Here is a 121,896-nt window from a genome sequence, read left to right on the forward strand (position 1 = left end):
CACGGTTGATCACAAGATATTATTGAATAAACTCAGTGCGTTTGGTCTTGCGACATCTTTCATTAGACTGATTGATTCATATCTTTCGCACAGGATAAACTACGTCTTCTATAATGGTTTTAAATCCAATGAATATGTATCAACTTCTGGGGTCCCTCAAGGTTCAAACTTAGGCCCCCTGTTATTCGTATTATATATTGATGACCTGATTTCAAGCTTAAATTGCAACACGCTTGCCTTTGCTGATGACCTTAAAATTTTCTCTCGCGTCATGAATCTTGAAGATGCCGAAGAGTTACAACTGAATTTGGACAAAATTAGTGTATGGTGTACTCAAAACGGTCTGAAACTTAATCGGGATAAATGTAACTTTGTTAGATATACTCGTAAGGTAAATTATTTTTCATCTTTGTATAACATTGATGGTGTTGTACTAAACTCTGTTGATAAGATAAAAGATCTTGGGGTACTATTTGATTCGAATTTAAGTTTTTGTGAACACAATGACAGGATTACTTCCGCTGCTTCTAAAACCTTAGGTTTTATTATGCGTGTTTCTGCTAATTTCAAAAACATAATGCTATTTAAGGTATTGTATTTTGCCTTGGTTATAAGTAAACTAGAGTATGCATGCATTGTCTGGCAACCTTATTATTTGAATAGACAGTTAGATATTGAAAGAATTCAGCGCCGGTTTCTCAAGTATATTTCGTTCAAAATTCATGGTGTATACCCTGAGAGGAATATCAGCTATGATGCATTGCTCCAAGAGCATCATTTTAAATCCTTGCTTGAGAGACGAAACTACTTAAATGCTCGATTTATGCATAAACTTATTCATAATGAAATTGACTGTGTGAATCTTCTTTCTAACGTTAATATTTATGTTTCCCGCATATCCTCAAGACATTCAGCAACGTTTTATTTACCAACACCCAAAACTAACTTGTTACGAAAGGCGCCAATTACTAATATGTGTCGGTCTGCCGACAAATTCTATGATGATATATTTTTTGGAACCAATTAGTCTTATTTAATGAAATATTGCTAGATAGTTGTTATGTTTTTTGTTCATAAGGTAATTTGCATTACAATTTAATTTATTTATTTATTTATTTATTTTTAGGGAATCTTAATTATATAATTGCATTATTTACTTAGTTTGTTTGTTTAAAACTGCTTGAAAGTATCACATTATTGTTTAATTTAGTTTTATTTGGTTTACTGTTTTACCATATTATTATTTTTATTATTTCGTTAATTCTTGTGTTGTTACTTTAACTTAATTTGTCCTCTAAATGGAAATTCTGTTGGGCAATAAAGACATTATTATTATTATTATTATTATTATGAAAGCTGTTAGTAGGTAACGATATGGTTTAGTCACATAAGCACAAAGACAGAAGCCAATAAATAAATTCCTTTCTTCAATGAAATATTTAAAGAAACAAAGGAAATACTAAAATTGCGCACAACAAAACACCACGCTGAAGCGCTCTAAAAACGCCCATTACACTAAACGTTAAAATTTAACACACATGACAGCAGTTCATAATTGCCGCTTAAATTCTTAGTACTTAAGTAGAATCAGTTGCGTAGTCTCGTCCCGGCACAGAACCAAGTTTCCTCAAGGTTGCATCTCGGTTATCTCTCATATAAAATTTAACGTGACATCGCTTTTACACAGCACAAAATACTTAACCAAGTTAATTGTTCTTAAAATCATTACTATTGTTATCATTTAATTACTTAACGCACTAATACTGTTACCTTTTATGAGCTTTTACTGCACTATTTTATTTCTTTTAGACCGAAACTATGGAACCGTTTGGTGTTTTGAATTTGCAAATTGTGCCAACGATGTACCACATGTAAGATAATTTAGATGATTTATTGGTGTTAAAAACAAATTGTTTTACACAGGTCATTAATTGCTTAGGCTACCTACTTACATATTTAAACAATCGAAATCCTTCATTTCAGGTATTTATCAAATGTGTAAAAACATTTAGTTGTAAAAAAAAACTCTTAAGTTTATTCTTACAGATACTAATTACTAGTTGATTTCGGAAGTTAGTAGGTAAAATTTGACAGCGAAGTATCTTGTACCTGTTTGTGCCCTTATTAAACGTGTGTAGTGCAGTGATAGATAACAGTGAAAGTAGAGTTAGAACGAACCCTGATTTGCAGTCAGTACGGTAGTCAAGACCAGTTATGCTACGTATGGCTCGTCTTTGGAGAGCAAAGATTCTATGATGAATGATAAAGTGTGACCAAACTATTATTCCATATTCCAGCAGAGAATGTAAAAGGGCAAAGTATGAAACTAATGTTGTTTTTAGGGATACATTTTTCCTAAGTTGACGCAATAGAAAGGTGTTTTTACTTAGTTTTTTTGCCAGTTTATCCCCGTGAGCTTTCCAAAGAAGTTGATCGTCAATGGCAATGCCAAGAAATACCGTGTCTTTGCTATAGCTTGAATTTGATGAGTTATCTCTGGTCAGTGAAAAGCATATTGACTGATTTGTCGGTATTCATGCTTAGTTTGTTGCTGTTGAACCATAGTTTAGCTTTCGACTCTGCCTCCAAATTCTTATTTTCACATTCTTCAAGGAAATCACCTCTGTTTAGTATAGTGGTGTCGTCGGCGTATAAAATAACTTTCGAATTTGTTAAATTAGACGGAAGGTCATTAACAAAAATTAAGAACAGAAGTGGGCCTAATATAGATCCCTCCTGGACGCCACACGTAACAAGAAGATAGCTAGAAGACGTTTCTCCCATAGTGACTTTTTGAATTCTGTTTCCAAGATATGACGATACGAAACGAACACTCTCTGGGTGCAGATTATAGAAATAGAGTTTCCGAAGCAGTAGCAAATAGTACACACAGTCGAAGGCCTTGGTCAAATCTAAGAAGGATGTTGTAGCATAGGTACCTTCGTTAAAGCAGTCCGTGATCTCGTCAACGAGATCTTTTGATGTGGTTAATCGGGACCTGAGGCCAAACTGATTGGAACAGATTAAATTATGTTCCTCAAAATAGCTACTCAATTGCACCCTAAGAATTTTTTCCAAAATTTTAGAAAAAATCGGAAGAAGGGATATTGGACGATAATTACTACTGTCGCTAGAGTCACCCTTTTTAGAATTGGGATAACATTTGCAACCTTTAGGCAGTCAGGGAAGGTACAGGTTTTAATACAAGTGTTAATTAATTTTGTGAGAGGAGATAAAATGATATCTCTGATAGTTTTGATTATCTGTAAATTATATAAGGATATTATAAAAATAAAGTTTCCAAAGTAGTACCGAATAGGATACACAGTCGAAGATCTTGGTCAAATCTAAGAAGGTTGTGGTGACATAAGGACCTTTGTTAAAACAGCCCGTGATATCGTCAACGAAATCACCAGTTGCATTCGTCATAAGTATTTAATAGGGACCTGAAGCCAAACTAATTGGAACAGATTAAATTACGTTGCTCAAATTAACCATTCAATCACACCATAAGAATTGTTTTCAAAATTTTAGAAATAATCGGAAAGAGTGAAATTGGATGATAAATCATTAATATTACTAGATACACCCTTTTTAAGAATTGGGATAACATTCACAATCTTTAGACATTCAGGGAAGGCACAGGTTTTAATACAAGTATTGATTAATTTTGGAAGGGAGGATAAAATGAATGATTTGTTGTTTCCCAATTTATTAATTACTTCTCGAATTTCGGCACAAGATACTTCCCTGAATAGAAAATACGTACAATGCATATGATCTATAATTCTCGAAAAAGTGTTATATTGTGTTTTAGACATATTAAATAACATGGTTAAACGTTCAATAAAAGTCGAAGCACATTCGCTAATTACAATAGATGGAACATTATCGGACCAGGAAGATTTTGTTATTCTAAACTCTGGCACCGCCACACGTTTTAATATCGTTACGATGATCGGTGATTAAAAATCGACGTGGATAAAATTCAATAATTTATTTCTTAATAACTCTAATTTACACTACTAATTACACAGCGATTATGTACAAAATAATCTTGGCGCAACTTCACTGGACTCGACTGAATTTGCTGAATAATCCTCGTTCCCGAAGGTGGCCGCTACTGAAAGTCATACTTCTCGTTTAGAAGTTTCGCAGACGAGGTCTTTCTAGATTGCCCATTGCGACTTCCGCTTTCAGGCTTTTCTCCGGCCGCTGTCGCCGACAATGAGTCATCATCGCCGTACATTCTCGAACCGATAAGCGTCGTACCGGGGCGGCGTCTGAGTTTCTTTCGTAACAATATTCATTCAGCAACCTTTTCCTTTGTACACCGTTTTTAGCTCCACAGATTACCTGGGCGGTAGAACCCTATTTATACAAGGTGTTCCAGAAATAAGTACCTTAATTGTAGTCGGTTATAGAGCTCATCAAAATCAACAACTATTTTTAATAGGGTTTTATCAGGAACTTTTTAGTTATCAAGTTAAAAACTGTTAAAATTTCATCTCCATTAACATTACCGGCCTATACATCCTCAGTTCCGATGGAGACCAATAACTATTGTAATTAATAGTTATTTATGGTCAAAATCAGTTACTAGGTTACGTATTTTTCTTATCATGTACCTAGTGCTCATTTCCTCATTAAAATAGCTTTAGATCGGTTTACATCAAATAGTAAGTAGTTACACGCCGTCGAAATGGAAACTATCTGCAGTCAACTGCAAAAGACATTGAAGAAAATCTTCATAGCCATGAAGAAACGTTTGTAGATACAGCGCTAAAAAAATTTAACAACACAATTCTAAAAGCAGCATATCGACTATTGGCAAAACCCTTCTAAAGTAGTTCCGTGGTGAACTATCGCGTGTTTTGAAGCTGATTGTCAATGCAAAAGGGCATTCAGTAGAATAAAAAGATATCCAACACCGGAAAACATAATTTCCTATAATTAGGCTCGGGCTCAGAAATGTTTCACACTTAAAAAAAGCAAAAAGGAAACTACATTTCTAAAATTAATTCATCAAGCTCGAGTTAAGAGGAATGGAGCAAGATACGTAAAATAAGAGGAAAAATGGTCATACTCGGCAAATATCGTTACTGAATAATCAAGAACAGATAGTTACATCGGACAGAGAAATTGGAGAAATGTTCGCTAGCATGTTTCAGACCCATTCTAATACAAACAATTATAGTATGCAATATAAAACATCTGCAGAAACTCAAACCTTGTGAATAGAAGACGACATAGAAAATCCAATAAATTGCCGCATATCTCTAGATGAATCTGAATTCACTTCTGGACCAGATGACATTCCAGCAAACTTTCTTCAATATCTACCTCCAATAGGGAAAAAACCAATTTTTAAAATTATTTAAGCGCATTTCGACAACCCATTCGTTTCCTGCAATTTGATCGAAAGCCATCGTTACACCTATTTTAAAACTAAAATCAGATCCTTTTAAATTATTTTCTTACAGACCAATTTGCTTAACGTAGTATGTGTAAAGTATTTGATAAAATCCTTAATAAACGCCTAATATTGTATCTTGAAACAAAACATCTCTTGGCTGACATCCAAAGTAACTTTAGACCACATATAGATCCACGCTGGACAATATTGTTCATCTTGAATTTACGGTCCACGAAGCTTTCGCACTTAATCAGAAATGACTCCGTGTTTTTTTCGACATCGAAAAGGCTTATGACAGGGAATAATCATTACGCTGAAAAAATGGAACATCCGACGGAATTTGTTGTACCTCATCAAAAATTTTCTTGACAATAGGACTTTCCGAGTACCAATAAACAGTACTGTCATCTGAAAAGAACTTCAAAACGGAAGCCCACAGGGGTCAGTAGTGAGTATCACCCTTTTTCTAACAGCAATCAACAACACCGCATCATATATCATCAATTCAAACGTCGACGCAAACGACCTTATTATTTATACAAAAGGTTCTGATACTAGCATTCTTCAACGGCACATACAAAAAGCTTTGAATCAATTACTTTTATGGTCGTAAATTATAAGTTTTACATTTTCATATAAGAAAACGAAATTTATGATTTTCTGCAAACGAAAGCGTGTAACAACTTGCGACGAAATTCCGGATGGGATGTACGGTCCGGTGACGGTCCGGAATCTCGCTGATGACGTATGGGGTGGCGGCGTACTTGGGTGCCAAGCTTTGGGTCGACCAGTATCGCTGATCTCAGAAACACGACCAAGCTTATGCGGCGACCTTCACGTCGCCGGGGGTTGCGCCTTCGGTCAGGAGCGGCAGTCGCTCTGGCGCCAGCTCCCTCTCCGAGGGAGGGAGCGCCGGGGTGCTCTAAAGTCGGAGACACGGAATTTAGGTGGTGAGCCTCCGCGAAAACACGAGAATAAAGAAAATAAAACGGTAAGAGATATTTTACAACAAATAGGGTCTATTCCCTGCCACCAGCTACACGGTCTAAATAATAATCTTACGGCTAAGTATTAATTAACTACAACAAGTTTAAACAAACAAAAAGAATTAAATGACCGGCACGGTCGTTCCTCCTGGGCGACGACTTCCCTCAGGACGGGCTCCTCCTGGCTCTGGGGGCGGCGACCTTGAACCTGGAATCGCGCGAAGACGGCACGGCGACCCGAGAGGGGAGCGCGGTGACAGTAACGACGCGTGCACGACGGTTTCGACTTCTGACGGTGACAAAAAAAAAACCGGTGACGGTGACACGGTTTTTCGCTCGGGGGCGGTGATTCCAAAATCGGTATAAAACAGGCAGGCGACCGAAAAAGCTACTTACGGTGGTCGGAGGGTCGAACTGCTCACTTCTCGCTTCTCAAAAACTTCTCAACACCAAGACAGCCACAACACCTGACACCCTGAAGCTTCAGGCAAGAATGCTCTTCTTCCGCCGCGGCGGCGCGGCGATCGCGAATTTACCCCCGGCTCTCGCGGTACGCGTCACGGTTTCCGGCCCGCGAAAATTCGACTCTTTACAAACTGTTACCCTATCACTCAACAAGCAGCCAACAGAACAAGTAGAAACCATCCGTTTTCTAGGAATTATATTTGATCAACATTTATCCTGGAAAAATCATGTTGACTACCTCAAAACGACTTGCGCCAAACTAATCAATCTACTTAAAATCATGACCCATCAATCTTGGGGTGCAGATACTTCTAACTTTCGAAAACTATACAGAAGCAGTGACTATGTATTTAATTTAACATCTATACTCACTGACAGAAGTCTCATTAGATCACGACTAGAACATGTTCGTCTTGGCTATACAACATGTAGAAAGCCAGAAATGGCGCCACTAAGCAAACGTTTTTTTTTTAGGCTTCGAACTGAAGAATATCCTGCTATACATAAATGGGCAGAACTTCCAGAAAGAAGCCAACTGCTTACTTAGTTAATAACTTGTAGATAGGTTAATTATTATTAATAATGTCCTAATGGTTGATGCGAATTCTTTTAATAAAAAAAAATTGGTCCAAGGGTACTTTAACAGAACTTCCTTCGCTCTTGAAATACAGTCCGACAAATTCCGCTTCTTTGAAAAAATATAAAAATATTGTTTTCTGATAACCTTTATATATTAAAAACCAGTGGTGTAAATGACACCTTGAACCATCTGCGTTGCGGGGGCGCAAATTTCAAGGAGGTACTGTCCGCAGACATACGGACAATATGAAATATAATTATTCAAAGCCAATAACCAACGGAAAAATGTATATTATTATCAGTCTACATCCTTAACTTCGATTGTTTATGTATATACATCGAAAGAATGTCATGTAGAACTTTGTTTAATTTGAATGAGTTGTCTTCTCAAAACAGAGGACTAAAATTCTTAATTAAGCCACAATGGAACAAAATGTTTTGAATATGATTATTATTATTATTCTTATTTAATCATAACGTATTCTCACATTTTCTAGAAAATAAGACTCTTAATTTGATCGATAAAAAATTGATCGAAAACTGTAAGTAAGTATAATCCGACAAATCCAGCTCTTTAAAAAAAAATAAAATTTGAGTTTACGATTTTCGTTTTGTGATAACTGCTGTAAAGTAAAAACCAGAAGCATAGATAACACCCCCGCAGGTAATAGCAATATGAGCGCAAGTGTTTATTTATGTTTATACCTCGAAAGAATGTCACGTAGAAATTATAGTTTGATTTGAATGAATTTGTCTTCTCAAAACAGAAGACTCAAATTATAATTAAACCAGAATCGAACAAAATGTTCTGAATATTATAATTCTTATTTACTCATTATTATATAAAGGCGTGCGTATTCTTCACATTTTCAAGAAAATGGGGTGACTCGTTCTTAATTTGATTAAGCAAAATTTTCTGATGACGTCATTAGCATGGATAATACTAGTCACAGCACAAAAGAAAAGTAGTCACAGCGTATTACCAACACAAAAAAAAGTAAAAGCCCAACTCCAGCATCCAACCCACGACCGCAGTTCGTCTTCTTCCCGATATAGACACTGCAGCACGAAGATTTATATTCCGTGTTGGTAATATAACATTATTATACATACCTTGCAAATGTTTTTGCGAAAATTTAAACGTTTAGTGAAAAAACTGTAAGCATATTCGTACACTACAAGTATACGAGTATATTTTTGTATAACATTAAATTCATTTTAATATAAAATGTATTGAAATGATGTCATCAAATCGTTGGTGGGGATGATTAGCTAAATTTTGAGAGAGAGAGAGAGAGATAGAGAGATAGCCTTTTTTTAAGTTTGAAAAATTTCTAGAACTTACGAATATTAGAATCGTTAGCAATATTATTTTCAATAACTATTTGCTGCACCACATGCTTTGTACTGTCAAGACGTTAAGACGTTTAATATCACTTCGTAACATTTTACAGTTCTAACTGACTGAACTATTGCCATGATTTTTAAATTGTTCCTATAATTTAAATTTTTTTGTAGTTGTAAAAATAATTTGCTTTGAGAATTGTGAAAGATAAATAAGTGTACCTACGGAACCTAATTTTTTCATATAATTCATACAACTTATTGAAAAATAACACATCATTACAACTGCAAGAAAGGCCAATTCACTTCTGTCAGTGCTATTTAAAGATAATTCAGAACATTGTTAAAATTACAAAATTGGACTTCAGGGGTATTTTAACGATTTCACAGGCACCCAATCAAGTGTACCCGTATTCATAAAAATTTTTGAGCACCAGAGTTGCCATATATCGTAAGTGATTTTTTGACTCTTTAATATCTGCTTAGCTTTTTAAAGCAAAAATACAAGTGCAAAATACGAAATAAAGGACGACAGTAGGTACATTACATAAAATCGACAGAAAAAACTATTAGTCATTTGTAACAAGTAAAGTACTTATAATATTTACCAATAAGTTCAGAGAATAATTATAGAATAAGTCTTTTTAAATCCAGTTTTATGTATCAAGGCTTTTCAGAACAAATAAACATTGTCTGTTAATGGTCCTACTAATCATCCGACATGTTCGCTGCAGTTCATCACGCATTTCAACTTCCGCAAAAACTATTTAACTCCGTGATGGACAACAAAGGCCGCTTCTCACACCGCCACACAAAAACAAAAAGTCGGCATTTCTTTCTATGAAAGCACTTCCGCTGCCATCGCGCTGACCTTGATCTTGCAGCACGCAACTTATAAGTTCAAAGTGTCCGGTAATAAGTGGCGTAAAGACAGCTTCCACTTTTAGATTTACGAGCCGTAATAAAACATAATGTATGCTTATTATTTCCTTATTTACAATTTAACACACGGTATGTGACGGCAGCTACGCCATTAATATTCACCTCTTAAACAAGAACGAAAAAAAATAAGTGAGGGTTCGTCGCTTACGCTGAAAGATTGAAATTCCCGGCGACTTCAACGACTAGAGAAAATCAAGCGAGTAACCTCGAAAAATGTGAATTTTCAAAAGTCACCTTTCACGTCGGTCGGATTATCAGTGAAAGTGAAAAAGTGTCGATTTATTGATGGATTGTGGATCGTGTGGGTGCATTGGCGTGCGGATTTTGTCGATGGAGAAATTTACGGAAAGGCTTTTATTTCCCACTCTAAATCAGTGTGTTTTAAGTACTTTCGACAAATGTATAATTTTGTGTTTACTTGGTATGTGGAAACCGGTAGTGCACGAAATTGCAGATTTCTCGTAATTGACTGACTGTTGTCAAATTTCAAGTGTGTTTTAGTAATATCTTCTCGACAGTAAATCCCTAACCAAAATGTATCCACCAACAGTTTAGCGAAGTAAATCCTCCTTAAATTTGATGAAATAACATGGTCCTCTACATGTGCTTTATTTATTCGACCTTATATTTTAACTTAGACATTTAGATTTCTGTAAAAAAATAAAAAAATTATGAAAACATTTTGCAACTTATCTTAAGAACTACAAAACCGACTATTCTGAAATCTACCAAAGTTTTAAGATTACCTATCGTAAATCGTTAACATAACTGACTGACTGATGTGAAATTTTGTATCATATTAGGAATATCTTGCAGATGGTAAAACGCTAACCAAAATTTGGCTATGCATCCCCAACAACAATTTGATAATATGTATCACTTCAAAAAATTGTATTTTAAAATTATTTAAATCTTATACATGAATATACCCCTATACTTGTAGGTACGAATCCGCTTTGAGTTTTTTCCCTAAACGTCAAAATGTTTGCAAAAACATTTTCAAAGATAAAGATATTTTACCGCCAACACAGAAAGTAAACGTCCATTGAGTGTTTTTTTTTCTTTCTATTCCACTGATAATGCGCCTGATTAGTATTATCGATAGGTATTGATGACGTATCAGAATTTTTTATTGATCAAATTAAGAATGAGTGACCCCACTTTCTCGATATTGTGAGCATGTACCCGTCGATATTTAATAGAAATAATGAAATAAGAATTATAATAATAAAATTCAGAACACATTGCATCATTGTAGCTGAATTAATTATTACGTGCTAATCGTGACATTTTACGATGTATAAACATAAACAATTAATTTTAAGCATGTGCATATGTAACACAATTTTTCCCGCTGGCTGCATACTGTTGCGCCCCCTCAAAAGTGCACGATTATTCGTTCTCATGGAATTTTTTGAATTTTTAAGTTAATGTAAGCCTGGCTGTTACCAGTAGCGTAGCATTTTTGAATAAACAAAATGTAAAATTTGACAAACTGTGTTATTCGAACGCCCATGAATTAAACATACATTTACAATAGAGAACATTATCGTCTACTTTTGAAAGACCGCAACTGTATATACTTATTTCATATTATCAAATCGCAAAATCAAATTTTATTTTTCAAAGGAACGGAACTTGTTGGACTGTACTTCAAACGCGAGGGAAGTTCTGCCGAAATAACTTGCTACCAATTGATTCAACTGAACACCCAGATTAAAAACTCAAGACGGATTCAACACCATATATATTTTAGTACAGGAGTATGTTATTTTGTAAAATTTAAATAGCAGTTACCAAGCAAAATTGTAAAGTGACGTCATTAAACTGTTGATGGGGATGATTAGACAAATTTTGTTTAGGCTTTTACCATCTACAGGATACTCCTAAGATACATATAAAATTTTTTAGAACAATCGGTCCGGTAGTTTCAGAGATTATTTGCCTGATAAAAACGATAGAGGCGATACATGGCAGACAAGCGGAAACGAGAGACCTATTTTTCATATTCCAGGGCTCATGAAACATCGAAAAATCATTAAAGTATCCAGTCGTCGAGTGGACAATACGTACGGCTTATGTTCGGGAAGTAAATGTAATCTCTGATATTTCCTTAGTTGTATTGTATGTAATTCGTTATTACACTTTGCCGTGTGGGTTTTTTAGAATTTTACTGGTTTTGAAAGTTTCATCTCCTATTTTTGACACTTTTTGTTTGAAAATGGGACCAGAAAAATATTTGATTCTTACAGACGAAAACCATTTGAAAACGGCTGTGTTCACACATTTTCTTGGTGTATTTCTTTAAAACTTGGCGGGATTGGGAATTATTTCTGCGAACTGTTCACTACATGCTTTGTTTTTGAGAACAGTGGATAATGTACTACTTGATAATTCATATTGTTACGAAATAAACCCATACACCGCCCCGGTTCGACTCCAATGGGTTTTCTAGTACGTGCGGCGATGATGGGTGACCCATCGTCGGTGACGGCGGCCGGACGGCGTTCGCTAAAGAAAATCCTGGAAGCGGAAGTCGCGATGGGTGTTCCACAACAAGCCTAGAAGCTGTGACGGAGACCTTAAAAAAGGACCACGTGCTGTTTAAATGGGCACCACCAACGTGAGCAGGCAGTGCAGTCCAGATAGTGGGAGAAGTAATGTCTAGTCAAATCCACTCCATTATTCTGCACATAATCGTTGTATACCTAATTAATCGTGTAAATTTGAGTTACTAAGAAATAAATTGTTGAGTTTTACCCACGCCGATTTTAAATCACCGATCAACGTATCAATATTCTTAAGCAACACTTTTCTTTTTCACATCACTTTCAACCTACTTCAATTCGAATTATACAGATTATATACAATTATACATACAAAATTTGGAAATAACGTGATCACATTGTTGGTGGGGATGATTGGACAAATTCTGAAGAAAGCTTAACTAATTACTCGACAATCCTAACATACATCTAAAATTTGACAACAATCGGTACGGTAGTTCTGTCTAAAAAAAACTGACACAGACGATGAATGACAAACACACGACAGACGGAAACGACAGACCCATTTTCGTGCTCTAGGTATCAGCCATCATTCATCATCCGGTGGATCCTATTCAAGAAATTTTTGCTGAACGTTTTTCGATCTCTTAATATGACACAAGCAACAAGGTGGCAAAACTAAACTACCATATAAGAAACATAAAAGCCTTTAATACTGATATACTTTAAAACAACTGCAGTTTATGATTGCGAAACCTAAATTTTTCGATTAGTATTGTTTAGGCTCTAAATAGTGCCAACTTGGTTGGCGAAATGCGTCGACAATTTTTCAAATGTTATTCGTAGGTATTTTATAACCGAAACTCAATAAAAAGATAGATGCCAATGCTGTAAGAAAATATTACTGACTTGAAAACTTTATAAATTACAAGGTATCGAAATTGATTTATGTGACTGATGAGTGATGAAGATGATGCATTTTCACACTTTAGGACAAACAGCACACACTTGCTATTTTCCATACACTGAATTGAGAAAGTCGAACTAAACAGTGAAAGATAAAAGTGGGTTTAGGAGTGTAATACGAAATACTTTTCCAATTACAGAGGATGACGTCATCAAAACATTTTCTTACGAAAAAAGTGTTTAGAACATACGCATAATATGCTTGTTTTTCCATAATTCATTATTCCATTTTTCCACAAATTTTATAATGTATTATGAAACTGAACTGGACAGTTTTCAATACTTGCCGACCTAGAAAGAAAAATTAATAAATTTAATCTGTTCGCTATTAGTTATTATTTGTAAGTAAACTTACACAATTTAACCAAGTTCCCGATCTGGTTAGTACCGGTTCAGGTGGCAGTTACACTCCCACCAATTGTTCTTTATACACACTGGTCTTTCAACGGAGCTTTAACAAAAACTTTTTGACCTTTAATGCCAAACATTTAACAATAGGATATTCTAACCTTGCAACCTCAGCTAATCTTTTTAAAGCGTGTGCCAAACATGTACATTAAATTAAATTGCGTTACAATATTTTTAAATTGTTTACCACCTTTACCATACACATCGCCTCCTCGCTAAAGGTTATTAACATTGTTGTTCGTTGGAACTTTATGAGGCAAATAAAAATTTCTTGAGGCTTCATTAATAAACGTGGCGGTAGTTAAGTAATTTGTTGTCTCTGATGCCCTGACCGCAATTAAATAACACTTTCCTGTCCAGTTTTCGATCCGGTCTATAGCATCTGTGGTCTCATACGTTAAAAACCACATGGGTTTCTCCCGATGAGTTTTCGGATGACATCCATGGTTGTTGCGTAAATGAAGTTCAGTCCAGGTATCTTTTGTTTAAAGTTAATGAACCCGGCACAGTTTAAGGATCTTAGTACCTTTACAAAAACTGTATGAAACGGCTGCAACTCATGAAAGATTGCATAAATCTCAGAAAATTTGTTCTACGGAGAAATATCTTGAATTCAGTTTTGTGGGTTTCAATTCCTAAATATTGATTAATTTGAAGTTTTTTTGTAGAGACGACATTCAGAAATATTATTTTAATAAGACGAGCAAAAGATAATTGGTAATTGTGCACTATTTTTTTTTTTTGTTCAAAACGTGCAAATAGTTAATGATTTTGTTTTTATATCAAAATCAAAATGCAAATATGTACAGTTTAAATCTACATACAAAGATAGATAGAAGGATCATGAATATATAAATTGGTATCAATTCCTTCTCCGATATATTAAAATCTGCTGTAAAAAATAATAACCAAGAAAGAATTTTGCAAAACGCAATTCATACCTACCTTTTCCCAAATCTAGAATTGTGGAGTCTTAGAAAGCCTCTAGTGGTGAGTATATAGAGAGTAATAATTAAGGTGTTAAAATAAATGATTTTCAGAACTGAAATTAAAAAGTTACACCGCCTTTACAAATAGAGAAAATAACAAACATTTGACCTGCAAACAAAAATGTTTTCATTTTTACTTCACGAGCGTAAGCGAAGGAAGTATTGTAATCGAGTCCATCGACCGAGTCTCCACTTTTACGTTTTTTTGACGTTTCATGACCCCTACAGTATGAAGAAATATATCTCCCATTTCCGTCTGTCCGTCTGTCTGCCGTCCCGGATTTTTATTATAATCTCTGAAAGTACTGGGCGGATTGTTTTCAAATTTTGTATTTATATAAAAATATCATGTAGATGGTAAAACACTCAAAAAACCTAAACCTGGCAGATGTTTTAAGGTTATGATAAGCATCATAAATTTTTAAACAAAATATATTATCTTATCCTCTCCAAAAAATTGATGACGTCAGCCCAAAATTTTGCCGAACAAATCCTATCAAAAATGTCCAAAATATGATGAGTTTATCATTCTATTACTATTTTTTGGTTTTCCTTATTATAATACAGGTGACTCAAAAAAAAGTAGTGACTGAGTCGATTTATTTTTTAAAATGCAAAATTCTCCAAACTTTTTTACAGTCAAAATAAATAAGATTAAAATTACAAGAAATTTCAATTTTCAGTTTATATTCTCATGTAGAGAACATAAAACATTAAACCATTTTTTAAGTTTCCACATTAGTGAAAAACAATTAATCGCTTTTGGTGTCTGGTTTTAGGGGTGTCCCTAAACTTAAAAATTGGGAAGTTACAGTTATATCTTTATCTTAATTTTAATTTTCAGGAAAAGTTTCATGCGACCGACATTTATAAAATGTTTTAAATGTCCATAAAGTTCACTTTCTTAAATTGGCCCAATATCACCAGCATCCGCGTATAGAGAATTTTCAGGTTTCTACCTGACAGTATTATATATAGAAACCTTATAATACATGAATATTTCAATAAACCTCAATCCATCACTTACTAGTGAATGTAAAATTTTGTAAAAAATTCACTGGTTTTAAAAATAGACACAGCTTTCGTCTGGACATTGCTAATTAAATTCTACAACATCCTACAACCTTTGCAATATTGAAAACCGATGTAACTTTCTCCTCAATTTGTTTATTAATGCATGCACCACAAAATTACCATTTTTAATAACGCCTCCACTTAAATCCCATCTATTTATCCATCTATCAGCTACACCAGCAATTAAAACAGCAATTAAGAGTAATAAAGGATAAATTAACATTTGTGACTAATGCGATTTGTTCCGTTGAACACTTCTCGAAACAATCAGAATAAATCTTACTCAATTAATCATTACACTGATTCAATTAAAAAATAAAAACAGCGCCGTTTCTTAATTAGTTTTCTTCATTCCATTACCTCATTTCATTTTTCAACCGAACCGACAAGAAACGTTGACACAAATCACAAACATGTTAGCAATAGCAAGAAATCAGCATTGAATAATCCAAAGAGGAAAAAATGCACGTCGACTTTCTTCGCCCGGAACCGAAGATCCGAAGAAAGCTGCTCCGAAAATCCATGCATACGAAAAAACCGCTCATCTAGACGGCGAGTGGCCTACATCCGGCCAGCGGCGCGCGTTTGCGCAATTTAGGGGGCATTTCACGCTAAATTACACCGGCAATGACGTGTCCGAAGACTTTCTTCAGTTTCCTGTGTGCCATCTCGAGAATGGATTTTTAATGGAATGATTGCTGGGAGCCAAGGAAGGGAGGGGCGGATGTTGACGGTCGCCCGTCAGGGCGGGTCGAGAAAAAGTATAAGAACTTAAAAAACAGCGAAATGTCGGCTTTTAGAATATGAATAACCAACAGAATTGAAATTATCATAATTAAATCATTAATTATTTAGGAGAGATAAATTCATCATACTCTACAGTTATAAAAAAAATGCAAAATCGTTGGCAACAACTTCCTTGTTGGTGAAGAACGCGGATTTTATTTTGATATTTACAGTATGATAATAAATAAGATTTCTACTCTCAAAATTTCAAGGACTTAAATAAGTAAGTGGTTTTTGAAACAATATATAAAATAAATCGTTCCATATTTCATAAAACTAAATATCTACATTCTTGGGAAATTTTTGACAATTTAAAAAAATAAAAACAGTACTAAAGCACAGCAGTACAACAAACTCATTTGTTTACTAATCAACTCCTCCAAAATTGGCAAGTTAATTGTGAGTTTCTTTATTTTTTTTTTGCGTCAACCACGGGGGTCATTAGCCATGGTTATATGTCGTTTAAAGTTACTTATAAATGTATTATAGGCAATTGACTTCTTCGACAAACTTTTTAAGTTTGAACTAGTTATTTAGGAGAATGTCCTTAAATTTGGACCTAAAAAATATCGTTGTCATGGTGGTACTAATCCTGGGTCAGAGCTGTTCAAAGTACTCAAAAAAAGTACTTGAAGTACCAAGTACAAAGTACTGCTTGAAATAGTGTTCAAGTAAAGTACCAAGTACTTACTTTCAGCAAGAGTATTTCAAGTATCAAGTACTTTTCAGATGTACTTGAAGTACAAGCCAAGTACATTACTTCAAGTACTTACGAGTACTTGAAGTACTGGAGGTATACTTCAAGTACTTACAAATACTTGAAGTACTGAAAATGCTTCAAGTACTTTCTAATTATTTGAAATACTGTAGAATTAGATAACTTTTCCTGTTTTTTTAAAAAAGCTTAATATATTTTAGAACTGAATTTTTTAATACTCAAAATTTAAGTATACAATAATACATATTTCGCCACATAAAAAATTGCATAAGCATCAACTAAAATGCAGAATGGTAGCTCACTTATTAATAATACTATGTTATTTATAAACAATATTCTTTTGAAATACTTTTACATCTTTCTGTTGACACAATGCCTTCGACAAAATTAACGTCTATTTCTAATTTAAAATTTAAAATAAAATACATGACGGCGTTGTCTATGTATGCTTACTATTAATTTATAACAAAAACATCGGCTCTGTATGGTATTTTCTCAGGCTTCTGTTGCCTTTTTTTAATATTTTGAATTTTGGTTCACCACCAAAACGTTCTGATTTTTTAATAAAGTTGTGTTAAAAATATATGAATTTTATGAACCGGTTCCGTGTTTAAGTTTGTGGGTGGTTTACAGCACTCTTAATCATTACCCATTGTGAAAGTGCACAGGGCCGGATTTGTGAAACTGAAATTTTTCAGAAAAAAATTTTAAGAGCAGTGTGATACATATACATGCTCGTGACATAAAAATGTTTAAGTCACTATGTTGCATTTTCAAAAAAAACGTATGAATTTTTTAAATAAAAAATAAAATGCCTAAAACGAGAGTCCATTTTCAGCGAAAACTAAAACTCTTGAAAAATATCAAGGTGATCAAAGTAATTAGTCGTTTTTTACTTTTGCGGTTACCAAAAATGCTGAGAATTTTCTTGGAATGAATGCCCCATATTCCTGAATATATCTGTCTACCACTTACGTATTTACTATTCTAAAAATTATTAAATCAACCTAAATACTACAGTGACTAAATAGTAAATACTAATCACTACAATGTTTGTCTAACTAAGTAGGTAACTTTACACTGACAAATCATAAATAATAGGTTCGTAATGCTGTTCCGTCCATTTATACAAAATTTTGTTCCTCTAATGCCACAATACTCTCAGAATTTTCCTTTACATTTTCGATTGGCTTATTTTTTATTTTTACCTGAAAACCCAAAGAAGACGGCATTAGTAACTGATAACTACAATGACTTCAGGGAATGCCTAACAACGGCTTTTGCGAAAATTCAGGTAAATATGTACTAAATTTATTATTGTTAAAATATTTCGTAGGGGTGTATTTATCTAGGCAATTATACTAACTAATCGTGAATTTCATTAACTTTGTATTTTTTTATAATGTGAATATGTATTTTGTTCCATTTACGGAAGCGGCCACTGACCCTTTTGGGTATCTTTACCTGATATAGTAAATACAAATGTAAATTCAGTACTTCTGTAACCGTCCTGTATTTAAACATCGAAACCGAGCACTGTCTATTATTTCGCACACAACAAAACAAAGGTCCTTCGAGCAATATCAAAGTACAATTCGGTACTCATCAAAACCATACAATCATGGTCGTATCAACTGGATTACAAAAAACATTGGTACTACGAGCCGAGTTGCACAAAACATATTTCATTTTGAACAATATTGGGTTTATGTAATAAGCGATGCAATGTAATACCTAAAGTTGTTGTACGGTAATAAATAAAATCCGCACAGGAAAGATAAATGACACTAATTAGTGCGACTTTTAAAATCATTGTTTTTCTGCATTACGTCTTTTTAAATTGTTGGTGTTCAAATAATACATACAATTTAACAGATTATTTGAAACTGTAATGTGAGAAAATATAAGTTGTAATAACAAACTAAGTTTATATGGCTGAACCATGCATAAACAAAAAAGGAGAATTTGGTAAAAAACGAGTGTCTGACATGATAAAGAAAATTAAACTGCAAAATATTTAACATAAAATTGTGTTTAAATTCTACGAGGAAGAGGCGAATATGAAAGTCTGTACCTGCCATCAGCTATTGCTATTGTAATAAAAGGGATAATCCCCTGCCGAGTTCTTCGCCCTGACCAGGTTTCTTACTGACAAATACACGGCGGGGTTAAGAAACTAATGAAAGAATAAATATCTTTTTGAACGAGCACTGAATCATTTCTCAAATATTTTCAAATCCGACCTTGCACTTTAGCAGGTACGTCAACAAACCCGATTCCCTTTGGGGTACCGGGAAGGTACTGAAAAACTACCCGCAAAGTTAAGTTCCAGACCAAAATACAAAAAAGACAAAATTCATATATTCACAACTTTACATCGCTGAAAACTTTATACAGATCTCGACCCTTCTGCTGTCGTCATCCACTCTCAAATGACATACCTATTTATGACATTAATTTTCTTACCTACCTATCTATCGCCATTATGCAAGTACCTATGAAATGTACGTCATATTGTGGATAAGATATCCACAATCACAGATCAAAATATAACCTCACAGGATACAAACACGATTTTACGAGTACTATAAAAATACATCTAATCAAATAATTGAATTAATAACTTCAAGTATTTAACAGACCCTATTTTGAGATGTGAAAACTTCGTAAAATAGAGACTAAATTATTTGAAATTTCTACTTTCTTACTTCAAGTAATTCAAGGTATTTAAAATACTGAGTGAAGTACTTGGAGTAAAGTACTTGGCAAAATCAAGTACTAAACTCAAGTACATTTTAGAAATACTCCAAGTACCAAGTACCAAGTACCTAAATATAAAAGAACTTCAAGTAAAGTACTTGAAGTACTTAAAGTACTTGAAGTGTTACTTCAAGTACTTTTACTTGAAGTACTGAACAGCTCTGTCCTGGGTTTTGTTTAAAAAAGATGTGCTCTCTATATAATCCGTAGGCAAGAAGACGATATTCTAGTCGTGATATAATAAAATAAGACTTCTATAACGTTTTAATAAGTTGGAAGCGTTTATTTTTAAGTAAATTAAGTAGTTTAGCGCAGATCGTATTGATGTAGAAAACGTATGTTTTCTACTTGTTCGATTAGTTGCTTGTTTAGTGGCAAAGAAATAGTTCTTTCACATTTTTTTTTGGAAAAAATAATAAATTTGTTATTCTTCGTTGAAAACTGTAGAACTTCTACTTTGCAACCATAGGGTTACTTGAATCAAAGCTTTTTGCATGTGCTATTGAAGAGGACTCATACCCGATCGATCCTTTTGTGTAAATAATTAAACCGGCTCCATCAACCCCCAACCCCCGGGAATATCATCTAATTCAAAGCTGCTACCATTACATTGTTCTAGAACAGATGCAAACTCATCTCGAGATATGGGACAGATTATTATTGGAATTTGTATGTCTTCTTCTGTCTTCATTGTTTGAGTTTCTGCAGTTAATTTATATTTCAATAAGAAATCTGTAATATAGGGAAAGGTTGCCGATGTTGTACCGTGCGACGATTTTTTCCATTCATTCGATACTTTTGAGGTCTAGAGCGTTAAAACCATAGACCAGATAAACTTTTCTATTAGAATGTTAGTTTATATGTTTTTACAAATGCGGAAAGTTAAAAAAAACGATTTTTCGAAAAATTTAATTTGGTACAAATATTGTAATACTACTTTTTACCGGCAGTTTTTTTATTGATTTATTGATTCAACTACGGTTGAAATTTTGGTTTTTTCGCTAAATCGAAGGCCAGTGCTCTAACATACATAACAGTTAGACCAAACATGTTATTCCAGATGAAGGATGTGACCTGCAGAATTTTTTTCTACGCAAGATGGAAGAACAGTCATTCTACCTTTGTATTTATAGTGTTTTTGGAATATTTATTCGAATTAGCTAAATGTCTTTTTAGTGCTGATTTTGAAATGCTAAACTGTCTAGAGCATTAATTTAAACCCATGCTTCCGCTAGATCATCTTCCGTCCATTAGTAAGTAATACTTTCCTCTACTTTTGTACTGCCCGGACATCAAAAATTTATAAAAAGGACAAGCTCTGAGTTCATTGAACAGAAATTACATTTTAAAGTCCTAAATTGTACCTATACAATATAAGCAAATATAGAGAGGTAGAATTTAAACAACTGAAACATTTTAATTTTAACCTTACTTTTTCAACAAATATTTTAGCTAGAATAACATCTGTTTACATCATTGTGGGGCCAAATACATAATTTATCGGAATTACAATTACCTGATAATTAACTGTAACGTATTTGAGAAATTGCCTTACGTTTATCTACAATTGAAAAAGGACAAACACGAATTCGTTGTGGCAGCGTTACTTCTATCGCCAAAAAAGCACTGGTACAATACTGGCAACCTTCCCCTAATTGTTTGTATTAGAAGGTGTTTGAACTATGCTAGCGAAAATTTCCCCAATTTTTTTATCGGATGTAAGTACCCGTTTCTAAACATTTATTACTGATATTTGCCCTGTATATCCCTTACCTCTTATTGTACGAATCTTGCTCCATGCCTCTAGACTCGAAGTTGACAAATCAATTTTAGAAATGTAAATGGTCCAAGTTTCTTTTTTGGTTTTTTAGTGTGAAATAATTATAATTTAAGCCCAAGGCTTCATGCCGGTTTCTCCTTAACATATAAATAAGGTCCAAGATGGAATTCAACAACTAGACTTTGAAACTATGTTATTAGTAATATGCATTTAGTTAATATTCTATAATTCGAAACTTCCTGAACCATGTTCTAAGATGACATCATCTCTTGCTTAAAAGGAATTAATAGGCAAATTTTGTTAAAAACTATACCATCTTCCTTGTTTCCTCCTCAGTACAATATGATACAATATAGAACATCCTGACCACAAATTGCATGGACCCTGGAAAACATTATCTTAACCTCACCTCTAATAAGGCTAGACTTCTTAGAAACAAAACATTTAAAGCATCGTATAATTTAATTTAGAACAGAACAATAATATTCGCATTATCCTTGTTTGAATCACGTACACCATTTAACAGTCAAGAAAATGAGTTTATGATATGTAAACTGGAATTCCACCACTCTTTGTCCACATATTTCGACTTTATTAATATATCTTTGGCCTTTGGCGTTTGAAGTTTTATCTGCTTATGATAATCGAGTTATTTATGAGTTCAACCGAAAGATGTTCTGATATATATATTTGCGTTGATCATTGTTCAAGTTTTTAACATCATGAATTCACGAACATTTAGTATTTCTGATTTTGATAATAAAAAGATTTTAAAAGGACAGCAACAATTGTTACTAAATTTTCCCTATCTCTGAATACGAAAATTTAAATTATATTAATATCCTTATCTTATTTACACCTAAAGAAATTCTGTTTCTTCTTATGGTAGATTTTGTCTCAAATCTTGACAATTTCTTGTGGCTGCGAATCGTTTCTGACCTGCACATCAACTCGCAACAGCTTAGAAAAGTTCCTTACGCTTCAATTTCTTCTTAAATAACAGGTGATGGAGTTGTGCGTTTTGACATCTTCTTACATTTTTTAACAAGCTTCTTATATGTAAGCGGCTCTCACAACCCTTCACCCAACGAAATTAAACAAGGTCTAAGAACTATACTTTTAATTTCCAACGTTTACATTAATTTAAAAATCATGTTCAATGAAAGTATTCGCTCAGATTGGATTACATCTAAATCACCACTATTTGTCTCTATTCACTTAGTCCTGTGTTGTCTGATCCTGTTCACTAGTCGTTTCATTTGTTTCATTTCTCAAAAAATACTGAAGTAAAAAATATAAATTTTCAAATACTTATTTAACATTTCTGTAATGGCAGAAATTAACAAAGGAAACATTTTTTCAGAGGATCTGTATCCTACAACAAAGACTGTAAATTTGAAACAATATTTTACATCTAAGGACGATTAAAACTTTAGTGACGTCTTTTTAATGGTGTCTCATGCAGAAGAGATTAAATGCTGGTCTTTCACTAGTGTAAAGTTTTGGATGGTTTAAATGAAAAAAAGCAGCTCTTTTAGAAATATTGAATAAGGAACAGATTTCAATTCAAAAATGATTCTAAAAAATTTTGCAAATGTATTAATAAAACCATAAACACAAAAAATGATATTCAAAGTATGTGTATATACAGTTTTCTACAGGGTGCCGCATCCAAGTCTGGATATAGGGAATTAACATGGGAATTGGTTTTTATTTTATAATGTCTCCCCAGATCACTTTAAAGCTAGTATTGAGTAATGCCTTTGTGGAGGTCGAAGAGGGCTATCGGCCAGTATTTTTTTCAAATCGTTGCATCACGCTCTTTCACTGTAAAAAGGTTTTAAAAATCGTATTTTGAAATTCGTGCCCGATCCGAATTGTCGCGAAATGTTCCGTCGCACTGTCGAAGTTCGGCGATAGCGTCTTTCGATTAATTAACCATGCAAATTCAAAATGTCAAAGTGAAATTAGAAAATTATTCTTAGAAATCAACGAACAACTCAAACTGAATTATTTTATCCAGTGTGATGATTATTGTAAGTAGGACAAATTAAGCGGAATAAATGCACAAATTAATCCATTCATTCGTCATAGTGCGCGACCCCGTCAAACGAGCCACCTCGAACTACACCCAGACCGTATCCAAAAAGCCCGAGATGAAGACTTCGAGCAGATGGTCTTCCTCAAAACCCCAACGGCAGTATTGTGACATGTCCTGGGAGCCCTCAGTCTAGTAATGTACTCGCGCTGCCTCACTCAGTAATCACTGAAGGACTCAAATTGAATTATTTTATCCAGTATGACGATTATTGTAGGTCAATTTAAACGGAATAAATGCACAAACTGCACAAAATATTTTATTAGATTATGTTGCTGGTGCTGGTCGAGTCTTTGTTACTAAAATCTCATTAATATGCCATGTTCTACTGCGATTAGATGAAAAAGCGAGGGCCCGCTTTTCTTATTGTGTGATGATAAGATTTACCATCAAAACAGCTGGCGCTTTTGAAGAGAACCTTTTAATGAACCATTTAGATAACTACAAATAACAAAACTTAACAATTGTTGATGAATGAAGTAATGAAATGTACGAATCTGGAGAAGTATTGCCCTATTTTCAAGAATTGCTCAAAAAGGCTGCTCTCAGCAGCTGTACAGTAAGTAAGCCGATCTTCAAAACTCCTATGTTGATCAGCATTTTTTTGTGTAGGTGGTATTGTTTGAACACAGATGGTCGTGAAGAAATCTCCAAAGAAAAAATTCCCAGGGGTTTAGACCGGCGAATGCACAGGCCAATGAGGTGGTGCAAACTGACCCTTCCAACATTGCGGGAAAATACTGGTTCAAATAAACAACATTTATGCCAGCTGTATGGCTGGAGATTTGGTCCTGGATGTAAAAGACCTGCTGCAGATGCCGTACCCTTCGAGTCCCAGGAAGTATTTGCTGAGCTAGCATATTGTCCTACTTCTGAGCATTCAATCCGGATTCGGTGAAAAAAGGTGCAATGACATGATGTCCTAGAAGCCCCAGTCATACACTGACAGTTGCACGCCATTGATAACGATGGTCATGGACCACGTGAGGGTTGTGTAATGCTCAAATTTGATCATTCTGACGATTATAACTTCCCTTAAGACCAAATGAACACAATTTCTTGTAACGAATACGCTTCCAGGCGCTTCTAATTTCACATTTGGATTTTGCATGATCAATCGAAAAACGCGATCGCCGAACTTCGACAGTGCGACGGAACATTTCGCGACAATTCGGATCAGGCGCGAATTTCAAAATACGATTTTTAAAACCTTTTTACAGTGAATGAGCGCGATGCAACGATTTGAAAAAAATACTGGCCGATAGCCCTCTTCGACCTCCACAAAGGCATCAGTCAATAATAGCTTTAAAGTGATCTGGGGAGATATTATAAAATAAAAACCAATTCCCATGTTAATTCCCTATATCCAGACTTGGATGCGGCACCCTGTACAAATGATTATAGGGTCGCAGTAGGTCATGTAAACGTGCCGCCTCTCCGATTTAACTGAACGGAGATCCGTAAAAAGTGCACAAGGATGCATGACAAAGATCACATATGGACCACACACATGTGTATAACTGGTTGCCTAAACGCTTCACATGTTTTTAAAAAATAAAACTAATTTATTACGATTAAAAGAAACAAATTTATTGCGGTTAAACATCACAGTAAATGTTGAAAATGTTCATTATTCTATTCAAGGCACATGTTCACTCTCTTTTTAATTTAGAAAATGTTCTGTAACATCCTTTCGTCAATACTTTGGACCCGTTGTTCAATTGTTCAATTCTACTCAAGCCACCTCAAATCATCAGCAATATCTTCAGATGAAGTCGTCCAAGTCTTCGTTAAAACAATAAAAACGACGATTTTAAATGACAGGTTACAAATGACATAGACATTAATATGACAAGTGAGAACTGTCATAATGATGCATAATCATGGGCATAATTTCAGTGAAGCGGGATTTTTGAAATCCATCGCCAACTACGCCCTTTTAGAATCATTTATAAAAGCCCAAAACCATTTTTTACATATGGTGCCTTGCACCATTCGAGTTTTATGCAACGATTGTAAAGTAATATGTCAGCGTTTTTAATGGCTCAACTTGAATTATTAAAACTTGTTCATATTCAATCTTCAAAAAAATTTAGTTCATGGTGTCATTCCACGGTTGGTAGTGAGGATAAGACCAACTTTGGTTAGCATTTTATTTTTTACACGATATTTTCTATACATATAAAATTTGACTACAGTCGGTCCGGTAGTTTCGGAAATTATTTGTCTAACAAAGATCGACATCAGATCACAGACGAGAAAGAACGACGGAAAAGGTAAACCTATTTTTTCATACTCTAGGGGTCGTGGGTCGTGAAACGTCGATCAACCCTATTACAATACTTATCTTACGCTCGGCGTGGGTAAAACTCAACAATTTATTTTTCAGTAATACAGACTAACTACACTGCGAAAATGTAACAGCGAATAATTCCAAATCAACTTAATTCTACTCATTAATCAACTGGCATGGATTTGACTAGACGTCCGCCGCCTTCGAGGTTGTTCTAGAGTCGGCCATCGAGACTTTCGGCACCATATCCAGGCTTTTCTTTATTCGAACGTCGCTGTCATCCACGATGAGTCAGCATCGTCATGCATACTACAAAACCCATAGGCGTAGTACCGGGGCGGCACATGAGTTTACTTCGTAACAATAAGTATATATAACAGATAGTGTACGAAAAAACGATGCTCGTAAAGGGATCGAATTCGTGATCTTCGCGTTATTAGCGCGACGCTTTACCAACAGATTTAATCGGTCATTGCTCTATGTTCCTCTCATACTGTTTTAAAATGTTATTGTATGGATTGGACTCACGGCGGATTCATAAACCACAATATTTTATAAAATTAAACAGCACAGTGTCAAAAATAACAGAACATCATAAAATTCTTAAAACTCAAAATGATCGCTCTTTTGGCTGAAGTTAATAAAATAGCCTTGTTTTATGCATAAGAATGACCACAGGCTATATAGCATACAACTCACTAATAGGTACGTAATTTCTATTTGCGCAGCTAGTTAGGACTTTGTGTTTTGAACCAAAAAAAAAGATGTCGTAACTGATTCATGAACTAGTTTTAATATTGCTTCAAACTTGTTTGACAAGAATTTTCATTCTTGAGAAAATAAACATTTTCATAATTCCTGTACAACCTTAATATATATTTACAGTAAATCATTAAAGTCAATGTCATCGGTGTTTCCAAAGTATGTAATTTGTTGTGCATCATTTAATTGTGAAGCCATGAAAATTTTAAAATACGATATTTTAAACCATTCGAGTAAATAGATTTTTTTGTTCATAATTTTAAAAACCCACAAAATTTTTGTACGAAAAACAGATGGACAAAAAATTTAAACAAAAAAAAAACGCCACCTAAACAGATAAAAGTTTGATTGCAGTTGACTTGTATTCACTACTGCGATGGTTCAACGAGGTCAATATTTTGTAACTACTGAGATTCTGTAAACTTTCGTTATATGTTTTCAAAATCTAAAACTATCTTTCCGAAGTGTTTACATTTTCCAGTGTTAACGATCAAAACTTTCAATGTCGCGTTTGTGTTATGACGATCTCTACACCGTTTGTATATTTACAATAATCGAATAATTATCTCCACACCGGCTCTCAGGGCCATTCACGGTCGAGTACTGCCCTTTAAACGCGCCGAGAATGCAGCCGTTACACAATCATTATTTAATATAATAACCCGCAGAGAATGTCGCTTGTTTCAATAAACGCAAAGAATGCAATCGTTGCATAACTTTTAATTAATGGATGGAATTTTCGCCGTTTGCTCGTACGTGCCTCAAATAAATGTCGACACGAATTGCACACCTTTATAAAAAGTCGAGCAAACTGTGCCGTCTACCTGTCCCGTGAACTTTGACCGACTGTGAGCCGGCTAAATGTTTCTGGGTGTTTTATGTTCTAGAATCGACCGGCAGTAGGCGTAAGTCACATACTTCTGGCGCCACCTGGTATAGGGGGGTATAAACTCGTCAAGAAATCTATAGTTACAGTAATTGTTAAAAAATATAACTATCTTTTAACGTTTAGAAGGTTTAGAAAGTAGAGCAATGGTTTAAAAGAGTTCTTTATTGTAAACTATAGTAAAAAGATATCTTCTACCATTTAAGAAAACTGATAAGTGATGACTTTCGTGTTCAACAAGATTACTGCAAGAGTATTAATTAGAAAATTGTTTTTTCTTGAAGGTTTGAGATGCTGCAATCTTACAAGTTCTCACGTTTGGGACTATTGGCTAATTATTACTTTCATGGATGTCTATTCACTTGCGATAATTGGGCGACTGTGGATCCTCTAATTATTGAAATTGCCGAGATTTTGTAAGCTTTGATTACAAATTGGGGCTTTTTCGTATTGAAATTTGAGCAAATTTGTGATTTAATTTGACATTTATTTTTTGTGTATGTTGTAACCTTATTTCGTCCAACGTTTTCTTCTTTCGATCTTGTCGTCAATGTTCACACCGTTCACACATTCATTTTGTCTAAATTACTTTTTCTTCATTATTACACAAATTAGTATCACATGCAGACACCTCATTAAGTTGTAATTTCTCTTCTAATTTGTTTGTCAACAAATTAGAAACGTGAGGAATTTTATTATCAATAGCGAGAAACCACACACGAACTTATCTAAATATTTTTTTTATTTTCAGGACATTGATTAAGTACATATGTACATATATGTACTAACCTGATCAATGCTCAGGTGTCCCGCAGGATGTGTCCTCTCAGTGTCAAGGATTTTAAGCATCAAAATTATTATGATCAATTTTGTTTCCCAATCCTCCATCTCGTCTTATTAGCACATTCAGTATCAACATTTACATTTCATTCGTGTACCTAAATTGAATATAAGAATAATAGAACGATTGATCTTCCTAAATCAAAAACTAACATCTTAAAATCGCCGTGACTTTATTTATCAAACAATCCATAATTATTCAGAAAAAACATAAATTATACTCCTATATTTTACTGCAAACATTTTGAGATCAAATTTCTTGGTGTTACTATTCATTTATTGTCTTTATTAAGTATGCTTTTCGTTTTTTTTTTTTTTTTTTTTCTTTATTTGCTTTTCTTACTTCAATTTTCTATGCTTGTTTTGGTAACTCAATCAGCCGCGTGGCTACTTTCGTATTTTCTATATGACTAGAATATAAAAAAATAGGTTTCTCGTTTCCACCTGTCTGTCATCTACATGTGTCAATTTTTATTATATATCCGAAACTAGTGGATCGATTCTTGTCAAATTTTATATGTATGTGAGGATTATCGTATATACAGCGTGTTATTGAAAGGTACGTACAAAATAAAATAGGCAATTGGTCTCGAAGTATGGGTGCTAAAAGTAAAAAAAGTTCAGGTAAAAGTGTTCTCTTTTTAGAGATCAAAATTATTAAAATTTATGTCCAAATTCGTTGTATGCCTCTGATAAAAAGATCATTTTTCGTTTCTATGGCAACATTTAGTCGTGGCAAAAGTTTTATTGTTGCAGTTGCTAGGATTTACTAAAATAAATAAATTTTACCTATTTATCCTTCAGTAGAGCCTGAAAAGGTTAGATACGGGTTAATTACCTCTTTATAATTTTGCTAACACAAAATAAGTTTTTCAGACTTCTTAGACTTCGCGAATAACTGTCAATTTTCTTGTACGTACCTTTCAACAACACCCTGTATCTGGTAAAACGCTCACCTAAATTCGTGTAATCATCCCCATCAACAATTTGTACCTTCATCATTTTGAATAGCTAAGATCATCTAAATATAATGAAATAATATATTCCTGTACTTGTGGTTTCCGAATCCGCCTCGAGTTTTATCAAACTTATTTTACAACAATTTTTCGTGTAAGATTTTTTACGTGGTTTATATAGCCGATATTAAACGCTTAATGGTCTAGATGATTAATGGCTGATTTCGGACTTGTACGCTGCGCTCTGTAGATTCGCATTTAAAAAAATGCAAAATAAAGTTTTATATGTTTTCGAAAAGACTGGATTTATTCAACTATATTTAAGCGGCGACGAAAGTTCTGTCTAAATAACATTAGATTTTTTTAACCTAATAAGTTCTGCATTTGAAAATTACGAAAACATAAAACGATAGAGTTTAAAAATAAAATTCCGAAACACTTAACATGTTGTGATAACCCAAACATCCTGCCTTAGATTGACATGTGAAAAAAAATTGAAAGCCCGCGAAAATTCTGCGTTGTGTTTTTGAAAAATGGCGGGATGCGTTCAAATGCAAATAGCTGACCCCAAGGTTGGAAAAGTACCGCTAAATAAAACACCAAATATATGGAGGACAAAAAATTATTGATTCCTCCACTGACAAAAAAAAAAGACAAAAAAATCTGCGACTAGTTGTGTCGGGTGAGGACACCCCTTAATGCTCAGTTCCAAAAAAAAACTTTGAATGAATTTTGAATGAAAGCAAATTAAACGTGCTGTTCTGAATCAATGCAAATATTTGAATATCACAAATTTAATAAAGCAAAGCAAAATCTGAATTAAAGTAACTAGATGCAAATACACAAGTTATTACAGACGTGTGGCGGCAAATTTAAAATTATAGCAGTCAACAAGAGAACAAAATTTTAGTAAAAAACTACGCAGCGACAGCGGCACCAAAGCGGTATAAGAGTGTGGCGATCGAACTATCTCAATTTCATTCTAGAGCACAACAAAAATACCCATAGGGAGTGGTGTAGCACGGAGTTTGGGGCTCCTGATCGTGGCTGTTTTCCTACCCACGACGGTGATTCTATCTATCGCAAGCACTGTACCCCAGCACGCTAAGAATCCCTGGACGAACAGGCCGTTACGGTCTCAAACTCGCAGTTGGGTCTCTACTATTGGGCCAAGTCGACAGCGTTACGTCAACTCGATCGCCCCTGACTTCTATACAAAACCTGCATCCATTGTGATAAATCCCGCCAGCTCGACTAGGAACCGCGCCCTCCCCTTCTGCCACGTATTTCCTTGTTATTTAGCTCGATTCCATTTTAAATGTTCAATTCCTATGACCCTGATTTTAACAACAACCGAACAAGTGTTAAAGTTTCAAAATAGATTAGATTAAAATTGGACATCAGATAATTTATATGATGAAAGCATCAATCAACAAAATATTCACATGATAGAAAAACTAGCAAAGATTTATCAACAAAAAATCTGGTGTAAAGTAAAACTTGTGTAGACAAAAGTTACGTGAGGTTAAAAACTGCAGCGCATGAAAATTTAAGAAATTTAAGACAAAGAAAAATTGTGTAAGGTGAAAAATTGCAAAGCTAACAATATTACATGAGGTTAATATTTGCCACACGTTATCAACGATTCAAACAAAGAGTTTACATTATGTTCAATTATGCCACACTTTATCAACGATTCAAACAAAGAATTTATATGATGTTACATTATGGCATGATCCAAGTGATTGGTTACTTAAAACAATTTGTTTTGAGGGTTTATATCGTCCAATCCCAAACAAAACACGATAAATAAACACAAAATGCGTCCTGCGTTGCGAGGAAAAATGCGTCTCGGTGATGTAATTATCCAACCTTGCGAGAAATAAAAGGTCTCGGTGATGTGATGATGATGACGATGATAATGATACGATGATAACTATCTAAGGAAAGAAATCTTTAGTCCCCCTTCGTCAGTCCACGATATTATATTATGAATTTTATTGCACTTTTCTACGGTCTTTTTCCACAGTGGGGCAACATTAGATTGATTTAACTGCCGTAGATGATCTATTAGCAATCTTGTGTGAAGAACTGAGAAGTGTTATAATATAACACTTAAGTATTAGCATCCAGAAACGTTATTCGTAATTAGACAAACAAAATCAATCGAGTCCTGACTCAGTGAGTTTCATGAAATCTCCTAGCAAGTGTTTATCTAAACAAATCTAATGTCTGTTAAATTGTGTTAGAACCAGTTAACGATTAAAATCCTAACATGAACTGTGAATTCACAAACACTAAAACAAATTTACACAACATGTGAGCATCGGTCGAAAATTCCCAATTTTCCGATTAGCAAGCCGCAAGAATTAGCTCCGCGCGTTGGGGAAACTGTGGCATCGTCATCGTTAAGATTTAATTGTCGTTAAACAAAGGCTTCATGCCTTGTTATTAACTACCAAACCAACTAAATTTAACCTAGCTAACTCTTACTCACCACGTGGTTTTCACACACACCACACAACACACAGTGACACTTTCACCTCCCTCCACCAAACCACCATCTTCTACCAAGCCGCCCTCTTCGACCAACCCTCTAACTAGCCACTACCAAGCAGAACTATCAACTATCAACTCCCTAATTGCAGCTCTTCGCTAGACGGGGCTTCTTCGAATCCTGAGGAGGACAGTATTACTGGTATAACAGCGAAGTATGACAAGATCTATATTTCGGCGATTGTAATTAACCATATGTGAACTGGCCTGTCAATATCAATCGTACATACACGGCATCTTCCCAGCTTTTTGTGGATCTAATAGTTGATAGTCATTTGAATCAGCTGGTTATAAAACCGAGGAGATATAGAGCTAACAAACAACCTTCCCTGCTCGATTTAATTATAACATCCGATGATTTTTCGATCACTAATTTAGATTACCTCAATCCGGTCCGTAACTCAGATCACAATGTTTTGATGGCTAACTGACAAATTTGTTATAGACTTTCCCAATTTAATTGGCAGTCAATCCTCTCGGATGGTTCGATCTACAATAACTGGGATGTCTTTAAAACAGTGTTCTTCGATGCGATCTCAAAACGCACCAGCCCTACCTTTTCTAAAAGATCCTTTTCAAAACCTTGGATTAACAGCAGAATCTTAGGTTTATTATTATTATTATTATTATTATTATTATTAAGAATTACAATGTCCAACAGGCGAACCCAATTATAGGACAAGGATAATCTCCGGTTTGAATTAAGCATATCTGAAAGTCATCATTTTGATGTCAGCTTTGCTGCAACAAAATATATCAAGACCATCTTGTTCAATGCGAGAATAATTTTTTATCATCTTATACACAGGAGACATCTGCAGTGCGTTAGATTTTGGTGTTTGTAGCTGAAAAACATTCAGATTTCGAAAATTGAACGATTTGAACTGAAAGAACAATTTGGACAACAGATCACTGCAGTCAACAACTCCTGATACAAGCTGGTGAAGAAAGTTGATTGAGAAGTATTCTCGCCTGCTGGATAGAGATGGGAGGTCAACATCCTTAAGGAGAAAGCTATGATCATACCCTCTGGGCGGATATGAACCAGTACGAAAATAGAATAGAGACTTTGCAAATCGACGTTGCACCTTTTCTACAGAAGTTGTATGGATATTATATATTGGAGACCATATAAAATTTGCATATTCTAGCTGAGATCTAACAAAAGTTTTAAACAGAATTAAGAATGTTTCATTTGAATTAAAAAGTTTACCATTTCGCAACACAAAGCCCAATGTTTTATAGGATGACGCTATGATGCTATCGTAATGGTCACAGAAAGACATTTTACTGTCAAACATGACACCCAGGTCCTTGATCGTTTTAGAGCGCTTTAGAACTGATCCATCCATTGAATATTCAAAAACAGAACTGTTCAATTTTCTTGTAAAACTCACTACACAACATTTATCTGTATTTAAAATGAGGTTGTTATTCAATGACCAGTTTAAAATAACAGCAATGTTTGATTGTAGTTTTTCACTATCTTCAGGTGTTGTAATGATATTATATAATTTCAAATCATCAGCGTACAATAAAAATAGAACATTAAAATAATCGGTACAATCATTTATAAATATGTTAAAAAATAATGGGCCTAAGACTGACCCTTGAGGCACTCCCGAACGCTGAACGAAGGTATCAGAACGAAATCCTCGGTATTGCACAAACTGACATCTATTACAGAGGTAAGAGGAGATGAGTTTCAACAAGTCGTTTGAAAGACCAAAGTACTCTAGCTTCATTATCAATAGTTTATGATCAACTCTATCAAAAGCCTTTGAAAAATCTAGGTAGGCCACGTCAACCTGCTTATGCTGATCTATATTTTCACAAAGAAACTGAGAGATACAAGCTAAATTAGTTATTGTCGACCTACCCGCCATGAAACCATGTTGATGGATTGAAATTCTGTTTGAGACATGAGAATACACTCTATCAAATAAAATAATCTCAAAAACCTTAGCAAAGTTATTAATTATGGCTACTGGTCTATATTTGCTAATTACAGATTTGTCACCTTGTTTAAAAATTGGGCAAACTCTAGAGATTTTCCACTGCTCCGGAAACATACAAGATTTTATAATGTTATTGAAAATCACTTTCAATGGGCCTGCAAAAATGAATCTACAATCACGAATAAGAAACGAGGGGAAAAGATCAGGACCAGCTGTCATGCTCGCCTTCAACTTAAGCATAGCTTTTAGAACCTCATTTTCGGTTACATTATTAGTAATATACAAAGCATTCGCATTAATACCGCTGTTATTTTGAGATCTATATGTATTAATACCGCTATTATTTGAGGGCAAAGAAAAAGCAGTAGAAAAATATGTAGCAAACTTATTGACAATTGCCTGTGGGTCCTCACTTTCCCAATCGTCTAACTTCATCAAAGGAGGAATGGAAGTTGTGTTCCGCAAAGAATTTAAGTAAGACCAGAAACATTTGGGATTCGATTTAATTTCAGCATTCAACTTGTTCACATATTCAGTGTGTACCTTGTGCGTCTCGGTTTTTATTTTGGCTCTTACAGATCTGAACTTATCATATATCGCTGCGTTGGCACATTTTTTGTAGTGTTTCCACAACTTGTATTTATATTTTATAAGAAGAATAATATTTTTATTAAACCAAGGAGGGTAAGAGCCAAGAGGGGATCGTTTCTTTGGCACATGTTTGTCTATTGTTTTATAGAGTGTTTTATAAAACGCGTCAACAGCGAGATCAACATCATGGGTATCATTCAAGACCGACCAGTCTACTGACTCCAGATCAGCGTACAATTCATGTAAATTGGCCTTTCTGAAATTGTAATTAGGGAACATGACGATTGGAAATTTATTGCTGTTACAATCTGGCTTTAACAATTTCACCAACAATTTAGTCCGTAAAAATCGATTATTATGGCGTGCCTTCAATAAAACGAAATCTGAATGCGCGTATAAAACGCACAGACTTTTCAAACCATGTTTTGTCTGTCATCAAAGAAGCTAGACTCAAATATGAGTACTCCATTGCAGCAGATAAAAATCCTAAACGCCTGTACAAGTACATCCGAACGAAAGTCTCGAGGCCAGTGAGGAGCATTCATGTTAGAGATGCATCAAAAACAGTAGTCAATAATTACGAAGATGTGGTAGAGGTATTCATTCGCGGAGACATTCTCTGAGTTTTTTACGAAAAAAACACCTTGTGGACGTTCTAATCTGTTGGGCACTTTTAATTCTAATTACATTTTCGGAGTAGAATTTTCTAGAGAACAAAGTTTTAAAGAATTGCCCGGAGTTTTTTTCCATCCTGCTGATGATCTTAATGGAACAGTTGTTTAAGTCAAGTTATTATTATTATTATTATTACTATTATTAAGATAGAATAGGATAATGAGAGAGATTCAAGATCTATAATACTCATTTTTAACAGTGTGTTAACAGTTGAAGAATTCATCGTAGAGGTTTTTGAAACGATTGATACTAGGAGCAGATACGATTTCCTCTGATAGTAGATAGAAGTTTTAAAGAATTGCCCGGAGTTTTTTTCCATCCTGCTGATGATCTTAATGGAACAGTTGTTTAAGTCAAGTTATTATTATTATTATTATTACTATTATTAAGATAGAATAGGATAATGAGAGAGATTCAAGATCTATAATACTCATTTTTAACAGTGTGTTAACAGTTGAAGAATTCATCGTAGAGGTTTTTGAAACGATTGATACTAGGAGCAGATACGATTTCCTCTGATAGTTCATCCCCTCGGAATGAAAGAGAGCAAAGCTACGCCCGAAAAAAGGAGACAAATTCGAGGCCTCGAACTATAGAGCAATGAGTTTAACTTCGCTTGTGGTGAAAATTATGGAATCAGGTAATGAAATTTCCACTAGATCACTCTTTACAAACTGTTCCCACTATCTTTAACCTCGAATATCGTTCTCTTACCTCCCGAACTTTGTGTTCTTTGTCGCCAAATTCCTCAAGATATCCCTTACGAGGTGGGGAAACATTGAAACTCTTTCCAAAACAGACACGGTCCAAACCGGGAAAACGTCTTTCTATTGTATACCGTGTTCTCAGACCTCTGGTGTTTCTCCTTATTCGCACTATTGAGATTATTTTGAGGAGCAAAGACAACTCATCCTCACCGCGATAAAAAACCGCTACTTAATTTTATCTGTTTCTCTGGGTTTCAAAGCAAGTTGACTGTGACCCTTCTTACCATAAATCATTACGCTTCTAATAAGAATATCTGCTAGTATCGAACGACAGCGGAATTTTATAATCTAAACATCATTCATTAGCAAAGCATTTGCTAGTTTTATAAGCACTGCTTTCTCTACTGAACTAGAAAGTTAAACAAATGCTTATTGCTTAAAACTTACACAGATTTGATTCTTACGTAAAGCTGCTCCAGTCTCAATCGTGTGGTTCTCTTTGTAACATCAAAAAAGTGGCTATTTAATTTTTTTAACGTATTTACCATAGTGATTTCTTCTTCGATTACAACCAATATCGAACTCATTGTGGTTTTTAACGATTAGAAAGCTTGTGATATTGACTCATTTGCATCAACATTTTAGGAAAATTTCTAAAAACAACTTGGTTCGGGTAGCTAATGATTTGTGGTTGCAGTCACAGTAAACATTAAGTAAAGTTCGACTATCGCTATTTGGAGGTGACTTCACTGGGGAATGGGGATTAAAGCTTAGTTAGCACTTGGGATGATTTATTACTTAGACCATGTTGTAAATGTGTCCATCAAGACATGATCATTGCCCGGATTACTATTTCAATGAAAAAAAACGGTACGCTGCGGGCCACGGTGGCCCGGTCCGACCCTGCAGACCATCGTCTTGATGGACACATTTACAACAGGGTCTAAGCCGCCCCGTAGCTACGGGGGGGCAAGATGGGGCTGAGCCCCCCTAGCAGTTGTGGTTGCCCCCCCCTGGAAGACTTACACATTATAAATTTCAAATTAGTAATAAAATTTCAATATAATGCCCAGGGCCGGCTCTAAGGGACCAGGCGCCCCGATGCAAACTTACTGTTCAAGGCCCTTAAAAAAAATTTTGTAAAAAAAACAAATAAAATTTTGTGATGACATATTTTTGTAGAGATACTTTTTATTAACAAACATGCATAAAATTATGATGAATTAATCTTAATATGTAAAAATGTTTGTCTTAACTGACAGACTGACTGATTCATCAACGCAAAGCCTAATTCATGTTTGTAGCTTCAGTAAGCTACAAACATGAAATTTGGACAGTAGGTTACTTTTGTGTCATAAGCACCCATTAAGAAAAGATTTCTGGAAATTCCGCCCCTACGGGGACAAAATAGGGGATGAAGCTTTGTGCAGAAATGCCGTGAGTTTTTAAGTCAGACGGGTTCACTGGGGAGGGAGGAATTAATACATGATCGTTTTCCGGGTTGGAACCGTGTAATTTCTCAAAAGAGTTTCGCCTCTGGTATGGTTGACATACTGAGTTACCGTGCTCTTTTGCCTTATTCTTAACCCTGCTCCTGAAGATGCCACTTACGAAAGTGTGCGAAACGTTGAGCCCAAAAACCCAATTTACACGGTTCCAACCCGGAAAACGATCATGTATGAAAAATGATGAGTCCTAATTGCGAATTCCACGCAAACGGAGCTGCGGGCAACAACTTTTCTATAGTTTAGGAAATATCGTTGTACCCTATAAAATTTTCTTGCCAATAACGAGACGAACAGTAGTACAATAGCAAGAGATATTTACAACTTAAAGTTGTCGCATGGCGGTAATCCGCAGACCTTAAATTTCTAAAGTAGCGGAAGTCCGATCCTATGCGTACAATTACCTGCTAAATGTTCTCCTACAAATTCGGGGGGACTGGTGTGAGCCATAAATATTTCTTACCACTGTACCACTGTCCGCCTCGTTATTGTCAATAAAATTTTATAGGGTACACCGATATTTCCTAAACTATATATAGTATAAATATAAAAATATTTATATTGCAAACGTTTTTCAATTTTTAATATTGTAAAATTGATACGATTTCAAAGCTATTTTTAATTTAGACTTACCTCACTGTTAATCGAAATTTAAATTTAAAATTAATGATGACAAAAAGCCACGAAATGATACACACAACCAAATTCGGCTACAAACAGGAACAGTGAAAAATATAACAAAACTGTTGAACAACCACCACAACCAAAACCAACCGACTAGACTTGGAAAATAAAATTTTTAAGTATACCGACATGGACTTTTATGGTAAAAACAAACGTGACAAATGTTAGGAAAAACATCTGGGTGTGGTCATACCGCTGTCTCGTCAAATTGTTACCCAGATAATGCATCATAAATCTGGTTATTTTTTGTCGGTATTGATCTAAAGGTCCCATCACCCAACCCAAAGGCGCACTTTTTTTCAATTATTACAGTTTGAAAGTGCTAGGGATTGACTTCTTGGGATCTGTTTTGGTGGTCATAGTGGAATGTTAAAATGTAACTTTTTCTGAAAAGTTTTCGATGGGCGCCTTGGTCTGTTACTGCTATAATATTTTATTGGTAGTGATTCAATGCGAAACTAATATTAATTTTTTTTATAGAGTTAATATAATAGCATAGGCGGCGCCCGCCGTCCGGCGCCCTTTGTCACGGGCGCCCCGATGCGGTGCATCTTTCGCTTACCGTGTTAAGCCGGCCCTGATAATGCCGATTGCCGAAGCATATTTGCTAGCCCCACCCACGCACCCTTTATTTTCTTACAGGGTATGTTATTTGGCAATATCACCCTAACGTTGATGTTGACCATATAAAAGAACGAACTGTCATGTCACATTTTATTCCATAGCCTACTACTAAACATACAAAAAAATAAACTCAAATAAATTGGTTGTTAGTTATTGTAATTGGCCACTGCACGAATTTTTTGATGCAGTACAGCTGTTTGTGAATTTACATTCTCTGTTTTAACCGGAATAGATCGCCCGGCGCATCCAATGATGCATCAAAGATTGGCAAACTTGGTTTTTCTGATTTTTGAAAAATACCGTACCAATTCTTTGGACTTCGACAGGCTTCTACGAAAATTTAATAGCGTAAAAAATCGACGTTTACAATTATTTTAATGCTTTTTCAAATGTAAAAACTGAGAAAAAATAAAGTAGTTATCTGAGTGTAGTATTAAAATATATATACATATTTACATGCAGCCTCCTCTGTCGACAAACTTGACCCCCTGAATAAGTTTTCTAGCTACGGGGCTGGGTCTAAGCAATAAATCATCCCAAGTTGTAATTAGTCGTTAATCCCCAGTGGAGTCACCTCCAAATAGCGATAGTTGAACTTTAGAGAGGTTGTTGAATATATAAGGAATTCACGTTCGGTAGATGTAACTAGATTTGGTAACTTTTTTTTTTAAGCTGTGTAACTGCGGACATAATTGTTCTAGTGTATAATGTATAATTGGAATGTCAGAAAGTAGGCATCAAAAATGTGACATGTAAGTAAGTAAATATCAAATATCGAAAATGTGATGGTTTTGTGGTGATCTGCTGAATCTATTTTTGAATCCAGGAGAAAATTGTATCCCTCTAAAAGCCCAAAGAGCAACCCGCATGTAAAATTGTGAATCTTTTCCCTTCACTAGTTATTTTAGGAGGACAAGCTTCGATGTCATCATCATGGATCCACAATTTTACCATGGATTCGTTTTGGTATATCCATGTCTCATCCAAGAAAATGAAAAGTAAATCTTCACCACTATCACGCAATTAGAGATACCGCTTTAGAAATTTGATTCTGGTAGCTATTTAATGTGAAAAACTTCGCCTTCGGAAATCTAAATTTATACGTGTATTACGTACAATTATTCTCCATTTCTGATTCTGAGTATAATATTAACGGCACCGACGCCGTTGTATCGGTATTATTTTAAAATTCGAAAAACACTCGAGAACACCAGCGAACTTTACGGAAAATATTTCTGCCACCAGTTTAACTGTTTGCGTTTTACCCAAAGATTGTCTATTTTTCTCTGTAATTTTTTGAAAACCACGAAATATTTCTTGTTTCTTTTCCTTTAAAATGGGCTTTCTCGTGACCACTTTTGTGGAAATTGTTTCCACGCTGTATTTAAGGATTTTCTTCAAACGAAGCGTGTTGAAATTAGAAAAACTTCGTTTTTTTTCCAGACAATTCAGATTTGACATTTGAATTACAAAATTAGACAGTTGATACCAATCTTTAATTTCTAGTGATCTTAAGATTGCAACTTAACCACAGAAAACTTTCTGTTAGCTACTTCTACCGAACGTGAATGCTTATTACATAAGTTCAACTGAAGTTGTTTTGTGGTAAAAATGTCTGTTTTAAATATTGAACCATCTTACAAAATACTTAAATATGAAGAACGAAATTTTATGGTAACGGTTTATGACTTTTTTGTGGGTGAAAAGAAACTGGGTGCAATAATCTTACTTACAGTAAGAGGACGGAGGATTATTTCAAAAAAGTAACACACTATGTCTATAACGAAAACAATTGCCAAAAAGTACTTGTCGAAAACCAAAGTAGATAAAAATGGAACAAAAAACGCTATTTATGGTTGAAGCTGCCATAACAAAACACCCCAGACCCCAGACTGATTCACCTAGGGACGCCACTGATTTTACACTACCTGAGTAATAAGGGTGAATTCGGTATTTTGGTCGGTGGGCTGTTTAAAAATAGATTGTAAACGGTAACAATGGAATGAATGAATGGGTCGCTTTCGTAGCACAGCAAAGATATGGCATCCTACGTCCTCTTAATACAACGTCCTTGATCTGGTGTGATCTCTTCTATCCGACGAGCCCAATTCCGGACCGCTATTGCATGTGACAATATAGTATTTATACTGTCAAATGATTTTTAAAATGCAGAAAGGGCACTGGTAAATTTTAAGGCTGTTTTATAAATGCATATATTGTTTTTTTATTTTAGGAGTAGTTAAAAAAACATTAACTGTTAAATATTTTCATAAGAATTAAAGAGATTGTGTGACACAATAATTTAGAAGTTAAATTGTTGCAGGTCTTTCAGCTGCCAACGATGAGGTATGGTTTCATTTGAGTGGATATGTGATAAATAGTTAAAATTACAGAACGTGGGCTACTGAACTATATACTTTTGAAGAAATTAGTTTACATTCAATGAAAGTTGGAGTTTGGGTAGCCATTTCAAGAAAAAGAATTATAAGCCCAATTTTTTTTCACGATACTGTAAATGCAGAAAGATATCGTACTAACATTTTGCAACTCTTTTTCGAACAACTGCATGAAGACGAATCTCAGTATGGTTACCGTCAGCAAGACGGAATGATGGCCTACACCGCAGCAGGCACACTTCGTTTACCTGCAGGAAAATGATGAGGATCGAATTATAAGAACTGCGGTCCCAACAATCATTTGATCTCATCGCCCCAGATTTTTTTTGTTTGGTCATTTGAAAAACAATGTTCTCAAAGATAGGTTGCATACCTTGACAAGCTACAACAGCAATAACTCATGAAATTGAAAATATAGCCTTTAATACCCTACATCGAGGATTTGACATGAAAAGAAGAGTTAATATGTGTATTGGAGGAAATCATTTTCAACATTTATTGTAAATACCTTAAAAACAATTTATAAAATGCTTTATTTTATCTTCTCTAACTCCTTGTGACACCTATGAATTTAACTGCCCATTCACAATGGACATAAGACATAAGAACGAGCGCATAACATAATTTACGTTTTTGGTTTGTGTCTGGCTTATGCTTATCTACGTTCACAGTGGACAGAGTGAACTCTGTAAGAATTGTTAAACTGCGCAAACGCAGAACGGAATAACTCCCGGCGAAAGATAGAAACGGCTAACCTCAAACTGAGTCAATCAAAATATCTAACCTACAATTCCATACGATATTCGAACTTGACAACTCGCAGTACAGAACGAACTCGCAGTGTGAAGCTTTGATTATAATTTATATAATATAATCAAAGGTGTCAAGTGCCAAGTGCCAACTGTCAAAGGGAATTCAATAGCAGCATTCAAAAGTCCCTAGATTTTAACATAATTTTGACATAATTCGTGCACAAAGTTGAACTTGTTTCAACTTTGTGTACGCACACAAGGATTAGGTACATAAAACGTTCATAAGCATAAGAATTACGTTCGTCCACTGTGAACAGGGGTACACGTTTTCCATCGTTTCAACTTTATGTATTTATGTAAGCTTTATGTACTTGTTATGCCTTATGTCCATTGTGAATGGGCAGTAAGGATAAGTGCGGTATTACCAATTATGTATGTTTGGTTGCATACATTTTTGATCACATGGTTCTCAGTCATTAATGAACACTGTATTTTCATCTCATCATCATTTATTTGGTCTTACAACAAAATAGGCAACATTTTCAACATCTGTTGTTTTTTGCTATAATTTATGTATTTTTAATTAAATTAATTAATGTCATTCTTCTTTGTCATTTATCAATATGGTTTCATCATCCTTGCCAAGGATGATTCGATTACAAATTGTGTTGATCGCCCGATATATGTTTCAGCACTATAATTTATTAGTGCCATCCTCAGTCCTACTTTACTTCTTTGTTGTAGCAGATATACTTATGTTCTCAGTTGGATTGGTCACGAAAATAATTGTGAATAATTACTGAAACAAGTTATTTTTCTGATACAATATTAAAAAACCAATCTACTTAAGAACCTCAAATTTATGATCTTTGAAAAACTGTGTTACTATTATGGCAGTGTGTTTCTGGTCGTTATCCTGCTTAAATTTCCATCGTAATGGCATATTTTCTTCAGCAACGGCAACATTGTATACTTCAAGATATCCAGATATTGAAATGTCCATCATGCCGTTAATTTTTCTTACAGGGCCGACATCCAAACCCGAAATATATTCCCATACCATTATGCAACTACCGGCGTGCTTCATGGTTCCTATATACTTAGGAGCATTTCTTTGGCCTACTGAGCGTCGGACCCATCAAATACCATCCTAAGAAATCATGAATTTACTGCCATCGGAAAAAAGAACCGTTTTCCTAAGCTCTCTTGGTCAATCATGGTGCTCGTTGCCAACATCGAGTAGTGCTTGTCTATTCCTTTTAGAAATGAAAGATTTCTGGGTCGGTCTTCTTCCGAAAAGGTCGATTTGGCGTCAACGATGTCTAATTCTATACTCAGAGATGTTAGTAGTTCCTAATTCTCTTCGAATAGCCACAGCTGTCTTGAATACATCTTATTCGAGTAGCTCTCTAATACGTCTGTCGATTTTTGCAGTCGTGGACTGACTAACATTTTTCTAACGCGGAAATGTTTTATCTCTTTTGTTTGACACTACTTACCGATTCAGATGTAATTGTTGTGCGATTAGTGTTTGTTACTTGAATATTATTACTTAATTGTTTTATTTCCAAATAAAGTTTCGGACCATTGTGATTATATTTGATTTATAATTAGGCTTCGGATTTTAGGTCGTTAAAAAATGAATAAAAGGAGATATTTTTACGTCCCGAAATTGACGAATTAGGTTATAAAAATCTTAGTTTATGTTAAAACCTGGAGGAAAAAATAATTGCTCAACGAAAAAGTATACATCAAAAAAATGTATATTTAAAAAAAAACATTAAACAAAACATTATAGAAACAAATATTTTGTGTAACAAACAAAAAAATGATCAAATAAATGAACGATCTATAGTTACGTCCACTAATTCTAAGTTATCGCAAAAAAATGGTGATCAAATAAAAGCAAGTCGCATTTAATAAACAAGAAAATATTAATTCAGGTATTTAAAATGAGTTACAAAAGCAAACTATATATTTCTCTAAATTTTTGATTGTAAATTTACACCTTTGATCGGTTAAAACACTTTTAAGTTTTGAAAACGTGCGTTCCACATCACAAGAAGTGATGGGTGCAAAATTAATTAATATTGAACAATCTACGTTTTCATTTATGTATGTATTGTTGGTAGCATTTCCATTACCGCAAATTGCGTTATTTACTGAACATATAAAATCGTATCCTGGATTCTTTTTTAATAGAGAACATAATTTTTGGAACGCCATTTCCCCCAACTTTCCTGGTGTTTTTTAAAGGTGTGTACACTTTTTCCACAATTTCCATACTTTGGTTTAATTTTAAACCTATAGTTTCTAATTGTTCTATTGCATCAGCAACAATGTTAAAGTGAGTTTTAATGTATAAGAGTTCATTTTTAACGTTTGCTTTATTCAGGAATTCTTGAGCTTTTTTAATGCTTTGTGCATCTGTGGCTTCAAATGACATTACAACCTAAAAATATTCAATATAAGAATGATAGTAAAAAAACCATTATATATTTACTGACTTGTTTTAAAACATCAAAGTATTCTGCATAAAACAATGCTGCTTGAATCCAAGTGCCCCACCTGGTTAATACAGGTTTAGGTGGGAGAGGTGTATTTGGTAAACTGTTTTTATAAAACTCTACTCTTATTGGTGCTTTTAAAAAGATTTTCTTAACATTGAGAATTATCCCATTGATATCTGGATAATTCAATCTAATTGTTTCAGACACTAAATTATATTTTCATAAAACACCTTCAAATTAGTACCAGGTTTGATCATGTTTGATCATGAATTAAATAAATTATAATAATTTCAATGCTTAAAATTATCAATAGCACACCCAAGGATTCGTTTATAAATCACGAGATTGTGTTGCTATTAGTTTTATCAAGCTGCTTCAAAGCTAGTAGAAATGGACGGCCAGCTTCTTCAGAAGATAACTTTCCAATTACTAAATGGGCTATGTATCTTCCTAATCTGTCCGTCATTTCATCGACGCTAATCCATATATCATTATTGCCAAGAGAATTTCTAATTTGTTTAATTACCTGTAAATTATAAAATTTATGTTTAAAAGTTTTTAAATAAAAATTCTAGTGCTCACCATATCGTAATCTTTTGGTAAATATTTTTTTCTCAGAGTGCTTTCTGAGGGTAAATGCCTTCCTGTATATTTATGCATAAAATTTTTGAACTCAGGACAACTAACTTTTTTCCATGGAATATTTGCTGCGGTAAATGCCCTACATAAATCAGTGTAAAATTGCGTAAAATCATTGTCGGAACTAATGTTTAATAAAGTCTCTTTACTGGATTTATTCTTGTTCTTTTTATGTTCATCGCCACTGCAGTGTTGTTCAAAGTGTGATTTTTTTTTCGCACTTAAACTAGGAAACAAAAATGTGAACATAATTCAAGCTTCAGTATTTTAAATGTTTACTTACAACTTTTCCACACACTTTGCAGAATAACTCATTGTCTTTGGTTGAAGAAGGAAATTGAAAATTAGTGTCCAAATTATTCCCTAACCATAATTTGATTTTATCTTTCATGGATGATTTTACCTTCGGCATTTTGAGGATCCTTTACTGTATGCACAAAAATCAAAACCGGCCCCAGCACACTCACTAACACGTAAAGACACTCAGTAGGTATCACTAACAATAAACTAATAAAATAAAATGCTTTTTCAGAGAATCACCTCCTTCCGGCTATAATCTAAATGAAATGCAGGCCAGTGTTGTCAGTTGGTGACACCAACCCGTACCATTAAACTCAAGGGCGTTGTTTACAACCCATTTTTAAACAGTCTGCCAGCCAAAGCAATGAATTCACGGAAAATCTCTATTGTGCAAGCACGTCCGCTTCGTTGGTCGTGGAATCCTATTTTAAGTCTTTTAAAAAGTCTCTAACGGTAAATTAGGCATTTTAGGTAGTAATAAATGGGTGTTAAATAAACAGATTTTTTAAATTCGTATAAATATATAGGTAAATTTCGCTGCAATGCCTGAAGTAGATATAAAAAGGCAAAAAACCTAAGATCCGAAGCCTATTTATAATTATAAGAGACGTCTAAATAAACTGCCATTGCCTTCCAAATAATAATTAAATGATTTGCGATAAGATTTTTTGTTTATTTACTTTTGCTACCGTTAAAAAATTTTGAAAGAAATACCTCACACTATAAGAAGTATATGATAGGTAAAATATACCGATATTATAAGATATAAGATGACATTTCTTTACTTTTGTAACGTAGGTCGGTACTTAGATAGGCCACATTCTCTTTAGAATATTCTGCCTTCTACACACCCCATAGTTCATAGAAGACCCCTTTAACATAGAAATTTAAAAATAACGAGCAATAAAAAACCCTCTAATTAACTAGTTGATATTTTTCATGAGGACGCAGATCGTAGACAACCACACACATACGTGCAGAATCATAGTCGCAGTAACAACATCTGTCTTTCGATTTTCGTGTTTTGTTCATTTGTTTTGTGCATTAAAAGGCGTGTCAAGACATGTTTATAAATCGATGCCGGGCATTTTCATCATTTCTTATAAATTTATTAATTAATTAAGTAAACTCATAAACAAAATTAATTTTAATTCAAGCTGCATCACTTCACTTTGTTTAAACCCCATTTTTGAAATATTCTATCGATCTAAATGCAGACATACATTTTAGTGACAAAAGACAATCAACATGTAATAACTAAAGGATTTTTTTACCGCCCGTTATTTAAGTACCTACATATAGGTAACCCTTCGCACCTGCTTCCCACGCACCTTCGACACCGTTGCCGTTGCCATATCCACATCTTCAACAAAAGTCTTACACAACAAACATTGCAAATATTTTATTAACCTCTCTCCCTCCAAACCAAGAATTTAAAATCATGACAACAGACAACATTTTCCCTTTTTTGCCATTTTCCAGGTCCCATCACAGCCATCTGCGCAAAAATCGCGGTCACAATCCAAATAAGAAAAATCGAACGGCGGCAATTTAGCAAATGTGTGCCAAATTTCGAGGTTAAATTGCTGCCGACGCGTGTGTGTGGCAGGCGATCGTCACTTGCTTCTTCAATGGCGGCGCGTCCATGCGTTTACATAACGAGCAAAATCGCTCGAAAAAATCGAAGAATTTATGCGAAATCTATTATAATTTGCCGAGGAACGTCAATGGCAGAAACGCGAGGTCACATGGTACCGGTTCGGAGAGAAAAGTGTAGTGGAAGGCATTTCCAATGGTTGGGAAGTAGTCGTTTTCTTATTGGATAGCGTTTACCTTAAGATTGTGGTTTGAGTCATACGCCAAGGTAGAGAGGCGGCAAAGGTGAACTCACTGCAGGATCAATATATCTAACAATTTAAACTACACGACAATTAAGGTAATTTAATTAGTCACCGCATGTATAACATTCAGTCGTTACTGAAAGAATTCAAAATAATAATTTCTAATGAATACAGCAAAATCGTTACCAAAATTTCTAGGGTACATCGTTTTGCTTTCTCACTAATACTGCATCCGGGGTGAGTCAACAGTACGAAATTCCTCGAATCTCCTAAACCATTGAAGATACAAAATTAAGTCTTAGGTCAGCGCTCTCACCAAACCAAGCCTTCAAAAATAATTTCATATAATATAATGGTGCTTTTTTCCATGACAGAGAATAATAAGGATATTTTCAAAAGTAAAATATATTTTTTGTGTTCTACGTTACTATGTTGAACTCGGAAAATTAAAATGGATCTATCAAAGAATAAATCACGTTTATTTTTAAAAAATTCAGCAATAAAAAATCGAAACTTTGTTTAGAAATATTTTTAAAAACACAATATTGTTGTTATCATTGGAAGATAACCCCCATGTAACAATGACGGAAATGGCTTTACAAGAAAATGTTAGCCAGTCGTTTGTGGTAAAGTTTAAAAAAAAAAAAAGAAACTGCATCTATATAAAGTTCAACTCATCCATGAACTATCAGAAGATGATCCTGACAGACGATTGAAATTTTGTGAAAGCTTCATGAGACATTGTGACAATTTTTTGAATAGTGTCGTATTTTCGGATGAAGTAACATTTTACTTAAATAGTACCATAAATCGACACAGTTGTCGTTACTGGGTTCGAGAACAACCTCATTGGGTTCTAGTGGCACACACTAAATGTCCCCAAAAAATTAATGTTTGGATGGGAATAATAAATAGAAGAGACATTGGCCTCTACTTTTTCACGAAAATTTAACAGCAGATCGATATTTAGACCATCACCGTGGTGCTTCCGGTTCTAATTGATACGTTTCCTGATCCAAATAATCCACAAAACATAGATCGTTGGGGCACCATCACATTATGGCGTAAATACAGGAGTTTTTTTGGATAATCAATTTGATGGAAGATGGATTGGAAGGCGTAGATGAATAGAATGGCGACCTAGGTTTTCGGATCTGACATCCCTTGATTTTTTGTAGAATATTTAAAAAGTCGTGTTTACATGAACAAACCCGATAATTTAAACGACCTGATGAAAGCACAAATTCGTCATGAAATGACTCGCATGAGTCCCCAGAGTATTGATAATTCCATTAATCAGGTCAACCATTGTTTGTGTCAGATGATGGGGAACAGTTTGAACAATTTCTATATTATAAATTTTTACTCCTTAATATTTATCATTAAAATCAAGTTTATTTTGTTTATTAATGTTCTCAATTTCTTTGTTATGCAACCCCTACATCAAACTACATTTTCATATGCAGAAAAATAAGTTTTATCAAATAATGCAATCAAAATTATGCCTTCCTATTGAAAAAAAATCATTGATGACGTCATAAATGTTTCAAATTTGACGCAAAATTTTTTGATAAATGTCGAAAGATGGTGAATAAAATAAAAAGCTTTATACGTTTTTGGATTTTTTTCAAAAGCAAATGCTGCGTTTTTTATGAATTTTGTGCATTACTTTATCATAATCCTGTATACAGGGCCTAAATTAATGTGCACTTCTACACATTTTGTGCAGTTCAAAAATGCATTTGTGCAGCTGGAAATTGCAATTTGTGCAGTAACTTTTTCACATTATTAATATTTTTTCTTGCCGAGCGTAAGCTACTACTACTGACGCCGGTTCATCCCTTCACCGAAAAGAATCGAGGAATTTTTATGATTTTGTTTGTCAAGTTGGAACCTCAAGAAACCCCAGATGTGCTATTTTCGCTCTGTCACGTACCTGCTTACCAATAACACTTGTTTCAGTGATTTCGAAAAAGTGCACAACAAAAATTTATCAGTCGTACTTGCGGAGTCGTACTGCCTTCACAGCTGTTATCACTTTGGTTTTTTCTTGCATTGGTAATGCGCTGTGACTAATTTTCTTTTGTGCTATGACAAGTATTATTTACGTTATTGGCCTCATCACAAATTTTTTATTGATCCAATTAAGAACGTGTCACCCCATTTTCTCAAAAATATGAGAATATGCAAGTCTTTATTTAATAATGACAAAAAAAAAATTATAATAATAAAATTCAGAACATTTTGTTCGATTGTGGCTTAATTAATTATTTTAGTTTTCTGTTTTGGGAAGACAACACACAAACTTTTGTGACGTACCTTTAAATAGTGACATATGTATGTGTTAATAGTGTCGGTATTATGCCTTTTTTACATTTTTGTTTATATCTTTACAATATATTTATTTTGAATTTGCGTTTTGCTATTATTTATTTATATTCTGCACTTTAATGGGGGGGGGGGGGGGGGGGGTAGAAGAAGTACTATTAAGGACACAAGGGGGATTATTGCGATTGTGCAGTTGGAAATTTTCCTTAATTTAGGCGCTGCCTGTATACTGTTACGAAATAAATAAAACCATACGCCGCCCGGGTACAACGCCTATGGGTACCCGAGCTTTTTAAAACGCACGACGTTGATGGTGAGTCATCATCGGTGACGGCGGCGTTCCGTCAAGCATTGATTAAATACATATGTATTTAATCAATGCATCAAGGCAAGTGTGGAGCGTGTTACCAGAAGTCTCGATTGCGGGCTAGAAAACCCTCGAAGCATCGAGAGGAACGGATAGGTTTAAATAGAGGCCACAGTCGGGAAAGGATTATTCAGTGAAATGGAGTCCAACGAATGTCGAAAAAACCCAATGAAGTTGTGCCGGAATTATTTTTCACATAATCGCTGTAATAGTCAGTCGTGTAAATTTGAGTTAGTAAGAAATAAATTGTTGAATTTAACCCACGGCGATTTTATTCACCGAACAAACGTAACAATACGTACGATATTCGCAATGCATCTGAAATAGTTGAAACTCACGAAACAAAAATTGTCTCCAAGATTCTAATTAAATATCGTAAACCTAAAAGACGTAGGTACTTTCGTATCTAAAACGTTTTAGCCAAACTTAAAAATGTCCACTAGACAAATTGAGTGCTCAGGACAGAGAACTACAAACTTCAGTTACCAAAAATCGCCGAGAAAGTTTATTTTTAACTCGCAATTTTTGTGCGATTTTACCCATCTCCCAGAAATTCGTTGTAAAAAAAAAAATAAATAAAATAAAATTTTATTTTACCTAGTATACTCTTTTTCACATATCATGGATAAAGTGACATTTGGTTGTTATGGTCTCAGATTCAAATTTAATTTCCAAAATTAAATACGGCTCTCCGATTGGTAAATTCGATCATGTTAATATAACAGCTGACTTTCAGATTTGTTACAACAATACTCAAAAAATCTCCACTAGAAGTAAACTTGGGGTTAGCTTCACTGCTGTGAACAATGAGCTTGGCAAAATAAATTGGGATGTTGTTTTTTTTAGTAGACTCATCTGTTAACGATAAGTAATAATAAATTAAGACACTCATTAAAAAGGTTGTTTCAAAACATACTATAGAATACAAGGTCAAAAAATCTGCAACTAAGTCATGACCTCTCAGATTATATTACCCATAGGGCATTTTATAATAAACTGTCGACTATAATAGATGTAGCTAAAACCAAGTTTCAACGAGGTTTAGCTGAATCCAAAGATCCTAAGCGATTATATACCTAAATATGTCAGATCCAAATTTACAGGCATTATTACTCAGACTCAAGTACAAAATGCAAACGGGGACTTAATAACTGTCATTGCAGATATGTTTGCAACTGCCTTTTGCAATAACTATACAAAGGAAATATTTACTAATTTCCCAACTCTTACTAGGCCTCCTTATGCGGATCAATTAAAGAATATTCAATTATCTGAACTAAGTGTGAAAATAATTGGACCACGTTAACCAAAAACGTACTAAGCGACAAAATTGCAATTTGAGTAATACTAGAGTAAACTTTCATTAAAAATTGAAAATTTTTATTAATGTCGGAATAAAATTTTTGCCTTAAGAATACATGACTTTATGAATGTAGTCTATTTTGTTAATGGCATCAAAAACACCCAGTCCTTTACAGTTTTAAAGAAGCATTTTGGCGCTTGGTTCTTTTTTGAGAAAACCATGATTTTAAATTTATTATTCCGTAAAAAGGCACCAAGTAATTTTTTGAAAAATGTTATATATATTTATATTAATTTAACGACCTGCTATAAAAAGGAACATATGCCATGAAACAAAAACAAAAATGATTAAGTTAAATTTGTTTCCCCTAATTCGAAATCGATATCATTTGAAAAACCCTCCACATAAAATTCACAGTTTATTCCCCGTAAGTTTTTGTAAAAGAGTTTTGCATCCTCGGGAATAAAAAGACATAATGTTTTCAGATCTGCCAACTTTTTACGCGATATTGCTTTTCCATTGGGCCATAATGTAGACAATTTTCCAAAATTTTTAGAAGTCTTTTTCTTTTATGCATCAAAACTTCATTTTAGATCTCATTTTCCTGATTACTTTTCATGAAAATAGAAAGCGGTTTATCTTTAGTAAGTTTAATCACTCTTGTTTTCAAGCAACTAATTTTTTTTCATGTATGCCTTCTATTTGTGACACTAGACTCTAAATCGGCTTCACTACAAAAAAGTTCTTTCTGCATAAACTAAACAATAAGTGGATTTTTCTTTCTACATGACTCCAAAATCTTTGTCATTTGGTAAAAAACTATGTTCCGAAACAAAAAATTTCAAATAAATCGTTTAAGTAGAATGTTGCTATAAAATTGATTTTACCATGAATACAGTTTTTATATTACTATTTTGACGCCCACAAGAGTCAGACTACAGAGTCAGTTCTGTTATATCCTTTTTGGTAAAATTTTCAGTAGGTATTAAGCTCTTAACACAAGATCCCACCTTTTGTGCGCCACGACCTATTTTCTTTTTTTTCAAATAAACTAGTGTCTTTTCCTTGTTTTACCGGAGTAAATACCCTCGTTATAAAGCCAAAATTGACGCTTATAAAACACTAAGTTTGTAGGATAGTTACAAGGCAACAAAGCACTGCACAACCAATTAAAAAAAGTGCTGTGTCGGTTGGTACCTTTTTGATTAAAACATAATCCCAGATTTATTAAAGGCGCATAGTTCTACCTCAAATTGTGGTATCAAAATAATTAAGACAAATAAAGTATTTTTTCAAATTAATTTTTGACATTAAATTCTGACTGTTAGGATGTTTCACTCATTTTTTGCGAAACAGACCACTTCTCCTGGACCTAATGGTATTTCCGCTGCTGTTTTCAAAGAATTTTATTGCGATTTTTTAGCCAAACCTCTAAGCATAATAATGACTGCTTCCTTTACATCTGGAGTATTGCCTAATGATTGGAAATTGGTCATCTATTTCGATTGTGCGAAGGTCTTCGATAAAAAACGCTTACTACTTAAGTTATCGCATTACGGTATATCAGGGCGACTGCTTCAGTGGATTGACTAATTTTTGACAAATCGTTTTTTCAAAGTAAAAATTGTGGAAACATTGAGTGCGAGTCAACAACTATTAAGTAGGGTTCCTCAGGGTTCCGTTCTGGGTCCTGTTTTGTGTCTGATATATTCCGCTGATTTAAAGAATGATATTTCGTCCCCGATCTCATTTTATGCCGATGATATTAAAATTTATAGTAATACGGAATGTTATCGAACGATGTTAAGAAAGTAATTTTATGGAGGAAAAAATGGTTAGTGCCTTTAAACTTGGATAAGTGTGTTGTTTTAGGTACATGTAGGACAAAACAACCCATTACTTGATTACTCCGTCAATGGGGTGCCACTAGTTAAAGTAGATGCTGTGTCAGATTTAGGTATAACTGTTACATCTGACCTCTCTTAGTCTTTTCATATAACTAAGGTGGTAAGAAAAACGAACAGAATAGGGTATTTAATTACTAAGGCTTTCGAAAAGGCTAATATGGTGGCCGTCGTAAAACTTTAACTGGCTATATTAGACCTATTTTGGAGTTTGATAACTGTGTATAGTACCCTGTGCGGACTGGAGCTTTTAGAAGGCGTTCAACGGCGTATTACACGTATACCCTTTGGTATTAGGCGATCCTCCTTTGAACAAAGACTTTCATTGATGAATTTATCAACAGTTGCATACCGCCACCTCAGAAGTGAATAACTACATTTTTAGCACTAACTTATCTCCTATTAATCATATTTGTGCTTTAAATATTGAAACAAAAACGCGAGGACACTGTTATAAGCTAAAGAAAGACTTCTTCCGATCCATAACTCGACAATATTTTTTGTCTAATAGAGTTTTCAATTTTTGGAATTCTCTACCCGATTATGTCATTATTAAGAGCTCGTCTCTTTTAAGTATCAAAATTAATTTGGTAACGACGATAAATGGATTTCTAGCCATTGATTAAACTTCATATTCGATCAATACTGATTGTTATATTTTGTTGTACATACGCGGGCATAACAGAGATTTACCTCTGCCCGAACGAACTATAATAATATTAATAATGATAATAATAATTAGTAACAACTTCAAAACTAGAAACCATCAGACAAATAACTTATTTTTGAGTCAAATTTTACCGTTTCTTCAGTATTTGTACATCCATAGCACAACTTGAAAAAACTTCTGAATGTACTACAATTATCAATTTAACTACACAAATTAGTGATCTATAACGTTAAAAAGTCTCAAAACCACTTCACCACTTTAACATTTTCTAAAGTTATGACAAATTTCCCTAAAACTAAACTGCCAAAAGTAGGTACAAATTTGCACGAATCACCTCCTCTTTAGAATATGAGACGTTTTAACAACTCTGAATGTATCTCAGAATTCAGTATATTCAGAACTGATTCAAAACTACACACTGTGGCGAGAAATAGCTATTAAGACAACTACTAGTGTTTTATAGACAGTTTAAAAATCAAGATCGTAGTCCCTTCGGTCGCTCGGATTTTATAGAGCGAGATTTTTAAACTATAAAACACGTGTTGGCTTCAAGATTTTTTCAAACACTAACAGTAATTCATCAACTCCTTTTTGATCAATTCCTTACTACAAATTTTGACAAATCATTTGTGAAGCTTCATAGTATCATAGTAAGATTGCTGTGTATTGTAACTACGACAAGTAAACAAATTTTGAAAAAAACAATTTTCATCGTCAAAATATGCGAAACGTTCCGGAAGAAATTGCGAAAAAGGGAAAAGAATTGCGAAGCAATTTGTTACCCTTAAAGTCAAAAAATGCATACGAGAAAGTATATGTTTCGTTCCAAGACTGGAAAAATAAAAACCGCATCAAGGAAGTAACCGAAGATGTTATCTTGGCTTTTTTGGACATGAGAGTGAGTACATATTTAGTAAAATTCATAAAACTAAATTATTTAACAATTACAGTCGCAAAAATTGTCACCTTGTTCTTTATGACCAGAATATTCAATGTTAAAGGCCACTCTAAAGGCAAAAGAAAACATAGATATTGAAAAATTTGGTGCTGTTATTTCGTATATAAAAAAATTAAATGTTGGTTATCGTGGCAAAAAATCCAACGTTCTGACACGAGAAGAAATCAAAACTTTCTTGCAAGAAGCTGATGACGGAGAATATTTATTCGAGAAGGTAAAAATTACTTAATAAGAAGTATTTTTATACATATGAAATCGTGTAGGTTGCTTTAATCTTTGGAATTGCCGGAGCTTGCAGAAAGGCCGAATTATGTGCTATGAGATTTGACGATATACAAGATTGTGGTAATGTTCTGAATATTGTTATACCTGACAGTAAAACCCACAAAGAAAGAAGATTCAGTGTAGTTAATGACGGCTTTGGTGTTAATACCATTAATTTGTATCGACGTTATGTTGCTTTACGACCCAGAAATTCAACACTGAGGTTTTTTTTTACACTATTATAAAGGTAAATGTACTCGCCAAAATGTAGGAATTAACACCTTTGGAAAAATTCCCAGAAAATTTGCAACTTTCCTCAAACTGGAAAATCCAGCTAAATACACAGGTCATTCTTTTTGCCGCAGTTCGGCAACTCTCCTGGTTAACGCAGGTATTGTAATGATTACCTTTATTCTTCAAAGTAATTTTATATTCAATGCAGGCGGAGACATTACTTCGTTGAAGATTCGAAATAAAAAACTTGAAATATGCGAAATCGTATTTTAAGTAACATCTTATACTGTTTCTATGGTTCATAAGAACTCGTATGTTAACTTTAATTTAAAATAACGTTGTTCTCTTAAACTGTCAATGGCAACGTATCTTATAGCTTCTTAAAATACGATTTCGCATATTTCAAGATTTTTATTTCGAATCTTTACAATAATTATCACCAAAGTTAAAAGTACAATTATTAAAATAAACATTTTGAGCGGTGTTCTTGCTAGTACTAAAGCTAGAACTGGAACTGCCACACGCTTCACTGTAACTTAGGTTCGTGGGCTTGTCCATAACGATTTCATTGTCAACTAATTCATTCGGTGCCAGCTTTTCATCTCCAAAGACTTTTTGAGCAATTTTCACTCTTTCTCCAAAAGATTCTTGTATGTAAGATTCTGCCACCTTGGTCGATTCCCACCCGCCATGCCTCTTCAGCGAAGTAATGTCTCCGCCTGCATTGAATATAAAGTTACTTTGAAGAATAAAGGTAATCATTACAATACCTGCGTTAATCAGGAGAGTTGCCGAACTGCGGCGAAAAGAATGACCTGTGTATTTAGCTGGATTTTCCAGTTTGAGGAAAGTTGCAATTTTTCTGGAAATTTTTCAAAAGGTGTTAATTCCTACATTTTGGCGAGTACATTTACATTTATAATAGTGTAAAAAAAACCTCAATGGTGAATTTATGGGTCGTAAAGCAACATAACATCCATACAAATCAATGGTATTAACACCAAAGCCTTCATTAACTACACTGAATCTTCTTTCTTTGTGGGTTTTACTGTCAGGTATAACAATATTCAGAACATTACCACAATCTTGTATATCGTCAAATCTCATAGCACACAATTCGGCCTTTGTGCAAGCTCCGGCAATTCCAAAGATTAAAGCAACCTACACGATTTCATATGTATAAAAAATATTTCTTATTAAGTAATTCTTACCTTCTCGAATAAATATTCTCCGTCATCAGCTTCTTGCAAGAAAGTTTTGATTTCTTCTCGTGTCAGAACGTTGGATTTTTTGCCACGATAACCAATATTTAATTTTTTTATATACGAAATAACAGCACCAAATTTTTCAATATCTATGTTTTCTTTTGCCTTTAGAGTGGCCTTTAACATTGAATATTCTGGCCATAAAGAACAAGGTGACAACTTTTGCGACTGTAATTGTTAAATAATTTAGTTTTATGAATTTTACTAAATATGTACTCACTCTCATGTCCAAAAAAGCCAAGATAACATCTTCGCTTACTTCCTTGATGCGGTTTTTATTTTTCCAGTCTTGGAACGAAACATATACTTTCTCGTATGCATTTTTTGACTTTAAGGGTAACAAATTGCTTCGCAGTTCTTTTCCCTTTTTCGTAATTTCTTCCGGAACGTTTTCGCACATTTTGACGATGAAAATTGTTTTTTTCAAAATTTGTTTACTTGTCATAATTACAATACACAGCAATCTTACTATGATACTATGAAGCTTCACAAATGATTTGTCAAAATTTGTAGTAATGAATTGATCAAAAAGGAGTTGATGAATTACTGTTAGTGTTTGAAAAAATCTTGAAGCCAACACGTGTTTTATAGTTTCAAAATCTCGCTCTACTTAACTACGATCTTGATTTTTAAACTGTCTATAAAACACTAGTTGTCTTAATAGCTATAAAACTCAAATTCAATTTCCTGGACACATACGAATATGTGCCTGTTACGGCCTAAAATGAAATGAAATAACTAAATATTGAGATTTATTTCAAAGAAACAAACTCCCAATAACTACAAACTATATAAAGTTTTTTGGTTCATCACAGTTTGTTTCTTTTTTAATTCACGCTCAATACACGTTTATAAAAATACTTACCGATGTTAAAAAGACACTTTTGTAGCGAAATACAAGTGTTAAATGCTGCTATTTTAAAAGTATGTCACGGGATTCTACGTGCTGCAGCCATAAAATTATTTAGTATCCCTTTAAATAGTTATTACCATTTTTAATTTCACATAGAATTCAATTCAATGATACAAAAATTACGTTCTTGGTATGTTCTGAAATACACTTAGTACACACAAAATTAATGCACCACTCATATTTCCTCTTTTTTTGCATTATGCACATTTATCAAAAATATAAATACACATAAATGTTAAAACATCAAATTTTGTAAGTTTTTGAATCTCCATAAGCTTGCCGTTTGAGCATTTTCCCAGAAACTTCACGGACATGATGCAGTTGCTTAGAACAGTCATATTTTAAAGTGTGCAGAACATTTTTGTACTTTTATTTGATGATAGGGTTAACTGATTTGTAGTAAGTCATTTTGAAGCCCTTAATTGTGTATCATGTTTTTGTAAAGCCTCAACTACACGTTTGCCTCTGCAATCAATGGTTGTAACGTCCACAGTGTATACAGCGTACTTGCTACATCATCTGAAAAATCATTTGCATGGGCTAGAACAAAAGTAGTTCCTGTACGGAGCTCAGAGGGACTCCATAACTCAAAAGTAAAATATTTGATAGTTCAGTATTTATTTTCTTTACTTGATAACAATTTTTTAGAAAAAATGTTGACCTCTTCTTTCTTTTTGGATGTAGGTTTTGCCTGTTGAATTTTCTAAGTAAAATGTTAGCGAGACAGAATCAATTATAATTCTGTGTTACCAATGTCTCCAGTAATAACCCAGAGATTGTGTCCTAAAGAAACTCTGAAACGCCTACTTATATCGAGTGGGTAAGACACGATTCTTTCAAGTAATTTACCTTCTCGTCCTCACCTTGACTCCCCACTTTCCACGTTCACATTCTCTGCCTTACCTGTCCTACCTGCCAAGTTCGACTACGTGGATACGCGGTCGTTGAAATCACCGAGCAACAAGTCGGCAAAAAACACCCCATTTCCCAGAACCACCCCGCGACAAGTGTCCGTGACAAGTGAAAATTCCAGTGCCGCCCGCGATCGACCGTTCCTAAAAAAATCAGTGATGGTGTGTGAAGCGCGCTATGGAATCTAGGTGTGGAAAACACAATCGGTGAATGATCGGACCGAAAGTAAGTAAAGAAAATAGCGAAGATAAAAAAAGAGAAAACGCGGTTTCGAAAACGGTGACAATGATTAAAAACGACGTAAATGGCGACAAAATCGGACACGATCCGATTATTGGAAACCTGTTTGGGTGTTTTTGACGATTATTTTAATATTCATGGCATATTTGTGATTTGTGACGTCAGACGAATAGTTTTTTCTGGATTGATAGGCTTGGGTTGCTGGTAATTATTGAGGATTTTCTGAGAATACAATGAGAGTGAACGAACTTCGCCGATTACAATACAATGGGAAGTGGAGGTTTGCTCTTGCTTGTTGCTGAAGAAGTGGATTTTTTTCTTAACACGTGACATAAAAATGGCGATTGTTTGATGGAATGTATAGGGGGTTCCAAAAAAAAAAAGGAGAACATTTGTTTTATGTATAAGTTTTAAGGTTTATCTTAATTAGACAGAATGAATAATTTTCTTAACTTTTAATCCCCTAGTTAATTCTAGATATGTACTCAAAGAGATGTAACGGTTGATAAAAAAATGTTAGATTATATCGAACGGTCATGAAAATGATACTGCAGATGTCAAAAATTCATATGTAACCTAATTTATAATTAAGTAATTGGAATATTTGACACTAACTTGATAAATACACTAAAAATATTTTCACAGCCCACTCCAATCTGAACACTTCTTGATCAGTATAGTTGTAATTATTGTATTGTACTAAAAAAATGTAAAAATCGCTATTATTTTAGTTTCGTCATGATTTCCATATATTTTTTTAATAATAGAGTTCACTAAGCATTCTAATAGATATTAAAATGAATGAAAATATATCCAAATTAACAAAAAATTCCATGCATAACTATTAACAGTAATAATTACATACCTACTTAATATGAGTATTTAAGTAATTAAAGTAAAATTTCACGAAAAAACTTATCCTTATTTCTTAAATTCATTAGTCATTACGTTTATAGATAGATCTGTAAATAATCAAAAGTGTACATTGTGTTGATAAGAATTTTGTTACATTTATTTTAAAACTGCAGTTACTTTTGATTTAAAATTTTTTCGTAAGTTCTATAATAATAATTATTTCATATCATGTTTTCAACATTTTTAAACTGTCATTATACTTTTTGTAAGAATTGTAGTACGACGTTTATTTATTGCTTAAACTGACTTACACCTAAACAAATATTTTCATATTTCTTAATGCATTCTAGTGTAGCTACAGAATTTAGATAAATTTTTATGCTACATAAAAACCGCAAAAGTTTGCCAATATCTAGTGCACACTTAACAAAAAATGCAAATATTATCTATTTAGAATTAAAAATAAAATGTTAATTTGTAAAATCTTCAAGTAAAATCTAATCCAGCTTTTATATTTTTTCCAAAATCTTGTGTATACTTATTAGCATTGCTCTGCAGGAATGTTATACTCCTATTTTGTTTCAATATGGTACCAAAATAATTAATATAAATGATTATTATTATTCATTAAATTAGTTGTAACTAATCAGGTGTCTGATCGAAATGAATCTCATAATTCTCAGACTACTTAATTGTATAAATATTTGTAACTACTCTCATTACATTTCAAAATCAAAATAAAAATGCTGAAGATATTTGGAAAGCTGCAATTTAACTTTATAGAATAAATACTCATATTATACATATCTACAAATAAAAAAAAGAAAAAACTTGTGCGACCCTGGTATATTTATGAAAAAACCGAAACAATTGCTGGTCAAGTTGACCTTCCTGTTGATTTTTACGCATTCCACAGTAGGGCAGGATATACATATTTTGAAAATATCTTTAAGAACCCACTTCTAATAATAACATAAACATTTATTAGTTCGTGTTTTTTTTTGAGTAACTTTAGAAATACGATTACCCAACATTCTTAAAACGTCAAAAACTTATTACACATTACATTAAAAACAGGAACCTGTTTGAGTATTTTTGATGGTCATTTTTAATATTCATGACTCATGGTATATTGTTGTCTGTGATGTTTCGTGGTTTTTTGGATCGCTGGGTTTGCATTACTGGGAGGGTTTGCTAAAACTACAGTGAAAGTGAACGAATTCTTAGGATATTTTAACAGTTTTTTGTAAGAATCAACATATTATAAAAAGGGTCTTCCACGGTGCGTGATGTCTGGTGAGCTAATGTCAGAACAGTTCCAACCGGTTCCAGCAAATATTTTCACATTTTAAAAGCCTTGTAGTAATCTGGTTAGTTTTTACTATATTCGAAATATGTAATCAGAAAAAGTATGTTATTTTTGGCAAAAATCAGTTAACGTAATAGTATAACGTCTAACATATTGAGCGAAGAAAGTTGACGAAAAGTCACGTCCAATTGGAAAAGGATTTAATTTGGTCTGCAGAGCTAGTTTACATTGCGTTATTTCTTTATCATTAATCTGTGTATACTTCAAAGAAAGTTCTGAATTATTTAGCAGAGTCCTCATCAAATTCTAGTTATAATTTCCCTGATCGTGAAACAACTAAACAAAATAATAAAAATTGAAAACATTATTATCAAATATGTAATGGATATGTAACTAGAAAGTTAATTATAGTATTATTACACTGGCTGATATTTTTACTCAAAATTTTACTATGGTTCAACAAATGCTTAATTGTGCTCCACTTGAAATGGCATAATAAAACGAACGCACATCTTTCGAATGAATAGTTCGACCACCTTTAAAAACCAAGTGATGGTATGGAATCTAGGTGTGGAAAATACAGTCAGCAAATAATAATCTAACCGAAAACAAGTAAGAAAATCGCAGAGATAAAAGACAGAAAACACCATTGGAAAACTGTAACGTTGATTAAAAACGACGCAAATAACGACAAAATCGGACACCATCCGATTATGGCAAACCGGTTTGGGTGTTTTTCACGATTACTTAAATATTCATGACATATTTGTGATTTGTAACTTCAGATGAATGGTTTTTATCCGGACCGATGGGTTTGGGTTGCTGGTAATTATTGAGGATTTTCTGAGAATACAATGAGAGTGAACGAACTTCGCCGATTACAATACAATGGGAAGTGGAGGTTTACTCTTGCTTATTGCTAAAGAAGTGGATTTTTTAACACGTGACATTAAAATGGCGATGGTTTGATGGAATGTACGAAATATTTCAAGGAAGAAATTTTTTGTTAATTAAATATGTATAGAAACCACATGTGCCACTATAATCTGATTAGTACAAAAATTGTCAAGATAATAATCATGAATAACAAACTGCTTAAAATACTAAGCTGCAAAAATGATATGTCTGGATAATCTTCAGTTGACTAAATTGGAATAAGTTAAAAGAGTTATAGACGGCTGGTGGTCAAGATTAAGTTAAGATTACCTACACAAAATTTGTCATTTATTTCGAATTTGCAAAATCTGCAAAAGAGTTCTTAGACATTTGATGGGTAAATGCCAGCAACGATAAAATTCATTTATACATGATGGTATAGTTTAGTCAGTAGTACAAAATTACATGATTCACATTTTCGAAATATTTTTATCCATAAAGTATACCTACCTTTCTAACTGAGTACTCATATACAGAACGAGAAAACATTTTTCTGTACAATGTGTAGTGAATAATTAATATAATAGCTAATAATTAATAACTAATATGTTTTTTTTATTAAATTCTGTTAATTTTGAATAATTTTTAAAGTTGTGGATAATTTTTTTATTTTACACGTGGACTAAATCTTTAAATATTGCCATTCTCGTGTGATTACACCACTGGACCACCATCTCGTTACTACCAACCTTTACAGGCTCACTTTTTCAAATAATTATCACTGCCCTGCAGATGTTAAAATACGTTGCAATCCAGTCGCCCAAACGTAAAGCGACGTTGAATGATCATTTTCAACATTTGAAGATATTTTGACAGCGAAGAGAACAAGCTTTACGCCGGAAAATCTCTAGGAAACGGTCTTCGTTAATTTAAATTTGCAGGGCGGAAATCGGTACGCGATGACGTATCACTTCCGATGCGCCGGTCTCTGATTATCATAAATTCATAAATATTGTTCCTAACTTTATGTCTTCTTTCTGATCACATGGTAGAATTTTTGCCCAAACCTTTCGGTGTGGGTACATAATAAATGAGCAATGAATAAATCAATACAATTTACTGCTTTTATACATTAAAAAGGGTTAGGTCAGGTCAGGTCCTATATAATAATTACCTAGAATTACTTTATTATACCTATATATAAGCTGTTCGAGGATGATGCCGGATGATTTCTTCTCATTTATTAAGGACTAGCAAAAAAAAGTTGTTTATGGAGTTTAGTCGAACTAAATCACTGAATTTACACTTTTTTTTCTATCAAACACGTAATTGCCAATTTTTTAATGCTTTTAATATGGATCTTCTGACATTTTCAAAGTTGTTTTTGTAAGTAAGCTTTCTTTTGAACCAAGTTTGTCAGGGTTTGCTCTAGCTATTTTCAAAAAAAATATTAGGATTAAATTCAACAAGTTTGATACCAAAAGAAACCTTATTTAAAAGTAAACTGTAGCATATTACAAAATACAGAGTGGTTCTTTAGAGTAATATGAAAGAATTAAATTTGCAAATTAGTCACCTTGTATAAACAAGTTAAAATAGTCTTAGTTTTTTTATTCCTTTTTCCAGACGCGTAACTAAAAGTTTTGGGCAAAATTCCGACTTCCATCTTTAAATATGGCATCGTTAACAATTTTGAAATACTTACAATGACAATTTTTATATAAAAATAATCAGTTATGCCAGTATAAAATTTTAAATATGCTGCCGACCTGACAAAAAAATCACAAGCATTAATATTCACTTTAATTTTGTTACTTTTTAAATATATAATATTTCATAATTGTTGTCGACGCAGTAGACAACGCTTTTGCACACCCACCTTTAGATTCAGTTTCAAAAAAGTAACTAAATGTCAATTTTATTAGTTTGAGGTTATGATTTAAAAGAAACAACAAGTTAGAAGTTCGTAATAACAACGACAAACTGTCTCACGCGATTCTGACAAGACAATTGCAATGCCAACAAAGAATTTCAAAATTACTATACTTGATGTACTGCCAACTTTATTTGGAACTTTCACAGCCATCTACAACGGCAACCATTTTTAAATAAATAATACATAGTTATGTCTTTGTCCTTCAAAGCCAACTTTAATTATTTTTTCGTAAACATTTTTTCAGTTTGTTTCCTATTCTTGATATGTTCAATCTAAACGGTCATTGAAATAAAAAAAAATGTTGTAATAAATTTTTATGCCTCCATTTAACTAATAAAGGGCTATGACGACTTCTTTCGTAGTTCATTCGTTTAGATATTTAATAAAAGTTAAATTAGGATTTCCCAAAAGAAATTTTGTAGGTTTCGTTCATAAGCCAACTTAATGCGTTTTTTAATCGTTAGCAATTTCAATAACCACTTTTAAAAATATTAATAACTCAAAATTAATAAACTACAAGTGTAAGGTGTTGTTAAAAAGAACACATCAAACAGAATTTTTTCACTGAGTTTAAAAATGTTTTCAAATAGGAGTATTATTTGGCAAAAATTTATTGTTACAGTTATAAGGTTTATTACTACCAAAATACCAAAGATAACCTACGTCGAACTGAACGCTTTTAACCACGCACAACAACAGCGACGCTACGTTGCGATATCGATTTAGGTCATTTCAATTCAACAACAAATTAAAACTCAGTTGTTGCTACTTTGTATAAAAAATGTAATGAATTGTGAAATTCGAATAGGATTGGAATATAAAGTCATAATTTTAATATTCACAAATTAATCAGAAAAATGTCAAGCTTTTACCTCAGAAGTAACGTTTTTTTTTTACAACTTTCCGAATTTCAAAAGAAACAATTGTTCTTACCATTGCCATTTACCATAGTTCGTTTATATCTGTGTTAAATAAAACGATATATACTACAGTTAGCCTTTAGTATTAGAAATATTTCTGCGCAATATTATGTAGTGTGAAATGATGTGAATGGATGAAAATGTCATAGACTATTTATTGTCAGTCGATTGGATAATATTGTCAATAGTGTTATAGTACTTCTGTTGTAAATTAAGATCAGTTAAAAAGTGGAATTGACATCTAAATATCACAGGAAATAAAGTCGGTTATAAAAAATGTATAGAAATGGCTTGTAGATGTTGAAAACCGATAAAAATTTCCTATTCAATAGTCTAGAAAATGATAAGTTTTTCAATAAAAAACGTCAAGACCATAAGATAAGAATTATTTACGAACATTTTAACACAAAAGTATTTCCACCATACACGATGTTCACAAATTCTATTTGACTACAGGAACTTTTTTATTTGACAAGATTTCAAACGATACTCATAATACGATAAAAAAGGGTTGAACTGATGATTCTCGGTATTTGTAATACATTCATAGAATTATCTACCAATTACCAAGGTTACAGAATAATCATATTACAACCGTTGGTCACACAATGAAACACTCATTCATTTATTTTCACAGTTAAAAAAATATCCGTTACACAAAAATTGATGATCATATTATGACCACGAACGTCTTTGTAAAATCGTTTGGACGAAAACTTATTCCAAAGTTACTACAATAGTGTATTGTAATGGATAACGCAAGTGTTCACTCTAGGTTGAAAAAAATTCTAGAACATAAATTATACACAAAGAGTGTATTACTGGAAAATAATCAGAAAATGTGTCACCGACGATTGCTAAATTCTAAGCAGGGTTTTACAGATTTGTTTACTCTTACCCTTGTTTCATCGTCTAAGACCAAAACGGATATTGATTTAGGATATTTTTCGCACTTCAATTAAATACATTGCTTATTTTCACTTGTAATGTTTCAAAGAGTATTGTGGGCAGCTGTTTTAAATTTGGTACATTACTTTTTGCGTCTATAGGTATATAATAATTCACTTTCTCCGCAATATAATTTCCATATTTCTTGGTAAATTTATTTTTATTCAATAAATTTGTCTACTAAATAAATATTTATGACAAAAATTTGCGAAAGTGACAAAAAAAGTTACCTCTCTATTCTGTTTACTCTTATTGCCAAATTTTACACAAAAAGTTAATAACAAACCGATTCGATTTAATCTCTCTTTCACTGAATAAGTATATGTAAATTTATACTATTCTACGACGCCCTCAAAAAGTTTACAAAAATCTGTTTAATTCACTACCGTGACAAAAAATCCTCAGTCACTTGTTCTTCGCGCTGACGCAACTCCTCGATCATTTCTATTAATGTTCGATTAGCGTCTGTTTACCATCAAGTACACCGCAATGTCATCATTACCATTCCTATCGCGGTTTCAGGGGGCCTCCGAGATGACGGAGTCCACACCCATTTGCCGCTGCCGGGTTCTGTACCTGGGCAGCTCTGTGCCCCAGCAGACCAAAGATGGGCTGCAAGGCATCCAGGAACCCCTGCAGGAACTCTACCCCGACCAGGGAGCCACAGGCGCCCGCGGTATTGACAGCTGGTTGAGTGTGTGGTCTAACGGGATCCTGCTGGAAAACGTCGACGAGAACCATAAGAAGATTACGAGATTTTTTCCGATCGAGAGCTTGCATTATTGCGCAGCTGTTAGGTGAGTCGGGTTTTTGTTTAGGTGAATGGTGGGCCATCTGTTGGCGTGCGGTAAATTTTAAATCTTAATTGATCTGCTTGTTTATTTAATTATTTATCTAATTAGTGGGAGAGCGGCGGGTTGTATGATTCAGATGTTGTCACAGGGAGGTGGGTTAGGTCCGGTTTTATTTTTCTTATGATTTAATGACGTTATGATCAGAAGTCGCACAGTTTTAAGCAGCACGAGTATTTTAATATCTTTGATTAGTTGCTATATCTGTCAAATTTATGCCAACAATAGCAAAACTGTTAGACCAAAGCCCCTAGAACACGACATCTTGTTTTTAATAATATAATATTTGAAATGGTCTATGTCCATGATATAATATGAAATCATAAAATCCGGCTTAGAACGTAACTGGAAAACACTGAACACAATCATGTACTAAAATAAAGATGTCGTACTTTCTCTAAATTTTATCTCTTACGCTTGCTACCATGATCACCTATGTGAACTGAAACTTGGTAATGAGTGGGAAGAGTATTAGGATGATTCATTCAAACAAATTGTGCCACTTAACAATTATTAAAACTTACACTTTTGTAGTTTTGTCAATAATACATTTCTACCAAATTGTATTTATGTATTATTTGCACACATTTTTTTATACTTATAAGCGTTTGCAATTTAAAAAGCGTAAGCCCAGATTTCATAAAATCATAAATTACGGAGTCTCGGCTAAAGCTTAGCAGTCGCCAAACCCCCAACAAGAGCGTAACAGATCTTCTGTCACTAATTGTAGGGGATCTTTACCAGGCAGGTTGTTCGAGCAGTATTGGCCTAAATAATATTCGCTGTAAATCAGTCAAAAGTTGAAGCCGGGAAAATATAGATCATAATAATAATACAAATTGCTTTACACTTCCACATTCTTCGTCAACCATTAACATAAATAGTTAAAAATGGCAAAAAGATTGCACGGCGTATAATGTTTCGTTAAAATTTGGATTTAAAAAAATATTCTTATTTGTGAACAGCGTAGCCCATTCAGTTACAAAACTTTCCATACATATACGCCTATCTTGACTTCTTTTGCAGTTTTTGTAACTTATTTTTGAATCAATTAAGCTAGGGTAAAATGAATGAGTAAACGAAACATTTTGTTGGTCATACAAAAATGAATAAAATAGTGAAATTTGGTCGGCATTCGGATAAATCAAAACAAAAGTTATTGGTATTGGGCTGCCGTTTCTACAGTTTTGATTTTGTAGAAATGTGTTACTTTTATTCGTGTTCTTCTTGTTTACTTTCGTTTGATTTCTTTATCTCTGTTTGTCCTCTATTTGCTCCTGTTTTTCGTGAAGCTTTTATTCCCTTGACCATTTGACTGTTTTATTTTTGATTTGTTCTTTCATTTCTTCTATAACCGCTACTAATTGCTGTCTATAGTTCTTTGATCTTGCACAATAATCAGTTTTCAGTTAAGTTGTTTTCAGTTACAAACAGAAGTTCAAGTCAATGTTTTTTATTCGTTTCAATAAAATATTTGACAACGTTGTCAGATTATCTCGCGTATCGAGCAAGATGTGGTGTATTCAGAAGCAGTGGAATTCACAGAGCCGTTTATCCTGTCGACCTTGTAAAGTTTTATCATAAGATTTTTCCATAAGAATGAGACCTGTTCTTTTCTCAGTTATTTATGATTATTCATTTATTGTTCCAGATATCAGTTCAAAATTCTTACAAAGACGATTACAAAAAAAATTATTGCTTTTAATTATATACAATAAAATTTCAAGAACTCTATCGCTTGGAGTCTCCAAGTCACAAGGAAATGAAGTAAATTATGTCGAAGTCGATGTGACGGCAAAAAGCTCTGTAATACTTTTATTTAATTTTTTATACAGTAACGGTCATTTCTACGGAACCACTCGATAAAAAGTCAAGTTGGTAGCCCTGTCTCCTAGTACTTTACGCCGAACGCGGTTGGTAGCGCGTTGACGTTTAACCAACGTTTGACGCACGGCGCATGTTGACAAGCGCTTTAACCACGCTTTAACTCACAGCGGTTCTATTTAAAGCATTTTACGTTTCTACGAAAAAAGCAAAATGGATAATCAAGAAAAGCCACGGAGGACATTGTTATCGCAAAAATTAAAGACTGCGGCAATAAGATGTTACCGGGAAATCGAAAGTCTGTGTCCCACAGCTTCCAGAAGAGAACTGGAAACAAAAGTTGGGAACATATTTTCGGTAGAGTAGTTGCATTTTAAGAGTTTTTTTCAATTCAAACACGACAAAATCCACTTCACACTACTTTTATACGCCCTGTGTCACTTACTTCTCACCCACTACTTTGTATTAATCTCCTTCCTCCTCCTTTGTAGTGTTCCCGAACCCAAATCCGTAAATTAATACGGCAAGACCGATCCGGAGTCCCACCAGAAAATGCCTTAACCGGCAGAAAAAAGAAATGTGCTTTCTTTTCTGATTGCGTATTTCAAGAGGAGCTAAGCCAAGAAATATACGCGAGAAATAGGAGAAACGAATATTTTACTGCAACGGACATGTTCAAATTTGCTACCACAAACTTAGAATTCACTGCAAGTCTTAGCACTCTTAAAAGAATATTACGTTCAATGGGATATAAATACAAAAAAGTAAATAATCGCAAAATTATAATCGAAAGTCCACGGCTTCAGTCATTAAAATTAAAATTTTTACGAAGATATTTACAGTTAGCCGAAGAAAATGTAAGTTTTGTTTTTTTGGATGAGACGTGGCTTAACCAAAATGGTTCTCCTGTGAGAAGGTGGGTGCTTGAGAGTGACAGAAGAGGAATGCCTGAGAAAGTGTGCATGAGTGAAGGAAAGCGTTTTACAGTGCTTCATGCTGGTGGGAATTTCGGTTTCCTAGAAGACTGCGAATTGTTTTTGGACAGCAATATCGATAGCAGGGATTACCATAAAACCATGACGGGTGAGGTATTTAAGAAATGGACTATTGAACAATTAATTCCGAGTGTTGCATTGATTAGTGGTAAAGTGGTGGTAGTCATGGATAATGCTCCGTATCACTCGATGCACGCTGAAGATAGTCCAAAGTTCTCTTGGAAAAAAGCAAAATTAGAAGATTGGCTCCATAAAAACAAAATTCCCTTTGGTAATAACTTGACAAAAAAACAACTATTTGAAATAGTTAAACCTCACCTTCCTTCCTGCAAAAAATATGTAATCGATGAACTGCTGTCTAAAAATGGCATAGAAGTGTTGAGACTACCCCCTTACCATTGTCAGTACAATCCGATTGAAATGGTTTGGGGGTTCTGCAAGACATATTTTAACAAGCACATTCTAGCGCAGCCTTCCACGAAATCGAAAGTACCTGATTTGTGGCATGAAGCACTATCAAAGTACACTCCTGAAATGTGGATGAACAGTGTGAATCATTGTGAACGATTGATTAGGGATGATTGGAAGCGATTAATGGGAAATGAAAGTGTGCGAGATATTCCACCCATAATTATATCACTTGCAGATTCTGATGAAGAATCAATTGCAAGTTTTACATCGGAATCTGCAATAGAAATAGTACAAGACAATGATCAGAATGAAAGGATGGATGAATCTAGTGAGGATGAACGAATGGAAATATTTGAAGTACAATTAAGCAATGAGTGTGAAGTGCAAGGGTCTGAAAGTTGTAGTACGGCAGAAATTCTCACAGTAGAACTTGTTGATTAACCATGCTTTTTTTTCCGTGGACATTTGAAATTTAAAACAGGAATCTTTTCTAACAATCTGTAATCTTTTGTTTAATAAATATTATTGTGTTTTCAATCATTGGTCTACAACACTCTTAGACCAGATTAAATAATATTGGTGTTCCTTGAATAACTAGTAGACAAATAATTACTTTTTATTTTGATATTCCCAATATCCCAATACATATCACTATTTTAATAGTCCTATCATAACGTGTTTCCTAATTTATAATAGTATTGCTTCTAGTGTACTCCTCATTTTTTATACTGATTTCTGAACTGCCAGTGTGCAGAATTAGTTACTGTCATTATTTACTTAAGGTACATCCTATACGGTTTATATACATCTATATTTAGAAGTTTTTTTTAAGTTTGATTAATATATTATTGTTTGGTGTTTCATTTATAGGTGAATGTTTTGGAAATAAATCATATATTATTATTATTGTGAATATTGAGTTTCTAAGTGTAGTATTTTTCTTTTGGACTAATATAGCATTTCAAGATCACAAATTTGTGGTCCTGTGGTTGGAAAATTAAGAAGGGCAGCAAGTATTATTATTTGAAGTAATGTAGTAATATAGAAGTAGTTTTTACTTCCCGAGCGTAAGCAAAGGAAGTATTGTAATCGAGTCCGTCGGCCGACTCTCTACTTTTACGTTTTCTCGATCTTTCATGACCCCTAGAAGACGAAGAAATAGGTCTCCCATTTCCGTCTGTCTGTCCGTCTGTCCGTCTGTCCGTCCGTCTGTCCGTCTGTCCGTCTGTCCGTCTGTTGTCACGGATTTTTATTAGACAGATAATCTCCGAAAGTACTCGACCGATTGTTGTGAAATTTTGTACTTATATTAAGAATATCATGTAGATGGTAAAACGCTAACCAAAATTTGTCGAATCATCCCCACCACTAAAGCGATGACGTCACTTCAAAATTGTACATAGTAAATGGGTTTTCAATTGTATAAAATAACATAGTCCTACACATGTAGTTTACAACTCTGAATCGACTTTTCACTCGAAACGTCCAGATTTTTGGAAAAAAAATCAAAATTATAAAACAACATTTTGAAATTTAATTTTTAATCTGCTAACCAGAATGCTTTGAAATGTTGCAGATGTTTTAAGGCTATAAAGAGCATCATAAATCTTTAGTCAAAAAATATTTGCTTATCCCCTCCAAAAACTTGATGACGTCAGCTCAAAAGTTTGTGGAATAAATCATATCTAAAATGTACAAAATATGATGAGTCTGTACTTGTGAACTATCACTCCATTAATATTTTTTGGATTTGCATATACAGGGTGACTCAAAAAAATTAATGAATGCGTAAATATATTTTATTGATTTAATCAGGAACTACAAAACCGAATGCTCTGAAATCTTGCAGATGTTTTAAGGTCATAAAGAGCATAATAAATGTTTAGTCAAAATATATTTGCTTATCCCCTCCAAAAACTTGATGACGTCAGCTCGAAAGTTTGCCGAATAAATCATATCTAAAATGTACAAAATATGATGAGCCTGTACTTGTCATTTATCACTCCATTCATATTTTTTGGATTTGCATATACAGAGTGACTCAAAAAAATTAATGAATGCGTAAATTTATTTTATTGATTTAATCAGGAACTACAAAACCGAATGCTTTGAAATCTTGCAGATGTTTTAAGGTTATAAAGAGCATAATAAATTTTTAGTCAAAATATATTTGGTTATCTTCTACAAAAAACTGATGACGTCAGCTCAAAAGTTTGCCGAATAAATCGTATCTAAAATGTACAAAATATGATGAGTCTGTACTTGTGATTTATCATTCCATTCATATTTTTGGATTTGCATATGCAGGGTGACTCAAAAAAATTAATGAAGGCGTGAATTTATTTTATCGATTTAATCAGGAATTACAAAACCGAATGCTTTGAAATCTTGGGAATATTTTAAAGTTATTATAAGCATGGTAAACTTTTGTTCAAAATGTATTTGTTCATCCCTCCTAAAAAAATTGATGACGTCACCCTTAAATTTTGCTGAATAAATCCTATCTAAAATCCAAAAAATATGATGAGTTTGTACTTGTGATTTATCATTCCATTCATATTTTTTAGATTTTCTTAAGAGGTGGTTCAAAAAAATTAATGAAGTCAATTTATTTTATTGATTAAATTAAAGGCAACACTTATTATTAGTATTACACCCCAACCAACCCAATTTGGTAGACACAAAATTTGTTAAAGGAAAAACTCGGTTGAAACATAGGGTAGCACGCTTATTTACATCGACTTTAACATTACAGACCTGCATTTGTTTTATGCGTTCACTTGATTCCGCGAATGTGAAATAGACATGTTTATAATCAACCAATTGTGAATTTCACCGCCAAGAATTAAAATAAAACCCAATGTTTTATATAATAAGCGGAAGTCGAAGCAATATAAAAACCGACGGTCGTTTTGTTTACAGTTTCTGTGTTTGGCTCTCACGTATGCTGTTACGCCTGTCATCTTAAATTAACAATGTTTATACATACACGATTTTCAGTTGCCTCTGATACGTAGGTATACGTGAGTAAATTGTTTCGTTATTTTATTGATTATTACAAATCAATATTCAAATGACCCAATTCATTTTTCCGAAAATTTGAGAATATAATAATTTTATTCTTAGTATTACACTACATCTATCCCAACTGATATACGTGTCCTTGCAAAAATGTTGATGACGTCATCGCAATTTTTTTTTAAATTCCCACTACAAAAATGTAATGAGAAAAAAAACACAATAGGCATGCAGTCGTCAAGTTTCCGACAGCGAGGGAAGTACTGTCTAAACTCTTTAGACCAATTTTTTTACTAGCTGTAAACACTCCTAGCGATGCACTGGCTACGACCTTGTGGACCAGATCAAAGCATCCCCGCTACTCTCCGTAAAACACACCTTCCTTCAACTAGGGGATTTCAGCGGTGAGATAGAATCCCACGTACTGGTGATGACTCATACACTTCCAGCTTATTTATTTACGGGATAACCCCTTTAGAGAAAAATTTAATTCAAAACTATAATGCTAATTAAATAACAAAATAACAATAATTACAATAGATTTAATTCACTAAGGTTTTTCTTAAATGAATTCCTTAATGTTCCAAAAAGCTCCATCTCCCCGCCATATGTGTTTGTCAATCTTAAAAGTCTGGTGAAAAAGGCCATAATTTGTTTAATGAAAGCCTAAATATATTATTGTATGACTACATATACTACCCAATGAACACTATGAACTAAATCTCTCCAACAGGGAAGAACAGTCTGCAGTACCTAAAACAGACCATGTAGAAACTTTAAATCATCTTTTAAATTTTTGACTTTTCTTCTAAGCCTCCACATTCGAGCTTTTTCAATTTTCCAATGGCTATGTAGTTTAGAAACTAACACTTTTGACTTTTTAGGTGATTTTAACTTTCTAGGTGATAAACTAAAAGAAATGGAAAGAAGTTATTGTACACAAAATATTTATTTTGATTACCTACCTGTACTTGTGGTCCATATGCATTAGTTTTCTTCTTTTTTTGTGAGTACCTGTTAACCCTTCACTATCTGTTGTTGATGGATGAGGCCTTACTTCAGAAACGTGTTCAATTCCATAATCACTGTCAGCTTTCCTAGAAATTACATAAACACTGCAAATCATGTAAATGTTTTTGTTTTATTAAAAGATTGACTTATTATTTTCTTATTCACACACACACGCTAAAAATGAATTTTGTTAGGTAATTAATAATATCTCAAATGTTTAAATATTGGAAATTTTAAGAATTCTTCAACTATATCTAGAAATATGTTGTATTATTGTAAAGCTAATTATCCTTATGCTGTATGTCTACAATTTATTCTTAAACTTCATCATGCATTTACCTTATTTCAGTTGCAATGTTTGTGACTTCATCATCTTTCTGTTAATAAACACTGTTCACTTGAACTATGTAGGATACTAAACTTCAATGACGAAGATCTGCACAAATTTATATATTATATGGGTTTAAAAACATATGTAACCTTTTAATTTAATTACTTATCACTGTGTAAAAACAAGTTCTTCATTGGGCAGGGTCTCAATCTAACGGTTGGAATAGCTCCAACCTTGAGAGTTTGTTATGTTTACCATTGATACATACAAAACCATCTAGCAAAAAAGATCAGAGCAAATACTAGCATCTCTATACAGTGTATCTTGGGAATTCTTTTTCAATGCTTTCAACCACGACTCCTGTCGCATATGTGTTATTCTGAAGAACATAAAATACAAATTAGTGGTAAAAAAACATCTTGTTTGTTGAAAACTAACCTGAAAAACTGTACATTTTCTTTGCGTTGTTTCTTCTTATTGTAACAAAACGGCACAGCACAACACTTCATGGCGTTAAATTAAAGCAGCAACAATACTCAGAACTAGATAATGCTGGCACCTTGCAAACACATGGCAAAATGATTCAAAACTATTGCTCTAAATGCGTTTCCGGGTTGACATGGCGATTGAAACGTGATCGAAACTAGCACAATACGAATATTTCGGTTGCCCTCAGCTATGCCTTCAATTTGTTGCACTGTGTCCCGTGCAGACTGTATGTTCTGTTCATCTATTTATTAAAATAAAATTTCTACACTGACAATGGGGCCATCTAACCTGTCAAATTTTTGACACATATGTTTTCCCCCAGAAACCCGTCAAGGTCACTTACACCAAACAAATTTTGAAAATTTACACTAGGGAGTGGTTCTATAGAAAAGATCGCGACTTTACTTGAAATCTTTATATGTTTTTGACATTTTAGACATTTCTGATGTCAACAATCTAAACAAACAAAATCGAATATTATATCTTTGTAACTCTTTTATCAGATTTTTTTCTAAAGAGTGTTTTTTAAAGGAGATTTCATGTGACATCTAGGTATATACTTATTTTTAAATGTATATGCAAAACTTTATTGTTAATTGCCCTGTTTTGGTACAAAACGGAATATGCAATGACGCTATTTTTTTGAAATATTTTGCTTTTTATTTTTACATTTTCATATACACGCTTGGCGAAGTTTTAAGATCTATACGCTGTGTTTTCAAATAGGTATCTGTTTAAATTCTTTTTAACTTTTCGAATTTACTCTTTAATTTTATCTTAGACAAAGCGCTAGAATAGGCCTAGCTTCTTTACGATGAATCTGAAAAGCTCCAATGTAGTCCACTGAACCGCTTCTTGGGAAGAAATACTGGCGGCTTCCAAGTGGCGCCTCAGTCGCAAAATTCCCAAAATTATGTCATCTGCAGAAAATTCATTTTAAGTTTTTGTCAGATTTGGAACTACTCCAAGAACATCTTTTTTGATGACGTTGCCAGCGGGATTTATAAACTTACAGTTGCTGTTCCCGCTGACGATGCTTTTAGAGCTGAAAATTGTCGTTTATAAACTCCGTTTCCAAGTTGGCGTTTGCAGTAACTTTGATGTTCAACTTTTGCTGTATTTAAAGGAGTTGTAGAAGAAAAGTGGAGGATTTAAGTTGATTACTACAAAAATTTACCATTTTAGACATGTTTTAAGTTTCTTGTTGTCGAAATAAGTCTACACATGCTTAGAAAAAAAGACAACATGTAGCTCCGCCCACCCGTCCTCTCTTAATTGTGATTTTTTTTTTATTCGTCGTGAGCCAAGTGAGGTTAACTGCAAAATCTTTATTTCTCAACGAGAAATTAAAACCATATTTTTGAGTATCGTGGTGTTCAAAGAATACTATGTATATTAAGAAAAAAAATAAAGCCGAAGATTAGGCCCCACCCATACCCGCCCCGATCTTAATTCTCAATTGTGATGAATTTTTCATTTGTTGTCAGATCGAGGGGTGGGGCTTAATTGCAAGATCGATATTTGTCGACAAGAACATTTTAAACATGTTTTAAGTTTCTTGTTCTGAAAAGACAACTACATATATTAAGACAAAAGGCAAAATATAAGCCCCGCCCACTCGCCCTATCTCAATTGTGATGATATTTTCATTTGCCCTGAACCAAGGGGACTCACCTTAAGTGCAAAATACTTATTTCTTTACATGAAACTTTAAACATGTTTAAAATGGAAAATTTGTATAAGTAAATATCGATTTAGCAAACAGGCGCCGCCGCGCCGCCCTATAATTGCAAAATCTATATTTCCTTGCAAAAATGTACAATTTTAACCATCTTCTAAGTTTCTTGTTGTGAAAAGATGGCTATGTATATTATTGTATATTAAGAAAAAAAAAAAAGGCAAAATGTAAACCCCGCCCATCCGCCCTATGTCAGTACTGATGATTTTTTTTTATTCGTCCCAAGCCGAGGTGCGGAGGTTAATTGTAAAATCCTTATTTTTCTAAATAACCATGTGAAATATGTTCTTAAGTAATCGTGTTGTACAAAGAAAACTAAATGTATTACTTAATTAAAAAAGAAAACCAAAAGAGAAGACCACCCATCCGTCTCGATCTCAACCGTGATGAATTTTTCATTCGTTGTCAGACTGAGGGGCGGAGCGTAATTGCAAAATCGATACTTTCCTACAGAAATTTACCATTTTAGACATGCTTTACCTTTCTTGTTGTGAAAAGAAGACTACACATAGTAAGAAACCTAAACTGTTTTTGAGACGAATCTTGTTGATTTAAACGTCGAGAATTAATTATCTTTAACAATGCATAAGTACTGACAGGAAGGTGCAGTGTAGAAAATGATGGCAGCTATTTAAAATATGAGGGTTTCGGTGAGCACGTGATTAAATAGCTTAATATTAGTGGACCTCATTATCTCTAATCAAAATTTGATTTTCGTGGAATTAGTGGTGTCAACCAGAAAAATGTGCCCCTACTTCAGGGGATTTTCCTTCAAGTTAGCAGCACTGTACACTACCGCAATTTGATTTGTTGAAAACCCAACGTCAAAGGCAATATAACGGCGAAAGATAAAAGTTGGTCATCTGGAATGTCACCCCAACGGCGTGCCAACTGTCAACCGCAACGTCAACGGATGATATAAACGACGCATACCTTCTCTGCTTATTTATCTTACAACGGCAACGTCAACGGAGAATAGCAACGTCAGCGACAAATTTATAAATCGACCTTTAGTTTGAACAGCATTAAATGGTACGAGAATATCATTCATTGCCCTATAACGACGGTCTAATTCTTCGTAAAATCTATCAAGATATTATGATTACTTCCCAAGCGTAAGCAAAGGAAGTATTGTAATAAAGTCCATCGGCCGACTCCCTACTTTTACATTTCTTCGACCTTTCATGACCTCTAGAGTACGAAGAAATGGGTCTCCCGTTTCCGTCTGTCTGTCTGTCTGTCCGTCCGTTCGTCCGTCTGTCTGCCGACCCGATTTTTTTTTATGTTTTTGCAGAGTGATTCTTCTGTAAGTATTCTCTGGCTGTGCAAGTGATTTGTTGTTGTCACCCCTTGGTGCTTGTACCCAGGGCGGAACCGAAAAAGCCGTGTTTATTTTTCGTCTTCTACAAACTTAAACATTACGAACTCGTTAAACTGGATATTCATCAAAATGGTTTCAACACAAAATTTCACAATTATAATTTAAGCGGAGCTACAAATGGCATAGTTTAGGCAAGATGACTGATGAAGGGAAATATCTCAAAACCGGGGTCTCCACAATACAAAATACATATATCACAAACCAAAATTTTATATAAGTGCAAGTGCAACAATAATCTGAAAAGTGAAAAAACAAAGCACTATAATGCACTTAAAAGAACTTGTCCCTTAAAGATATAAGCCAGAAAAAATTGAAGGACGACTGGTGAGATCAAGAATGCCACAAGTGTCAATAAAAAATATGTACCTACCTGAGTAGAAAACCTGCCATAATAAGAAATCTTGCCAAACTTCGTAAATAACACAATCTTCTTTTTTTTTTGTTTATAAATACTAACCGAAACCACAATTCCATTCTGAGAAATTCAAGAATGACGCCATAACCCCAACAAAGACTCCTTATCAGCAGCAGTATTTTATCTATTATTTATTTATTTAGGTTTTTCGAAATATGTCGTTAGCTTTTTTGAATAATTTATTTCATTCTCTTCCTATGTATAAGTCAGCCAACAAAAAAACTAGAAAAATTACTTTTTTTTCACAGAGCTCAATTTTTTCAAAACAAATCAACATTTTTCAAGCCACAAAGCCCCGAAAACGAATGCTTCATTTGCAATAATTAGACGTCGAACAGGTTCTCAAAGCAATAAATAGAAGAATCAACCTGTTCCAGATCGTAGAACCGGATCTAAAATCAAGCTTTTCTGCCAGCTCCAAATCAAAAATTTCAAACAAAAAAAACGCTAAACACCAAATTTACCAATTATCCACCAATTAACGTAACTAAACGAAATACTTCATACTTTTCCTTTTTAGGCAACAAAGTCGAAAATTCTTACAAAACCGACTAGTTTCTCGTACGCGTAGCAAATGAATGAAACCCCTTAAAAAAATTACGTTGCGTTCTTACGTCAAGTGCTCATTCAACTGTGGTCATTTGCGGCGGCATTATTGCAAGTGCAGAAGCGTGAAACGATAAAATGTGACGCCTCACTTTGCGCTTATGCTACGTCAGCGCGTTACGTAGCCATCGTTCCGTCTCACGAAAAAAGTGTCACAAGCCGTTACCTTAAGTCAAGTTCGTAATTTTTTCTCCGTAATTATTATGCAAAGCGACATTCCTCTAAATATGGCATCGGTGATAGTAGAACGCTTTTTAATTAACTTTCTTCGCCAAACAATTCGGGTCCTTAAAGCGTCCAATAGCGTGTCCTTGATAAATAATCAAAAAGAACGTCTGATGCTACAGATACGATTGTTTTATTGTAAATGCCATTTATTGGCCATATCCTGACTTTCTCCCATCCTTGCAGAGCTTTCCGAGTGGAAAAATAACAATAGAAATTTGCACTTCTCTCTGGAAGAATGTTGATAAAAGCTCACCTGGCAACTTCTTCAATGCAGTAATTCTAATAACGTATTAGCTGCAGCCTCGTATGAATAATGAATGGCCATCATTCATTGTTACAAAACCAGTCATTGGGAATTCTTTACATTTTCTTGTGAGCCGCAAACCATTTATGATCTCAGAACATGACTCGGGAAAGGTTATTTTTGCGAGTGTTGCTGATTATGCCAATTTATTTTAACGATTTTTGTCACGCAATTTATTGTTTGGTTTTTGCAAGGCTCGAGTTATTGCGTTTTTGTGGATAATTGTTTGGAATTACTGTTTAGGCTTGAAGCATGCGCTAATTTGAATTTTTTTTATGCACCGTGGAGATTTCAGTATTTCAAGAAAGCGGAATGTGCGGATTAACGACTGGTGTGCTAATAAAAAGGGAGTGAAAAAACTTACGTAGGTGTAGGTACACGAAAGCAATGCAAGAAATGAAGGAGAACAATAGTTCCATTTTTTAGACTTAATAAACAATAACAATGTCATCTACTTTCATGTTTTATTAACATACGGAGGTTTAATTCTGATATTTTATTTATTGCAATTACAATCTAATGATGTCAAAATTTGTTAACTGTTTCACTAATCGCAACTAGGATTACATTTACTTGAGTTCGTATGATAATTTAGGACCGGACCCGTCTCGGGTATTTTTTTTTAATGATGGATAGTTAGCCGGCGGTTATACAGCTGGTTTTATAATCAAAACATCTCATAAAATTACTACTCTACACTGTTATTAGCAACAAATATGAAAAAATATATTTTAAACAAAAATTATTACTATAAAAGTGTTGACTTATGGAGGATTTATCTGTATAGTTACTTATGCATTACACAAAAAATTGGTTTAGTTTGTAGATTATTATTGTTGTTCCAAAGAATATTCACAACTTCGTACGTATTGTTACACAACATTAGGTTTGGGCTTGAAGTGACTATACGGTAAAAGAACCTAGAGGAAGGCATTTTATTAATGATTATTGATTACGATTTTTATTTCCCGAAAGTATTGTAATCGAGTCCGTCGACTGACTCTCTACTGTTACATTTTCTCGACCTTTAATGACCCCTAGAATACGAAGAAATAGGTTTCCCGTTTCCGCTTGATTGTCTGCCGTTATTAGACAAATACTCTTTGAAACTACTGGACCGATGGTCGTCAAATTTTATATGTGTATGTATTAGGAATATCGTGCAGATGGTAAAACGTTAACCAAAATTTGGATAGTCATCTCCACAACAATTTGATGACGTCCATTCATTATATTGCATAAATAAAATTAATCACTCTCTATTCAAATTTAGAAGATTTTCTTGAAAATGTGAGAATACATACTTAGGTTTTGATTTAATATCCTCTGTTTTGAGGCGACAGGCTCCTTCAAATCAAACTAATTTCTAATGTTGTCAGCAGTAACCACTCTAACGATGTTGATAGAACTTACAAGATTGTTTGTACAGTGTCGGTTATGATCATCTTATCTTCATAATTTTTCAAATCCGTAATATGCTTAGGTACCAACCTCAACGTATAATGTAGCAGAAGACCTCCAACAGTAGTGGCATGTGTAATATTCGGGATTAGGCAAATCCATTGGCAACCTTGCTATTTACTTTTTTATTTTTTCCCAGTATTGCGTAATTTAACAAAACAGTTAAGTGTCAGGCGCATTGGATGGAAACGCACGTATTTTTTACAATGTCCTAAAACTCAAAATCCTTACAGTCTCGATTTTTGTTTTAGGTACAATTACCAATTCAGATCCTTCACGTCTTCCACTTTCATTTACTAGAGCTCATTAGAGCAGCGTGCACCCATAATTCCCACGGTTGATATGACCTTAAATAAATTCTAATAAATAACATCTGTTACTGTTCCTCTGGTGTCAACGTCTTAAATTTTTTCGATTAATTCTCCTTCATTCGCCTTCAAACGTAGTTTACCGTATTTTCCAGTTCTACGTCGTGGTTTATTCTCAAAACCGCTTTCATTGTGGAATAAAATAGCCACAAAGAAGATGACTTGTGTTATTCAACTAATTCCGCAAAGTCTGCTAACAACACCTTTCGTTTTTTTTTAATCACAGAACTAAACACAATTCCAACAACAACTGCTTTGACTGTTTGTTTACTGCGTTAGTCTCTGTTTTTTTTTTAATACAGGGTCTTCATAAATGATTCTAAGGGCATAATTTGCCAAGAATTTCAAAAATCCCGCTTCGCTGAAATTATGCCTCATTATGACAGTTCACATTTGTGATTAATGTCATTTGTAACCTGTCATGTAAAGTCATCGCTTTTATTATTGTAAGGTTTTTCAAGTGTATATTACAGTAATTTTCGTTGATCCAAGCTCAAAACTTCGAAACAGTTGTTTTCAAGACTCTTGGCGCTTGACTACGAAAATATAGGAAGCGAAGATCGTGGAAATGGTTTATTTTGTTGAACAAGACATTTCATTGATATATCTAACTATCACAATGGGACATTTGTAAACGTAGAGTGTATTCTGTAACCGCTTATAAGCAAGAATATCTAGTAAAATACCCTGATTTGCAAATTCAAGTAACGTCCTTAGAGGCTCACATCAAAGATGTAATCAACAGATTTGTTGAGACGACTCGAGCAGAATCCGTAAACATCTTTGACAAAATTGTCTCAGCAGTCAGGAGTTCATGTTGCAAGATGAAATTGAACAATCGATCAAAAACATTGACAAAAGGATGTTACAGAACATTTTTGAAAATAAGAAAAAGAGAGCGAACATGTGCCTTGAACAAAATGGTGAACATTTTAAAAATTTAGTGTGATCTTTAGCCACAATAAATTTGTTTATTTTTATTGTAAATTTTATGTTTTAATAACATAAAGTATGAAGCACGTAGGCAACCAGTTATACAGATGCGTGTCGTATTTGTCGTACGTCCTTGGGTATTTACTAAAGCACATATAAAGTGATAGGCGGCACGCTTCCATGACCTACTTCGACCCTATAATCATTTATAGAAACCCTGTAGCTACCAGACCAGCCTACACGTGTTGTTTTTGTTTTATTGGTTCATATGAAAGGATAATGACCACTATTTCCTCATCGTTATTCCCTCTGGGATTAATATGGAGCAACAGTCGGTCATCAAATGTGCCCAAAAACCACTGACCTAGCTGGAAAATCGACTTCATGTCATTTTGGCACACATGTTATTCGGTAAGAAAACGGTGTTAAATCTTGTCTCAGTACTGCATGGCAAGTTCCATACGATAATTCCATTTACAGCCAAATATGTCGTTAGGATGTTGTAAGGGTCCGCTCCATTACTTGTATAACATTTCTAGTATCTTTTGGAGTTCTCTTCTTCTTTCGTATGGAGGAGGTTTCTCGGAAGTTCGACACACATCGGTGTAATGTGCTGCAAAAATAGGCCTAGTCGACGATATTGTTGGGAAATTCTTCCCGGAGTTCATACCAAGCCGCTTGAATTCAGTACCCGTTTACCCACTTCCAATTGTAAACGCGTTTTGGCCAATGGGAATGCCATTTTTCAAAGAATACGTAAATAAAATTCTGAAAAGAACTGTTTTTAATATGATTACTTCTCCAGGAAGCAACAACAACAACAAGAAAACAGAAAACTAAGATTAAAGGGACGTTTCATGTGGCAGTTTGTTAGAGTCACAGTGAGATTGATTAATAAATTGACGTAAACTTTAAATCAAAGTTAAAAATCAAAGCAGGAATAAAATGATTAATCACCCAATTATGAAAAAGTGTGATTAGTAATCATGTAATGTCATAGTAACGTAATGTCGTAAAATGTAATCACTGCTTACATTTTAAATCGGATTCGTGCACCTACGACGAAGTGATACTGAACCATTTTGGTAATACTGAGTTTCGTCAAAGTACACAAATGTTAAATGTTCACAAAATTTTCTAAATTGGAGCAATTTTCTCAAAAAAGTCATTTTCGCTGCAACATGTTTTTGTTCACATAAAATTTTGCGACCGTTTATCTCCCTATATTTGTAACTCATCGACTTGAGAATTTTGTACAAGGTTGTAGAGCATTATATATCTTAAAAATCACATATATACCAAGAGAGCAATAAAAAAAAACACGATTAAAGACAGCCATGGATTTTTGAATATTTGTCTTTGGTAGAAAATTCGTCATGTCAGGTTACCTTCTGGAATGTTTGAGTATAAAATGCAACGATCAAGAAAAACCTCTCAAAAATCCCAGCTTGTCTTTGATTTGCTCTCTCGGTATTGTAATGAAATAAAGCATTGGTCTTAGAATCCTTAGTTATGTGTTCATTGTGCTCCATGGCCAAAGGGACACCTTCGTGCATCATTTAGTTCGTCCTCACCTTTGTTAGCTCCTATTCAGCACAAATCACACTCTTTCTGATCGTTTCAAATTGTTCACTTCAAGATAATCTGCAGTTTTTCTTCTTCTTCCTAACATTCGTAGCCGTATAGCAACCAGTAGTAACTTCTTCGCTTGACGAACTTAAATCTAGTCTAACAATCTGGACGTTCACTGCCTTTGAAGTATTGTATTCTGCTTGATTCTTTTCGATGGTTTCTTTTCCTACACCATCTGTCTTTAAGTTCAAATTAAGTTCACTGACAGTATCCGGTTCACCTGCATGTGAATTCGTTGCATCAGAGGTTATTCCGCCGCTTGTCTTCAAATTAAAAACTCTTTATTCATCTCATATGTTCCTTTCTTATTTTATTTCCTGAATTATCACCACGTTACGTTTTCTTCTACCACTACAGTTTCGCTCTAATTTAGACAAAGATAAAATATCGCAACTATGTACCGGTTAACCAACTGTCAAACAGCATCCATTTCTAAAACTTTCAGGGAAAAAGACTTGTAAGGACAAGTCTTTGCTTTGTGTATCCTTAGTTGCCAACAACTCACGTCTCCTTCTGTATTATTTTCACTACCAAGATGCTATGGAAATCATCTAGAAAATTCTTCTTAATCTTTTACTTAACAGTAGAACTTCGGACACCTACACTCTCTTTCCAAAAGGAACTCTTCTAAACTGTTTCGTTTATTTATAAAAATTTGTTAACATTCTTTTTGCTTCTTTATTCAGCTTCAGTTTTATGCAGCAATAAAAATCTAGATCCTACAGGTTCAAACTACATTTATTGTAGAACTTTTTTTCACGCTAGTCCATTGACTTTTTTTTCAGCTTTTTTTCAGCTTCAAACCTGTTCTCTTAAAAAGGAATTTTTCCAAAATCGATCTTGTACTCCCGTCACAATTCTTATCTCTTTTTCATTCGCATAATTTTTTTTTCTAGATTCTTTTTAATCCACTCTTTCTAGTTCCACACTTTCAAACTAACTTAATCAATCGTGTTCGGATGATTTTCTTGAACTTGAAAGGGACAATTTCATAATGTTCTAGATTCTTTTTTCAACACAATGAAATTTTACCCAAATCGTGTTATCTATAGGTTACGCATCGAGCACCTACTTAGCGCTCAAATTTTAGTTCGAGAAAACGATAGCGTAACCAGTGAAACGGGTAGACAGAGATAGTTAGATTTTGTAAGGTTATTTTGTTTATATTGACCACGAAGGTAGAAGACCTCCGTGATATTGACAGTTTTTTTTTCCCAAAATTAGTGACGCAGTTTTAAAAAAATTCTTTTTAACTTCCAGCTAAAGTTACACTGCATAAGGGGTGTATACGACTTATCCTTTGATGATAAGCCGAATTTGGTTTTTTAAACTTTCAAATTTTTTCCTGCAGCTACTTCTGCAAACTCATTCACTTTATAATTTTTCGTATTTAACCAAAAAACCCGGCATACGCCGTTTCTGTAAAACAAACTATTTCTTCAATCAGTGCAAAACCGCACACGCTGATCCAATTGTTTCTTATGATTGTTACGTAATTTTTATAAAAAAGACATAGTTTTTTTGAATGCGATGTATTTCTTGCTGCAATTTTCTTAAGTAACATACAGATGTCTAAAATTGCATTAGTTTATTTATTAGTTATTGTGCAAAAAAGGGATAATAACAATTAACGGAATGCTCTCTATAAATGACTCAAGGCTTGGCGAGATTTTTTTTTTGATGAGAAATATTTATAAAAAAAGGAACAATATATTATGATGCAAGATGTAAGAGTATGATTTTTTTCATAAAATTTAGTGCTACTATTTTTTACTATTAATTACTAATTACTATTAAACGACATTTAATAAAAGGAGCATGCAACTAACAAAATCGAAGACGTCATCAAGATGTTGAAAGGGAGGAACATTATGCATTCTAATTAGTAATTTATCGTGTTAACCATAACCTTAAAACATGTACAAAGCTTCACACCAATCGGTTTAGTGGTTTCCCAGCTATTAAATTGTGAAATTTTGTAGATTTATTTTCCATGCCATCAGGTTAAAAATACAGTTTACGTTCGGGAAGTAAAAAAGAATACTGTTAGAACAGTATGTATTTTTTTTATACCTACTAACAGGTACAAAAAATACTACAAGAATGCGAAAACATTCTAAGGAATGGTAACTCTAACTGAAACCCCCGTCCTCACGAACAAAGAATTTAGCCAGACACAGGAAACCCATTGTGCTAGTAATTTCATTGAAAGCCAACAAAACGCCAAATAATTGGATTTCACATGCTACTTCGTGTTCTGGGACATCCGCTAAGACAACAATGAATCACCTCTGTGCTACAACCCAACAGACAGAAAACATCGGAGATCTCAACGATAAATAACGCTACAAACTCATTCTTGCAGTCAATGAATAAACCGGAGAAAAAACAGTGGGAATCTCGTTAATTCCGACACCGCTCCACACAAAACCACCCATCAACAATAATTGCCCAATTTCTTCTCAGAAAACATTTACAGTTCCAGGTCACAATATTTACACTATAGATATTTTTATATTCGTAATATATGTATTTATTTATTTGTATGGGTGCATCAAGGTCGCATTTCTTAACTCACACAAACAAACGTCAGCACTTTCCAACACAAACAAAACAGTTTATTGCTTGTTAAGTCTGTTATCTCGGCAGGCTCCTTCCAGTTATGCCAACAATAAGGTCCGAAAGGAGGGTAATCGTTAACGTTATCGTTATTAAAGCGTAAAAAAAGAAAATCCCCAATTTTCTCTGAAGCGATGATGGAATGCGACCCGACCGAGTTTCGAGACGTTCCGAATTACATAATAATCGAACAGGTTGAGCGTGCATCGAGCTTAAAATAAAACGGCGTGGCCACGCCTTTAGCGCGAATAACCGTTAATGAGGAATTCGTCGACAATTAAGATGTGCAGCGTGTGGACGCCTTTAGGAGAAGAATGTTGACTTTTTACCTTGAGAAAACCGCTCTTAATAACGGCGTGAGTGTAAGTAGAAATGTCTGAAGGATCTCGGCAAGAAAATAGAAAGATTTTTCGTCACTAGAGGGGCGTTTTACATATTGAATTCTTAGAAAAACCTTGTTTTGATAACTATAGCGCCAGATAAATATTTGGAGCGATTAGTTCTCATGTTATATTAGATTATCGTCTTATTTTTAAGTTTTTTTACGTTATATTCTAAGGTCTATACTTGTCTCTGTTGGTGCTTTATGAAATTGACAATCTTTGAAATTTTTTCTAGTTTGAGTTCATCAGAAGTCATTTGACCAATGTTCGGTATTTGTAAATTACAACTATTCAATTATATTCTGCAGTCTCTTTCAAAAGTGCAAATTATTTTTAAAAAGTTGTAAATTTGGTTTGTTACAAATTAAGAACGAGTCACCCCATTTTCCCGAAAATGTGAAAATACAAACGTCTTTATTTAATAAGAATTATGACAATGATATTCAGAACATTTTATCGATTGTAGCTTACTACTTAATAGTTTTGATCCTCTGTTTTGAGGCGACGAACTCATTCAAATCAAACTAACTTCTACGTGACATTCTTCCGATGTATAAACATAAACACTTTCAAGTTCTTTTTCTTGTCGAGGATTAGCTAAGGACGTACAGTAATGGAGTTCATCGTGCAATTGTACTTTCATATTTTCTCGATATTTCATAACCCCTAGACAAGGCCGTAGTTAGGGGGAGGCTAGGGGATGCGGAACCTCTCTAGATCTAGACAAGTTATAATTAACCAAATGTGAATTACAATATCGAAGATCAAAATAAAATGTAGTGTTTTATTCAACAGGCGGAAGTCGGAGCAATAAAAAAGTCTGGATCGTCGGCATTGTGATCCGGTTATTGAATTCGTAGAAAACATATTTTAGTTTAGTTTCTGTTTCACTCTCACGTCTACAGATTGATAAGTGTTATCGCTATTTGTCTTAAATTACAAGTACCATAAATGAATTTCAGTTCGGTCATCAGTCGCACCTCCGTTATTAACGTGATTAAATTGTTTCGTTATTTTATTGATTATAAATCACTTTCAAGAATACCAATAATACAATACTTGTACCTATTATTAGTATTACAATGCGTCTATCCAAACTGATATATGCATCCTTGCAAAAATGTGGATGACATCAACACAAAATTTTGTAATAGAAAAACTCACTTGTAACAAACGGTTAGCACGTTTCTTTACCTTTACTCAAACATTAGATACATATATTTATTTTAGCTTATAATGGTTGCCATAAGAAATAATAAAATTCGCAAAGTAAAATCTTTTAATTTTTCGAAAGAGCTGGATTTGACAAGCTGTACTTTAAGGCGAGGGAAGTTCTGTCGAACAAATCGTCGACCAATTTTTTTCTTAGTAACTATAGATTATAACATTTCTATCCATTTTTGAAATCTCTTTTTCTTCACATTTATTTTCATAGTGGTTTTCTTGATATAAAATCTATTTGATCCGTTTATCTGTAAATTTTTAACCCCACTTTCGGAGGAATCGTAACTAGTATGTTTGCATTATGGATTTATATACCGGGCATTTTTTTTTAAACTGAACATAGGCCTATGTTCAGTTTTAAAACGACGCAGTCAATTGCAACGGTAATGCAACCAACATTACAACAACTCCATGCATTGAGAGCGTCGTTTTAAAATTAAACATAGGCCTATGTTCAGTTTAAAAAGAAATGCCCGGTATAGATATAACTTATTACTTTTAATAATCTCATTGCTAATGTTACCATTTATTCTTTTTATATTATAAATATAAAATATATATTTATTGACGTATGAAAAATTACAATGTAATTCTTGTCATGAATAAATTACTATTGCTATTACTATTACTATATATTTTTATTCATATAAAGCTAATCAAAAGTCATCAGTTAGACATTTACTGCATTTTAGGGTCATTACGGCATTTTACAATCACATAGCTGTCAGATAACTAAAATGCCAAGATTATTATTTTAAAAATAAATTTCACGCCTTACTAGAGGACTTTTTTCGATCATATGGTATTTCTCAGATTTTTGTTTCAGTGTTCTTTTCATTCCTAGTTTTTATTCCTTTTTCTATTGCTTTGCTTCTGTACACATTACGAATGCGTAATGATAATGAAGTACATATTTGATTATGTATAACCTCATCTACACAAATTATTTTTGACCTAGGCATAAAAGTAAATTGTTGAGAAGACTAGCAAACTTTTTTTTTCATTTAAATAGTATATTATTAGCCAAGGTTGCAGAGCCAAGCATTCTAGACCGAGCGCAAATTAGAACCCGAGACGCGCAGTGTCGAGGGCTCTAAGTGCGAGGTCTAGAAGTGGCTTTGCAACCGTGGTTAATATACTATTTTTTTCACTAGTAGAAACCATAAGACAATAAACTGAAAAATAAACGTTCAATTTTTTGACGCAACATGATTTTGTTTTGATTTCTAATCAAACTTGATCTAAATCTTCAACACAAAGAAAACCGTTTATACTTGTCGCTGAGTTAATCATTTTATCTTCTACCGTCTACCAACTACCATGCGTATACTCAAGTAATGTTTGTAGCACACATTTGTTCATTTTTTAAGAAATAATCACATCAAACATTGCGTACATAACCTCAATTTTTCTTTTTGAACCCGTGGTAGCAAAAGTTGAATTTGCTACCACTAAATGAGTCGACATTTGCATGCGTCCAGGCTGCTAGTGAAAAAACATTTTTGTAGCAATGTTAACCCTTTATTAAAAATTAGGTACACATACTTTATTAACAGGTTCTGACAGTAGCGATAATTTTATTGCCTTTTGTCATTTTCGTTTTTTCTGGCTTACTGTTCTCGTGGGGGTTATAATTACAGCAAAAAAAAAGGTCCAGGGACCTTTACTTTCACAGATTCCCAAAGATTCATGTCTTCTACGAGAAATGGAGTTATAAATTTTGTGTGCTGTCGGAAACGATTACACACATTCTCCATAGTACAATAACCCAATAAATCATTAGGTTATGTGTGATGTGTGTTTATAATGCCAAAGCTTGCAGACTTATTGTAATTATCGTCGTCTTTGTTGATTCGCTATTAAAGTCCACGACCTTAAAGTCTCTCCAGTCCCTTAAAACTGACACATGGTGGCGCTTACATCAGGAGGTACAGGAATCGGTAATGCCGGCTGCATGTTTGACTATTTGACACAATCTGACTTATCGGATAACAACCGATAATGTAACGACTGAATAATCCTCGTTCTCGAAGGTGGCCTCTATTTAAACCCATACTTCCTTCTAGAGTTCGGCGATCCGGGTCTTTCTGAAATACCCATCGCGAGTTCCTCTTTCACGCGTTTTTTAGCGAACGCCGCCCGGCCGCTGTCGCCGACAATGAGTCATCTTCGCCATACATACCAAAACCCATAGGCGTCGTACCGGGGCGGCGTATGGGTTTCTTTCCTAACACTATTTACAGAGAATAAATAAGATTATTTGAATTCCATGCTATCAAACATATAAAAACAGGCACAGAGTAGTACTTTTCGGGCATTTTAGTAATATTATTGATTCAGACACATCAAATTCAACTTTGCTTTAGCACGGTGAAAAAAGGATTACAGGTTCCTGTAACTCCCGAAAGAAGTGACATCGTTTGATATTTTCCCCTTTGATAAGTCGGGCGATTGTAACCAATTGGAGAGACTCAACGAAGCAGACGGTAATTATTATTAATAAACAATTAATATTTGAAAACTGTCAAACTGTAGCTGTCAAAACAGCGGTCGTTTGAAGGGCATATTCAATAGACGTGACATGACGTGCCTGATGAGCAGAAGAAGCTCGATGCTGGTTCACGGGATGTCCATACCATATTTACTTTATCATGTTACAAAATTATGTCGACGGTGAGCTAAAAATGGCATATTCGAGAATATTCTGGTAATGAACAGCTCGAGAAACGGAACAATTCCAGAAGTACCTTAGCAGTGCTTTAAATAGGGTTTGAAGCAGAAATAGTCAGTCGAATAATGAATTCTGATATAAACACAAAACCATTGTAATGAATCGAAATTGTGCATTAGAAGGTTGTAATTTTCCAATGATAATAAAAATTGCTAGTTTATCGACGTTTCGCGAAAAATCCCAGTCAACTGTCACATTGGCGTCAGGAGTAGGACAGGAGTAGGATTGAAAGCAGCAAATTAGTAAAGCTATGATACAGAAAAGTTGCATAAACAGATTTTCTGAGAAAAGTCAAGGATTCGACTTAAGCCATTAAAGAGAGAAACTAATTAAACCAGTTTAAGAAGGTTTCAGAACACTTGTAGTCCTAATCTACCCTGGGTAGAGAAATTTAGAATTCAAAATATTATAACTCAAGTTGCTCTTCTAGAAGAATCCCACTTAAGAACAAACAAAAATAGAAGTTTGGAGACATATCGCGGAAGTTTTAAAACAGCGCCAGTGAAGACGAAAACTGTGTGTTAATAAGAGTTCTAATTGCTAACAATTGTAGTTAGAGTTGAATGAGAATTAAAGTTTTCTAAATTCTGGTCATTAAAGTTTTATTATGTCATATCATCACAATAACAGCATATACAAACAATTGAATTACTAAAAATTAAGCTTCTAATAAGTTTTATCTTTATCTTTAGGATCGCATAGCCATAACTTTTACTCCTTTGGTTTTTGTTCCAATTGATGTTACTTCTTCCTTATAATTCTTCTGTCTATTTAACTATAATATTCAATTTTTTCATCTCTCTTTAATTTTCTTTGTGTTGTTTTTTTTTTAACTGTACATATAGGTATATTTTTTAAAACAAATAAGTTACAATTCAAAATATTCGAGTCAGTTTTTCTTATTTAGCTTTTTCCACCTAATTTTTTTTATCTTCTTCGTTATATGTTTTTTTGTTATAGAACTTTTGCTACAACAGTCTATACAATGCTCATTTTTTTTCAGGTATGTTCTAGTCCCCGAAAAAAACACCCTTCACAGCCCCAGTCCCCGCTTCCTCCCCCTCGACTCGCCATTCGCCCGCGCCCCCAATCCCACCCATCCTCCCCTCTTCGCCGCCATATTGAGAAGAACAACTGGAATCAAGGTCCTCGAATGCCATGCATTCATCTGTAAAAGAGAAGTAGCCGCCAACGCCCTCGTCAGATGCTGCTTCCACGCTTACGCCGATTCCTCATACGCCAAACAAGTAGACACCGCTGGCAGCATATACGGCACCCTAGCATCCGATCGGCTTTCCAGTAAAGATAAGGTAAAAATCCCGAAACGGAACCCCTCAGACGCTAATGGCAACTCCCAATTCGCAGCTAGACGAATGGAAAATGACCCGCTCGACTTCCGGCTCTACCATGACCATCAATACCATCGGCAACGCCAAAGACGACGTCAGCATTTACAACGGAGACGAAAATCACAAAGTGTGGGCGGGGTCTCAGGATAACCTCGACACGATCTACGACGTCTACTCCTCCTCCACCATCAGTCGCCCCTCCCGCCCGCGCCAAATCACCCAACCGGTGGCGGTCCCGCCCCCTCCAATCAAAGAAAAGAAGAAGAAGTCGAAGAAGGCGCTCAGCGCGTCGCGGGAGGACCTCTACAACCCCATGATGAACGGCAAGGCGAACAGCGTCGCCGGAACTATGATGAAGCCCCGCCCACAGGCACCGCCCCAACCAATGTACATCGTGGCGCACCCGCAGACCCTCCCCAACCCCAAATTCTTCAAACATGGCAACACCTTCTCACATAGACCCCGAGGGAAAATGCTAATCCCGGCACGTCCCATCCCGCCCCCTTTAGTACCCGTAGCACCGGTCATCATCCCCACCACGATCCCTAAAAACAAGAAAAAGTCAAAGCATGCTATGGAGGAACCTATTTATATGCCTAGCAACAGGGCGTTGTCGCCGGTAGCTAGCTACCAGCCGGTCAATTTTCCTCACGAAGCCTATTTGATGCAACATTATGCGACGATGGAGTCGCAAGGAAAGCAAAAACGGAGGGAAAAAGGGAAGCTGAGTAAAAAGTTGGCTCAGAGCATGAACGGTTTAGACGATCCGAATTTGATGGGCGGAGTTCCGAATGCGCAAGGCGGGGCAGTGCCGCAGGAGGAGAGTCCGTTCAACACGGGGATTTATAGAAAAAAGGGGCATTTAAATGAGAGAGCGTTTTCGTATTCGATTAGACAGGAGCACAGGAGTCGGAGTTACGGGTCATTGGCTAATTTGAAGTTTGCCACGCCTATACCCAATGGAGATGTGAGTACTGATTTGTTTCGCTGTGTTTGATTGGATAGTTAATGAAGACGTGGTTATTCTTTGTTTAATTGTGCACCTTTTTTAACGAAGTTCAATCTTTAAAATGTTTTTAGTCTTATTTTTAAACACAGCGTATATTTTACATATTTCTGTGATATCATCGCCATCGTCGGTAACTGGGTTAAATAAATCACGGTACTTTATGACAAGTAAGAACTGTAATTTTATTGGCCAAGTATTATGACCAATAATTGTACTTTGTCACACCCATGAAGTCCATAATGGGTTACTAATGACATTTAAAATTTACAACATTGCCACGCCCACCGGTGCATCGGTTTTGGATATTGCTGGTGGCATTTGAAGTGTTTTCAGTTTTTTCTTGAGTTGACATTTTAATACTCCTTTTTCCTTTGATGCGACTTTGAGGCTTTAGCTTTTTATCAAAACATACAAAATAAGTGCGAAACCGTAAATATTGGAATTCGTTTGTTAAAAAAATCGCATGTCTGTGGTGAAAGCGTTCCTGCTCGGGCTGTTCACGTCTCAACAATTTCCCCGTTTCATAATACCTTCGCACGACTTGATACAAAGATCACGTACTTTCTGCCAAGAAAGTGTCTAATTAAATGCGATTAATTGCAGATTCCTGTACATGAAGTCGGTTTCGAATTACAAGCAAAGCCCGTCGTTCCCATTAAAAAAATAACAAGTTTCAAGTATCCATAAATCTCCTTTTATGGCGACATTTTATTACCTGTTTGTGTCGTCTCCAATTTTTAGATTGAGTAAGAGCTGGCGATAAAACCAAAAATAAAACTCGAGAAGCTATAGACTCGTCACTGATTCACCCAATTCTGCCGCAGGTCGAAGACCGTGAAGACATGAAGAAAGAGCGCGAGATCATGCAGATGGTCCAGGACTTAGACCTCTCTGGAGACGAGCTCGAGCGTTCCGAAGTTCCCCGAAACATGTACGAAGCGAGGGGAGGTCCTCCAGGTCCTGTCATCGTGGCTGCTCCCCAGATGAACGGCCGCGGTCACCGCAGATAGGTAGTGTGGGTGGAAGAAGTTGAAAGGAGTATTGATTTTTATTGTTTAGGTTGCTACATAAATGGCGCAGCAGGTGGGAAGCGCTCGGACGAACGTTAGTTTGCTCAATTGTACTATACTATATTTATAACCGGTTAAGGTGGGTAAAGTTATAATCAGCATCACAGTTCAGTTAGACTGAGTCCGGTCTTATTACCAAATATTTATTGTATAACCTGTAAATATTAGTCAGTATTTAAATCAGCAGACAACAGTTTTATCCAAGTAGTAATAAAATACGTATTTAGTTTACTTTAAGTGCCATTTAATGTGTTTCGTTTTTATCAATTTTACATGAATTTTTACAAGAAGAAAAAGGCATTTTTGTAACATAAATTTGTCTATTTTATTTTATGTAATTTAAGATTGTAATGTATGAAAAAATACAGTAAATCTATACAAGATGGCGTCTTACTTAACCCCCACCCCGTTTTTTAAACCTATTCACTTTCAGGTTCTTTCAATTGGGCTAACAAAAGCGCCCTCTGTTTCTCTAATTCAGACTCACTCATTTCACCACTCTTGCCAATCGCGTCTGGTTCTGATGGTCTACGACTAACATGTTTGTCCTCTGATGGAGTTCTCTGTACCAAAAGTAAAAAATAAAATAAATAACCTCCTCGAAATCCTTTAATCTGATAAATATATATACATGCCATTATTAAGCCGAATCAGTCAACGAACTAAACTTTACAACACTAAAACGAAACGAAAGAAATGAAGAAAAAAACACTGGTTAAGTGAAGACTACGTCCCAATGAAAAAATGAGAAAACACCCAAAAAAATATCAAAGATACAAACGTCAGTGATAACTCACAGAAGGGCTCTTTCTCTTGTGCTTCTTTTTCGATTTCTTCTTCCTGTACTCCTCTTCGCTATCTTCCGAATTCACTGAATCGCTCCTCGACCGACGCTTCTTCTTCTTATCGCTTTCGGAATCACTACTCGAAGATTTATACTTCTTGCTTTTCTTCTTCTTCGATTTCTTCGAACGGGAATGATGATGACTGCAAGATTCTTCCATTTCGTGTTGGAAGTCCTTAAAAACAAAATATTAGTTATCTATCCACGCTTAACGTTCTAAACTGACTTTGTACACTTTGATTCGTTCACTTTCGGAATTGAAAGCTTGAAATTCTTCTTCGCTTTCCAGTTTCGGTTTAACTTCGTCCCAACTTAGTTCGTAATCGATGTTCATTTCGCGTAAAAGGTTCTTAAAGTTGGCTTCTAGTTTTTTCAAACGTTTAGATTCTTCTTTTATGCGTTCTTTTTCTCTTGCTTCGGCCTAAAATAGAGACGCAGAAAAAAAACTGAGTGTGTTCATTGGTATGAACCATTAAGAAGATTATTGGCTGAAGGTTATTTTCCTCGCCCCTGGAGTACAGACCAACAAATCCTCCTTATTTGAAAATTAAAAAAAAATAATTTTGCGAATTTTTGTGTGATAACCTCTATACATTAAAATAAATATAAACAAGTAATACCTGTAATCGTATAGGAGGGTAAATGACATCCTATAAATTTGTCTTGACGCCCTATATTTTTTTTGTGTCTACATCCCATTTATTTTTTAATGACAATTTTTTTAATTTTTAATTTTTTTTAGATTCTTGTAGAGCTTGTTTTTTTGAATTCATTAATGTTTCATACTTTAGTCACCCATACCTCGCCACTGTCTATCATTCCAACGCATTATGTTACGGAAACACTTGTTTATAAATTTGGTCTGGAACTCTGGAGTGTCCTTATCCATGTGTCCAGGATTGGCTCGGGATTAAATTAAATTGTGGTAACGTCACTAAGATTTTAACAAGAACATCTTATACTACTGTGGATAGGTGAATTAATACTAATCATACTGCACTCCCAAAATTTCTAGAAAATGAAGTGAGGCATTCTTAATTGGATCAATAAAATAAACAGCCTCAATAATTAATCTTTTTGTGTCACCCTGTGCACTAATTTAATATATGTATATATATTGCACTAGGTAAACCACAATTATAGACTTTAATGTTTGCACATTTTAGATAGGATTTATTCGATAAAATTTTAATATAACGTCATCAAATTTTAAATATAAATTGTCCACAATTTAGTCTACCTAACACAGAGGCAGTTTTTTTTAAACAGTTTACCATTATGATTTTTTTTTTAAGTTTCAGTGAAATTTTACATCACATATTTTTAAAATTCAATGTCTCAATTATTTATGGATATTTCAGAACACGGTTTTAACCACTGTTTTCAGCTTACAATGCTCAATTCCTCACATGGAAAACAGTGTCGATTTCTTTTGTTGAAAATAATATACAGCAAAAATCGATAATGTTTCCCGAGTAATGCATAGAGTTCTGTGAGCTGAAAACAGCGGTGAAAACTGCGTTACAAAATTTCGATTTTTGAAGATGTAACTTCACTAAAATGTTAAAAAGAAGCTGACAATAAACTATTTAAAAAACTGCTCTTGAGTCCTATAGCGAAAGGTGTGGGCAGGTTATATTTAAAATTTCATAACAATAGATCTGTTAATAGCGGAAACACTTCGCTCTGAAAATATATTGAAAATCCCATGAGCCTTCTTAAAACTTTGCAAATTTCAGAGCAATCTGCTTTGCAGTTTCAAAGTAACATTGCAAAGCCTCGTTATACAATCGAAATCAAGACGGAAAGGACAAGCGTTGAAGTATATTATTTTATAAAATTTAAATACAATTTACGATGCAAAATTTTGAAGTGACGTCATCACATTGCTGGTGGGGATGATTAGACAAATTTTGGTTAGCGTTTTACCATCTACACCATATTTCTAAAATTTGTATAGTGCCTTTTTTAACGATGGCCATAGAGAATTACGTGCTAAAAACTTCGGATCGTGTCATAGTTCTCTAGCAGGGATTTTAAGGCTAAATTTGGCAAAATATTAGTTAAGTATGTTAAAAATCCGTTTCAGAGTATTTTATCATACGGAAATAATTATGGAATTATAATAAAACTTAGCTTACGCCTGGCATGTAAAAGGTAGAAAAATTCGTTCCATATTGCTAAACCATAGAGGAGGCCATGGCCAAGAGTCATGTGTCAATTTGTGGTGAATTTACTGCATTTATGTTTGTTGTAGTTCCGTAATTTTTTGTTCTGTGCGATAAAACGAACTGAAATTGATTTATAAAATACTAGTCTAATATTCTGCCAAGTTTCTATGGACCGTGTTAAAAAAAACACTATACATAAATCGGGTATTCAATTAAAAAAATCATCAAGTTGGCTTTGATTTTTTGTTAACGTTGAGAAGTATGTCTACAATTAACCTAAAATTTAATCGATGACAACGCGGAAATGTCTAATACAGGGTTAGTCACGAGAGAATTACTTCTGAAAATTATTTTTACGCAACCCAAAATACTAATACCCTGTACCACTTGATATTATCTAAATTTAAAATGAAATGCCTAATCTATGATTGCTTTGACTTTGGCAGTGTCACTTTGACGTTAATTAATTAAAAAAAATTTTTTTCATCGTTGACTCGCCTCTAGAGCCCCATTGGATCGACGACATACAGTCAGATCAATCTGGGCTATACTGAAGCCGTAAGTGCTCTACTAATGTTGTTCGCCGCTAATGTACATGTGTTAATTCACCATGTCTGCGTCACCTAGAGCCTCTTCGAAGTGCAAATCTGCAGCCTCTGGACTTCTTCGGCCATCCATTTACAAAAAAGCCGTAGCATCCCCCCAAAATGCCCAACATTTTCAACACATTAGTAGTTAAATTACACTATGCAACAAATTAAAAAAAAATAAAATTCACAGAATGCACAGTATGTAGTTAAAATTTCTTACCTCAAACTCAATTGAGGATCATGCTTGAAAGAATCGTATCACATCAGGTTTCAAAGTGAAAAGTGTTTATTGAATTTTTTGAAATCATACAAAATTAATAAAACAAAACTTCATTTTTCATTGAAAAAGGTCTTTTTTTTCGAACGATTGGCATTCTTAATGTAGCCAGATCTCGCAGTATCCCTCTGCAGACACCAACAGAAGTCTGCAAGCATGGGTGGATACATAAAAGCGATATTTTTACGATTAAATGCAATCAAGTGTCCCAAAAAGTAAGAAAAACAAAACACCCGTTAGCTATGTTTTGTGATGTGATATGAGTATAAAACATTTTTTTCTTTAGTATATGGAGTATAGGTATCCAACATATCACATCAGGTATCACAATGAAAAATGTTTATTGAATTTTTTGAAATCATACAAAATTAATAAAACAATACTTCATTTTTCATTGAAAAAGGTCTTTTTTTTTCGAACGATTGGCATTCCTATTATAGCCAGATCTCGCAGTATCCCTCTGAAGACACCAACAGAAGTCTGCAAGCATGGGTGGATACATAAAAGCGATATTTTTACGATTAAATGCAATCAAGTGTCTCAAAAAGTAAGAAAAACAAAACACCCGTTATCTATGTTTTGTGATGTGATATGAGTATAAAACATTTTTTTCTTTAGTATATGGAGTATACTCAACCTCAAACACTATCTGAACTTCCTGTGAATTTTTTTGTGTTGCATAGTGTTATTTACTTACTTGTTTGAGTTTGTGTTGTAATCTTTGAATAAAATGCCGTAAAAGAAATTTTTAGAAATAATTTTCTCGTGATTAATCGGTTGCAAAAGATCAAGAGGCACACTGACAAATTTATTAACGGCGCCGGAGGAGATTTCCGACTGGCTGCGGTACCACCATGGACACTCGCGTAACCTACTTTTCCACAATTGTCAAAATGAGATTGTCAAACTCAAAGCAATCATGGATTAAGCATTTCATTTTAAATTCAGTTAGTATCAAATGGTACATGGTATTCGTATTTTGGGTTGCGTAAAATTAATTTTCAGAAGTAATTCTCTCGTGACTAACCCTGTATATACAGCAGTATAAATTAATAAAACACATGCGTTTTTCGTTTTTCTCTACGTTTTCTTCTATCAAAAAAGCAACGCCGACTTGACGACTTTTTCATTTGAACACCCTTTAGACATAACAGGACAAAGAGACAACGGACACAAATATAAAATAGACGATACAAATGGGAAATTCCCACAACCTGTGAAGCCGTAAGAAAACAAAATCATGCATTCGTTAAAATGACAGTTAATGTAGTCGAGTATTTCGAGCGACTACGCAGTTTCATGTTTTCTTGACGTTTCACGACCCCTAGAGTACGAAAAAATGGTCTTCCGTTTCTGTTTGTCTGTCGTCTGTATCAATTTCTATTAGACATATGATCTCCAAAACTACTGGAGTCTCTCTCTCTCCTTAATAAACTCAACATGGTGAGGTGCAAATTTTATAAACCATGGGATGGAAGTAAATAATCTTGCAAAAGCCATTTAGTTTTCATAAGATTCAGTCCATGACGAATGATAAACTCGAGTACATAGTCGTAAACGATGCTTAGATTTAAAGAGGTCGGTGCCACAAATTTCTCCGTTCTTATTCCACCCTCCGCAATCACGTAGATGGTAAAACGCTAACCAAAATTTGGCTAATCATCCCCACCAACAATTGGATGACGTCATCTCAAAAAATTCTATATTAAAATGATTTAAATGTTATACAATATACTCCTATACTTGTGGTGTAAGAATTTGCTTTAAGTTTTTCCTTAAACGTTCAAATTTTTGTAAAAAAAGACAAATTATTATATTAACATTTTACCACTAACATAGGATATAAACTTCAATAGAGTAGTGGTTTATGTATTGTCCGTTTGTTTTTTTTTTTTTTCTCTTTTGCACTGGTGTGTGACTCGTATTATCTATGTAGATGACTTCATCACAAAATTTTGTTACGGAAAAACTCACTTGAAACATACGCGTAGCATGCTCCTTGTTTTAAAATGAACAACGGTTCATCACATTTAGTCCTCTCCTCTTTTTGGGGAGATAAAAACAATGAAATTTCATTTCCTTTGACGCAGATGCTTATCACTGAAATGCACTAATAGTGAATTGTTTCGAATTATAAACATAAACAGTTGAAATTATGCATGTAATGAAACCCTGAGAAAACATGTTTTCCCGCTGGTTCTTTGTATGAAATATACTACATTTTGTCCCCATTTGTGCGGACTATTTGCAATTTATTTACAATTTCTTATACAGGGTATTGATTGCAAGTGACTCAAAAAAAAAGAATGAGTCAATCTATTTTTGATTAAATCAGGAACGGTTCACTTTTTTTGGAAAAACAATACTGTTATTGTTAGTATTACACTGCACCTATCTAAAGTGACATACGTGATCTTGCAAAAATGTTGATGACATCACAAAATTTTGTAATGGAAAACTTTAACTTTTCTTTAACACTACATTAATTTTAATTTATGGCCGTTCTCATAAAAAAAATCGCAAAATCAAATTTTATAATTTATCAAAAAAGCTGAATATGTTTTGTTGTTCCTTAAGGGCGAGGAAAAATCTGTCGAAATAACCTTCAACCAATTTTTACTACATAAATCAATGAACTAAATAGCAAAAAGTTTAGTGACACTTGTAGCGTAATTATTTTAGCTTTCAAAAGCACAATAAGAACAAGTACAGAAAAAATAAAATCCTCACCTTTTCCAATAAGGAATTGTAAGTAAGCTTAACATTCCCCGCATCTAACGTTGCACTCTTCTTATCCTCACAAATCACAGTTGCAAACTGATCAAAAGTTGTATCCACTTTAACATCAAACTCTTTCTCTTTCAAAATTTCCTTGATAATTTTCTTCTCATCGTGGAACCTCGCCTTCAAATCTTCCACGTAAAATTTGAATAAATCTAAAGGCGTAGATCCATGTTGTCCCAACATAGCAGAAAATCTAATGTCAGCAGAAATAATGGGATACAACTCCACCCACAACGACATACTCGTCAATTTCCCCTCTTCATGCAGATGATCCAACAAAGCCAAAAACTGATCCCTGTTTTTCCGACACTGTCTTTTCATCCTCTTCTTCTCCCTCTCTTTTTCCTCAACCTGCTCCTTCTCAAGAACACGAATGTGTTCTTCAAAAACAATGAGAGCATCTTCTTTATCCATCGCGAGAAGATTAACGTCGTTCTTGAACGCCGTGTTCGCCAATAGAAGAACCTGTGCTTCGCTCCACGTCGTGTCGTAGTTAATTTTGGTCATACTATCTAAAACCTCGGCCAGTTTCTTCATGTTGCGCTTTTTCAATACTTTGGCTTCTTCCTTCTCACGTTTCGCCAACGTGAAGACAACATCTTCGTAAATATCGCGCCGGTCGGAATCGTTGACACTCGTCCAGATCTAGAAAAAACGATCAGAAATGAAGAAATTAGAAGAAAGTATTTACCTCCATATGTGCGAACATCTCATCGCACTTGTAATACTTCGTCGTCGACGCAATTTTATCACAGTTGAGCAGAAACTCCTCGAGCTGTTCTTTTGATTTCTTCGCCTTCAACCGGTTTTCTTCTTTTTCGTCTTTCTGTTTTTGCGTTTTGTACGCGTTGAAGACTTGCTTCTTCTCATTTAGTTTTTTGAACGTTTCGTAACGCGGATCGTTGGAAATTATTTTGACGCACTGTTCCCATGTAGCGTTTGATGGGACGTTTTTGCTTTTGAGTAGTTCTTTGAAGGCCTCCATTGCTTCTTTTTTGTCTTTGAACACTTTTACTGGCTCGGGGGCGGGCTTTGGAGGCTCTTTAGGCGTTTCACTAGGAATTGCGGGTATTATATCTTCATCTGAAAAAGACATGGTGGTTAATGAAGAATTGATACAAGTGAAGAAATATTACCAGTTTTAGTTGGGTTTGGAAGACTAATGGCTGCTAAGGTAGCCGCCATAGAAGATTCAAGGGCACTCTTGTTCCCAGGACTCGCCGCTGAAATAACAAGTAATTTAATGTTCAAACACATATGGGTAAACGCTCAAAACTAAACAATTATGCATATAGAAAACATTCAAAATTTTGAAATTCTAACTTTCTGATCTTTTGTAAACTCACCCGCGGCCACATTTGGTGAATTTGAGTTGGAAGCAACCAATCCCACTGACAGCGGGGCAGGGCTTGCAACTTCTGTGGGAGTGGCTGTAGCTGATACAGAAACGCTCTTATTACTAGAAAAAACAAATCATTAGAAACTACAGCTTGCACCAAACTAATAAAAAATCAACCTACTCTTCAGCAGCGATTTTCTTCTTGATCTCCTCCAACTCTGGGGGCATGATCCACCTCGACTCCTTTGTATTCACGTTATGATAATAAATCTTCCCATTGTCAGCCACATACTCCTTCCATGGACACTGTGACAATAGCAGCTACAAACACGCAATTAACAACCCTCAGCAGCCCCAAACAAACTCACCTCTGAGGGAGATTTTAGCTGATCTGGTTTCTGCCATGAACTCTGTTTGGTAATAGAATTATAATAGTAAGTCCTTCCATCAGGTGCCTTGTGCTCTGTCCACTGCTCTGCTGGGTTCGGAGGTGGAGGAAAGCCGCCGAAGCCTGGCGGCGGTACACTGAACGGGGGAATAAGGGGCTGAAATCCGGCCATCGGGGGCATCTGTACCGGGGGCATCAAGGGTGGAGTGCCCATGCCTGGGGGAGGAAAAGTCGGTGGCGGCACGTTGGGGTCCTAATGTAAACAATATTTGAAGGATGTGGCGTGCAACATAACCTAAAATATGACTTACCATTTGGGTGCCGGTTTTTGTTCGGTCGGTGCAGGTGGGACAGTCTGATGCTATTTGTGAAGCGAAGAACCGATTTTGATGTTTACATTCTTAATTTAGAGGTTGGATCTTGTGGAAATGTGGAAATTCCGACGCGTCGATTAGTTTGTTTGCGGTATGTATGGGGTTTTACCAGGGGTTAGGTTGGCAGAGTTGGCAGTTCTGCCACAACAAGAAAAAGTATGGTACGGGCGTACGGGTTCATAAACCTTTAAAAACATACACTATCAAGATAGAGTCCTTACACCAGATTCAAATGGTTTCAAAATACTGCTGTTTTAAAAATTAAAATACAACCACCTGTTAAATTAAGGTAATAATATCAAACAAACCTCCTCTAGGGTGTATTTTTACACTGATAAATTGGTAGTAAAAAATTCAAATTTGAAATTTCATAATAAAAATGTCAAAATTATATAAATAAAAACGTGTTTTGATCAGAGATATGTAAAAGACAGATGTGGTCATAGCTTTCCCAATCTGGGACCAACATGTATGATCTAAGAATAGCAATACTTTGTGTCGTCTAACCTTTTCTATATCACCATCAGTACTATGGATTGCCAAGTGTAAGTTACATCGATTTCTCTCTCAAAGGTGCTTCTTTGTTATTGGCCCGCTCTGATGGCGGCAATTATAAATAATCATAACCACCCACAGTCTGACAGGTACCGGCACAAATACAGTACGGCATCAACGACAAATGTTGCATTATTATTATAAATAGAGCCAACTAATTGGTTGCGTCTATGGTTGCGACTCAAGATTAGTTTAACTACTACTACTAGAACTAGAACTATTTATCTGTTAAATGACTTTGATGTTATGTTGGTCTCATTGTTCAACATTTACCACACACGACACTAGCCTGATGTCGACATATTTTAACACAGTACCAAACCAACACCTAATACATACCTTTAAAGAGCTTAGGTACCTACATAGAAAGTTGATGATGTCACTTCAAAAAAAAAAACTTAAATACGAAAAGGGACCATCTAGAACCGAATTTTTTTTTCCAAAAAATTTAAAGTACATATATACAATATATTATATATACATATAAGGGTATTCTATATTAAGAAACATAAAATCAGCTGAAGTTCAAAAAATAGGTATCTAAGAATTTGAAGATAAGGAAATCTAAGGCACAAATATAACTTTGGCGATAAATTCAAACTAAATACGCTTTTGTTAAATTTTTTATCACTTCATTTCAAGTTGAGGTCCGGACTTACACAATTCTTCGGTTTGTGTTGTGACAACGGTAATCCATGAAAATTTCCGTACAAATTTATACACACCAAAAGAGCACACAGTCCCCCGATTAAATATCCAGCTAGAACATCACTCCAGTGATGCTTGAAGTCAGAAACTCGACTACCTCCTACATATAACACTATGAGCATTAATGCAAATTGGATGCAGCTTTTAAACAATTTAGAAATGTTCCAGATAATTCTTTTCTGGACGTAGATGGCCAAAAAAATTCCACAGAACATGGAAAAGCTACTGTGCCCTGAAGGGAAGGAAAGTCTGGAAGAAAAATTAGTACTAATAATTTACCTACTTAAAAAAATTCAAATTCTTACCTGTTATTAATTTCAAAGTTTTTATTAGTGCATTCGTAGTTTATGTGATAGACGTGATGGTTTTCTAAAAGGGAGCAGTTAATGTTTGGTATACAAGCATTGATGAAGCTTGGACGTAAGCGGCCTATTGATCCTTTTAGCACTGTTGTGATTAGAATGCAGATTAAAACGCCAAAAGCGAATGACAGAAGGACTGAGTAAGTATTGTAGATCCACATAGATAGTTTAAACCGCCAGAATGTGATTCTTTCGTAGTACTTTTTATATAGGAAGTATTCGACGAAGACTATCTGGAAAAGAAGTTAATTAACTTGGGGGTTTATATTTTCTTAAACAAGCAGTGTTTTCATTTATTAGTAAAATTTAGTGACATATTATTATTGGATATTATAGTCATATTAGTGATAACTTTTTGTACAAAAAGGCACCAGTATCCAATTCCCTAATAATCTAATAAATTGAAATATGTCTGCTTTTGACATAAGTTTTGTAGTCTCTTCAGCATGACGAATGGTTAGGTCAGATCAGGTCATCAAGTAAACTATTTCGGAGTCGAGGTTAACTGAAATTTAAAATTTCAAATGTACAGCAAGAGTACAGTTTTTGAATAAAAACAAAATTTAACAACCTAAAACTTTAAAACTCATTTTTTTAGCATCTACGCAATATTCCTAATATACATACAAAATTTTATAACAATCAGTCCCATTATTTCAGAGATTATCTATCCAATAACAATCGACACAGACGCGGACAGACGGCAGACAAACAGACGGAAAGGAGACACCTATTTTGTCGTACTCTAGCGGTCATGAAACGTCGAGAAAACATGAAAGTAGCAATAATTATGGGATACCAACGGGTCGTTTAGAGTGTAATACTATTTTTGGAAAACAAACCAAGGAGGTGAGAAAAACTTCGTTGAATGCAACTGGCTGATACCTAACAAAGAAATCGAAGATTTATGTCCGGTGAGGTTGTTTGAAAAGATGATGGCCAAACAAACTTCGAATATGAAGACGAATCGCTTATTTTTGATGCCAAAAATAAGGATTGGGAAGCAACAAATGTTTGGTACAAGAACTGTCCCGTTGGTTTAAACCAAATTAGTAAGTGGACGCGTTTAGGTGCAGAAAATGTTGGAACAGACACTAAAAAGGCAAGAGTTACGACCCACTCTAACCGATTTTCGGCAGTGAGTGTATTAGCGTGTTCTGATCCAAATTTACAAGAAGTAATTAAAGTAACGGGCCATTCGTTGTAGCCTTACTTTAAACTTAACGAACAACATCATGATAAAATCATAAATCAGATTTGAAACAATTCAGATACTCCGTCATAATCAGAACCATCTACTTCTTCCTTGTGCCAGTAAGATTCTTGGATCACAAACAATGTGTATTGTAATAATTGTACGTTCTATTTTTATAAACAATAAAGAAATAACTTATGTTGACATTCATTATATAATCGTAACGAATACCACTCGAGCAATAGAAAATAAATCGAAAGTATTATTATCAGAAACTCGACCTGGGGTCTTGTGTTGTGGCGGAATTATTTTGTACATAATCGCTGTGTAATTAGTCGTTACCCACGCCGATTCTTAAATACCCGAAAAACGTAACAATATATAAAGTTCCGTTTTTTTAAAAATTTTGTGAAAATATGCATGGTCCTGAAAAACAGTCCAATCACCGTTTGCATATTGTGGATCTCTAAAAACAAGTAAATAATGAATATTCAAAGTATGCATGCATTAGAGAATTTTAATATTTAGAAATTAGAGTAATTAATAGTAGAAATTCAATTTTAGAGAAAAAAAATGCCAGTTCCAAATTCTGAGCCTCTAACGCTGTCATGGACGTAAAATACAATTTGTTAAAAATTACATTATTTAAATTCTGAGATATATCTCAAAAACTCAAAATAAAACTACGTAAAAATATACATTTATTTTCACTTACCACAACAATGTTTATTAGAACTCCAACAAAGTGGAACCACCTACTTTCGACAAATGAGGGACTTATTAGTGGGTGCATGATATCCTCATCATTGCAGAAAAAACCTCTATGATATATATTTTTCGTGTGTTTAATGAGGGGCGTCGCTAGTCCAACTAAAATTAATACATCAATAAAAATCAATAACACGGAAGATGTACAAATTTCCGAACTACTGCTGTGATTCAACAAGTTGTGTCACATCTATCAATTATAATCGACCTTGACTTTTTTTCTTCGCGTTTCTCTCAAAAGTAAGTGTAACTTACCGGCAAGCACCATTAAACTGTCAGAAATTAATTGCGTTATCGACCAGATCGGAGCTTCCATTTCTTCTAAAACCGACGTACTGACTCGCACGACACTAAATTCGGCGACAATCAATGTCTTTAAAAATCGGGATAATTAAAACCTTTGCTACAACAGAAACTGTTATGTGACCTGACTTACAAAAATACATTTGAAAAATGTTCATCGATACTGGCTGAGCAACTTTCGTTTCTTCATGAAGAGAATCTTCGAGATGGTAATTTATGCATTATGATCATTGATCAGAGATGAGCAGACGAATTGAGTGAAACGCGATAAAGTGGCCATTCGATGGTTAGAGAGAAAATGATTTTCTACAAATAATAATGCTTAATTCCTGATAAGCGAAATTTATAGTAAATTATGGACAGATACACGTTTGTTCAGTTGATTCAGTGATAATAATAATAATAATAAAGAGCTAATAAGGGACAAAGCTAAATAAAATTGAACGCCCGACTCGCGTATTCGAGAGAAGGAATGTGTCTAAATTCGCTCGTCGTTTTTATAGCGGTAGATAACTCTTAAAAACTACCTAGACAACAATAAAAAACGCAATCAAAGGCAACCATCTATGTTTGAAGATTTGTCCATTTCTAAAGTAAATAGGTATGATTCCAGTAAAAATCTTTTTTGTTCAACCGATAGCATTGTAAACTCAGACTTTCACATTGACGGTGAGCTGACAAAACGAAAATTGCATCAAAGATAAATCTTCAAGAATACATGGCTCCTTTTGATTGTGTTTTTTTTATTATCTCGGTAGTTACACCGAGGATGCAATTTCAAATTAATTAGCAGCGAAATTTTTTCTTCATTTACGTTTATTTCGAAGGCAATTTTTATTGCGTGTTTAACCGAATTGAAAGAAAACGAATAAAACAAGACATTTCCATCATACAGATGTTGGTATTATATGCAGCGTATTGGATTAAAATCTAAGTTGGCAAAAAACGGATCGATTTTTTACATGATATGGATTTTGGAGATAAGAAATTGCAACTCCTTCATTTTGAGTCCGTCGGCCGACCTTCTACTTTTACGTTTTCTCGATCTTTCATGACCACTACAGTACGAAGAAATAGGTCTCCCGTTTCCGTCTGTCTGTCTGCCGTCCCTGTTTTTATTAGACAAATAATCTCGGATAATCTTTTGTACTTGTATTAGGAATATCATGTAGATGGTAAAACGCCAACCAAAATTTGTCTAATCATCCCCACCAATAATGATGACGTCACTTCAAAATTTTACATAGTAAATGGGCTTTAAATTGTATAAAATAACATAATCTTATACATTTAGTTTGTGAGCCCGTGTTGAGTTTTTACCCGAAATGTCCAGATTTTTGGAAAAAAAATCAAAATTATAAAACAACATTTTGCAATTTAATTTTGAATTTGCCAACCCGAATGTTTTGAAATCTTGCAGATGTTTTGGTGAATTTTTGATGAAAATGTTTTTGCTCATCCTCCGACTCTCTACTTTTACGTTCTCTCGACCTTTCATGTGTCGTGCCCAAATAGTTTTGACCGCGGCCGAGCTTTTGGACACTAACAAAATTATTTATTTGGGTGTAGGCCCATTTCCTTGGAAATGGAAGAGCTAAACTGCATGTAGGGGAAGAGGTAATAATTAAACATATATAACATTTTTATACGTATATTAAAAGAAAGCATAATAAGCATGTCAAAAGAATAATCGAGTAAATGTGTAAATAATCAACAGAAAAATAAAACATAAAATAAATTCACACACATAACACGAAAAAACAAAACAACATGCAAAACATTCTTCTAAAGCGCTACGCAATTATATTCCACTAATAAAACTCTTAAAATCTATGAACATAACCCACATTTTTAATTAATAAACTTAATCCTAGAAAAATCAGCATGCAAAAGACTAAAAATTAATTCGGTAAATCCATAATTAAATGCGATACCTTCTAAACAACATTAATATTACGAGCATGATAAATAACCAAAAAAAATAAACTACTAACTACTAAATGGTATCATTACTTAATTATTTAAATAAATTGCGATTGGGCATTTATATATATATTAATTAAATCATGAGAACAACTAAAATAACGGATAAAATCATGCACTTAAATCTACGACAACTTATGAATATAAACATGTAAAAAGAGAGATAAATAAGTTTTCACATACATCGATTAGCTAAATATGCCGAGCACAACAATCGTTCACGAGAAAAATTGATGGTTACAGGACAGGTAGGTACATGTGAAAATAAACAGTCATAATTTATACATGCAGTTAAACATTGGGACGTTAGTATCATAAATGCGCTAAAACACAACGAGACGATTAAAATAAAGTATAATGTGAGAAATATAGCAATATAACATATACTATAGCAAAATAATCAGAGAACGGAGTCATATTTAAACGGCAAAAATTCAATATAAAATAATCGACAGCAAGAAATTTAGATTAATAGGTTTCAATTCGGGAACTTCCCAAAAACGCACATAAAATATTCATGTCGCAAGCAAAGAATTAAATCGGCAAATTTAAAGAGATATTGGAATAATTATTATAAAAGCAAATGGTAAAAATCAGAAAAATCCTCTCCAAAACGCATATAAAATATTTATGTCGCAAGCAAAAGAGTTAAATCGGCAATTTACAGAAATTTGGAATAATTATCATAAAAGTAAACGGTAATTTATCGAAAAATCCTCCCCAATAATCAAGAACCGACGCAAGGCTAAACGTGCCACCTACAAACGGGAACATATGGAAGCACTAAAGATTACTTTCGGTGCCGGTGCTAACTGTTCACACCCAACGAAACGAAGAAAAACGCATAAATTAAACGCTACACATGTACGATTCGAACTCGAGAACACATGACGAAAAAACGGAAAGCAAGATAAATTAAGAATGACTAAAAGGTAGACTTACACAGCTGCTGCATTGAGAATTTTTCTATCTTCCTCTCGGGCTCAGCAAATTCTTCTAAGTTCGGATTTCTTCAAAATTCAGCAAAATTAATAAGATCTCGACGCCGGTTTGGACAGAGCCTTCGGCCGCAACTGGAAACTTCTACTTTAACTGAATCTCTTTCCTGCTCGAAATTCAGCCTTATATAGCTTCGTTTTGGACAGAAATAGAACCGTGCTTTTGTGTGGTACTATATGCCCTTATATGGTCATGAAAATGTGAAGATGCGTCGACCAATCGGTAAGTCCGCTTCCTTATATGGTAAAAATATGGGAAGCTGATGAAATCTCAGTTCCGGGGATGAAGTGGGGATCATTCTAGCGAGGGCTAAGATGAGTGTGCGTGCACAGATGCACTGCTGGGTTGATGACGTAGTAAGTTTGAAGCGACGGCGTTCTTTGATGTTTTTTATGCGTCTGCGTTTCGTTTGCAGCTGTTTTGGTTTGGATACAATTTTTAGATGAGAGTAATTGCGATTGGCGATGTTTCTGGCGCATTATTTTGTACAAGTTATTTGCAATGTCTGGCAAGCGCAATGTTATTCGCAATTTGCGAATACGCGAATTTTGTTCCTGCATTTGGGGATTGATGGTTGATTTTGTTTATCTATTTGAATGGTACTATATGCCGATTAGAACATGCGTGTTAATTAATTAAGATTTGCAAATTTTCTAGTTATGTTTTGAGGGTTTGTTATTAGTCTTTTTAGTTGCAATTTTCTCGTGAACGAATTTAGTGACGGCTCGTCACAACACTCCCTGGCAAAAAGTAAAATGCGAGCACCGAAATGTTCGCAGTTTTACTCCTACGTCCCTGATATGACTGGTTTGCGATCTGTTTTATTAGCAAAACTTTCCTATTATTTCTGATTGTTAAATTTTTACGGATATAAAGTTGTGCCAATAATACTTGTTGCTTACTTATTTGTATAGAATGCGCTCTTCTTTTCTTCTGGTGGTGTTAAGTGTGATACCTCTCTATGGGTCGTTTTGATTTGACGGGCTCAGTTCTGGGTTGTTAGTCTCACTTTCTTGGTCCAAGCTTGTGGTGGTGGGCAACTCAATGACTACTGTTTTGCGAGGAGTCACGCCTTGATATATGTGTACGTTGGAGTATGTATGACGTCGAGGAGGCGTTTCGATGGTTTGCCTCTCTGTTGTGTTCGTTGGCGATGGGCTCGTCTGGGTGCAAGTGATCTGCTCTGTGGCTTCATATACTCGGGCTGTCTGGTGTTCGTTGTTGATAGCCTCTCCTCGAAATCTTGTGACTGGTCTCGGGGTGTCATAACCGGCTGCTGTTTCTTTATTCACCATATAGACGGGGTTCTCCTTGCAGTTGGACCGCCACGTTATGTTGGAGGGAGTTCGTACCAACGAGGTGAAGCCTTCTGGGGAAGTTGAGGGTACTTCCAGAGAGGTTGGTGTTGTGGGTATGGATTGTGCGTCCCCACTGGATGGATTTTTGTGTTGTGGAGCCCCTCGGTACAGGATGATCATGCAAAACAACAGTATATTAATGATGATCAGGCCAAACACAATGATTAGAATATCATTGCACTGCTCCAGCTCATTGAAATTTTGCGTTAATGAGCACCTTGGTTGATATACGAATGTTTGTTCAACAAACGCTCGCATAGGGTTATATTGCTTGAGACTTATCGTTTGGCGTTCTCCGCAGTTTATGGGGAGGAGAACTAATGTCATTGTGGTCGAGATATTGTTTACGGTGTTTGTGTCATGACTAACCCACCATATGTGTATTGAGCTGGAATTGTTCCTTGGTTGTTGTTATATTATATAATCTGGCATTGTCTTTAACTGGCCAAATTATGGGGACCCATTGCTGAGTTACAGTAGGCATCGTATCGTCGAATTTCTAGGGTTTACGCTGAATCTCCTTCTTGTGTCGGACTACCTACGGTCAAACTTTTTTTTATCTTGCTCTCTTACAATTTTACTCTACTCTTATGATCTAAGGATATTTAAATGGAACGTATGAGATTATATTCTTAATACTAGGCATGCATTATTATTATTGTTTTATTTTTTTATTATTATTTATATATATATATATATATTTTTTTTTTTTGTTTAGGTGAACAGTTAGAACCAGGTATGATTTCGGGGTTCTTTTAGATCGTCTATCGCTTGCTTAAGGTCCACATATGTTATCGTATGAGATTTGGTTAATTTCTTTTTTTTTTTTTTTTTTTTTCGCGTCAGGTCTTGTATCTACTAGAGGTTTTTCCGATACTTTAGAAAAAGATGGTTCTTCCGGTTTTACAGTAAAGTTTTCGGAGTACGGATAAGCTAAGTTGGGAGCTGTTGGGAAGTATCCCGGATTGAGCGGATTATTATCGCTAGGTGTTTCGCTACGTTCTGTGACTTTTTTTGCATATTTCGAAACACCTCTTTCTTGTGTTTCCGGTGGAGTAGCCACATTGTTAGTGTGTGCCAAAACTAGTAAAAATTTTAATTGCTCATCCGTGTTAATTTTAAATAGCTATCGTGTTTCTAATTATTTCTATTAGTGTTTTAATAAAGCGAATAATAAAGTTTATTCCCAAAATGTCCCTTGTTCAGGAACCTATCCATTTGAACCTGTCCTACATCCTTTCTATTGTGGTTTCTGCTAGTTTTTCTATGTATTCAGCGCTAAACATGTGTAGCATTGAAACGCCCTAATTGTCTATTTCTTGACCCATCGCTTTACGTGTGAGTATGTTATTTATGGCTTTTCGTTCATGTCTGAATAGTATAGTGTCTTGTGCCGCTCTGATTGCTTTATCCGTATAAATGTGGACGGTGTTATCTTTACATATTTGTAATTAATGTGCACTCTTAGTACTTCTCCCCTGGTTCATCTAAGTTATCCGTAACTAATCCTATCTATAATGTTGTTTCTTATGGTCTAGGTGCTTATCTATCTCTAACGGTGTATGTATATTGGGTTATGTTCGTTTACGTAGCACCCAAGGGTCTTCTTGGAATTCTGTCTTTGATTTTTGTATGGTAAGGGTGTGGTTGTGCAGTTACTTTTTCTTTTCGATTGTAAGGAATTTTGTGCGATCTACTGAAATCAGCGGAACATTTTCTGTATTACCTAGATGGTTGACTTTATTAGTGCACGATTCCAATCTTAAATTTTCAAGCAGCTGATAATGTCGGGTCGTTAATAGTTTACTTCTGATGATATTTGTTTCATAGTGATTCACTCTATTCCAATCGCTGTATTTTAAATTAATTTTCACTTTACACTAATTCACTTTATTGGAATTTACTTTCTGCTAATTCACTTGATTCTGATTAATTTCTTTGTGTTTCACTTTATTCCAATTCCTTGTAAACTAATTTTCTTTATTTCAAATTACTGTATACTAATTCACTTTAAACGGATCAATTAACTTTCTTTAGATTAATTTTCTTTTAACTTATGTCTTCTAATTCACTTCTAATAAACTTCTATCATGCAACATTTTTCTCTGATTTTTCCTTCTTTCGGATGTTAGTTACTCTCCAGTAGTATTTGTCATTCGCATCGGGACATTTTCTTGATTCATGTTCAAAACACGCGTGTTGTTTAAACGTCGTCGAACTTCTCGTCCAAGGGTTCAATGATGATACACTGCGAAATGGCCAGTTTCGAAAGTGCACCTTGGCAAACAACCTGACTACTCGGTGGAATTTTTCGTGTCGCCGAGAAATTTTTCAACATAGTTCTGTGTTATCGATCGATCTAGAAGGTCTTCATTGTCCCGAGGTATATGGCAATATTGCTGGTGCTCTGGAGTAATTATATACTTCACTTAATTCCTTTGATTCTTCGTAGCCATTGATACCTTTGGTAATTAATCCTATCCTAATACTACGGGGTGACTTATTTGAGCCACTACTCTATTTTTCTTTATATTGTACCGCTTTTTCTTCTATCTGTTTCTAATAATTCTCATCTCTTTCATAAAAACTTTCAGGAGCTCCTGTACTTGGGGACGCCACTACGTTAGCCCCAAATCTCAATACTCGGGGTCGCCACTACGTTAGCCCCTATTTCTTCACTCGGGGTCGCCACTACGTTAGCCTCTATTACTCTACTTGAGGTCGCCACTACGTTAGCCTCTATTTCTTCACTCGGGGTCGCCACTACGTTAGCCCCTATTACTTTACTTGAGGTCGCCACTACGTTAGCCTCTATTTCTTCACTCGGGGTCGCCACTACGTTAGCCCCTATTTCAAATAAATTCTTCTAATTCAAATCTTCTTCTAATCCTTATGAAGCTACATCTTCGTATGGGGTTACCATAACGGTATCTCTTAAATCTAATGCACCTGCATCTTCGTATGGGGTTGCCATAACGGTATCTCTTAAATCTAATATAATTCCATCTTCGTATGGGGTTGCCATGACGGTATCTCTTACATCTAATGCATCTGCATCTTCGTCTGGGGTTGCCATGACGGTATCTTTCAATTCAAATCAATCTTTCCAAATAAAAACTTCTCCTAAAACTAATGGATTCATATCTTCGTATGGGGTTGCCATGCCGGTATCTCTTAATCTAATGTGATCCCATCTTCGTATGGGGTTGCCATTACGGTATCTCTTAAATCTAATGCACCTGCATCTTCGTCTGGGTTTGCCATAACGGTATCTTTCAAATCAAATAACTCTTTTCAAATAAAAACTTCTCCTAAGGCTAATGGATTCACATGTTCATATAGGGTTGCTACATGGTATCTCTTAAAACTAATGTAGCTGCATCTTCATATGGGGTTTCCATACGGTATCTCTTATTTCTTTCAATTCAATACTTCCTTTTAATCTCTTATTTCTTTCAAATCAACATTTCTTTTTTTTTTAATCTCTTATTTCTTCTTGATGCATCATTAATCAACTTCCGGTACTCTAAATTCTCTATTTCTTTAAATTATGCACGTGCTTCGTTGGGGTGTTTGTAACACCAACCCAACACGATGTGGAAACATCGTCTCCAAAGGTTTCTTTTGCTACGATATCAAAACGAAAACTTGTTAAGGTGTTTTGGTGCTTGTACTTCTAGTACTGTTACAGATGGAAAAATCCTTTATTTTGTTCTAGATGTTCTTTACTACGTTATCCTTCTTTCTTTCATATTCTTTTCTTTATATTTGTTATGTTATATTACCGGATGTTATAATTATTCTAAAGTGATCGCTATGAATTTATCGAATTGATTTTATTGATGCCAATTCCGTAGTACGTGCAGAGTTCTTCTCCACACGGTTACAACCACTCTGTTACTACCCTTACCTTCGTCCCTATAACGCTCACTAGGTGCGTCTGTCTTTGTGTATGGCCGGTTAATTGACCCTTGAGCCACGAACGGTTACTAATAAATTTGATTTCTAGTATTATTATTATTATCATCATCGCGACTTACAGGCTGCGTACAGCTTTTATTAGCTTATCGGTTTCTATTTGTCTGGTAATGTTAACTTATAAACTAAACTGCTATTCTACTATTCTACTTTCTGGTAATTGAGTAAATAGTTGTTACACAAATTTCTTCTTTGTTAAACCGACATTATATCGGAGCCTTTTTCACTTAATTATGATAATTCTTTTTCCTAAACGTTATTACCTATGCTTACTCCTTGCCAATTCTGCAAACTACTGTTGTTAATAATTTCTAGCTTACTTAATTTTGAATCTCGGCATATTTAATAATTTCACTATTTTCACGTCTAACAATTAAAACGAAACTGCTTTAAATTCAAACCTCTTAAATCGTTATTTGGGGCCATATTCTGGATGGTAATGATTAGTGATAAAATCTTGAGATTAAGTTCCCTTCTTGTGGTAAATGCGCTAATCTATACTGTTTATAAAATTTCGTCTGTTAACTTGATGGTCGCATTTGGAAAAATTATTGGTAACTAATTTAAACTAGAGATTAATTAAATTACTATTTTTTTTTTTTTTAGAGACAATTCTTACTATAGGTTTAAAAATAATTTATTGATTAAGTCAAGACTGAAATTGAAATTTTGAATGTGATAAATTTTTAGTATTTTATTATTTCCAAGTTGTTAAAAATTTTGAAATGCTATAAAATGTCGCCATGGACTTATGGTCGTTATTTCTTAAAGTATTAATTTAACAAATGCAATCTTTTGTTTATTCATTTATGTACAATTTTTGTTAGTTTTTCCGATCATTTTCACATGTTTGATATGATAATTGTGTTCCTTGCAAGTTCATCTTTTTCTTTTATTTTCATTGTATGTGGGCAATTCCACCGTTATTTAGACTAAAATCGTACGGGACTCTGCAAAGTTTTTTTTTTTTTTTTTTATTTTAAACTGTCCTCATAAGTGCTTTTACGCTTTCATTTTTTAACCTAATCGTAGAGATTTGTTTTCTCTTTTTTTTCTTAATAATTTGATTTTACTAAAGTCAAATTTAATTTAGACAAAATTTAATTAAAAGTTTACGTTACTTACACGATGCCATCGTTTCTTACGCGAACTTGTGAATATTAGCTGCCACGGAAATAAGAAAAATTGCAAATTCGTGTTTTAAACAAAGGAAAAAGTTGGTCGAAGGTTGTTTAGACAGAACTTGGCTCGCCCAAGAAGTACATACCATGAAACATTTCCAGCATTTTCGAAAATTATAAAATTTGATTTTGCAAATTTAAATTTTTTATGAGAACCTCTATAAGTTGAAATAAACAAATGTATGTAATGTCAAAGTAAAAGGGTTAAATATTAAAAGAAAAACATTCAAACTTACCGAATTTACAATTTATTTACCTGATGACATTACCATAATTTGAAATGTCCATTTGTTTCAATGTCTTTTTTTTTTATGCAGGTTCTGTTTGCCCTATATTGCTGCTGTTATTTTCGGTTGGTTAATTTTAGGTATTCTGAGTCTCTTTAATTTTGTCGGTTTTTTTTTTTTTTTTTACTCTTTCAGTAGATGTTAAAGACATTTTGATTAACACAGCACAATCAAATTATTGGTAGATTGGCGGTTGTCAAGACTAATTATTTAATTTCAAAGCTAAGCCACCAAAAAAATTATCCCGTTTCGCGTAAGTAACGATGCGATTTTTAATAATAATAATCACAAGGCAATTTCAATAAAAGTACAATGAAAATAGAGAGCGAGAATGAGAAAAAGAGATAATGTAATCTGATTTGCAATTATCTTTAATATTTCCGAATAACATGAAAATTAGTCGCTTATCGTTACTTACACCAATTATCACATATATCAGAAGAAAGAAGTGTAATATTTTTTTTTTTTTTTTTTTTATAATGTTGGGGTAAGTATTGATTGTACATTATTGTCAATAAAGGTGCACTCTTTACGACCGTGATTTATATTGTAAGTGAATATATATGGCAGTAAAATTTAAAGTTTTTTGAAGTACTAATTGTAACATTTAGATTAATTTAACAATTTTCAAAAAAATGTGCTGAGGTTGATATTTTCGTGGAATTGCCCATGTTTAACTTAAGTTACGCTATTGATACACATGAGGTTACTGGGGCTTACAGCCACTTTTGGAAAGAAGGGCGGATCAAGAGTTTTATTTTCCGAAGTGTGAGCTTCCGTGAATTTTAAGCTGTTTTGGGTCGTGATTCTTCATTAAAAAAATTGTAATTCTTGACATACCTATGTAGTTGTTATTTATTGTAATTTTTTTTTTTTTTGCATTATTACTTCAGAGCTTAAAATTATCGGATTTATTTTGTTTGAACATTTGGTAATGCTACAATGATTTATTGACGGGGTACTGTGAAGACGTACACTACGAGTTGTTAAAATATCGACGGTTCACCCTTAATTTGCTTTTAGTGCTATGCATATATTTTTATTTCTTTTAGTAATGGGTGTAAATTATCTCCTTATTTATTTCACCTTGCTGTTCTAGGCTTTTGTGCTCTGGAATTCACATTTGTTTTTATTCGGTCCAACCAATGCGCGAAAAGATTTTAATGGTGTAATAAATTCTCTAAATGATCGTTTTAGTTATGCACTTAGTTTGTTATTTCTTTTCTATTATAACAAAATTTACTGTATTGCCTTATCGAGTTACTTATTTGTTTAATCATGTTTCGTTCTTAAATCTGGGTTATTTCCAAATATTGATTGATTTTTTTTTTACATTATTCCAAAAATTAAAATTTAAATATATTATTATTACTTTATTTTTATGTTGGAAGTTCAATAAAACAAAAGGTCTTTTTTTTTACGTAAAATTTACTTAAAAAATCCAAACAGAATTCGTTTATTATTTTAACTGTGGTTTATAAAATTCTTTCTTTAAATTCAACAAGACAAAATTACTTATGGTATGGACATCTTTAAAGTCTAATTTCAGAAAATCTAACAAAATTTTTCTTTAGTTAATTAATGTGTTGTTTATAAAAGTTCCGACAGAGGTTATATGTTTATCAAATATGATTTAGACGTTCAAGAGAAAGAAAATAGTAAGGCATGGCTCATACAAAAAAAAATGATTGACTGATTGATTTATATATTAATTTTTCTTTTGTTATTTTAGAGTCGAAAAGCAAAAAATTGCGTGTAATTATTTAAAGCGGTGTTTATAACATTCAAATGAAAATTCTTTAATGATTTCGTCAAAACGTACATGACAATGCTAGCAATGATTTATCTATTTGTTTAAGTTTGTTTTACTTTATTTAACTTTCGAAAATGATTTTTTTTTTTTACTGTTTTATCTCAAAAGCGCTTCCGGTCCCAGCTGTTCCGAGTCAGGGTGAATATCCTTCACCAAACAGAATGAATTCGTTGGGTTTTATTATTAATTATATGCATAAGCGTTATTTAAATAAATTGTTCTTTCTTATCATTTGCTCTGATGTTGCGAAATTAAGGTAGATTATGGTATGTTATTAAACATCTGGGTCTGTGAAAGATGCACTAGGCAGGGGAAGCTATCGTGTTTTATTAAACATCTGGTACGACTTCTCGAGTTGGGGGATCGCGATTAAGAACTGCGCTACTGCACGGGTTTTGTACTGATGCATTTCGGAAAGGTACTTGCAGGGTTGTAGCGTTCGCATTACCGGTATTGACAGTCATAACGATAAGATATTTTTGCAAAAATAAACGAAAGTATTTTCTTTACTACTTAATAAAATTCCAGTAAACAATTTTATTTATTCCTTTAATCATGTATGTAACGTTTTCATATTCAACGAGAGTGCGAGCAATTAGTTATGGTATAACATGCAAATCACTGTTTGTGTGACATCTGGTGTCGTCTAACCACAAGGGCGCAATTCGGGTGCATCTTCGCACCAATTAGGGGTTCGTTAAAGCGAGAGAACCGTCTTGTCGCACTGTTTCTAAATTTGGGAACTTAAGATATTGAGAAAACCGTTTTAGTGTTCAGTGATTTTTGATACAAGCAAGATCGTGTCTGTTGTTGTGAAAATTAATCTAGCAAGCAAAAGCAGAAATAGGTAAGTAATAATTTTGTTTTCTATTGTGTTCTCAATGGTTCAAACGTATGTCTGTTAATTTACTTTAATTTTGTAATGAAATCTTTTCAACGATTACTTTTTTTTTTATAGGTGAACAACGACGAGTTTTTACCGGCTTTCACGCTATCATCGGACGGAGGAGAGCTTATCCTCGACACCTAGACGCTTTGCGAGCTTATCAATCAAATTCGCGTCGCTTCCACGTTAGAAATCGCGGATTCGACTTGGGACGGACTTTCGACATCGCGCCCCGCAACCAGCAGAAGACCCGTAGTTGGGGTACAACGGAGACTTCTGCCTACCTACGAAGCGGACTTTGTACCATCACCGCCGAATTTTTCGCGAGTTGGGATATTATCTGGTCAGTTCCTGGTGGTACTACTGACTCACACTGCGATCGTCGCCTATTCCGAACTAAATTGTCGGTGGAGTGATTATACATGATGGTGTTCTTATGGTGTATGTCTTATAATTTAAAATAAATTTGAAGTAATTGAAAATTTCTGGTGTTTATTTCATAAGCTTGCTGTGCTACTGGATGTAATTAAAAGAAAAGTTGTTCCATAATTTAAAAGTGCGAAAGTGAGAAAGATGAGGAAAAAATTTTAGTATCTTATAGACAAAACTTGGTAAGTAAGAAGTACTTAAACTCTGTGTGCACTCTAGTTGAATAAATTGCGTGAATTCTCGAATTTAATGTTTTTCTGGAATTATCATAATAAGTGTGCTCGATAGAAAATAAACTTCTTTGATAAATAAAGGCCGTTGTTTAGATAAAAAGTAAAATGCCTAATTTTATACTAAAAATTGCTCAAAATTAATTTTATTTACATTAACCTTACTAGATTTTTCTAAAATCTCTTTTATGCGGTTTATAACATCTATTTATTTAATTTTTCTGCTAATTTGTTCTTCTTATGAGAACGGTTTATTAAAACCATGCAAAATTATTTTCAATTTTCCGGCGCGATCGTTCGAAATAAGTTCGGTCGAAGAGTCGCGCGACGCACGAGCTTACGCTGAAGTGGCTCCGTTGCCACGGCGGTTCGACAAGATGGCCACGACAGTTCTCGCGGTGAAATTACCATTGAATTTATTTTTCTTAGCCGTCATTTCGCAAGAGTTAAAGCTACATTAATTTACCGTATTTTCTAGGGTGTCTTACTTTGGATTTTTCTGATTTTTTTTTTTATGGTTTTTAAGATTTTTCAAAAAAAAATTTTTTTTTTTTTTGTTAATTCATTATTACAACTTCCCTTCTTTGCAATTTAGCGAGTAATCCTACCGACTGCGCCATTTTGTCGTGCCCAAATAGTTTTGACCGCGGCCGAGCTTTTGGACACTAACAAAATTATTTATTTGGGTGTAGGCCCATTTCCTTGGAAATGGAAGAGCTAAACTGCATGTAGGGGAAGAGGTAATAATTAAACATATATAACATTTTTATACGTATATTAAAAGAAAGCATAATAAGCATGTCAAAAGAATAATCGAGTAAATGTGTAAATAATCAACAGAAAAATAAAACATAAAATAAATTCACACACATAACACGAAAAAACAAAACAACATGCAAAACATTCTTCTAAAGCGCTACGCAATTATATTCCACTAATAAAACTCTTAAAATCTATGAACATAACCCACATTTTTAATTAATAAACTTAATCCTAGAAAAATCAGCATGCAAAAGACTAAAAATTAATTCGGTAAATCCATAATTAAATGCGATACCTTCTAAACAACATTAATATTACGAGCATGATAAATAACCAAAAAAAATAAACTACTAACTACTAAATGGTATCATTACTTAATTATTTAAATAAATTGCGATTGGGCATTTATATATATATTAATTAAATCATGAGAACAACTAAAATAACGGATAAAATCATGCACTTAAATCTACGACAACTTATGAATATAAACATGTAAAAAGAGAGATAAATAAGTTTTCACATACATCGATTAGCTAAATATGCCGAGCACAACAATCGTTCACGAGAAAAATTGATGGTTACAGGACAGGTAGGTACATGTGAAAATAAACAGTCATAATTTATACATGCAGTTAAACATTGGGACGTTAGTATCATAAATGCGCTAAAACACAACGAGACGATTAAAATAAAGTATAATGTGAGAAATATAGCAATATAACATATACTATAGCAAAATAATCAGAGAACGGAGTCATATTTAAACGGCAAAAATTCAATATAAAATAATCGACAGCAAGAAATTTAGATTAATAGGTTTCAATTCGGGAACTTCCCAAAAACGCACATAAAATATTCATGTCGCAAGCAAAGAATTAAATCGGCAAATTTAAAGAGATATTGGAATAATTATTATAAAAGCAAATGGTAAAAATCAGAAAAATCCTCTCCAAAACGCATATAAAATATTTATGTCGCAAGCAAAAGAGTTAAATCGGCAATTTACAGAAATTTGGAATAATTATCATAAAAGTAAACGGTAATTTATCGAAAAATCCTCCCCAATAATCAAGAACCGACGCAAGGCTAAACGTGCCACCTACAAACGGGAACATATGGAAGCACTAAAGATTACTTTCGGTGCCGGTGCTAACTGTTCACACCCAACGAAACGAAGAAAAACGCATAAATTAAACGCTACACATGTACGATTCGAACTCGAGAACACATGACGAAAAAACGGAAAGCAAGATAAATTAAGAATGACTAAAAGGTAGACTTACACAGCTGCTGCATTGAGAATTTTTCTATCTTCCTCTCGGGCTCAGCAAATTCTTCTAAGTTCGGATTTCTTCAAAATTCAGCAAAATTAATAAGATCTCGACGCCGGTTTGGACAGAGCCTTCGGCCGCAACTGGAAACTTCTACTTTAACTGAATCTCTTTCCTGCTCG

General features: G+C 34.2%; 3 protein-coding genes and 1 long non-coding RNA gene across 7 annotated transcripts; 1 reads left to right on the forward strand and 3 right to left on the reverse strand.

Annotated features, from left to right (window-relative positions):
- Positions 1-33,708: 33,708 nt before the first annotated feature.
- On the reverse strand, positions 33,709-36,114 carry LOC135142110 (uncharacterized). Its single transcript, XM_064073775.1, has 4 exons — positions 36,050-36,114; positions 33,991-34,916; positions 33,838-33,933; positions 33,709-33,788 (listed from the first exon to the last, which is right to left on the reverse strand). The coding sequence occupies exons 1-4, from the start codon at positions 36,112-36,114 to the stop codon at positions 33,709-33,711; spliced, it is 1,167 nt and encodes a 388-aa protein (XP_063929845.1).
- Positions 36,115-58,402: 22,288 nt separating this feature from the next.
- LOC135141965 (uncharacterized) lies at positions 58,403-94,011 on the forward strand. 2 transcript variants are annotated; one of them, XM_064073589.1, is made up of 6 exons: positions 58,403-58,636; positions 66,018-66,292; positions 91,452-91,758; positions 91,814-92,764; positions 93,631-93,819; positions 93,866-94,011. In XM_064073589.1, the coding sequence occupies exons 1-5, from the start codon at positions 58,622-58,624 to the stop codon at positions 93,814-93,816; spliced, it is 1,734 nt and encodes a 577-aa protein (XP_063929659.1). In that variant the 5' UTR covers positions 58,403-58,621; the 3' UTR covers positions 93,817-93,819; positions 93,866-94,011. The 2 variants fall into 2 exon arrangements, with proteins under 2 accessions (XP_063929659.1, XP_063929658.1); XM_064073588.1 differs by having other exon boundaries at positions 93,631-93,816.
- Positions 72,941-74,808, reverse strand: LOC135142202 (uncharacterized). 2 transcript variants are annotated; one of them, XR_010282470.1, is made up of 6 exons: positions 74,375-74,808; positions 74,102-74,315; positions 73,945-74,041; positions 73,560-73,691; positions 73,396-73,504; positions 72,941-73,347 (listed from the first exon to the last, which is right to left on the reverse strand). It is a non-coding gene; the product is annotated as an uncharacterized LOC135142202 (long non-coding RNA). The 2 variants fall into 2 exon arrangements; XR_010282469.1 differs by having other exon boundaries at positions 72,941-73,504; positions 74,375-74,807.
- An 87-nt stretch (positions 94,012-94,098) lies between the features above and the next one.
- On the reverse strand, positions 94,099-102,777 carry LOC135141964 (pre-mRNA-processing factor 40 homolog A). Of its 2 annotated transcripts, none has more exons than XM_064073587.1 (10): positions 102,581-102,777; positions 102,250-102,522; positions 102,063-102,187; positions 101,889-102,001; positions 101,679-101,765; positions 101,234-101,625; positions 100,489-101,187; positions 94,947-95,141; positions 94,674-94,895; positions 94,099-94,439 (listed from the first exon to the last, which is right to left on the reverse strand). In XM_064073587.1, the coding sequence occupies exons 1-10, from the start codon at positions 102,581-102,583 to the stop codon at positions 94,296-94,298; spliced, it is 2,253 nt and encodes a 750-aa protein (XP_063929657.1). In that variant the 5' UTR covers positions 102,584-102,777; the 3' UTR covers positions 94,099-94,295. The 2 variants fall into 2 exon arrangements, with proteins under 2 accessions (XP_063929657.1, XP_063929656.1); XM_064073586.1 differs by having other exon boundaries at positions 102,063-102,202; positions 102,581-102,776.
- Between the last annotated feature and the right edge of the window lie 19,119 nt (positions 102,778-121,896).

This window comes from Zophobas morio, unplaced genomic scaffold, assembly GCF_036711695.1.
Source record: "Zophobas morio isolate AGI-343-1 ecotype UQ-CSIRO unplaced genomic scaffold, CSIRO_AGI_Zmor_V1 ptg000046l, whole genome shotgun sequence".
Lineage (NCBI taxonomy): Eukaryota > Metazoa > Arthropoda > Insecta > Coleoptera > Tenebrionidae > Zophobas > Zophobas morio.

Coding starts and splice junctions, on each gene's coding strand:
- LOC135142110 (XM_064073775.1), bottom strand. CDS start 36,114: ATGTTTCCCCACCTCGTAAGGGATATCTTGAGGAATTTGGCGACAAAG. Junction 34,917..36,049: donor AAGAACACAAAGTTCGGGAG/GTAAGAGAACGA, acceptor TTACAATTTCAG/AAAGGCCAATTTACATGAAT. Junction 33,789..33,837: donor AATGAAGCTAGAGTACTTTG/GTCTTTCAAACG, acceptor CCTCTGTAATAG/ATGTCAGTTTGTGCAATACC.
- LOC135141964 (XM_064073586.1), bottom strand. Junction 101,766..101,888: donor TTCACCAAATGTGGCCGCGG/GTGAGTTTACAA, acceptor TTGTTATTTCAG/CGGCGAGTCCTGGGAACAAG. Junction 94,896..94,946: donor AACGAATCAAAGTGTACAAA/GTCAGTTTAGAA, acceptor TTTGTTTTTAAG/GACTTCCAACACGAAATGGA.
- LOC135141965 (XM_064073589.1), top strand. Junction 66,293..91,451: donor CATTATTGCGCAGCTGTTAG/GTGAGTCGGGTT, acceptor ATTTTTTTTCAG/GTATGTTCTAGTCCCCGAAA. Junction 92,765..93,630: donor CGCCTATACCCAATGGAGAT/GTGAGTACTGAT, acceptor ATTCTGCCGCAG/GTCGAAGACCGTGAAGACAT.